The sequence below is a fragment of the Narcine bancroftii genome, chromosome 1 (assembly GCF_036971445.1).
Source record: "Narcine bancroftii isolate sNarBan1 chromosome 1, sNarBan1.hap1, whole genome shotgun sequence".
Lineage (NCBI taxonomy): Eukaryota > Metazoa > Chordata > Chondrichthyes > Torpediniformes > Narcinidae > Narcine > Narcine bancroftii.
The window spans coordinates 289,365,016-289,509,194 of NC_091469.1; the positions used below are offsets into that span (position 1 = coordinate 289,365,016).

The 144,179-nt window shown below is 44.7% G+C and overlaps 1 protein-coding gene across 1 annotated transcript; it reads left to right on the forward strand.

The window, feature by feature from the left end:
• Positions 1-32,876: 32,876 nt before the first annotated feature.
• Positions 32,877-112,064, forward strand: syt9b (synaptotagmin IXb). Its single transcript, XM_069922965.1, has 7 exons — positions 32,877-33,024; positions 71,344-71,686; positions 77,158-77,701; positions 101,062-101,182; positions 106,832-107,003; positions 109,352-109,507; positions 112,007-112,064. Exons 1-7 carry the CDS (start codon positions 32,877-32,879, stop codon positions 112,062-112,064), a joined length of 1,542 nt encoding a protein of 513 aa, XP_069779066.1.
• The last annotated feature ends 32,115 nt before the right edge of the window (positions 112,065-144,179 follow it).

The window sequence follows — 144,179 nt, forward strand, 5'->3', positions numbered from 1 at the left end:
GCTGTTCAGATTGTTGAAAGATGGATGCCCACAATTCAAGTCAGAGTTGGGGACAGAAGCAGAGAGCTTTGTACGCTTCGTAGCTATTCAGTCGACACCGGAAGCTGTGACAACGAGGGAAGTCGAAAGAGAGTCCGAACATGACCCAGAATTCATGGAAGTTAGAGAATGTATCCAAAGTGGACAATGGGACAAGTGCATTCACAAGGCATATATTCCCATTAGAGATGAACTTTGTTGCATCGGGCAGTGTGTATTGAGGGGGTGTAGATTGGTGATACCACAGAGGTTGAGACCGAAGATCGTATCATTAGCTCATGAAGGACACCTAGGTATTGTTGGTACCAAGCAAAACCTGAGGAGTAAAGTATGGTGGCCAGGTTGTGATAAAGACGCAGAGAAATTCGTCAAAACCTGCCATGGGTGTCAACTCACAAGTAGGAATAATCCTCCAGAGCCCATCTGGAGTACGCAACTCCCGACAGGACCGTGGATCGATGTAGCTGTTGATTTTCTCGGACCTATACCAACTGGTGAGTCAATCATGGTAGTGGTAGATTACTACAGCAGATACTATGAGTACTCTGTGATGAGGTCAACGACCACTGAAAAAACAATACAAGCATTGGCAGAGATCTTCGCGAGACATGGATTGCCTGTTACGCTATACTCTGACAATGGTCCACAGTTCATTTCAGAGACATTTGCTGAATACATGAGGACCACAGGTATCCACCATCATAAAGTAACTCCTAAATGGCCGCAAGCCAATGGGGAAGTAGAGAGACAAAATCAGTCCATCGAAAAACGATTAAGGATTGCTCATGCAGAAGGACTGAACTGGAGAGAAGCATTGCTATCCTATGTCGCTGTCTATCGGGCAATGCCTCATGCAACCACAGGAAAAAGTCCAGCAGAAGTACTTTTTGGGAGGAAAATCCGCACAAAAATGCCTGAAATAAAGGAAATCAGGGACGACCAGGAGATGAGGGACCACGATGCTGAAAAGAAGGGAGCAGCAAAGCTGTATGCAGACTCGAGGCATGGGGCCAGGTACTCAGACATCATGCCTGGAGATAATGTTCTTGTGAGGCAAGAGAGTGGTGGTAAGCTAGACACACCTTATTACCATCAACCCTACACGGTTGTATCCAGAAGCGGCAGTATGGTGACAGTCAAGTCTCCAGCTGGAGTCCTGTACAAAAGAAACGTGTCTGGTGTAAAAAAGTACCAATCCAGAGCGACACCGAGTGAAGTGGTTGGAAGTCCAATATGAGATGCTCAACCTGAGGGACCAGATGATGTTCCAGCATTCCCGATGAAGTGGCCAGAGTACCAGAAACACCAGAGGCCGCAGCGATCAGTGTTTCCGGTGCTGAGGGTGAACAACCAAGTTGGCCGAGATGGGACAGGAAACCACCTAAGCGATATGAAGATTTTGTGCCATATTTCTAATCGTGCCCGCATTATCACGAAAGTGAAAGTTTGTGATAGTTTCAATGAAGCGCAGTAATGTTACTCACCAAGGAAGAGAAATGATAATGGGAACATTTGGACAGTGATTTGATCAATACATCATAAAGTATGAGTGCTGTATGAATTGCATTTTGTTTAGTCGACTATTTGGTATTAAAATGAAAAAAAAACAAAAGTATTGGAATTTAAACATGTGAGGTGTATAAATTTAAATGTTTACATTTTGCATATGAGGTGAGCATTGTATTAATATAATTACAGAAGAACAGTTGAGCTATTATATTACATTGGGTTATAACATTTTTATGTTACATTTTGTGAAGAGGGAATTTGAAGTTGTTTTTGTTTTGAATTTGAAGTTGTTTTGTTGGTTCAGAAGGCAGAAAAATGCTATTGATAGTGTTAAAGTGTTTACATTTAAACATAAAGATATAAAGTTTATTTCTGGTGAAAGGAGGGATGTCATGATAATGAATATGCATGAGATGTATTCACCTGACCGGAAGTCAGAGGGTATGCACTGGAGGTGGAAGGTGCAGGATGATGAAATAAGGGAAGCAGGAAAATAAAGACACTGAGATGTTCAACAGGCAAAGCATGTGGCGATGGTGTTATTAATTTCACATTTCGGGCCACAAATGTGACAACTGGGTGGAGGGTAGAAAAGAAAGAAGCAGAGAAGTGATAGGAGGAGAGAGCAGAGGGTAGCAGGGTGGGGTGTTGGAGCAAAGAAGGCAGAGGGGTAGGGAAAGAGAGAGACTGGGAGTTAAAGGGAATTGGATAAGTCGAGACTGGGTGTTCCTACAACTTGGTTTGGGAGCACACAAGGGAGGTACACTTACTTCCACTTCTGCAGTGAGCTGGATTTTGAACCTCTCTAGCATCGCGGGTGAAGGCGCTCCCGTGGCGCTGAAGGTGGTCATGAGCAAACATCCTCGCCTCCGAATGAGCAATGGAATTGAAGAAGCATTTGAAGTTGAATAGGATGTTATCCTGGTGGACCTCCAAAAACCACATCCAATTTCTCTTGTACAAACTATTGGAAGGCTTCTCTTGGATGTCGAGTGCCAGCTTGACTTTAACGTGCAGCCCTTTTCCCCTCTCCCGAGGATTGCTGCTTCTCTGTAAATGTTTATACCAAGACTGTGGAGCTGAGAGATTTTGGTGAATCACAAACTGACATGAAGGAAATACGTCAGCACCTCTACTTCATCAGGAGTTGGCGAGGGTTTGGTATGGCACCGGAAACCCTGGCAAATTTCTACAGAGGCGTGGTGGAAATTGTGCTGACTGGCTGCATCATGGTCTGGTTTGGGAACACCAATACCCCTGAGTGTAAAGCCCTGCAAAAGGTAGTGGACACAGCCCAGGACATCACACCCACTATCGAGAATATCTCGAGGGAACGCTGCCATTGGAGAGCAGCAGCAATCGTCAAGGATCCAGCACACGCTCTGTTCTCACTGGTGCCATCAGGAAAGAGGTGTAGGTGTCTCAAGACTCGCACCACCAGGTTCAGGAACAGCTGGTCCCTCTCCACCATCAGACTCCTTAATGACAAACTCAATCAGAGACTTGTTTAAGGACTCCTACTTTTGCACTTTATTGATTTTTATCTCTCTCTCTCTGTATTGCACAGTCCTTCTGTTTACATTTCTTTATTTGTTTACATGTGCATGTTGAGTACAGTTTTTTGCACTATAAATGAGTGGTAATTCTGCCTTGTCCGCAGGAAAAGGAATCTCAGGGTTGTATGTGACATCATATATGGGACACGGACTGAAATTTTAAAAATCTGTTTTTCATGTCGTCGGTAGGAGAGAGGTATGGAATTAAACAACTCAATCTGACTGGATCACAGGGAAGGGGGCCCATAAACAATGAGCAGAGTCCTTAGGGGGCCATAGTCATAAAATGGTTGAGAATGGCTGCTTTCGGTAGCTATGCTGTTATAGAACTTGTTGGGAAGAGAGAGAATCAATCATATGAAATCCCACAAAACCTACTATGGAACTTGCTGCGCTATTTTCTGAACAACTAACATGGGTCCATTTCGAATTTAAGGTGCTCACTGATTTGGCCCCAAAGGAAGCTGCCAGCATTTAGCAGATTAAATCAAGAATTCCAGTCAGAAATAAGTACTGAAAGAGAGATCCACATTTAGATTGTTCTTTCAATAGTCTCAAGACTCTTCTGTCATTGAACTGGAATCATGGTACAGCACAGAAACAGGGCCTTCTGCCCATCAACTTGGTGCTAACCATCAGCTAATCCAACCATTCTCAGCAGGGGCCCTACAATCCCTCTGGGGAGTCACAGTACATAAGAAAAGTCTTTGTCTTCTTTCCACCTCAAAGAACAAATAATTATGTTTTTTTTAATGTAGTCTGTAGGAGAGAAGTACGGAAAAAAACAAAACTTGACGGCTTCACAAGATCACAAGATTTAGGAGCAGAAGTAGGCCCATGGCCCATTGAGTCCGCTCCACCATTCTAATCATGAGCTGATCAATCATCCCCACTCCCCGTTACCCTTGATGCCCTGACTAATCAAATACCCGTCAATCTCTGTCTTCAATCCACCCAACTACCTGGCTTCAACAGCCTCCTGTTCCACATCTCTGTTTTAAATTGACTCCCTTTTATCCTGAACTTCTGCCTTCTTGGTCCTAGACTCCCCTGCCATGGGAAATGTCCTTGCCACATCTACTCTGTCCAGACCTTTCAGCATTCAAAATGCCTTCTGTACTCCAACGTGTACATTCCAAGAGCCGACATTCATTCCTCATATGCTAACCCTTTCATTCCTGGTATCATTCCAGTAAATCTTCTCTAACCCTCTCCCACACCAGCATGTCTTTTCCTAAAACTGTATACAGTACTACAAGTGAAGTCTCACCAGTGCCCTACAGAGTCTCCACATCACATCCTGCTCTTGTACGCTATTCCTATAGAAGTGAATGCCAACATTGTATTCGCCGTCTTCACCACTAACTCAAGCTGGGGTCAACCTTTAGTGTATCCTACACAAGGATTACCAAGCCCCTTTGCACATCTGAATATTGTATTTTCTTCCCATCTAAATACAGGTACACAATCCTTTATCCAGAACCCTTAGGGGACAGTGTGTTCTGAATTTCGGATTTTTCCGGATTTTAGAAAGCCCTCCCAAATTGTGCTGCCATATCCACCTCTACGCCCTTCCAGTCGCCCTGTCGTCTCCCTCAACTGTGGACCTTAAGTCACCTGGACCTCTCCCCGACCTCCGGTCCCTCAGCTGTCTCCCCCAACCGCGGTCCCTCAGCCGCCCGGACATCTCCCCCGACCGCCAGTCCCTCGGCCGCCTCCCCTGATTGCCAATCCCTCGGCTGCCTCCCCTGACCGCCAGTCCCTCGGCCGCCCGGATGTCTCCCCCGACTGCCGGTCCCTCGGCCGCCCAGACGTCTCCCCTGACCACTCTCCCTCGACTGTCACCCCCAATCGTGGTCCCTCGGCCGCTTCCCCCAACCATCAGTCCCTCGCTGCCTCCTCCAACTGCTGGTCCCCATGCCAGATTTTGGAGCTTTCTGGATTTTAGATGTCCGGATAAAGGATCATGTACCTGTAATAGTTGGCCCATCTATTTCTTCTACCAAAGTGCATGACTCTCCACTTCCCAACATTGTATTTCATCTGCCACCTCTTTGCCCGTAATCATAATCTGTTCAAGTCTCTCTGCAGCCTTTCTGAATCCTCAGCACCACCTCCCCACCACCTATTTTGGTATCTGAAGCACCATCAATAATTACAAAAGACTGAAGTTGTAAAACTCTAGACTGGAACAGCCATCAACTTATTGGCTGATCAACGTAGAGTGGAATGGAGAGCATGCAAAGGGCTATGGGTAGGACCTACATGCCTTCAGGACATGGGAGGAGACCTGATCACCCATGGGAAACCTACTCGGTCACTGTGAGAGCATGCAAACTCTACACAGACAGCAGATTATTTTGGGATTGAAACTAGGTCTCTGGTGCTGGGAAACAGTGGCTCTCTACCCACTGGGCCACCATGACTCCCTTCATTCTATGGAAGCATTGGTACAGCTGCAATAAGAGGAACATGGCAAGAAGCGAGTGCACAGGAAGGATCCCTGGTTCAACATGTCACATGAAAGGAGGCAACTGACTCAACACCTCACTCAGAAACTGAAGCACCAGAGGGGGAGTTTCTGCTCGAGTTTCTCAAGTGGGACTTGAACCCCGAGGGTTCTGATTCAGCTGAGAGTGCGACTCACAGGGAAATTGCATTGCTATTTAAATACTTTATCATATATCAGTGAAAGTATCACTCCTTATCACCATGGTTACCAATCCAAAATCTTTGGATTCCCACGGTCTCTGTAGGATAAAAGCAACCAGTCAGAATGGTGTTTTGCTGCAATACACAAATGTGCTGGAGAAACTCATCTGGTCACAAAGTATCCACAGGAAGTAAAGGGAAGCCAACGTTTCAAGCCTTCACCACCCTAGATCTGTAAACCTCACTTCAGAAGATGTACTCTTCAGTCCAGATAACATCCTGGTAAACCTACTCTGCATCCTCTCTAAAGCAGCGGTTCTCAACCTTTTTCTTTCCACTCACATCCTACTTTAAGTTACACCATCGGTGCTTTGTGATTAGGAAGGGATTGGTTAAGGTGCGAGGTGGGTGGGAAGGGAAGGTGGAAAATCACTACTCTAGACCCAATTGTGACTGAAATGTTTTGCTTGAGAAAAATGTTCATTGGCCCATTTCCTTTGGAGTTCTGAAACTGTGCACATAACAAGTCAATTAGGGATAATTAAAACAATGGTTTTCAAACTTTTTCTTTCCACCCACCTCCCACCTTAAGCAATCCCTTACTAATCACAGAGCACCGATGGCATAGGGAATACTTAAAGTGGGATGTGAGTGGAAAGAAAAAGGCTGAAAACCACTGCTCTAAAGCATTTACATCTTTCCTGTAATTAGGCGACCAGTTCCGTATTCCGTACTGTGGTCTACCCAGAGCTTGATCGAGCTACAACATTACCTGACAGCTTTTCAAGGTTCAAGTTTCCTTTTATTGTCGCGTAATAAAATATTAAAAATGTGACATACACAATATTCTTAAACTTTTACCTGCAGCTGCGCAAACTCCAATTCGAAGCATCAGCAAACCGAGCTCCAGACCCAAATCTCTGACACAATCAGAAAAGCCTGCAGCACCCGAGGCCCTTCGAGAGCCCTCCTTGCCTTCAGTGCCCTCTCGAATCCTGGATCCGATACCTGGTGTAATGCGTGTCGAAAGAACCAAAGACTTGTTGATCCAAACCAAGGCTTTTATTAACTAGAAGACTGGAGCATATCACAAGTAGGTCGACCAGTCCAGAATGACCTGGTCTGGCTAGGAGCAATCCTTTAAGACCTGCCAGTAGGTGTGGCTACACTCTCAGCCAATCACAGTCATCCTACACTACCATCTGTACATATGTACATATACACATTGGTGATAGAATCTGTACTATCACACCTGGTTCCCGCGCACCAGTGTCCAGCAGCCTGCAGCCAGTGCAGGTGGCCCAACAATAAGTCGCCCGCAGCCTGTGTGGGTCCCTCAGCCGCTGAGCCCCTTGCTGGTCCATCCCATGGTCACCTTCCCTTAGTCCTTGAATTCAATCCCACAACCAATCAACTTGCAGGGAAACCTTGAGGGATCTGTAGAGCTCGAGTCCAAGATCTCTCTGTCCATCCGCACTGTCATTACTCTGACCTCATGTTCAATCTTCGAGGAAGCAGAGATTCCCAAAGTGAAGGAAATTTTCTTCAAAGGTGGCTTTGAAACCATCCATGAAGAGATCCATAGAGTTCTACAGCACAGAAACAAAACCTTTGGTCCAACGTGGTTAGTGTAGCGGTCACCACACCTGCTAGTGGGGTTCGAATCCGGACGTACGCATGGTGTTTGTATGTTCTCCTCGTGTCTGCGTGGGTTTCCTCTGGGGGCTCCAGTTTCAGTCCACTGTCCAAAAATGTATGGGAGTTGGAGGTCAATTCGGTGCAATTGGGCAGCACAGGTTTGAGTGACGAAAGGGGGCTGTTACCGTGTTGTATGTGTAAATCTAACTTAAAGATTAATAATTTATCCAAGCAAATCAAGTTGGCTACCTGAGGTAGTAATAATTGCCCATATTCGGGGAAAGCTGATGCCTGGTTTAACTTCAAAACTGGGTTGGGTGACCTTCCTTGCTTGTTCCTGGCTGCTAATTGGTTGGTCATTGATGTGGTTTCAGATTCAGATTTATTATCAAATATATACTATTCATGACATCACATATAACCCTGTTCTTCCTTTTCCTGCAGGCACGGCAAATTACCACTAATTGGTTGTGCAAAAAATAAAACGGACTCAACGTACACATGTAAACAAATAAAGAAATTTAAACAAACTGACTGAATGTGCAATACAGAGAGAAAAAAAATCAATAAAGTGCACAAGCAAGAGTCCTTAAATGCATCCCTGATTGAATTTGTCATTGATGAGTCTGATGGTGGAGGGGTAGTAGCTGTTCCTGAACCTGGTGGTGCAACTGAACAAAACGTGTACTGGGTGGTGCGGATCCTTGATGATCGCTGCTACTCTCTGATGGCAACATTCCCTGTAGATGTTCTCAATGGTGGGGAGGGTTTTGCCTGTAATGTCCTGGGCTGTGTCCACTACCTTTTGCATGGCTTTACACTCAAGGGCATTAATGTCCCCACACCAGACCATGATGCAGCCGGTCAGCACACTTTCCACCTCGCATTTGTAAAATTTTTTAAATTTAAAATTTAAAACCCCTGGTATCCAGAATCTAAACAACCAGCAAAAGGAAATCACGAAGAATAAATAAAATATACGAGAGTTTAAAATTGGCACATCGCACCACTAATTTGCCAATCGCGCAACAAGCAATCTCAAGTAACCGGAAAATTCACTTATCTGGCATCTACCAATCCCCATAGGTGCCAGATACCAGGGAATGTTTATCGGGATATGGGATAAATTCACCAGGCCAAAATAGGACCACCTCAGGAAAGCAGCTTGGTCAGCATGGCTAAGTAGGGCTGAAGGGCCTGTTTTGGTGCTGTAAATCTCTGACTCTCACTCTCATCTCTATTTCCCATTTAAAATTTAAAAAAAACAAAAGCCAAACTACCAATGATTCAACAAATCAATCCCTGGCAGGATTCAGTATTCCTGACTTTTCTCTTCATCTTTCTGCTATAACACAACTCCTTGATCCCATTGGGAAATGCAGAGAGCAGTGGGACATAAACAGTGTGAATGCTTGGCACACACTGCAGGTCAGTGAGATTACTGATTACTGTGGCTGGGGTAATGGTGTTTCTAGATTACTACGCCTGAGAATGTGATTTCAATTTCCCAGTATAAGAATATCACACACAGCATAGAACATGGGTTGAAGATGAGAGGGGAAATGTTTAAAGGCAAGACATAATGAGAATTTATTGTCACAAAGGTGGTTTTGCTGCAGCATCACACTATAAATTACATTTATTTTAAAAAAGTGCAAAAGAGAAAGTGAGTTAGGAGTTCACTGTCCGTTCAGGAATCCGATGGCAGAGGGGAATAAGCTGTTTTTGTGCCGCTGGGTGTTCGTCTTCAGGCTTCTGTACCCCCTTCCCGATAGTAGCATTGTGAAGAGGGCATGGCCTGGGTGGGGAGGGCCCTTGAGGGTAATGGCTGCTTTCTTGAGACACTGCCCCTTGGTGATGTCCTCGGTGGAGTAGAGATGGATGCTGTGAAGTCCATACATTTATGCAGAGAGTGGTAGGTGCCTAGAATGGGTTGCCAGGGGCAGTGGTGGAAGTAGGTACTGCTTAAGAGGCTTCCAGATACATGAATATGCAGGGAACAGATGGATGAGAATCGGAGATGTGGTTTAATTTGGACATTGTGTACCGTGCAGATATTGTGGGTCTGTGCTGTGTTGTTCTATATCCTTAGTCCTTCATCTCCCTGTGATGGGTTATAAGTGAATGCAATTTAAAGTCATAATTTACAGGGGACTGCAGGGAAAGCAGAAGGGAATAGAGCTGGTGTCATCATTCAGCAGAGATAGTCAAGACTTGACAGGCAGAATGGCCTCCCTTTTATGCTGTCATGAACCTTCGATAGTTCAAATGGACAAGTAAAGAAACAAAAGAAATGAGAGGTGTTCATGGCATCAACAGAATTGGTGATCTGGTCACCATGGTTACATACGACCTTCAATACAATTGAAGAGCCCACACAGGATCCACGAACAAGATTGAACAAGATGGTCTCTTCTACATCAGAGAGACTGGGCGCAGATTGGGAGATTGCTTTGTTGAGCACCTCAGCTCTGTCCACCGCAATAATGTGGATTTACCAGGAGCCATCCATGTCAATTCCCCACTCCAATCCCCTTGCTGACTTGTCTGTCCATGTTCTCAGCCACTGCCAAACTGAAACTACCCGCAAATTGGAGGATCAACACCTCATGTTCTGCCTGGGCACCCTCCAACTGGATGGCATTAACATTGACCTCCGGTTTGCATTATACCCCCTTCCCCACCATCGTCTTCCCCCATGTCCTTTCTTGCAGTTTTCTATCTATCTCTCTCTCTCTTTTTACATCTCCCCTTTTACATCTGTCTACTTTCACTGAGCCAAAATCAATTCTCACGTCCTCTTATCATCTCCAATTAACATCTTTTGTCTGTTGGTCTGGACTCCTCCCCCTACCATTCCCCCCCCCCCCCCTTTCTTCCCCCAGTCTTTAATTCAGAAGCCTGTCTTTTTTCAATCATATCTTGAAAGAAGGGCTCAGGCCTGAAACGTCGGTCATATATCTTTACCTCCTTTGGACACTACGAGACTGGTTGGGTTCCTCCAGTGTTCCTGTGTGTGTTTTACTGCAATCAGTGCATTTGCAGAATTTCACCCCCGTGAACAAGATTCATTCCTTCCTCAGGACTGGACAGTTCCATGTGGCTAGGATTTTTCTCTCATTTGAACATAGGAACATAGGAAGTAGGAACAGGAGTAGGCCAAAAATGGCCCATCGAGCCTGCTCCACCATTCAATACGATCATGCTGATCTAATTTATGACCTAACTCCACCTACCTGCCTTCTCCCCATATCCCCTAATTCCTCTATCATGTAAAATTTATCTAACCGAATTTTAAATATGTGTAATGAGGCAGCCTCAACCACTTCCCTGGTTAGAGAATTCCAAACATTCACTACTCTCTGGGAAAAACTATTTTTCCTCATCTCTGTCCTAAATCTACTCCCCCGAATCTTGAGACTGTGTCCTCTCGTTTTAGTTTCCCCGGCCAGCTCAAAAAACCTTCCTACATCTATCCTATCCATACCCTTCATAATCCTATATGTTTCTATAAGATCTCCTCATTCCTTATGGAGGAATGAGGTTTGGCCCAGATCTCCTTGGAAAGGGACGAGCCCCGTGCCCCATCACCCTTGGCATACCTAATGCTGTTGATGCCCAGACTGTCAAGGACAAGGGCAAGGTTCCATCTCTTGCCACACATGGCCCAGTGCTACCACTGTGCTTGGCTCACTGCCCTCTCTACTGCAAGTCTCACCCTGCTCTCCAATTCTTCTGACTCAAAGGGAACTGAAAACTACAAAACATTCTTCCATCTGGTGGTCAATTGAAGATTTGATAGAATTGGCAGATCAGATGCTATTTTTGGTCATGTTATGAAACAAAATGCAATATTTAATGAAATTTCCTCTAGTCTGCCATCAATAGACAAAGATTTGCCATTAGCATTGTCCTTACAAGGAAAAGAGAGTCGCACCCCAGAGTCACGAGGTGTTTTTATGGAGGGGCATCATTTCAAGGTTAGCTCCATCGATGGAGAAAAATCTGCATTTACCTTTTTTATAGAGAAGGCCTAAAGGCCTGCTCCAGCTTCGCTTTAATGAAGAGCGGTGCCAATGGAGGCGGGGCAACTGTTGCTGTAGCGCAGGCTGCCAACGTGACGTCATACAGACGTGCTGAGTGGGAAAGAGCCCTATATCAGAAAATGGCGACTGTGAATTCGAGGACTGATGACAAGAATGAACCTCCAATGCGGTCCTTGCCGTGCGTGAATTCGGGGTTTTAAAATTCGCGGGTGGAGCGCACCAACTGGGCGACCAGCCTGAGGAAGGATCGGATTCGGCGAATCGGAGTGGAGGATTTATGGAGGTCAGTTTAGCAACGTGAGGGCGGAGAATATCCGCCATTACAGTCACAATTCTTTTCTCTATAAAAGGGCCCATTGAGTGTCCATGGATTTGCCTCCAATGCGCCCGCAGTCTCTGCAGCCACACAAATTGCTGTTCATTTCTAATTATTGACAACCCAAATCCAACTCCAAACCTCTGACACAACGAGGAAGACTTCAGCGCCCAGGGCCCACCCTCAGCACCCGCACGATCCCGGTTCCAATACCTGGCTTTCATGAACCTCTCTCCAGCATCCCGCAGCCTGGTGTGAGTCTTTTGACCTTGAGTCGCTGGCAGCCCGTGACCCGCGTGGGTTCCTCGCCCACAAGTCACCAACAGTTCACCACCTGCGTGTGGCCTTCAGCCACAGACCCCCTCGCTGGTCCACTGCTGTGGTCACTGCCCTTGGGGTCATCTCTTCTGTTTTTTCTTCTCATCAGGGGATGCTCTCCCCATGACGGGTGCCCTGCGCTAGTCAGCTGCTCCCCTGGTGTCTGCAAGGCCACTGCCGACCAGAGATGCCACCATCTTGGGCCCAGACACCCGTCGGCGCAGGATTTTAAATAAAACTCTATTGGCTCCTTTAAGCATGTACCTTTAGCAGTAGGACTGGGTGGTAGGATCCTATGGGGGAGGAGCTATGTCTCCACTCTCCAATGGTTCACCACAGTGGCAGAGCTGTCATTACCAGCAGATCTGGCAGCGCCACCATTTTTATACTCACCATGATTTTTAGCAAGGATGACCCTATCTCCCCACCCCACCACTTCTCTTCCTCTTCAACACTCCTTCGGCTCTTTTACCTCATCTTGACTTTTTTATTTAGCTTATTTTTCTGATAATTCCTGATAAAGGGTTCAGATCTAAAACCTCGACTGGCCCACTGATGTTGCTCAACTTGATGAGATCCTCCAGCAGGTTGTTTATTGTTCCAGATTCGAGTAACTGCAGTCCCTCTTGTGTTTGTAGTGTAAAGCTTTGTTTTGCAGGCTATCCAGGCAAGTCAGTTCACACTTAAGTATGACAGGTGTTAATAAAAGTATTAATGATTGTAATAAGGTAATAACAAAAGTTCAGTTCTTCTTTGGCTTGGCTTCGCGGACGAAGAGTTATGGAGGGGGTAAATGTCCATGTCAGCTGCAGGCTCGTTTGTGGCTGACAAGTCCGATGCGGGACAGGCAGACACGGTTGCAGCGGTTGCAGGGGAAAATTGGTTGGTTGGGGTTGGGTGTTGGGTTATTCCTCCTTTGCCTTTTGTCAGTGAGGTGGGCTCTGCGGTCTTCTTCAAAGGAGGTTGCTGCCCGCCAAACTGTGAGGCGCCAAGATGCACGGTTTGAGGCGATATCAGCCCACTGGCGGTGGTCAATGTGGCAGGCACCAAGAGATTTCTTTAGGCAGTCCTTGTACCTTTTCTTTGGTGCACCTCTGTCACGGTGGCCAGTGGAGAGCTCGCCATATAACACGATCTTGGGAAGGCGATGGTCCTCCATTCTGGAGACGTGACCCATCCAGCGCAGCTGGATCTTCAGCAGCGTGGACTCGATGCTGTCGACCTCTGCCATCTCGAGTACTTCGACGTTAGGGATGAAAGCGCTCCAATGGATGTTGAGGATGGAGCGGAGACAACGCTGGTGGAAGCGTTCTAGGAGCCGTAGGTGGTGCCGGTAGAGGACCCATGATTCGGAGCCGAACAGGAGTGTGGGTATGACAACGGCTCTGTATACGCTTATCTTTGTGAGGTTTTTCAGTTGGTTGTTTTTCCAGACTCTTTTGTGTAGTCTTCCAAAGGCGCTATTTGCCTTGGCGAGTCTGTTGTCTATCTCGTTGTCGATCCTTGCATCTGATGAAATGGTGCAGCCGTATAGGTAAACTGGTTGACCGTTTTGAGTTTTGTGTGCCCGATGGAGATGTGGGGGGGCTGGTAGTCATGGTGGGGAGCTGGCTGATGGAGGACCTCAGTTTTCTTCAGGCTGACTTCCAGGCCAAACATTTTGGCAGTTTCCGCAAAACAGGATGTCAAGCGCTGAAGAGCTGGCTCTGAATGGGCAACTAAAGCGGCATCGTCTGCAAAGAGTAGTTCACGGACAAGTTTCTCTTGTGTCTTGGTGTGAGCGTGCAGGCGCCTCAGATTGAAGAGACTGCCATCCGTGCAGTACCGGATGTTTTACTGCAAGTAAAAAAGTCAATGGTATGTTACAGAGATCAAGTGGGGGGGTATAGAGATAAATACAGTTAAACAGTTCAAAGGTATTATTTACCAATTAGGGATCCATTCAAGAACCTGATAACAGCAGGAAAGAAATTTCCCATGAATGAGGTTTGCTTTCAAGGTCATGTCTGATGGAAGTGGTGGAGGGGGGGGATGACAGTGGAACTGGGGTAGGTTAGGGCTAAGGTACTTTAATAAGCTGACATCTTTCCTTGTCTTCTCTCTCTGCTGCTGATAAACAGAATACCGTGGAGCTACTTGTAGAAGGAGCAAGGGAGATTGGTCCTTGCCCAGTTGTCCTGGCTGATAAACCTCATCAACTTTATCCAATCTTTCACACGATACCACTTGAGCCATGTCTCTGTCCACAATTGGGACTCATATGTTTCTACATTACTGCAGTGACTATACTTTTAAACTACTTTGTGGTTATAAATTGTCTACGACTAGGAGCTTTAATGTTGCATTTCACAAGATCTAAATCAGTTTGGGAATTCCCAAGTTTCTGGAATAAAGTTTGACCCCAGAGAGTGGGCTGAGCAAGCAAAGAATTGCTGAAGTATCTCAACACGTCAGACATCACCCAAAGAGTCACACAGTGTGGAAACGGCCTTCAACCCAACCTACCCAAACCAACCAAAATGTCCTACCCACACTCATCCCACCTGCCTGTGATTGGCCCATATCCTTCTAAACCAGTGGTTCTTTACACTCGCATCCCACTTTAAGTATTCCCTATGCCATTGGTGCTCCGTGATTAGTAAGGGATTGTTTAAGGTGGGATATGAGTGGGAAGGGAAGGTTGAGAATTACTGCTCTAGACCCAATTGTTACTGAAATATTTTGTTTGAGAAAAATGGTCATTGGGCCATTTTGTTTGGAGTTCTGAAACGACTCAATGAGGTACGATTAAAACAGTAGTTTTCAAACTTTTTCTTCCCACCCACATTCCACCTTAAACAATCCCTTACTAATCACAGAGCACCGATGGCATAGGGAATTCTTAGTCGTATGTGAGTGGAAAGAAAAAGGTTGAGAATCACTGCTCTAAACCCATCCTACCTGTACCTGTTCAAATGCAGCAATTGTTCTTGTTTCAGACTGGTCACCCTGAGGTTTAGATATGATGTCTAGACAGTAACCATCTTGTCAAGACATATTCAGGATTTTATGTTCCAATCAATCTGTTCTAAACTCCAACAGATACTAGCCTAATCTGCACACTTTTCCACATAAGAAAACCATTGCATTTTCATTTTTTTTTAATTCACATTTTTAAATGTAAATTTTAAATTTTTAAGTCATTTAGAAGTACAGCACGGTTACAGGCCTTTATGTCCCACAAGCCCTTGCTGCCCAGCTTCCCCAATTAACCTATAACCAACGCATGTTTTGAAGGGAGGAAACCCACACGGACACAGGAAGAATGTATAAACTCCTTACAGACAGTGCTGGATTTGAACCTTGGTCGCTGGTGCTGGAATAGCATTTGTGCTAACCACTACACTAATCTTGCCATATTCTAGAATTTTAAGCTGGGAAATCTCTAAACTGCTTACAATGTTTTAACATCTTCTTACAATGTTAGGAATTATTGGAACATTAAAATCGATACATCAACTTTTTCTTTGGACTCAAGGATTAGAGTGCATCTGTCTGAAGTCATAAGTCATAAGTCATAAGTCATAAGTCATCTGTCATAAGTCCTTCCTGGTTGTATGTATAATTCTGGATGTTTAGTGGTAGGTAGCATGTGTATCATATGCGATGATCATCTCCAACAAGGTATTATCTAACCTTCGGTCCAAGATCCCCTGGTAAAAATGCTATTTTTATGTCAATTAAACTATGGCTATAAACATAAAATAGAAAATGTTGGAAATTCTCACCGGTCCTTGCATCGAAGGAGGCAAACTTTCCACCTCTCAAAAATATCTCTTTTGTTCTCTCTCCACCGGATCCCCTTCTCTGCCAACAAAACCCTGTCTAAATTCCCCAATCTGAAGAACTCTTGCAAATTTCTACAAGTGAACCGTGGAGAGCATTCTGACCATTTGTATCACTGTCTGGTACAGAGGTACCAAAACACGGGACAGGGAAAGACTACAGAAAGTTGTGATCTCTGCCAGCACCCTCGCGGGCATCAGTCTTCACTCCTTTAAGGACACCAACAAGAGGCAGTGTCTCAAGAAAGCAGCTTCTGTACTCAAGGACTCCCACCACCCAGGCCATGCCCTCTTCTCACTGCTACCATCAGGGAGGAGGTCCAGGAGCCTGAAGACGAAATGTTACAAAAAACAGCTTATTCCTCTCCGCCATCAATTATTGAACGGACAATGAAGCACAGACATGACCTCACTATTTTTACTTTTCTTTTGCACTAATTATTTCTTTTTAAATAGTGAATTTACAGAAATGTAATTTATAACAATTTTTGCATCTGTAATGCACAACACTGCTGCCGCAGAACAGCAAATTCTGTGACACGTCTTCATGACAATAAACCTGATTCTGCTCCTCTCTCCGCAGATGCTGCCTGACTTGCTGAGTATTTCCAGCATTTTCTGGTTTTTTTTTTTAATTTCATATTTTCAGCATCTGCACTTATTTTCCTTTTGAGGACATAGAGAACGTTGTGCAAAAACGGACCCTTGAAGGTGACAGCAGCTTGATCAGGTTCTTAAAAATCAATTAAAGAATTTGGCTGTTTCAGGCATGTGTTCCCAACAGGTCTAACAACTTTCTTAATATAATTAGGCTTAATAAGAGAGGAAACCTGGGGCAAAAGGGGATGCTCTGGATGATATCATTCTGATCCTTGAGGACAATTATTCCCATGTAGACAATAAAAGATGTCACACCAAGCTCTAACAATCCTGACAGAAAATCATTTGGCCTCAGTTTTTACACAAGCAAGTCTAATTGAAAACATTGATTAGAAATGCTGGATTGAAGTGGTGTTCTTTTATTAAAGATTTGTCATCAAGTTAGATATTTAAATCCTGCCACAGCCTGATTTGATGAACTAATTAACATGGGATTAGATTTTTAATGAGGCCTGCTTGTCTGCAGTGTTAATTGACTTGTATTTACAGTGTCTTCATCCGCAACTGTTATATTCCATGTTGGAGAAGTTACTCCATAATTCTGCTCGATGAGGATTTGCAGGATTTTGGCCCAGTGCTGGTGCAGGGATGGGACATGATTTGAAAGGAAACTCTTGGTTGTTCCAGTCAATTCAAGATTATTATCATGTGCGTTCTCCAGTCCTCAGTGCAAAAACACACAGACACACAACCAGACATAGCACATCTAATCTACTGGCAAACAATAGGGATGCAGGACAAGTATTCATATGTACACATAAATAAATAAATAAATAAATAGATGTTGTTTCAAGAATTAAGTCTCGAATGGTCAGTGTGAGCAGTTCCTTTGGTCATTCAGCATTCTCACTGCCCATGGGAAGAAGCTGCTCCTCAGCCTGGTGGTGCTGGCTCCATTGCTTCTGTATCTCTTTTCCAACAGGAGTAGATGAAAGATGCTTTGTGTGTGGGAGAATGGGCCCTCAAAGATTTTGCAGATAATGATCCCGGGGGAGGGGGTGGAGGTAAGGCAGACTACAGTGATCTTCTCTGCCACTCTTATGGTCCGGTGGATTGACCTCCGATCCATTTCTCTGCAACAGCTGTACCACACTGTGATGCAACCAGCCAGAACGCTCTCAGCAGAACTCCTGAAGAAGGTTGACAGAATCATGGATGGTTGCCCAATTCAATCTTCTCAGGAAGTGCAGCCGCTGTTGTGCTTTCCTGACAAATGAGGAGATGTTGTGCATCCACGAGTTCCTCCAAGGATCTTGGAGGTCCACAGCTTGGAGCTCCATTAGCGTTGGAGGTTCCAGGTCTGGGATATGGCGTTGAAGATATTTTGAGGAGTTGGTGCAGGGTATGTTTTGGAGGGTGCAGACTCTAGCCGTCATATGGAGGTGGGAGGTGAGGGTAGATGTTTCAGTGTGTGGATGGATACTGATCAAGCAGATAATGTGAGAACCACACTGGAGTAAAACATGAATGTCTGCAGACAGTGGGATTGAAGTAAAGACACAAAGCTGCAAAAACTCCCCTTTCTCCCTCTCTTTCCCATCCCTTTGCCTTCCTTCCTCCACCCTCTTTCCTCTCTATTCACAGAGCCATTCCTCCTCCCCCTGTTTGCCAGTGTGCCCTCTCTCCCTCCTGCCTATGGGACCATGCACCTCCCCCTACCTCTCCCCCAGCATTTAGTTTGGACATCTGCCTACATTTTGCTCATACCTTAATGAAGGGCTCTAGCTCAAACATTGGTTTTGTATCTTTATCATTGCTCTATAAAATACACTGTTTGATCTGCTAATTTTCTCCGACATTGTGATTTATTACCAGTATATCACCATTAAAGAACCTCCCCTTCCACACGCCTCACCTTAATGTATGTTCTCTACAGCAGCCATTCTCACAGGGCCATACAGCACCCCCACCCTCACCCCAGGGACCACAACACATTTGAGGGGGACCCACGGACTGAAATCATAACATTTTCTATGTAGTTGATAGGGGAGAAGTATGAAAAAATCCAAATACACTAAACCACTTTACAGGAACAAGGCCCATAAAATTTAAGCAGAGTCCGAAGGGGATGATAGCCAAAAAAAGGTTGAGAATGGCTGCTCTAGTACATGACATTTCCTCCCGAAGAAAAAGATTTCCTGCCAATGCTTCTCACAAATTTTATAAACCTCTATCAGGCCTCCCCTCAACCTCTGACACTCCAAAAAAAAAACAGCCCATTTGTCCAACCTCTCCCCTTAACTCTACCAGGCAAGTTTCTTCTGCGCCTTCTCCAAAACCTCCACATACTTCCTGTTGTACAAAGAAACTGGCTTGAATTTAAATTTGGAACCATTGGCATTTTTCAACAAGATCATTAAGGGAAGCACAAAGGCTGCAAATGCTGGAATCTTGACCAAACATGGAGTGGATGACGGATCTCAACAAATCACTGATTGTGGAATGGGACCCTTTATTGACTCTGATGTTGCCTGACCAGCATTTAGGGGGATGGGCGGGGAGGGGGGGGGTGCGGTGGGGGGGTGGAAGAGACGCATTATAATTGAAATGTTTTGATGTCTTGATAAAGGATCCTTACCTAAAATGTAAACTGACCATTTCAACATTTGGATGCTCAAGATTGAAGATTCTTTTATTGTCATGTAATAGTAGAGAATATGTAACGCTACACAAAATTGCCTTCTTCCTGCTGTAAGGCAGACAAAGAGTCGCTATTAATGTCACCTGGCACCCCTTATAGTACAAGAGAAGCAAATGGACTATCTTCAGAGTCACTGAGTGTCCATGGATTCACCTCCCGCAGCCTCTGCCATCACACAGACCCCCCCCCCCCACCACCCCATCCTTCGGTAACTGGAGGAGCTCCAGATCCAAACCTCCATTGTGATCGGGAAGCCTTCAGCACCCGAGGCCTTTCAGAAGCCCTTCTTGCCCTCAACGCCCTCTCGAATCCCGGCTTCAATACCTGGTTACATTCAGCCAGTCTCCAGCAACCTGTGCGGGTCCCCTGTCTGCAAGCCGCCCGCAGCCTGTGTGCTTCCCTCAGCCACTGAACTCCTTGCTGCCTGGCACATTAAATTCCTTCAGCTTCTCATTTTTGCTCAGAATTAAGAGGCCTGATGTCAAATCTCACCTAATTATGCTCATTTGTTCTGTTTCATAGTGTCAAAGGTACAATGCATCTGTACGCCAACTCTCAGTGCTTCTGTGAAAAGACTGAGCTGGTTAAATTGCTGAAATACTATGAAATTAAGACATGGAAGGAAAATTAGAGATTTATGTAGTTAATGGGGTTAGGTTATAAGGAGAGATTAAGTCACTCGGGACAATACTTGCTAATGTTTAGAAGACTGAGAACAAACCTTTGGAATTATTAACAAAATAGATAAACAGAAGCAGGGAGATCATGGGATTAGATCTAGGTAACATGGTCTGAAGATTCAGGGAAGTAGAATTAAGACAGAGGCAGTGCTGGCATTCATTTCAAGAGTAATAGAGTATAAGAGCAGAGATGTGACGTTGAGGCTTTGAAAAGCACTGGTGAGACCTCACAGAGCAGTTTTGGGCTCCTCATTGAAGAAAGGATGTGCTGACATTGAGGAGGGTTCACAGGAGGTTCACAAGGATGATTCCATGAATGAAAGGGTTACCATTTGAGGAGTGTTTGGCCTGTACCTGGAATTTAGGAGAATTGGGGGGGGGGGGGGGGAGATCTCATTGAAACATTTCGAATGTTGAAGGAACAGAGTAGATGTAGAAATGTTGCTTCCCATGGTGGGGAGCGGGTCCTTCCAGTCACGTCATGGATTTAACTTCAGGATGATCCAGTTCCCTGCTACATTCCAAAGACCTAGTATAGAATAGATGGAGAAAGGTAATTTCCCACTGTGGGAGAGCCTAGGACAAGAGGGCGCAACTTCAGGATTGAAGGGCGGCCGCTTAGAACAGAGATGCAGAGGAATTTCTTCAGCCAGAGGGTGGTAAATCTCTAGAATCTGTTGCCACAGGTGATTGCGGAGGTCAGGTCATTAGAGATTGATGGGTTTTTGTTTAGCCAGGGCATCAAAGGTTATGGGGAGAAGGCCGGGCAGCAGGGCTGAGTGGGAGAATGGATCCAGCTCATGATTAAATGGTGAGCCAGATGGCCAACTCTGCTCCTGTTTCTCTTGATCTTGCATGGGGTATGTCTGAAGGTGGTATTTAGAGATGGCATGCAGACAGGGCAGGTAAATAAAAAATGTCAACTCTTACTCTTTAAAGTTACAGAGGGAAGAGTGTAAGGCAAGATCAGAAATTCAATACATTTGGCCCAATGTCATATTCCCTCAACTGAGAAACAAGCTCTGGCTGAAAATAGTACATCATTTTATGTATATTTTATGAGTTTACAAATTTCTGGGGACTGTTATTCAGTCTCTAGTTTCAGAGGATATTTGTAATTGCTTCCTTCACTCTCTTGCAGTTTAAAGGTTGATCAGAATGGTCTGCTTAAGTCAGTGATGCTCAACCTTTTTTCTCCCACTCACATACCACCTTAAGTACTAACTACAGAACACCTACGACATCCTACGCTGTATGCCGCTCTGCGTTTAGTAAGGGATTACTTAAGGTGGTATGTGAGTGGAAAGAAAAGGTTGAGAACCACTGGTTTAAGGTGAGTGGAGGAAAGTTGAGGGGCGATGTCAGGGGTATGTATTTTTACACCTGGAATGTATTATTGGGGGTGGAGGTGGAGGCTGGTATAAGGGGGACATTTAAAAGATAGACAATAGATGCAAGAAAAATAAGGGTATTGGCGGAAAGGGTAAGATTATCATGGAGTCTGTTTACACAGAAATAGGCCATTTGGCCCTTCTAGTGTTTGCTGAACCATTTTTTGTCCTAGTCCCATTGACCATATCCCTCCATACCCCTCCCCTCCAGGTACCAGTGGGCATATCATGGGCTGAAGGGTCTGTATTATGCTGGAATGCACTCTGTTCAGAAGCATAGGTTTGGAACTCTGTGGGGTTTAATCCACGCTGTGGGATAATCACAGGGAAAATTTCTTTTCAATCAATTTCACCACATCGAATCAAAGCGTATTTTAGACAGGAGACTACAGATGCTGAAGGTCTCGATGAAGGCTGGAAACGCCCTGTGTTCCTCAGCAAAATGTTGGTGGCTACACCTTTTGAAGACAGACTTGTTGACTTGTTTCCCCAAGAGCTAATCCTGGTGCAAGTGGTACAGGATAATAGTGAGTGAAGTTTCCATCATCCTGGGTCAGCAATAAGTATATCTAAAAAAGAAACTTGCACTGGCTCTCTCAAAGCACTCCTCAATCAATTGGAAACTCTCGCAAAGGACATTGACCTGATGCTTCCATTCTGTAAAAACACAATGCCGGAGAAACTCAGCAGGTCAGTGTACTTTATATAGCAAAGATAAAGACACACGACCAATTTTTCAGGCTTGAGCCTTTCATCGAGGAATGGAAAAATGTCAGCAGGGATCTGAACAAAAAGGGGTGGGGGTTTTCACATCTCACTCCCATGTCTGTCCATCGCATCATGTACGATCCCACCAAGACCACCCATAAATTGAAGGAATAACACTTGATTTTCTGTGTGGGCACCCTCCAGCTGGATGGCACTAACATCGACTTCTCCCAGTTTCTGCTCACCCAGTCCCCCGTTCACCCTACTTCTTCCATCGTCTTGCCTTCTTTCCCTCACCTCTCCACCCCCTTCCCTCTCTATTCACAGAGCCTCCTGCCCCTGTTTACTGCTGTGCCCTCCCTCCCTTCTCCACCTATTACCTCCTGTCTTGGGACTGTGCTCTTCCCCCCCCCCCCACCCACACCCCAGCCTACCCCATCTACCACTGCGTTTGGCACCTGCTGACATTTTTCCATACCTAACTGAAGGGCTCAAGCCCAAAACATTGGTTATGTTTGGACACGGTTTGACCTGCTGAGTTACCCCAGCACGGTGATTTTACTTCAATCACTGTGTCTGCTGACTTTCCTGCTTTCTTTTCATTCTTCTTTTCTTTCCACTGACCTGAAAAGTTTTTCCAGTATATATTTCTTTGGTCTGTGACTGGGGTGTTTGAAATGACAGCGAACAGCTAGCACAGTAAGCTCCCATAAAAAGCATCATAATGGTAGTTGAAAAGTCTATTTTTGTGATGTTGACTGAGGAATTAACAATGGCTACAGTATCCCATGGATTTAACTCACCATGAGATCATTTATTATTTGAGAGAGCAGTTCAGGTTGTGATTGTTGGCAGAATCAGAAATGGCAATGAGGAAGAATACAGGAGGGAGATAAATCAGCTCACTGAGTGGTGTCACACCAAGAACCTTGCATTCAACAGCAAAACCAAAGAGATGGTTGTGGACTTCAGGAGAAAGTCAAGAGAACATGACCCAGTCCTCATCGAGGGCTCAGTGGTGGAGAGGGTCAAGAACATCAAGTTCCTGGGTGTCCACATCTCCGAGGATCTGTCCCAGAGCCTCCATGTCATGCAATCATGAAGGAGGCTCGCCAGCTGCTATACTTTGTGAAGAGTTTGAGGAGATTTGGTCCGTCACTGAAGACTCTCATAAACTTCTACAGGTGTAATGTGGAGAGCATTCTGGCTGGTTGCATCGCTCTCTGATGCAGAGGTACCAAAGCTCAGGCCTCCAACATCATGGTTTAAAAAAAGCAGCCTCTATGCTCAAGGAGCCCCACCACCCAGGCCATAGCCTCTTCACTCTGCTACCACCAGGAAGGAGGTACAGGAGCCTGCAGACAAGCACAAGGACAGCTTCTTCCCCATGGCCATCAGATTCCTGAATGAACAACGAACCAAAAGCATTGCCTTAATTTGTCTTTTCTTGCACTACTTGTATTTATTTTTTGTAAGGTGGTTTATATATGAATGTTTGCACCGTGACGCTGCTGCAAAGCAAGGAATTTTGTGACTTGTTCATGTCAATAAATTCTGATTCTGATTGGAGAGTTAATTCAGAAATACCACTTCCAATCACGGTGCTCCATCTCAGTACCAAACTAAATTGTTGACATAATCTCAAGTTTCTCGATTTTAACCCCTTGGAACAGAGGTTTTATCTCTGGCACCCCTGCACCCCATCAAAGAAATGCCTTTTAGGATTTCAGGATGTTCCTGAGGATGATGTTACTGGAGTTATATATATTTTATAGGACTTCACTGATGTAGGGAACACAGCAGCCATTTTCCAAGCAGGAAGATCCCAATAAAAAATGTGGCATTGAACAGATAAGTTGATTTTAAGATATTAGAGCCATTGAAAAATAGGGCATTGGATCGGGGCCTTTGGCACATCAAGTGCACACTGATCCTCACCATCCATTTACACTGGAACTCACAACTGGTTCCATCTGCTTATCATCCATCTCCTTACCCTATCTATTCCTCCCCCTTGCCTCTTCACTACTGTCGGCCTCCCCTCTCTTTCCTGAAGCAGGATTTCAACTCGAAACATCAAACTGTCCAATTCTCTCCATGGATGGTACCTGACCCACCGAGTTCCTCCAGTAATGTTTTTGTTCTGGATTTCAGCATCTGCAGTTGTTCGTATTCTGGTTTACACTCATCCTGTATTAAGTCCATTCTCTGGGTAATATATATTGCCTGCTCAACTGGCTCACATGCTCCTTGGACAATGGTAACATGGGTTCTTTCCTGCAAGGGCAATGGGGCATAATGTCACATTTGAAAGAGGATCTCTCCAAAGCACTCCCTAGGGCCTGCACTGATGTCAGCCAAGACTGTCCCACTCTGTCTCTGGAGGTGAGGCTGAATGCATGACCTTTTGACTCAATGTTACCTGGTGAGGCAGAATAATACCCCACAGAGGCATTCTCTGGATACAGCTGTACAAAGAGTTGTTGAGGCCACACTTAAAATATTGTGTTCAGTTCTGGTCACTCAGCTATAGGAAGGACATCCATAAGTTTGAAGCAGTAGAGAGAAGGTTTAAATTTAAATTAGATTTTATTTACAGCACGGTAGAAGCTGATTCTGAACATTTAAACTCATGTTGCCCAATTACACCCAAATTAACCTATGTTTTTGGAAGGAGGGAGGAAATGGAGCACTTGGAGAAAACCCACACAGACACGGGGAGAACACACAAACTCCTTATAGACAGCATCAGATTCAAACCATGGTCACTGGCACTGTAATAGCCTTTTGTTAACTGTTTCTCTAACCGTGCCGCCCAATGGGTGACTGAGGGACAACTTTTTCACTCAGAGGGAAGCTGTCGAAGTGGGTATGACAACAACGTTCAGAAGACCCTTGGAGCTTAGGAGGATGTAGACTATATGCAAGTAAATGGTTCTAGCCCAGAATGGTCAACATGGACAAGTTGAGCTGAAGGGTCTGTTCCATGATGTATGGCTCTAAGGCTTTCTGGTATGCCATAATATAATGAGAAAGCAGGCCTCACTAGAAATCGAAATTGAATACATCATTTACAATGTGGTGAATTTAAAACTCCCCAAACAGTCTTTACAGATGTTGAATATTAGTCTTCTAAGAGCTGAGGATCATTCAAAGAGTCTTCAAACACAGTTACAGGGTATCAATAATAAACAGCGTTCATACTAACCTGTCTATTGGTAATCCAATAGTCAGCCACTGGCTGAGCTTGATCGATGACTTCATGTCAGTTCACATTTTAACTGAGAAGGGTAAGGGCCTACAAAAGATTCAGGGCAAAACAATGGAGAACGGTACTCCATTGCTTTCATCTATCATGTCACCATCTGGAAGGGTCTTGGCTGGAGAACTCAATTCAAAGGCACCAGCTCCAATAACATTGCCCTTTCTCAGCATGGATCATTATTGGAAATGAAGCACGAACAACCATGTGTTAATAGGAGCAGAGAGAGGGGGAGAGGCCATTCAGCCCCTTAATCCTGTCTATCCAATCAACTGGAGCATGAATATTCATTTTAATACAGTAAACCCCTGGTATCCACTGCCTATGAGGATTGGTAGATGCCGAATAAGTGAATTTTCCTGTTGCTTGAGGTTGTGTGTTACAACTAACCGCTAAAGTGGGTCAATGTTAAACTCCCATATATTTTATTGATATTTTTTCCGTGATTTTTTTTGGCGAGTCGCTTGAGACTGCCGGTTGCTTGAATTCCGGATAACAAGGATTTTACTCTATCCCCAAACTGCACAGTTAATTGTGGTCATGTCATGACTAATTAACTCCAGAAATATTGCCTGTTGGACTGAAACCTAATATTTCCCAATACATAGAAAATCTAAGGAACGATGTCCTTACATTTTGTCCGGGTCATATGGAAATGGTTATCTCTCTCATCTGCTCTCATTGTACCTCGATCAAATAGTAAAACCAAACCCACTCAAGTAAGTACAACCATCACATAATGGGATGGAGATCTATTTCCAAAGGGGTCTATCCAGGGAGCATAATGCCTCACCAATGAGCTTCCCTGCACAGTGCAGGCTGCTGTTGGAATGAAGTGTGCTTTACCTCGTAGTTTGGAAACATGATGAAAACCCATCTCTGTCAATTTTACTTCTACATCAAAAACTGAAGAAAATATGAAACAGGAGCAGGAGTTGGCCATCTGGTCCATTTGGCCGGCACCATCATTTAATAAGATCTCGCCTGGTCTGGCTGTAGAATGAGCTCCGCTTACCTGGATATTCCCCATAACCCTTAATACCACTATTATTCAAGAATCTATCTATGCCTTAAGTACATTTAATGAGACAGCCTCCAATCCTTAAGTGGGCAGAGAATTCCACACATTCACTACTCTTTGGGAGAATCACTTCCTCCTCATCTTGGCTAAAATCTACTCTCTTGAAACTTGAGGCCTATGTCCCCTAGTTCTAACAAAGCCTTCCTGTCGAAACAACCTCTCTCTTTCTTTCTTATCTATTCCTTTTGCAATTTTATATGTTTCTATAATATTAAAGGCAAGAGGGCATAATGTCTGAATAGAAGGATGCCCATTTAAAACAGAGATGTGGAGGAATTTCTTGTTCCAGAGAGTGGTGAAGCTCTGGAATTTTCTGCCATGGGCAGCTGTGGAGCCCAGGTCGCTGGGTGGATTTAAGGCAGAGATTGACAGGTAACTGAATAGTCAGGGTATCAAAGGTCATGGGGAGAAGGCAGGGGAGTGGGGCTGAGGGGGAGAATGGATCAGCTCATGATGGAATGGCAGAGCAGACTCAATGGGCCGAATGGCCTACTTCTTCTCCTATATCCTTCCAAACAATGATCATTGCCCCTGGCTACTTAATCTCTCATCAGAAGCAAATCCCTCAGTTCCAAAACCAAACTGGTGAACCACCTCTGCATCGTCTTCAAAGCCAATAGATCCTTTTTCAAGTAAGGAGGCCAGAACTGTGCACAGTATTCAAAGTACAGCATCACCTGTACCCTGTACCATTCCAGCAGAACCTCCCTGTTCTTCCATTCAAACCCTTTGAGCAATAAAGGACTAAATCCCGTTTGTCTTCTGGATTACCTGCTGCACCTGCAAACTAACACTTTTTGATTCATGCACGAGCACACCTGAATTGCTCTGTGCAACAGAACGGTGCACTTTTTCACCATTTAAATGAAGGTTCAGTTTTTCCTTCCAGACAGGTAAACCTCGCCTTTACCATCCATCTGCTGGACCTTTGCTCACTCACTTTATCAACCTAAATCTCTCTGCCGACTCTCTCTGCCATATTATATGTTTTAAGAGAGGGGCTCCTTTTTCGGTTTTTATGTTCCTTTTCGGGAGGGGCTCCTTTCTCACCGGATGTTAATTTCACTTCCCGTTTGTATGTAAAGTCCTCTGCTATTCTCTCTTCTATTTGCTCTAGTTGCATTCCAACCCATGCAGGTTTCTCTCCTTCCTTAAAAAAGGAAGCAAGAATTCACATTTGTCCCACTTGATAATAATTTTTTTTTAATTGGCAAGTTGTAATCCTCCCAATTCATATTTCTATGGGCCCAACACCGATTCCTGCAATGATCTGCTCACCACCGACAGCTAACCAGGGAAATACCTAACCCTCTGCCTTCTCTTGGTGAACTAACTATCCATGTCAATACATTACCCCCTATTAAGAAGTCATAAGTGGTATTCCTTAGAAAATGCCTTTGGAAATTTGTATATCACATCCATCTGTCCACTCCTTATATTCTCAAAAACTTCTACGAATTTAGTTAAACATGACCTGTCCTTCCTGAATTCCTGATGGAATAATTTCTTATCTTGGTATCTTGCTATTTCTCACTCTGAACCATAGACTATGACCTCATTAGTCTATCATTCCCTGTCATGTATCTACCTCCTTTGTTAAACAATGGTATGACATTCAGTTGCCCGGTCCACTAGGACATGCCCAGAGACCAGAGAACTTAGGTATTTACCACAAACACACCTGTTAGAATCTTCTAAGGGACCTAGGCTTATCTCAGCCATTCTTTTTTGCTTTATATATTTTGAAAAAAAGTCTCTTACTTTCTGTTTTTATATTCTCTGCTAGTTTACCTTCATAAACACTTGCTTTATTTATTGCTTAGTTTGTGTTGTTCAGTGATGCTTAAAGTTTTCAGAGTCTTGATTCTACTCATCACCTTTTAGTTTGATGCCTTCCTACATTTCCTCACTTATCCATGGCTGACCCTCCTAACTCTGACTCTTCTTGTTTTCAGCTGGTGAAAAATCTCACTGAAAGTCCTCCAATGGTTCCTCAACTGTCCAACCATTGTCCTACCGTAGAGCCATGTTTCCAGATGACCCTGGCCAATGTCTCCCTCATCATATTGTCATTCCCTTTGTTTAAGCTTAGGACACTGGTTTTTGGATCTTACGTTCTCACCTGCCACCTGTAGTAGAAACCCAATGATGCAGCAATCCTTCTGCAAGTGAGGACCCCGAATTCTACAATCATTCATTTGGCCTGTCTCATTGCACAAGACAAGATCTAAGACACCAAGATCCCTTGTACGTTTTGCAACACCATGTTCAGGATGTTCACTGTGGATGCATTCTCTGAAATCCTCCTGAAACCTACCTTCACCAACTGATCTGACCGTTCGATGTATTTTTTTTTTGTCACGAGCTCATCACGAAATTTGATGTGGCAGCATTACAGGTGTAAAATTGCTAGAAATTGCATAAAATAAATAAATTCGTGCAAAATGAAGAGAATATGGGGTAGGGGCTCTGGTTCATTGTCAGAAATCTGATGGCAGAGGGGAGGAAGCTGTTTCTCTACCATTGGGTGTTCATCTTCAGGCCCTTGTGCCTCCTTCCCAAAAGCAGCCCTGAGAGGAGGGTGTGGGCTGTGGGTTAAGGGTCCTTGAGAATAGAGGCTGTTTTCCATTGCTTTCCAAGTGTTCTTCCATTTTTATCTGCATCAGACCTCTTTGTTATTGCCTGTGCCTGACTGATGCAACATTTTGCTCCTTAGGGTTTACATGCCCTCTCACTCTCTCCCCAATCTCATCTTAATTACCCCACCCACCCCTTACCTTCCTGTTCATTCTTCTGAACTGCCTGTCACCACTACCCTGGCCTGCAAACACGTTTCTCTAAATCAAAGTTCAACGTCCAAAGTTCAGATTCATTATCAGAGTGCATACATGACATCACATACAACCCTGAGGTTCTTTTTCCTGCGGGCCAGGCAGAATGGCACAGATTTGTACTCTAAAGTCACATATTTATCAATTCTAAGTAGGGACTCTGTAAGATCTTCTGTGAATTAATTTCTGATTAAAACATCCATCACAATTTTTCTGTACAAATATTGTAACCAGAAATTGCATTGTGCGTAGAGATCGTTCTTTAGGTTAAACACTATTAATTATTAATGCACTGTATCGCTTTAAAAGGCTACTTGAGCGATGGCAAGAATAAAAGTCGAGCTCGGTTAGAAGTTAGTTCTGTTGGTGTCCAGAGCTGCTTGTATCCTGTCCTCAACAGAAGGTGGATTCGTTGACTGGTCCAGCTTGGATAAGAAGCAATGTTGAGTCCGGCAGCTGTGAGACTTTTTTTTAGACGGGAATACTTTTTTTAAAAAATTGAGCGGCTCTCCCTTACAATGGGATCAGGATTGAAACATTTTACCTTCAGGTGCAAATGACCAGCCGCCGTCCGTTGGAATTGCCTGTTCCACTGTGATGATGGGCGAATCATCCCTAAAATGGAAATAAAACGGGGCCCTTTGTATTTCGAAAGGTCACTCAGAACTTCTATCCCCGTTATCCGGCAACAGGGCGTCGGGGCATCTCGCACGATAAAGACAGATGTCTAGATTGTCCGGTAAGAGCTTTGGGAGGGGTGGGGTAGCCGCTGCTCAGTGTTTGCGAGAAGCCGTAACTTTCATGGGATGAGACGTGGGTTGATTCTCGCCACAAGACGGTGATGTGACCGGCAAATCCACGCTACAGCAGGGATTTTGTAGCTGAACAAGAGAGGGAGCGGTAAGGGTGAACGGGAATGTTCTGTGGATTGAACTTTTGGAGGGCTGAATAGTCTGGGGCCGTTTCCTTGGAGGAATGGGGGCTGAGAAATGACCTTCATGAGATTTATTTAAAAATCATGAGGGACAAAAATAAGATAGAGAGTACATACGATAAAGTAAATAGTCTTTTCCCCAGGGTAGGGAAATCTAAATCTAGAGGACATAGGCAAGAAGAAGGGGGTAGGTTTAAAGGGACACCTTTTCCATGTAGAGAGTGACGGGCACGTGGAACGAGCTTCCGGGGGAAGTGGTAGAGAAAGATACAATTGTAGCATTTAGAAGACATTTGAACAGGTAAACGGACAAGCAAGGTGGAGATGGGAAGCGAACGCAGGTGAATTGGATTAGTTTGGCATGGATTTCGGCCCTGTTTCCATGGTTTAGAACTATTTGATTCTGTGAAGGATTTCGAATGATGTGGGACATGGGATATCGGTTGGTTGGGCATGGTAGGCATCATGGTCAGCACGGACGAGTTGGGCAGAAAGGCCTGTTTCCGCGCAGTATGATTCTATGACTCGAAGTCGGGAGTCACCACTTGAGAAGGTGCAGCCAGGAAAATAGAGGCTGGGCCGTGATGCTCACCCCTCACATAATACTGACACTGACTCACCAACCATGCCCCAAACCCCCGCCCCCCGCAAAATGTGGAGGCTCTACGCTTTAAATGCCCCGAGCAAAGAGATACCCAACCATTGAATGGACGCTGAATTTTCCATTTGCGCAACGTGGGTTCACTCTGCTTGACGATATTTCTTTCGATGGTTATTAGTTGGGTCCATGTGGGGGAGAGGGTTGTGTCTGAGAGAGAGGGGTGGAGAGAGAAAGAGAGAGGGGAATGAGGAGGGGAGAGAGAAGGGACATGGAGGGAGGAGAGAGAGAGAGAGAATTATGTATCAGTGTGTGTTGCTCCAAAATGGCTTGCAGATTACTTCCAGAGTAAATCTCCCATTGCGGAGCGCCCGGGCGCTGTCCGCAGCTGTGGTGCTGAACTCTGAGATTTACAGTGCAGCGGACGGGAGGCAGAGCCGTTCCATCTCACCCCACCCAACTTCTCCTCTCGGTTTGTTTTATTTAAACTCCTTTTAAAAAAAACCTTTGATGGCTGCATTGAAACTACAACACGCGTCCAACACTTGGCACAAGCACTTGAACACACGACTCAACTCGGGCCTTAACCTTTCTTCAAGAATTTGTTTTTGTTTTCCATTGAGAATGACATTTAGCAACACTTTCCTGCCACTTTCCTCCCGGCAGATTCCAGATGTTGAGAGTTCCTCGCTTTGGGTAGTATTCCGTTCCTGATTTGGGGCTGTTAAGTCTGACCCAGTGGTACGCAAACTTTTTCTTTCCACTCACATATCATATTAAGAAATCCCTTACTAACCGCAGAGCATCTATAGCATCCTATACCAGGTGCTCTGTGGTTCATAACGGATTACTTAAAGTGGAATGTGAGTTGAAAAAAGTTTGAGAACCAGTGGTTGAGAACCACTGGAGAAACCCTAATGGTTGAGAACCACTGGAGAACCCTAATGTGTTACAACGCTGGCCCACAAACACGAGTGGTTGTGTAGTAACTCAGACATGGTCAACACAACTGGGTCGGGCAAAAAGAGGGTTAACTCGGAGGCTGAAATCGTAGGAAAAAGGCGTTGGAATCAGCACACTGGGAGACAATTCCCTAAGCCCCAAATTGATTGGGAAGGCACCCCCTCCCCCACTTAAGCCTCTTAACCAAAAGATTCCTTCAGAGCCACGGCATTTATGGTTTCACTCCCTGTACAACACCGAGGGAGGGTTACACAGTTGCTGACTCAGTCTTTCGGGTGACGAATTAAACCAGCTCCCCTTCTACTAATTGAAGTGGACGTCAAAGTCCGATGGCACTTCTGCTATCATAGTTAGTGACCTGGGATCGAACAAAAGCGCTGGAGGCGAGTCCACGGACGCTCAGTGTCTCTGAAAGGTCTCTCTTTTGCTTCTCTCTTTCTCTCGTTTTCCGTAAGGGACGCCGGCGACTTTCTACCTTACGGCAGACTGAAGACAATTTCGTGTACTATTACATGACATGACAATAAAGGAATCTTAAATTATACTCCGATCACCATTTGCCAAAACGGTTCTTTTCACTTATCCGTTTGAGGGATTTTGCGGTGCTCACATTACCGTTTATTTGATAGTTCAAATCATTTAATTGGTGTTAATAACTTCAAGATGTCCTGAAATAGTGCTATTGAAATGCAAGCCTTTTCTTTCAAGGTAGACTTTGGAGAAGGAGGTCAAAATCCTCGCGGGTTGGCGGAGGAGGGAGCTGTAGATAAAACGCGCCGGCTAATTAGTCCAGCGTTATAAGGCTTTGCAAATCCCTGGTGGACGCATCTGCTAAGCAATCTCTCAGAGTTCTGGTTTGGGAGCCATTTATCTCCATAGAGTAGGAGCGGTTAACCAGCGGCGCCAATGGCCAGGAACCGTGATCCAGCCATCAAGCGGTCTGGTGTCTCCCGGCTACTCAAATAAACTGCCTCGTCCGGCGGGTCCAGGAGGGAGTGGATGGGGAGCGAAGAGGTCTGACAGAAAAAGATCCAGGAACGAGAAATAGAGGTTGAGTGGGGTGCGGTTGGAAGCAGAGGCCAGGAAGTCCATTGAAAGAGAGGGGGAGGGAAGGGAGGGGAGGTGTTGGAGAGGCGTTGCTGCTCTCCGCGGTCCTGAAGCTCGGAGAATGCGCGGCCCTTCTCTCGTCCTGCGCAGCTGAGCCCCATTCAGAAGGATGTTGATGGGAAATGAGTGCAGACCAAGAGGACGAGCTTTGTCAGAAAGCGCTCAATATTGTAACCGAACTCTGCTTTAAGGGGTTGGTGGAACACGAAAGCTGCCTGGATTTTTCCTACTACCTCCGTGACCGAGGCAGGCCGCGCCACACAGAGTCAGGTACCACATCCGGACAGCTCTGTCTCGCTTTCTCTCTCTCCCCGCCCCTCCCTTCCTCCACCCCTCTTTCTTTCTCTCTTTCCCTCTGTCTCCCTCCTCCTCTCTCCTCTCCCCTCTATCTTTTTTCTCTCTCGTCCTCCTTTCTTTTCCTCCTTCATCCCTTTCCCTACTATCTCTCTCTCACCTCCCCTACATCTGTCCCTCTCTCTCAGTCCTTGTGCTAAAAGTGCAAGCGGAATAAATTCTGAAAAGTGAATAAATATATAAAATAATCTACCCGTGAATCTATATCTGATTGATGAATGATGGAGGTGGACAGATTGTGTACAGCAACGAAAAACATAAACTTTTGATGACATCCATGCAGATGTGTAATCATGAATACAAAACAGACGTGTAGATATTCAGGGATGTTTGTGAGTCGGATGTATAGATAGGTGTATGTACACACCTACAGACAGGTGCGTGTGTCTGTACCTCCTGAATCTATTGCAGCAAATCACACCGAATCACCGCTATTTCCAGCAGTCAGCGTCGATGCCGGCGTTAATTATCAACGAGCCCTGGACACAACTCGCATCCCGTCTGCCGTCTAAAGCGCAGGCCGGGTTTACCGGCTCTCAGCGCCCGCGGCCCTTAAATCGTTCGGCTGCTCTCTCCCAGCGGTCTCGGGTTTAGGACACAGTCCGACCCCGAGTAGTTCCTAACAAGTGTCTTTCTTAAAGTTTCTATGGGCTCAATTCAAGGGCCACCTCGACGGCTCCGCAAATATTTCGATCATTTTTAATACTGTGAACAGAAGCAGCACAAAACAAGACCTCCGGTCCAAGAGTCTGTGTCCAAATCAAACTATGAATCTGCTGCTCGCGCCTGACCCATATCCCTCCATCTCCACGTGTCTATGTAGAAACCTCTTAGATACTACTAATGTATCTGCTTCCATCACTACTCCTGACTGCCCGTTCCAGGCTCCCACCACTCTCTGTGGGAAATATTTGCCCCACACATCTCCGTTAAACTTCACTCTCGCCTGAAACGCATGTCCGCTGGTGTGTGACGCTTTCCTCCTGGGGAAAATATTCGGACTATCCGCCCAATCAATGCATGATTTTATACTCGTCCATCAGTCTCACCTCAGTCACTCCAGACAAAACAACTCAAGTTTGTCCAGCCTCTCGCCATAGCTTATCTGTTCTAAACTAGGCCATGCTGCGGTGCGTCTCTTCTGTGCCCTTTCTAACCCTTAAACATCCTTTCCTGTACTGGGGTGGGACAGAATGCCACACACAGTGTTCCAAGTGCGGCCTAGCCAAACTTTTCCAAATTGACACGACTTCCTTAGTTTTATACTCAATGCTCACTGAAACCAAGCCTACCATAGGCCTTCTTTACCATCCTATCTACTGGTGTGGCCCCTTTCAATGAGCTGTGGACCTGGACTCTTGGATCCCTCTGCACACCAGTGATTCCAAGGGCCTTGCCAGTAATTACATACATTTGCCTTCCACTTGTCCTCTCAAAGTGCACCACTTGCCCGGATTAAACTCCACCTGCCCATTTAACTCCACATATCTATATCCGGTTGTATCAGTTGATAACCCTCTGTACAACTTCAACATGTAATTGGTATTAAGTTGGACATAACAAAAAAAAATTCGAGGTTACTAAAATTATACAGAAGAACTTAAAATAGACTGTGGAGAATGTCTAAATGTAGGTCACTCGCTGGTTTATCTATCCAATGGGAATTGCATAAACGGAACTCTATCCCGCTGTGTCGGAAGGGGGTCTAGACCAGTTATTCTGAACCATTTTTCAGCGATGTCCCCGCCCAGGACTCCTGCTGAAAGTTTAGTTGGTTTCTTTCGTACTTTCTCCTACCGACTACATAATTTTTTAATATGTTACTGGAAGTGAAAACTGAAGCGTGCTGAGGACCCCAAGGGGGGGTTGATAATGGCTGGTCGAGGGTATGAAGTCTGGGTTAGAGATCTTGCTTGATAATGCAGGTACACGGTTACTGTGCCTGTTGAGGTTGACAATTGTGCTGGGAATTTTACTTGGCGGTTATCCAAGCCCAGGCGCGTATTCCGAGTCACCAGGCATAATCGATCAGGGGATAGTTAAATATAATCTTGCAGGAGACAGCGCATTTGTGGCAAGACAGTGGAGGAACGTCGCCTACGGTGAGCGTCGCCCGCGGTGTCGGGTCGGAGGGGGGTGGGGGAAGAAGAAAAAGGCTCGCATTTATTGTTTCCCCTCAACCCACAATAAACCGGTCTCCACTCTCCAAAGGCACGGGGGGGTGGGGGGCGTTTAGCTGCAGTTTGCCACCACACTCGCCACGCCCAATCATCTGGAAAACAGAAAGCTGGAAACACTCAAGCAGCCTGCTTTATATTGCAAAGTTTAGGGCTTGAGCCTAAGGTACGGCGCCTGCCGACATTTTTCCAACCTTTGGTGAAGGGCAATGTATCTATCTTTGCTCTATAAAGGACACAGTTTGACCTGTTGAGGTTCTCCAGCATTGTGTTTTTACTTCAACCACAGTGTCTGCAGACTTTACTGACGCCCCAGTATCTGCCCTTTTGCGAAAGCCGCGTTTCCTTCCTGAAGGAACTTTTAATGATCCTCCTTGCTTCCTGGCCAGTGGGGCTCCGAGCGGGCGTGGGGAAGTCCACTCCGGTGTCGCTGCCAACTCAGCGAGCGGAGTTAGATCTCCCTCGCTTCCTGCCCCTGCCCCAGTCATCGTACCTGGGTCCTAGGAGGACGACCCAGGTGCTGCAGTTTCAGAGGCTAGAGAGAGAGAGAGAGAGACCACCGTTTCCTGGAGTTAGATGACTTAATAGTAAGTAATGATACAACCACTCCCAATCAGTTCCTGTGGTTACAGAACATTGGCGTTGCGGAGGGAAATCGGATGTGAAAGCTTTTTTTTTATCTCAGAGATCCATCTGAAAGCTTCCTGCTTCTGTCCTAAGTGAAGTGAATTTGGGCCAGTGACTTCATGACAGAGGAGATGAGGTGAATTGCATAGGATTCAAAACTCACTGAGATACCCAGAATAACCAGTTTGTGGAGAAAGGGGGCTATCCCTGGCACGGGAGAGCATGTTTCATTGTCACTTATAACCATATACTGAACAGGCCAGTTTGGCCCTACTAGTCCATGCCAGAACAAATCCCCACCCTCCTAGTCCCAATGACCAGCACCTGGTCCATACCCCTCCAATCCTCTCCCCTCTATGTAATTATCCAGTCTTTCCTTGAACTAAGATTCAGTGAAAAACTTTACTTTGTGTGCTACCCAGGCAGGTCGACTCTTACCTAAGTATAGCAGCTACTGAAATCAATAAAGTCAGGATTGTCTTGTCACAGTAAGTCAAAGAATGTAAGGTAGAGTGTTACAAGGACAAAGTGGAGGAGCAAAGTGCAGTGAAAAACAAATGCAGGGGCATCTTGTCAATGAGAGGTCCATTTAAGAGTCTGATAACAGCCAAAAAGAAACTGCCCTTGAATCTAGAGAGCTGCGTTTTCACGTGAGATGAGCCATCAGGTAAAATGATTAGATAAGGATAGGCCTATATGCTTGGAATTATAAAGAAATTATGGGACGTTGGGCTTCATTAATAGGGGGACTGAGTTGAAGAGTAGAGAGGTCATGTTGCAACTCTACAGATCTCTGGTTGAGACCACACTTAGAGCATTGTGTTCAGTTCTGGGTCACCTCATTATAGGAAGGATGTGGATGCGATGGAGAGGGTGCAGAGAAGGTTTACCAGGATGTTGCCTGGTTTGGAAAACAAGTTTTATGAGGTGAGGTTAGCTGAACTGGGACTTTTCGTTTTGGAGCATAGAAAGATGAGAGGAGACTTAATAGAGGTAGACATGATTATGAGAGGTATAGATAAGGTGGACAGCCAGCACCTTTTCCCCAGGGCAGAAGTAGAAAACACCAAAGGACATACAAAGTGAAGGGAGGGAAGTTTAGGGGAGACATCAGGGGTAATTTTTTTTTTATGGAAAGAGTTGTGGGAGCCTGGAATGCCTTGCCAGGGATGGTGGTGGAGGCTGAAACATTAGGGCAATTTAAGGAACATGGATGAAGAAAGAATAGGGGGTTATGGGGTAGGGAGGTATTCCTTTATTGTTGGTAGGAAAATGCATTCGGCACAACATTGAGTGCCGAAGGGCCTGTACTGGGCTGTAGTGTTCTATGTTCTGTTCTATGGCTTAATTATTGGGCTCTGTAACTGAGGACTTGTGAAAAGCAAAACACTATAATGTGATGATGCAGAGTCAAAATAAAGTTATGAAATTCTGTGATTTGTGAGAGCTTTTTTTGAATGGATGCAACCAACAAGATAAATAAAGGGGTGCACATGGATTTACGAATGGCTCTCTATTAAGCACTTCATAAAATGATGTGCCACAAGATAAAGACTCACGAGATAAAGCATGACTTAGCAGCATGAATAGTGGTCTTGTTAACTGTGGACTGGGGCAGGAATCATTGCTGAGGTTCAGTTATTCACAATCTAGATTCAAGATATCTTTATTGTCACATAATAGTACTGACCATGTAATATTACACAAAATTGCCTTCTGCCTACCATAAGGCAGAGAAAGGCAATGAGAGGTCCATTTAAGAGCAATTAGTGCTGCCCCTTACAGTAAGAGAGAAAGAGAAGCAAAAGAGAGCCCCTTCAGAGACACTGAGTGTCCATGGATTCGCCTCCCGCAGCCTCTGCAGCTGCACAGACTCCTGTTCAATCCATCAGCCGACCCAAGCTCCAGGTCCAAACTGTCCACATGATCAGGAAGTCTTCAGTGCCCATGGCCCCTTCAGGAATCCTTCTTGCCCTCAGCGCCCCAATTCCGCTAGCTGGTTCCCACGCACCAGTCTTCCGCAACCCGCACCTCTTGCAGGTCCCCCGACCGCAAGTTCACCCGCGGCCTGAGTGGGGCCCTCAACCTCGCCATTACCCCCACTGCAGTGGTCACCATCCTGTAGGGTCATCTCCTCCACCTCCCTTTCTGAACAGGAGTTTCCCCCCCCCCCCCCCCATTACTACTGTGCTGCACCAGTCCACTGCTCCTCCAGAGTGTGCAACCCCTCGAGGGCGCTGCCAAACACAGGCACTGCCATCTTGGGCACAGACCACCGAGGTTGCAAGATTAAATGCTCCGGTGGCTCCTCCAAAAGGCCATATGGACACATCAGCATGAGCACTGAGTGGTTGAATCCTATGTCTCCCTGGGACCTCACTAGCGACAGCAATGCCATCACAGTGCTCAGGTAGTGCTGCCATTTTCCTTTATGTAGAAAATGGTCTGCGCACTCAAGGAGGTGGAAATGTAAATTATGAAGTGAATACTGTGTCTGAAAAGGAAAGCAGGTGCTTCATGCAACTTGACTAAATCACCCGTGGATATTTACTTGGCAAAAAGAACAGAAAAGTGCAGTTTTATCAGTTCTTAGTTTGGATCACCTACCTACAGGAAGCATAGTCTAATGCAGGAAAGGGTACAGAAGTATAGAACCAGAATTCAGAATTTTGAAGCAGATTTTCAGAATTTATTCAGATTTTTAAATTTCAGATTTACCATCAGAGTACACACGTGATCACGTACAGCCTTGAGATTCTTTTTCCTGTAGGCGAGGCAGAATCTCCACTTATTGACAGTGCAAAAAAAAACCTGACTCAACATACCCATGTAAACAAATAATGAAATAACAGAAGGCCATTCAGCCCATTTGGTTCATGCTGGCTTCCAGGGAGAAAAATCCTATCAGTCCCATCCTCCCATCACTCTATTTCACAGTCCTTTTGTAATTTAGACTCTCATAAATACTCTTCCATCCCCTTGACATTATTTGTAATTAACCCTCACTGTAAGCTACACAATAATCTACCAGCAACCAACTAATTTACCAGCAGCTAACTAATTTACCATGAGACCATAAGATGTAGAAGCAGAAATAGGCCATTCAGCCCATCAAGTCTTCCCCACTATTTTATCATGAGTTGATCCATTCTCCCACTGCCCAACCTTCTCCCCATATTTCTTTGATGCCCTGGGTAATCAAGAACCTATCAATCTCTGCCTTAAATACACCCAGTGACCTGGCCTCCACAACTGCCTGTGGCAGCAACTTCATTACCCTCAGGCTGAAGAAATTCCTCAGCATCTCTGTTCTAAGTGGACACCCTTCAATCCTGAAGTTGTGCCCTCTCATCCGAGACTCTTCCACCATGGGAAACAACCTTTCTACATCTACTCTGTACCAGGTCTTTTGGAATGTGGCAGGAAATGGGCGTCCTGTAGTGAAATCCATGTGGTGACAGAGAGAGTGTGCAAATTCCACACAAGGTCAAGATTGACCTTGGGTCTGGAGGGCCATGAGATGCTAATCCTATCTGATGCTCCATCATACTCCCCATTTATTTAATAAACTATTTAAATACATTTGAGAGATAAAAATATTGATCACAGCAGCAAGGAGAATGTCTTTGTTATCTCATTCCTAGATGCTGCCATGGATATTTTATAATTATAAGATACAAATGGTTTAATGTCTCTGTTGAAGACCAGTATCTCTGACCACACAGCACACCTTCAGAGCTGTGCTTGAGAGTCAATATAGAATTAAACAGGAAACTGTAGATTCTAAGGTTGTAGTACAAAACCCCCACCCCCACCCCCACTCTGTTCCCTTTCCTCTCCATTCAGAGGACTGACCACTCCTCTAGCACGTCTCAACCTCTTCTCTTCTATGCTCCCACCCTTATCCACCTCCTACCCATTAGCCTATGCTCCTCCTCTTGCCCCTCTCTCCTTTCCTCCCTTTTTATTCAGCTACCTGCCTGCTTTTTCTTATGCCTTGATGAAGGGCTCAGGCCTGAAACTTTGGTTGCACTTTTAGTTCCTATAGTCGTGGAGTGACCTGCTGAGTTCTTCCAGCACGTTTTATTATTGCAACTATTGAATTGTGTCTTTATATCTCTGGAATGGGGAGTAATGAGAGTTTATTGTCATATACAGATATGACAAAGTACAGATAGCATGAGATTCTTACTTTCTGCAGCCAACAGAGTCCAATTTCAAGTTTATTAGATTTTGGATTTATTGTCAGACTACATACATGACATCATATACCACCTTGAAGTTCTTTTCCCTGTGGGCCAGGCAGAATCACCACTTATGGGTAATGCAAAAAAAAATCTTGTGGCCCTTTCCTGATGGTAGCAGCAAGAACAGAGTGTGTGCTGGGTGGTAAGGGTCCTTGATGATTGCTGCTCCTCTCTGATGGCGGCGTTTCTGTTGTCACACCAAACTGCCACAAACTCCTGAGGGAGTAGAGGTGTTGATGTGCTTTCTTCACAATGCCATTAGTGTGTTGGGTCCAGGAAAGATCCTCCAAGATAGTGATTCCCCAGATCCTCTCTCCACCTCCAAGTCTTCAACCTCCTTCCTGTTTGATGACTCATCCCCTCCCTTTAAACAACCCACGACCGTGGTATCATCAGCCAATTTGTAGATTGTGTCATCGTACTGAGCTACATAGTCGTAGATATAAAGCGGGTAGAGCAGGGAGCTAAGAACGAAGCCCCGTGGTGCTCTGGTACCGCTGGAGATTGTGGAGATGTTCTTGTCAATCATCTAAATGCCCAATTGCAACTTGATGAAACTGCGTTCTCTGGTGCTCAGTGTAAAAACATGCAAACACACAACCAGACATAGCGGACATATGGGCAAGCATTGCGTATGCAGAAAAAAATAATCACGTAAAAATAAACAAATAGAAGTTCATTCAGTCATTCAGCATTCTCACTACCCATGGGAAGAAGCTGATCCTTAGCCCGTTGGTGCTGGCTCGGATACTCCTGCACCTCTTTCCCAATGGGAGCAGCAGCTCGATCATTTTGAGCACTCTCTTCAAACAATGATCCAGTAGATCATATCGATGGAGGAGGGAGGGAGGCTCCTATGAACCTCTTTGCCACTCCTTATGATCCCTGTTGACTGACCTATGATCCAATTCTCTATAGCAACTGTTCCACATTGTGATGCAGCCAGTGAGGACTCCCTCGATAGAGCTCCTGTAGAAGGTTGACATAGGAACATAAGATATTTCAGTGGTATAAATTAAATTGCTACAATATGCCGAGATGGAAGTGGAGCTAACAATTGTAAAGGGATAGATAGATGGATTAATATTTGCAATTCTCAGAATCAGATTCAATGGTAACTCACAGAAGGCAACTGGATGTGTATTTGATACCTCGGAACAAAACTCCCGCAGAGAAAAGAAAGTGAGGCAAATTGATTGGGTCTGGAAGGCTCGATGAGGCTGGCCTCCCTCTGTGACAAGTGATCAGCTCTGGGAAGAAACACCTCATTGTTATGATGGCTTCAGTTTAAAAATAAGTGTTTACACCATTTAAGGCAGAGAGAGGGAATTTTATTTTCTCAGAGGGTCATCAGTCCTCTCAGTCACAGCAGGAGCAGAGAATTTTATGTATTTTTAGGCAGAGGTAGAAACATTTCTTGCCAATGCGAGAAGGGAAAGGTTGCAGGGTTGAGTTTGTAAATGGATCAGTCAAGTTCAAGTCTATAGGCATCTGGTTATACAAAACAGTGTCTCTGCAGACCATGGTGCACAAACAAAGACACACAATTTACCCTACACAGAAACAACATCTAGATATATATCAATCCAAAATAAATATATATGTATATAAAAATAATTTACGGGTTTCTAGTGGTGTTCAGCACCCTCACTATCTGCAGGAAGAAGCTATTTCCCAGCCTGGCAGACCTGGTTTTTATGCCCCTGTACCTCTTCCTTGAAGGTCATGTTTCAAAGATACTGCCAGCTGGATGGTAAGAAGGGCAGGGGGAGATCACACTCCCCTGACCATTGACGGCTCTACCACTGAGGTTTTCAAAAGTATCAAATTCTTCGGAGTGCATCTGGCAGAGAATCTCACCTGGTCCCTCAACACCAGCTTCATAGCCAAGAAAGCCCAGCAGCGCCTCTACTTCCTGCGAAGGCTGAGTAAAGTCCATCTCCCACCCTCCATCCTCATCACCTTCTATCAAGAGCATCCTGTGCACTGCATCACCGCTTGGTTTGGAAGTTCTACCACCTCGGATCGCAACATGCTGCAGAGGATAGTGAAGTCAATGGAAAAAACCATTGGGGTACCTCTTCCTAGCATGGAGGACGTCTACTCCACTCGATGCAGGTGGAAAGCAATAAACATTGTGAAAGACTCCACTTATCCCACATGTAAAATGTTCCCCCTTCTTCCATCTGGCAGGAGGAACCATAGGACATGGGCTCTGATGTGGGAAACAGCTTTTTTCCCCAAGCCGTCAGGCTCCTGAATTCCCAGTACAGATGTGGATAGTGTGCCGTGATATTTCAATGTATACGTCTTAATATTTTAATGTGTTAACTGCTTCTCTAACTTATATCTATATAAATATGCTCCGTGGTCCTGAAGAAACATTATCTCACCCTACCATGCGAGCATGGTATGAATAATAAATAAACTTGACTTGAAGGGACCTCATGATTCTCTGAGCCCTCTTTAAGTACTGCTCCCTGACAATAGAGGGAAGGGAGACCCCAGTGATCTCAGCAGTTTTAATCACCCCACTTACTGACCTCTGATCTGATGCTTTGTGGGTACTATACCACACTATGACGCAGCCAGCCAGGGCACTCTCTATTGTACTCCAGGATGGTGGCCAGTAGCCTTGCCCTCCTCACCCTCTTTAGGCACTGCTGCATCTTCCTGACTAATGAGAAGGTGTTGTGTGCCTAGGATAGGCCGTATTTTAAATGGAAGCCAAGGAACTTTGTACTCCCGCTCTCTCCACGACTGAGATATTGCTATACAGTGAGGAATAATCCCAGATAGACATGATCTTAGTGAATGATGGGGCAGAATGAATCGGCTGTGTGGTACCCTCCTGCTCCCAATTCACACAAGCTTAAGGGTTTGGATGTTCTGGAATACTCATGCAGACACCTCTTGTATGTTTTACACTGCTGTCAGCTTACAAGAACCAAGTGCAAGGAAATACTATCGTCCACAGATAATGGATTATCAGCATCCGACATTAAGCTGCTTTATACATTGATGAAAGTTGAAAGGAAGATCTCGAATGCCGGCTAAATGTGATTTAGCTCCCATTTATTTTGAAGATGTAATTAATTTGATCCATTCAGCTTAAGTAAAACCCACTATTCAGTTAATATGATTTGTACCAAGATGTTATTGTGGAGCTTTTATCGGGGTCATTGCTAAGGATTACCATGCACCCAACGGACAATAAGGCCAGAGTAGATCAAACGGCTGCATTGACCCTCTCTCCCCTCCAAAAATCACATTGTCAACCTTTGTGGTTTTATTCATTGTTGATTTGAATTGATATTTGTTCACCTTGTAGCGGGCTCACAGCGCGGTATTGCGAACCGCCACCGTCAGTTCACTGACTTATCTGACACATCGCGGGGTAGCAGTGCTGGGCGCCAAAGTACAGTGAGTGGATCAGATGAAGCCTCTGGCTAAAGGAGCAGGGCGTTAATAGCTCATAGCTTTAACCTGCTGGTCCTGTGGACCAGCAGCTGTTAATTAACGAGCTCATTAACAGGTAGGGAATAAAAGGTCTGTGTATGTCTGCAATAAACCAGTCTTGAGTTGACTACATTTGTGTGTGTTTGCCTTTATTTAGTAGCATCTACTGTAGTAGCCACTACAACCTTTGATTAATGTCAGGAAGGGCATGAAGCGTCAGGCTATCTCATCTGCACATTTTTGTCCATCCAGTGGTCATTGGGGGATCAGAGGTGGAGAGAATGAGCACATTTAAATTTTTGGGAGTCACCATCCCAGAGGCTCTTTCCTGGACCCAACACACCAATGGCATTGTGAAGAAAGCACATCAGCGTCTCTACTTCATCAGGAGTTGGCAGAGATTTGATATGACATTGGAATCCCTGGTAAGTGTCTACAGAGGTGTGGTGGAAAGAGTGGTGACTGGCTGTATCATGGTCTGGTGTGGGGGACACCAATCCCTCTGAGTGTAAAGCCCTGCAAAAAGTAGTGGACACAGCCTAGGACATAACAGGCAAAACCCTCCCCACCATCAAGAACATCTGCATGAAATCCTGCCATTAGAGAGCAGCAGCAATCATCAAAGACCCACATCACCCAACACACACTATGTTCTTGGAAAGAACAGGAATGAGGTCTCGGGGGCACAAGACTCGCACCACCAGGTTCAGGAACTGCTGCTCCCCCTCCACGATCAGACTCCTCAACAACAAACTCAATCAGGGACTCGTTTAAGGACTCTTACCTGTACACTTTATTGATTTTCCTTTTGTTCTCTCTGTATTGGACAATCAGTTTGTTTACATTCGTTTTCTGTTTACAGTTCTTTATTTACATGTATATGCTGTGGTCTTTTGTGCACTATCAATTAGTGGTAGTTCCGCCTCACTTGCAGAAAAATGAATCTCAGGGTTGTATGTGGTATCATGTATTACTCTGACAATAAAGGGGTGGCACGGTTGGCATAGCGGTTAATGCAATGCCTTTACTGTGCCAGCGATCGGGACCGGGATTCAAATCCCGCACTACCTGTAAGGAGTTTGTACATTCTCCCTGTGTCTGCGTGGATTTTCCCTGGGGTTCTGGATTCCTTCCACCGTTTGAAATGTGCGGGGTGGGGGGGGTGTAGGTTAATTGGGTGTAGACGGTTATATATGGTTATGGTTAAATTGGGCAGCACGGGCACATGGGCTGAAATGGCCTGTTACCGTGCTGTATGTCTAAATTTTAAAAAAATTTAAATCTGAAATCTTTGTTTGGGCTTAAAGCACGAAAATGTGTAGACACCATGGTTGAAGTAAAAACTCAATGCTGGAGAAACTCAACAGGTCAAGCAGTAGGACAAGTGCAAGCAGAAACAATAGGTTTACCCGGACAGTTGGGTTGGTGTATCTTGGGTAGAAGGTAGAAATGAGCAGGGCAGGGATGGGATACAATGAGGTTGGCAGCCATGGGAGGGAGGTGACCAGAGGTGATGAGGATGAAGATGGTATTGGAGACCACTGTGTGCTGTGGTGGAGTCCTGTGGGAGGGGTAGGTAGGAGGAGGTGTCTGAGAGCAGTCATCTGGCCTCAGGCCACAACAATAGGGCAAGTAAGCAGAAACTATGGATCTACCTTATCTCCTGGTGGTTTCAGGTGGAAGCCATTTGCTTTCTCTTCTTCCCCCTCCCCACCTGTGCTATCCACCTTCCTCTTCCACACTCTCCTCCACCTTTCTATTCAGGAATCTGCCAGATTTCAGGCACTCCCAAAGAAGGGCTCAGGCCTGAAACATGGACTGCCTTTGCATGGACACTGAGTTACCTGCTGACCTCCTCCAGCACTTGTGTGCACTGCACAATACCACAGAGCCAGCTGAATATCTTGTTTACTTCCAATGTAGAGAGTTCTGCTTTGTTAAAGGTTACCCGTTGGAAGATGTCCCAAGGAATGTACTTAATGAGGTAAAATACCTCTTACAATCTCAACAACTTTCTGACAACCTCCATAACCATAGAATGGATAGATTGCAGTGGCTCACCAAGTAGAGCTATTTGCTCGCAACTCCAGTGTCACAGGTTTAATCCCAATGGTGGGCAGTTTGCACGTTTTCCCTGGGTGTACATGAATTACTTCCAGGTGTTTCCTACGTACAAAACCAAGCAGTTTGCTGGGTGAAGGGTGGAAGGGGAACATTTCAGGAATTCAATATTATTTTATTGTCATAAAAAAAACACGTGATACTACACAAAATTTCCTTTAGTGCACCGTAAGGCTGACAACGTTTCACTATCAGCAGAAATTGCCCAGCACCCCTTAAGGGGAACATTAGGAGAAACTTCACCCAGAGAGCGGTGGGAGAGTGGAATGAGCTGACAGCTGAAGTAGTGAATGTGGGCTCAATTTTAACATTTAAGAATAATTTGCACAGCTACATGATGGGAGAGATATGGGGATATATGGACTAGGTGCAGGTCAGTGGAACCAGGTAGTCTGGAAGGGCTGAAGGGCCTGTTTCTGTGCTGTCATGTTCTATGGTGAATTGGCAGCTGGAAACTGCCCCTTGTGTGTGGGTGAGTGGAAGGGGTAGCGTGAGGTTTATGAGAAAGCATGGAGAATAAATTGGGCTGGGATAAATGGTGTGCGTAATGGTTGGGATAGGCTCAGTGGGCTAAGGGGGCCAGCTTTGTGAGGCACTGGGGAGACATCACTTGGGGTTTTGTGAGCAGATATGGACTCCTCATTCAAGAAAGGATGTGCTGATATTGGAGAAGGGTTATCATATAAGGAGCATTGGCCTGTACTTGTTGGAATTTAAGAGAATAAAATATTTTGAATGTTGAAAGCCGTGGAGAGTAGAAAGATTATTTCTCATGGTGGAAAAGTCTAGGACAAGAGGGCACAACTTCAGGATTGAAGAGTGTTGCTTAGAACAGAGATGAGGAGGATTTTTTTTAGCCAGAGGGTGGAATTTGTTGCCACTGGTGGTTGTGGAGGCTAAGTCATTGGGTGTATTTAAGGCAGAGATTGACAGTTTCTTGATGAGCCAGGGAATCACAGGTTATAGGGAGAGGGCCGGGACCGGGGAATGGATCAGCTGATGATTAAATAGCAGGGCAGACTCGATGGGCTGAATGGTCTATATCTGCTCTTATGTCTTATGATCTATGACAATAACTGTTATAATGTGGAAAGTACAGTTTCCTGTTTACAAAGCAGACAACATCTGGTATTGACTAAGATGTTGTTTGAGAGTAAGGTTTTACCAAGAACCGCTCTGGGCTCGGACCCTGACTCTCTGAGTTGGGCATGATAATGAGTTTATTGTCATACACACTGTACAATGCACAAACGCACCATAATCCTTACTTGCTGCAGCTGAACAGGTACTTTGTTTAAAAAAAAACAAATTAAATTTTAAAAAAAAAGTAAATGCAAATATTGGATCATAAAAATTAACAGTTTTCCTTCACCAAAAAAATGTGATTGACCAGGACATTGCCTGGATTGGAGGACATGCCTTATGAGGCAAGGTGGGCAATGCTGGGACTTTTCTCTTTGGAACATAGAAGGATGAGAGAGGCCTACAAAATTATGAGAGACACAGATAGGTTGGACAGCCAACACTTATTTCCTAGGGTGGAAGTCAGCCTGAAGAAAACTGAGGTCCTCCATCAGCCAGCTCCCCACCATGACTACCAGCCCCCCCACATCTCCATCAGGCACACAGAACTCAAAACAGTCAACCAGTTTACCTACCTCGGCTGCACCATTTCATCTGATGCAAGGATCGACAAAGAGATAGACAACAGACTCACCAAGGCAAATAGCGCCTTTGGAAGACTACACAAAAGAGTCTGGAAAAACAACCACCTGAAGAAACACACAAAGATCAACGTTTACAGAGCCATTGTCATACCCACGCTCCTGTTTCGCTCCGAATCATGGGTCCTCTACCGGCATCACCTGTGGCTCCTAGAACGCTTCCATCAGCGCTGTCTCCGCTCCATCCTCAACATTCATTGGAATGACTTCGAAGTACTCGAGCTGGCAGAGTCCACAAGCATCGAATCCATGCTGCTGAAGACCCAACTGCGCTGGGTGGATCACGTCTCCAGAATGGAGGACCATCGCCTTCCCAAGATCGTGTTCTATGCCGAGCTCTCCATTGGCCACCGAGACAGAGGTGCACCAAAGAAGAGGTACAAGGACTGCCTAAAGAAATCTCTTGGTGCCTGCCACATTGACCACCGCCAATGGGCTGATATCGCCTCAAACCGTGCATCTTGGCGCCTCACAGTTCGGCGGGCAGCAACCTCCTTTGAAGAAGACCGCAGAGCCCACCTCACTGACAAAAGACAAAGGAGGAAAAACCCAACACCCAACCCCAACCAACCAATTTTCCTTTGCAACCGCTGCAACCGTGCCTGCCTGTCCCGCATCGGTCTTGTCAGTCATCAACGAGCCTGCAGCTAACGTGGACGTACCCCTCCATAAATCTTCGTCCGCAAAGCCAAGCCAAAGAAGAAGAGGACACATGTTTAAGATTAAGGGAGGGAAGTGTAGGGGAGACATCAGGGGCAAATTTTTTTTACGCAGAGTTGTTGAGGCCTGGAATGCCTTGCCCAGAGTGGTGGTAGAGGCTGAAACATTAGAGGCCTTTAAAAGACTATTAGATAGACACGTGAACGAAAGGAAAGTGGAGGGTTATAGGGTAGGGAAGGTTTAGCACTTTTGTACGGATTGGTACAACATGGAGGGCCAAAGGACCAGTACAATGCTGTAATGTTTCAATGTTTTTTTTAATAGAGCAGACCACCCTTTCATGGTGTGGTGTGGAACTGCACCTAGAGAGGCTGGTCTTTAGCCTCCTGTACTTCTCTGCCTGAAGGTAGCAGTGAGAAACGGTTGTGACCAGGGTGATGGGGTTGCCTTCTTTAGGATGCGCCTCGTGTGGATGTCTTCAATGAGTGGGAGGTCAGAGCCTGTGATGGATCTGGCTGTATTTCCTACCATCTGCAGTTTTCTGCATTTCCTGGTCAGTCGAATTCCCAAACTTGGCTGTGATACAACAAGTCCGTATACTTTCCCTCGTCCCCCTGCAGAAGATTGATAAAGTTTTTGATGGCATGCTAAGTCTCCTCAGAGTTTTGGAAAATTGGTGTGCCTTCCTAATGGTTGCCTCAGTGTGTTGACTCCAGGAGAGGCCACTCAACGTGTGGACTCCCAGAGACTTGAAGACGCTAACAGGGGAGCAGCAAACTAGCACAGAGCACCAGAAACAGGGAGAAAACCCCTCATTGAGAAGGAGAAGCCGAGGAGACGGACCTGCAGACAGTGATCACAGCTGCAGACCAGTGAGGGATCAGAGGCTGAAGGATCCACACGAGCTGGAGACTGGCTCGTGGGAACCAGATATCAGAGCTGGGATTCAAGAGAGCACTGGGGGCAAGAAGGGCCTCGGGTGCTGAAGACTTCCTGATTGTGTTGGAGGTTCGGATCTGGAGCTGGGGTGGCCAATGGATTGAACAGGGGTCTGTGTGGTTGCAAAAGCTGCGGGTGGACTGGAGGCAAATCCACAGGCACTCAACGACTCTGAAGGGAATTGCTTATCTTCCTCTGACTGTAAGGGGCACCAAGCAATATTAATTGCTACTCTTTGCCTGCCTTTCGGCAGGGGACAAGGCAGTTTTGTGTAATATTACATTGTCTGTACTATGACATGACAGCAGAGGAATCTTTAATCTTGAATATCCTGCAAGTCTGTGTCAAAAGATGCCTACATTTGATTGTAGAAAGAAAAAACAGATTCCTCGCATGAGAAACACTGTGAGCTGTCGAAATGCATATTCATTTCTTTATAACTCGTGTATGATTCACGAGAGATGGAGTCAGTTGAGACTTGGGTTGAACGGCTGGAGATAGTAGCTTGCTTGCACTGTAAAGGTCAGGCAGCGTTTATTTTATGGAGATTGAGTTGCTGATGGATCAAACAGGGATCTCTGCGGCTGCAGAGGCTGAAGCAATGCTGGAGGAAAATCCAAGATTCAGAAATGAAGATTATTGTCATGTGATTAAAAACAGAAAATGTCATATTATGCCAAACTTCCTTTAACCTGCTCCAAGGCAGTCAGAGAGCCACAGTTAGCGGCCCTCACAGTACGAGAGAGAGAGAACCAAAAGAGAGCTCCCTTCAGAGTCACTGAGTGTCCGTGGATTCGCCTCCAGCAGTCCCGCAGCCTCTGCAGCAGCAGACACTCTGTGACTCTTTTTCTTCTTGCTCTCTTTCTCTCTTGTACTTTTAGGGGTGCCAGGTGACACTTTGGATGCCTTACAGCAGGCAGAAGGCAATTTCCTGTAATATTACATATCCTGAACGATTACATGACAATAAAGGAATCTTGTAATCTTGTCTTTCCTTGTAGAAAGAGGAATCTTTTACTGACTGCAGGCGCAATGTCTGAGGATCCGTTTGCTCACTACAAGTTTGGTCAAAAACGATTCAAATAATCCTGTGAGCCATCCATCACAAATCAGCCTCAAAGTTCAAAGTTCAGCTTTATTGTCAGAGTACATGCATGACATCACATATAACCCTGAGATTTGTTTACCTACAGGCCAGGAAAAAATTCTTCTATTGGTAGTTCAAAAATACTGTACTCAAGCAAAGATAAAAGTGCAGCAAACAGACTGTGCAATACAGAAAATAAATATTCAGTAATAAATATTGTGCAAACTAAGAGTCGTTAAATGAGTCCCTGATTGAGTTTGTCGTTGAGAGGTCTGATGGTGGAGGGGGAGCAGCTGTTCCTGAACCTGGTGGTGCGAGTCTTGTGGGACCGATACTTCTTTCCTGACGGCAGCAGCGCAAAAAGAGCGTGTGCTGGGTGGTGTGGATCCTTTGATGGCAGCGTTCCCCATAGATGTTCTCGATTGTGGGGGGGTTTTGCCCGTGATGTTCTGGGCTGCATTTTGCAGGGCTTTCTGCTCTGATGTATTACCACGGTTATTGCCTGAAGAAAGGAACTGTATTTTTTACAGAGCTGTATTGTTGGCAGCAGTGGAGAGGTGCAGGGGAGACAATATTGGGAAGTTAACAGGCCGAGAATTAGAAGAATGAGCCAATTGTTATTGGTCCCATGGTCACAGAGAACACAAAGATCATTGCCCACTCTGAGCAATTTCCTCCCCTGGGGTATATCATGTCCGTTCTCGGGAACTTATCAATCCCATGTTTATAAGCTGAGCCAGCACTTCCTCTTTTTTTTAATCTTGACGTGCTCCAGCATGTTAGCTTGTTTCACACTGACTTTACATTCACCAAGGTCCCTCTCCCTAGTGAATACTGAAGCAAAGTATTAATTTAGGACAGTGGATCTCAACCTTTTTCTTTCCACTCACATCCCACTTTAAAGTACTCCCTATGCTCTGTGATTAGTACAGGATTGCTTAAGGTGGGAGGTGAGTGGGAAGGGAAGGTTGAGAATCACTGCTCCAGACCCAATTGTTACTGAAATATTTTTGAGAAAAAATGTCATTGGCCCATTTCTTTGGAGTTCTGAAACCGTGCCCGTAACGAGTCAATGAGTGGCTTTTAACTTTTTTCTTTCTACCCACATCCCACCTTAAGCATTCCCTTACTAATCACAGAGCACTGATGGCATAGGGATTACTTGAAGTGGGTTGTGAGTGGAGAGAAAAAGGTTGAGAACCACAGATTTAGGATATCTTCTGCCTCCAGGCATGTTCTCCTCTTTATCCCAAAGGGATCCTGTTGAATTGTGGAGCAGGCGTGAGGTCCTATCAGTAGCGGATCCTAACCTAAAAAGTTGACTGACCATTTCTACCCACGGATGTGCCTGACTCGCGGAGTTCCTCCAGCAGTTCATCGTTTGCTCAAGATTCCAGTGTCTGCGGTTCTTTGGGCCATTTAGAAGAGCAGAAAGTCTACTGAAACAATTAAGATCCGGAGAAGTCGTGACTGGATGGAGGTGGAGAGGAGATTTCCTCCTGTGGAGAAACTCGAACTGTTTAAAAGCTGAGGTCAGAAATGAAGAACAGTACCTGTAATTATTCTTCTCTCTCCTGAGTCATTAGAAATGAGTGGAAGCTGTAATGGAACCACGGACGCTTTAACCCTTTGGACTCCATGTCCTTGTTTTCAGGGACTCTCATTGAGCTCATACTCTGTGATCTGGTTTTCTGGGACTGGTTTTGTACCCACCACTAGCTGGTTCGTACTGACGTCCATACGTAGTTTACCCCTGGACCCAGGCCAGAGTATATATTATGAAAGGTTAAAAATGGCTGGAGTCTATGATCGGCTCACAGGATTATTTGTATCATTTTTGACCAAACTTGTAGTGAGCCAACGGATCCTCGGACATTGCGCCTGCAGTCAGCAAAAGATTCCTCTTTCTACAAAGAAAACCAAGATGTAGACCAAGGAAGCAGAGGAGAGGCGCAAAGCACCAGAAAATGGTGACTCGGGGAGGGGGGGTGTTGGGGGAGGATCTCTCTTTTGCTTCTCTTTCTCTGACCGTAAGCAGCGCTTCAGTCAATTTCTGCCGATGGCGAATCTGTTGGCCTGGCGCCACGCGAAAACAAATTCTGAGTAATATTGCACTGTCTTTATTACATGACAATAAATTGAAACTTGAAAATATAATAGAGGTGCCAGTGTAAAGAGGATGGTGGGAGGGGCAGGACCTGGTCCCTTATAATCAAGGGGGAGGGGAAGTGCGATTAATGAGAACAGAAGGGTCCCAAATGGATAGCGATCCATTGCAGTCCAGAATTGAGCCTTGTTGACTGAGGTCTCAGGAGGTGAGTTTACTAGCAGTCTGATCCAGAGGATAAATGTTCGACCAATTCAAGTTTTCTGATACTTGGAGATTTCATTGGATTGTAATACATCGTGTGTGTTGGGTGAGACAATTGACATAAACTTGGATCTACATAACAGAATTCTATCTGCCGGCATAAATAGATTTACATCTTGATCTGTCAATCAGAAGCAGACTCAGAAATCTATGAGGTGTATAGGAGAGATGTCAAAATAGATAAATGAGCATTGCCCTGACTTGACCGACTGTGATATGAAGCTCAAAAATAGCACCCACATGGCTGAATTGTATGTTGCAAGAATAAATGTAATTACATCAATATTACTTGCAAATCTGAGTTGCCCTACAGAAAAGGGGTGGAGAGCCGAGGAAAAGATGACAAGGGAAGGGAAGGGGGGATGGGGAAGAGGAGAGCAGGCTGGAAGAAACCTGAAAGTCGACGTTAATGCCAACTGGCTGGAGAGTGCCCAGACGGAAAATCAGGTGTTGTTCCTCCAATTTGCGGGTGGTCTTGGTGAGATAGTACTCAAGGCCATGGACAGACATACGAGTATGGGAGTTTGACACAGATCTGAAATGGCTGCCTATTGGGAGGCCTCTGTCACTGGATGACAATAAAAGGAATCAAATCTTGATATCCTGGAAAGGTAATGATCTGACTTGTATGACCGTTGACCAGCCATTCTCAACGGGGGCCCTATGCACCGACCTCTGCTGGAATCCAGAGCACATTTAATTAAAAGCCTTGTTTTCTTTTCAGCTCGTTTAATAAATACTTTTTATGGCAGCACGATTAGCATTAGTGGAGCGCTATAACAGCACCAACAACTGGGGTTCGAATCCCACGCTGTCTGTAAGGAGCTTTCACGTTCTCCCCGTATCTGCATGGGTTTTCCTCAGGGGCATCGGTTTCCCCCCCCCCCATCGTTCAAAATGTACCGCGGATTGTACATTGGGTGTAATTAGGCGACATGGGCTCGTGCTGTATGTACATATGTCTATGTTTTTTATCTAATCGGTAGGAGAGAAGCATGGAAGAAATCAAACTTGACTGCTTCACAGTGAAGAGGGTCCATAAACCTTGAGCAGACTCTGGGGGGGGGGGGGGGGGGGAGGGGGGGAATCTATGACCAGGAAAAGAAATGTTTGAGAATGGCTGCTCTAGATTAATACAATTTTTTTGAAAGATTTGCCAAACAAACAATCCTTGTCACCCTCTCCCAACTCCCCACCTGGATCCTACACCTATCCTTGATCCAGCTGTCACCTCCTGATCCATTCCCCCTCTCCTTTTCAACATTGTTCGGCTTACCTCTCCTTTCTCTGTCCTGAAGGAAGGTTTCGACCTGCAGCGTTGACTGTCAAGTCACCTTTATTTGTCATTCATATCAGAACACCTAAGGCAATGCACAGTAAAGATGAGATAGTGTTTCTCCAGGACCATGGAGAAAACATACATAAATAGGAGTTAAATATTAAGTCCATTTCCCTCTGGATGCTGCCTGACCCATCAAATCTTTTTATTCCAGATTCCGGCATTTGCAATCTACAGTGACAGCCAAAATAAAATGAAAAGTTGTTCCATGCAAGTAAATTTAGTACCTGATCGCATAGGTATAGCTCAAATAAAAAGAGAGAAAACATAGTGGTTTTATCCAAAAGCCTTGATGGGATTAGAATTTAAATTCTGTAGGCCTAGTCATGAAAATCTGAAGGATGCTGAAATATAACATGTTAACAGCAGGATTAGAAAATTATCTATAAAGATTATGAAGAAATGGATATAAAACATCAACAAAAATTCATGGAGTACTGTTTAAAAATTAGATTGTTCACTTAGAAACTAAAAGGTTGTCACCCGTTCATGGAATTTTGTGAGTGTGACTCCTCAGTCTTTCCCATCAGGAAAGGTATTGGAATGGAGATAAATTCTGAAGTGGTTGAGAGAAAGGTAAGCTATGGGTCATTGCCAATAATTTAATTAGGCTGGAGAAAACCAAACTGTCAGGGCCCCAAGGAGATCATTCCAGATCGTGTGGGAGATGATCCAAGAATGTGACAAGGCTCCCTGGTGTGTGTCTGAAAACTCAAGTCGAGACAATGTTCAACCTGAAGCAGGGTGTGCTAAACCACAGTTTGCACACGTTTGCCTGTTAGGGCACACCCATTGGCCACCTTCCGAATCACCCTATCCGCCGAAGAGACAAGCCATGTTCTGACCCTGGCCTCCATCACACTTGACCAGGACAGGCCGCATCAGCTCACCAGGTCAATGATGAACATTCAGGTAAATGCCCATGTGATGAGTTGATAATGGGAGCACAGAGAGCTTCATTCATCCCAACACAGTGCAGCGCTACTCTCTCCTGATATTGCCAGCAAACCAAAAGGTCTCCTTGGCCTCAAAGTCACATATGGCAGATGTCCGGGTTACTGCATAGTGACTCTGACCGTGCAGGACCACCAGCTACAACCCCCGTGGATAAAGGCAATTGGAAAGGGAAAATACCACAGTCTGGAAGCTCATCCTCCTAGCCCTACGATCTAGAGGCTTCCAGTCTCCCACTGCCAAGAGGTCCTCCCAGAGGTGCTCCGGATCTCTCCCATTTACTGCTATGAAGCCCTACTGCATGAACGCATGTTTTGCTACCCCAGGAAATCTGCAACTGGGACCACACTGCCAGCGCAGCTGACATCCCCAGGGCCAGTCCTACTCCGGAAACATGTGAGGAGCCATAAGTCCGACCCTCTGGTCGAAAGGGTCCACCTCCTTCACGCCATCCCCCTGATGGCAAACCATTAGGGATTTGGTGCCCTCAGGAGTTCTGGAGACCACACTCCACACTCCTATCCACCTGCAATGCACCAGAGCTATGGCACATTAGCTCACCGTCAATAGAGGATGCGCCAGACTCGTCGCCGCATACCCACCCGCCCAACCCTGACGATTGCACACAGGTGCCCCCGACTGCCTAGGTCCCCACTACTGCACTGCAACCTCTGCCCAAATTATGACCGTCACAGCGAAAGCCAGCCCACCTGATAGACTATCTGTACCTCATTCATCACCACTTCATCCCGCTGGACAAGGGGTGAATGTGGTTCACCACTGTGTACATATGTTTGTCTGCTTGGCACACCCATTGGCTGACTGTGCCAGTGGCTCCTCCCACAGGTTCCAGAATGTTCCATAACCCCCTTCCCAGTGCAGAGCAGACAAGCAGCATGGATGTGCTTTTGTTCTAAAGCTAATAAAAGCCGATCAGTTCATTCAACTTCAATCTTTTGGAGTCATTGATGGTGCATCTTAGGGCTAATTCAGTAAATTGCTGAATGCCACATTAGAAGCTGTGAATATTGTAAGAATTTTCTATGAAGGATGAAGTTACTGCACATTTAATTGAAGAGAAAATGGATGAAGCCTTGTCAGATTTCACAAGGAGGATTGCGCTTGACAAATCTCAGACATCCTTCAGAAGTTGATCAATGTGCTACATTGTGTACCCATGAAGATTCTTTTATTGTCTTGTAATAGTACAGATTACATGAAATTGCCTTCTCTCTGCCATAAAGCAGACAAAGAGTCGCCATCAGTGCTCCTTACACTAAAAGAAAAAGAGAAGCAAAAGAGAATCCCTTCAGTGTCCGTGGATTCACCTCCCGCAGCCTCCGCAGCCGCACAGACTCCTGTTCGATCCATCGAACTCTCAAGCTCCAGGTCCAAACCCCCACACGATCAGGAAGCCTTCGGGAGCCATTCCTGCCCTCACCACCCTCTCGAATTCCTTGTGCATAGAGTCCATGAGCATAACCACACATAGGAATGTGGCTCCTCCAGTTGGACTCGAAATGACCAATGAAATGTCCTTGTTCTGATCGGTGGTTACAGCTCGGGTAATTTTGTGATTCAGTAGGTCACATCCCTGCCACTTGAAGATGAGAGTTTGTTGTTGTATACCTTGTGGAGGTGCACCAAAATTCTTACTTGCTGCAGCTAAACAGGTATGTTAGATACAATAGCATAAATTAAATTACCACAATATGCCAAGGCAGAAAAGAAAGATAATGCATATCTGTCAAGGAAATTAATTCACAGATCGAGTCTGCGAGATTCTCCTGAGTTTAAGTTCAAGTTTATTCTTATCATCCAATTATTGAAGAACAATTTGACAAAACAAAATTCTTCAAAAGCAGGCAAACACATACAGTATATAAACATACCGCACATATTTACAAATGAGTTATGTTAGTGATTCCCAAAGTGGCCACTGCCACCCCCTGTGGACGGTGGAAGGATCAAAGGGGGCAGTGAGGGAAAAGGGGGCATTCTGAACCTTCTGTCTTATTATTATTCAGTTTGCTGCAATGTTTAATGAAGAAGCCAGTGCAGTAATTTTCTGGCCAGACTAGGGGTGGCCATAGTAAGCAAAATAAATGGCAACAAGGCGTTCTCGTGAGAGGTGGTCTCAGTAACCACCATGTTGTATTGCCGCCACCAACCCCCCTCTCAGCACTACCATTTACCCCCTCTCAATACCGCCACCCAACCCCCAGCGCTGCCGTTAACCTGCCTCTCAGTGCTACCACTAAACCGTCCCCTCTCAGTGCCACCACTAAACCCCCCCCCCCCCCCCCCCCCGGTGCCGTTGTATGGTGAGCGGGGGTGCTAAGGATGTGGCCTGAATATCAAGGGGGCAGAAACCCAAAAATGTTTGGGAACCACTGATTTACATATATAAAAATAAAGAAATATTGTTAAATAAAATAGTAGGGTTTTGGTGGGTTGGGGGTGGGGGTTGTATGAGCTGTTCATCAGTTGTTCAGCATTCTCACTGCCCGTGGGAAGAAGCGGTTTCTCAGCCTGGTGGTCCTGGCTCTGACACTCCTGTATCCCTTCCCAATGGGAGCAGCTGAAAGATACTGTGTACAGGGTGGAAGGGGGTCCTCAAAGATATTGCACTCCCTCTTCAGACAATGATCCCAGTAGATCATGTCAATGGGGTGGGAGGGAGAGAGACCCCAGTGATCCCTTCTTCCATTTTTATGGTCCTGTAGATCGACCTCCGATCCATTTCTCTGCAGCAACCGTACCCACGTGGTGATGCAGCCGGCCAGGACGCTCTCGATAGAGTTCCTGCAGAAGGTTGACACGATGATGGCCGGTAACCTTGCTCACTTCAGTCTACTGAGGAAGTGCAGTCACTGTTCGCCTTCCTGACAAGTGAGGAGATGTGTGTCCAGGATTAGTCAGTACTTAAGTGAAGTTGATGCCCTCTACTCTCTCCACCTGGTTATTAATGTATAAGGGAGGGTGATATCATGGAGCGTCTGCAGTAGCTTCACCTCCATCAGAACTTTAAATTTCAATGGTTGCATAATTCATATTTACCAGGAAAACAGAGAAGCTTGAACATTCGTTCTTACATTTTCCCATTCAGTGTCTGATAAATCTTTCAGTAGATATACCAATCAGTCTCTGAGCACAGTTTAATAATTCTCTCTATTCCATATTATCGGGACCCAGGGGTTGCTGCAGACACTTCCTCCCCCTGGTTCCCTGACACTTCATGTCTTGTTTATTTTGACCTTTTGGCCCCGTGCTGATCTCACACATGGCAACATTCAACTGGGCTCAGCAGTTTTAAATTCAGCTTGCTTCTAAACAGGCAAGTAGCTTGTCATGCATTAGTTTTAAGCAGTTCTACCGCAATATCAAAGGATACATCAGTAACAATAGGGAAACACGAAAGTCTGCAGATTCAGCGATTGTAGTTTTAAAAAAAACACAGATGCTGGAAGAACTCATCCAGTCAGTGTCCATAGGGGGTAAAGATGTATCACCGACGTTTAGGGCCTGAGCCCTTCCTCGAGGTACGAGTAAAGAAAGACTCCTTTCACAGAGCCAAAAATAGCCCCTCTCCCTCAATCAATTCTCACCTTCGGCCCATCTTATCTATGCCATCCCTTGTACCCATCACGCCTCCTGTCCTCTCTCTCTTCTCTTCTCTCTGTCTCCTTTCACAGAGCTAAAAGCAATTCTCACCTTTCCTGTCCTCTCATCACATCCAATGAACACCTTTTGTCTGTTGGTCTGTGGTCCTCCCCTTCCCATTCTTCCCCCTTTCCCAAGCCTTTTAAGATAGACCTGCCTTTTTTTATACTCTGTCATATATCTTTACCTCCTGTAGAAGCTGCGAGACCTGCTGAGTTCCTCCAGCATCTCTGTGCTTTTAGGCAAATAGACATTCCGGGTGAGAGGAAAGGTGATGTTTCAGTAGTATGGAGACATATTTTGATGGTCCCAGAGTAATTTGTGGTTAGGGTGAAGGTAGATGGGCAGATGGGGAGCGGGGAGCTAGCTGGGAGAGCAGAGGCAGCAGAATGTTAGGTGGAAGTAGACAAATGGGGAAGGAATAACAAGGAGCAAAGTGCAGGTGGATCCAGGTTGAGGAAAGGGTGAATGAAGGCAGAGGTAACTGCTATGGGTGGAACAATGTAAGTGAAGGATGGTGACTGGACAGGGACAGTGTGGGAGGGGATGTGCATGTGGGGGCTGAGCAGGTGGAGGTGGGGAAGAGGGAAAGAGGCAGGGTGACGGGGCTGAAGGGGAGGTGCGTGGATGTCTGAGGAAGAAGAGAAGGACTGGCGATAGGAAGAGGGTGACTTGAAATGGGAATATTCATGCAGTTGGGTCGTATGGAATGGTGCACTTGGCCTCACCCTGTCCACAGAGGCAGCCAATCAAAGACAGATCAATGTGGGAATGGAGAGGGGAATTTAAAAAGATGGCGATGGTGGGGGGGGGGGGGGGTGGAGGGGAGGTAAATTGGGTAGCTCTGCACACCAGCAGGAGTTAGATGGGCTGAATGCCCTTCATTAATGTGAAGAACTTGGTCTGGTCAATCAAACAGATATTGGGAACATGTGACCAGAGGAGGAATTAGATAGACATGTAGATAGGCCCAGAAGGATAGGGTTCGACATGGCACTGCTGTCAATGGAGACAACAATCTGCATGATTTAGTGACCCATTGCTCCATGGCTCTCCAACTCAGATGCCAAGGTTAAATTGGCCTGTGGTTAATTGGATTATCTGTTTCTCCTAACAACAGGATGACATTTGCAGTCCCCCATCCTTCTTTGATCAAATATAATTAAAATTAATGCTCAGAGCAGTTTCCTCCCTTGCCTGGAGTATTTTTCATCTAGGCCTGACGATTTTTACTCACCAAGAGTCAATGCCCCTAAATACTCTCTCCCTGAAATGTTTACTCTATCATATTTCACACAGAAGTTCATGGAAACAGACTATTCAGCCAAAGGTGTTCCTGCTGACCCATTTGCCCAAATTCAGCCCTTATCCCTCTCAACCATTCTCAGTCATAAGAGTCTGTAAATCAACGTCTTGAGTTATTTACTGCGAGTCACCCCAGAAGCTTGTTTTAGCACATGGAATATAGAACACTACAGCACAGTGCAGGCGCTTCAGGCCTCGATATTGTGCCAACCCATATTCCTTTTTCAAAAAGTACTAAACCCTCCCTACCCGGTAACACTCTATTTTTCAGCCTCCAACACCATACTTGGCAAGGCATTCCAGGTACCCGCAACAACTCTCTGTCCAAATACCTCACCCCTGACGTCTCCCCTAAACTTCCATCCCTTCACTTTGTACAGATGTTCTCTGGTGTTTGCTATTCCTGCCCTGGGAAATAGGTGCTGGCTGTTCACCCTATCTACGCCTCTCAGAATCTTGTAGACCTCTATTAAATCTCTTCTCATCCTTCTAGGCTCCAAAGAAAAAGTCCCAGCTCTGCTAACCTCGCCTCATAAAACTTATCTTCCAATCCAGGTAACATCCTGGTCAATCTCCTCTGCACCCTCTCCATATCTTCTACATCCTTCCTATAATGAAGTGACTAGAACTGAACACAATACTCTAAGTGTGATCTTATCACAGATTTGTAGAGTAGCAACATGAGCTCTCTACTCTTGAATGATCTCCATATTAAAGAAGCCCAGTATCCCATTGGCCTTCTTAACTATCCTATCAACCTATGCGGCGACCTTGAGAGATATATGGATTTGGACACCAAGGTCCCTCTATTCATTCACATTCTTAAATAACCCGGTACTCGGCCTTCTGATTTGTTTTTCCAAAATGCATCACCTCACACTTATCCAGATTGAACTCCATCTGCCACTTCTCCGCCCAACTCTTCATCCTGTCGATGTCCTCTTGTAACCTTCAACAATCCTCAGCTCCACCCACAACTCCTCCAACCTTCATATTTAGAAACTTTTACTGTTCTAAATTCCAGCATCTGCAGTCTCTCATGTTTCTGTCAACCCCTTCCCCTACTCAACTCCTTTTAATCTTGGTTAAATTTTAAATTTATACATACCAGCCCATGCCACCCAATTACACCCGATTAACCTGCAACCACCAATATGTTTTGAATGGTGGGAGGAAACTGGAGCCCCCAGGGAAACCTCACACAGACACAAGGAGAACATACAAACCTCTTACAGACAGTGCAGGATTTGAACCCAGCTCCTAATTGCTGGCACTGCAACCACCTTGTGCTAACTGCTAGGCTAACTGTACTACCCTTGTCGAAAATCGTGATTATGCATTGATCAGGTGGAGAGTCAGAATACTTTCCCCCTTGCATTTAAGGTGGCGGGGGGGCGAGGGGGTCAGGGGGGCGGGGACAGTGGGGGGGATGGAGTGAGCTTAGGGGAGTTAAGTTAGCAGCAACAACCCAGGATTGAATCTGCCACTTGTCTGCATAGAGTTTGTACATTTTCCCCCTTGTCTGTATTGGCTTCCTCCAGATGCTCCGGTTTCCTCCCACATTCCAAAGATGCACCTAGTTTGTAGGTTAGTTGGTCAAATGGGTATATTTTGGCAGTGCAGGCACGTGGGCCGGAATGGCTGTATTTCTAAATTTTAAGAACTACGTGGGGTAAATATTTTACACAGAGTGGGTCGATAGGGTCGACAGCCAGCACCTATTTCCCAGGGTTTGTGGTGGAAACAGATACAATAGTACTGTTGAAGAGGCATCCAGATAGACCCAGTGATAAGGCAGGGATGAAAGATATCCAACAGGCAGTTGGCAGTGATTTCATTTGACTTTTTCCAATTAAAAAAAAATGTAGACATACAGCCTGGTAACAGTCCCTTCTGACCCACAAACTTGTTCTGCCCAAATACCAATTAACCTATGTCCCTCATACATTGTGGAGGGTGGGAGGAAGCCGGAGAACTCAGAGGAAACCCACACAGACACAGGGAGAACAGACAAACTCCTGACCGACAGTGCCAGATTCGAACCCTGATCACTGGCGCTCTAACAGCGTTGCGCTAACCTCTACACTAACTGTTCGGCCCTAACGATTTGGACATTGTGTTGGGCACAAGGCCTGGTCCAGAGCTCCACACAGAGTTTAGATTTGTTGCCAGAGTACATACATGATATCACATATAAGCCTGAGATTCCTTTTCCTGCGGGCCAGGCAGAATTACCACTTATTGGTAGTGCAAAAAACTGTACTCAAGAAGATACGTATACATGTAAAAAATAAAGAAATGTAAACAAGCTGACTACGCAATGGAGAGAGAACAAAAATAAGTAAAGTGCAAAAGTGAGAATCCCTGATTGATTTTGTCGTTAAGGAGTCTAATCTTGGAGGGGTAGCAGCTGTTCCTGAAGCTGGTGGTGTGAGTCTAGTGACCCCTGGACCTCTGTTCTGTTCAATAACATTCTATTCTGCCTCGCGTCCATCAACTCTTCTTGTATTCCACGACTCCCCAGTATCCTTTCAACCTCTGCTCTAGATGCATTAGTTACTCAAGGCAAGATACAATATTTATTTGAGCCTCTGCAAAAATTGGAAAGGGTCCTTGAAGTGTGTTCATTGAATGTTGCTCTGCAGTGAATGATTAATGCTACACAAAGTGAAATAAAAGTTCTGTTCAGCCTAAATGCCGATGAACAACTCAATCATTCACATTTCCAATCATAATTTTCAGTTCACCCACAATTCTGGTTAGAATCTCATCAGTTTTTCTTCTACACATCGAGTTATATTTATTTCACCTCTTCCTAGAAGATACATTCTTGCAGGATGAATAATGTTCGCAGTTCTGGGTATCTAGCTACAGAACGGATGTCATGAAGGTGCAGAAAAGATTCATGAGTAAGTCACAAGGACTGGAGGCCTTGAGGTAGAAGGAGAGACTGGATAGACAGAGACTTTTTTCCTTGGGGGTAGAGGAATGACCATATTGAAGTTTATATATCATAAATGGCGTGGTCAAGCCCCTGGGACGGCATGGTAAACTTAATGGTTAGCGCCACGCTGTTACAGTGCTGGCGATCGGGACTAGGGTTTGAATCTCACTTTATCTGTAACGAGTTGGTACATTCTCCCCGTGTCCACGTGGGTTTTCCACAGGGGCTCCAGTTTCCTCCCACCCTTCAAAATGTATGGTGCTGACAGTTAATTAGGTATAATTGAGCAGTACGGGCTCGTGGGCCGAAATGGCCTGTTGCCGTGCTGATTGTCTAAATTTGAATTTAAAATTTAAAAACACAGAAATGCTGGAGGATAAAGGGTCACCAACGTTTCGAGCCTAAGCCCTTCATCAGAGTGGTCCTAACTTTTACTTCCCATGGACGCTGCCTAACCTGCTGAGTTTCTCCAGCACATTTGTGTGTTGCATTTGCCCCCAGTATCTGCAGATTTTTGTGTTTAACATTCTAATTTGCTCAGTTATTCTGCAGTATTGTTTGCCTACACCTGATAATAATTGTCATCCTAAATACCATAGGACATCGGAGCAGAAAAAGGCCATTCAGCCCATTAAATTTGCCTCCTCCATTCAATCATGAGCTGATCCATTTCCCCACTCAGCCCCACTGCCTGGCCTTCTCCTGTGATGCTATGGCTAATGAAGATCCTATCAATCTCTTCCTTAAATACACCCAATGACCTGGCCTCCACAACTGCCTGTGGCAACAAATTCCACAGATTCACCACCCTCTGGCTGAAGAAATTCCTCTGCATCTTTATTCTAAGTGGACACCCTTCAATCCTGAAGTTGTGCCCTTTTGTCCTAGACTGTCCCACAATGGGAAACAACCTTTATACATTTACTCTGTCTATGCCTTTCAACATTTGAAATGTTTCGATGAGAATCCCCCCACCCCCCACCCAATTTTCCGAGCACAAGCCAAGAGCCATCAAAAGCTCCTCATATGATAACCTTTTCACTCCTGGAATAATCCTGATGAAGCTCCTTTGAACCCTCTTCAACGTTGGTACATCCTTTCTTAAAAGAGAAGCCCAATCCTCTTTGCAGTACTCCCCAAGTGAGGTCAAATATGCTTGTAGACTGCCCCCTCCCCACAATGGTACAGGCTGTTTTCATAATAATGCCCCTAGATTTCTAATTGTCCATTTTTGTAACTGTGAAGATGTAATTATCTATCTTTCTCTTATATATTATCTCATTCTGTACTGGTGAAATGTAATGTGTACTATTCGAGTATGTGTCTTACATATCTGCAGCAAGCAGCAGTTTGAATGCATCGGTACATTGTACTTGTGTGTTTGACTCATGGTCATTTTTATTTCTATAATCCAAGACCATTGAACATAGAACACAGTACATGGCCCTCAATGTTGTCTTGACCCACATATTCCTTCTTTAAAAGAAAAATACTAAACCTTCCCTACCCTGTAACCCTCTATTTTTCTTCCATCCATGTGCCTGTCTAAGAATCTCTTAAATGCCCCTAATGTTTCAACCTCCACCACCAACCCTGGCAAGGCATTCAAGGCACCCACAACTCTCTGCGTTTATATTTAAAAAAATTTCACTTTGTAAAGATGTCCTCTGGTGTTTGCTGATCCTGCCCTGGAAACAGGTGCTAGCTGTCCACCCTATCTACGCCTCTCATAATCTCGTAGACCTCTATGAAGTCTCCTCCCATCCTCCTACGCTCCAAAGAGTCTCCTCTCATCCTTTTATGCTCCAAAGAGTTGATTACATCCTAATTGCTTTCATGGCCTTTCTGAATCTTCTTCATTTCTTTGGGACAAATCCCAACTTTGTTTAGCAGTTTATTTTAAGCTTGCGTAGGATTTCCAACTCATTTACAAATTCATCCACTCCACTTTCACGTGTGATTATAAAACACCTCAGTGAGTTTCTTAATCACGTTGCTCAACTCGATATAAATTCTCATATTTATTGAGAGTGTTATTGTTCACAGGAGTATTTATTACCTTTTCTCAATTATCCTTGAGAAGTGCTAATAACAGCAGCAAAGTTGTTAATGGTACTTACTCCATTGGTATCTGGACTAAAGATGTTGGGGGTGTAAATTCACATTGCACCTTCACAGCTGATAAGTGCTACTTCAACAAATTAAATATATCAGTGACTAGTGGAGTAGCAGAGATGTGCAGTCTTCTCAGGGATCGTCAGCTTGGCTTTGTGAGGGTTAGGTTATGGTTTATGAGCCTAATTGTGTTTTTTGAGAAGATAACAAGAGAAATTGATCAAGGTAGAGCAGTAGATGTGTTCTTTGTGGATTTTAGTCAGACATTTAGGAAGGTCCCCCATGGTAGACTCGTTCAGAAAATTATAGGACATGGGATCTATGAAACCTTGTCTGTGTAGAGTCAGAATTGGCTTGCCTGCATAAAGGAGAAGGTAGAAGTTGACAGAAATATTCTGTCTGGAGGTCGGTGACTAGTGGAGTTTTGCAGGCATCTGTTCTGGGACCTTGATTGATTGCTTTATTTAATGATCTGGTCGAAGAAGTAGAGGGATAGGCCAATAGGTTAGCAGATGACATGAAAGATGAGAGGTGTTGTAGATGGTATAGAAGGTTGTCGTAGGTTACAACAGGATAAGGAAAGGATACAGACGGAAAAGTGGCAGATGGAGTTCAATCCGAGTAAGTGTGAAGTGATGCATTTTGGAAGGACAAACCTGAAGGCTGAGTACATAGTTAATGGCAGGGCTCTTAACGGTGTGGAAGAACAGAGGGACTTTGGGGTCCAAATCCATAGATCTTGCAAGGTTGTGGTGCAAGTTGATAGTGTAGTTAAGAACGCTTATGGTATGCTCAGCTTGAGTTCAAGAGTCATGAGGTGATGTTGCAGCTCTGCAAAATTCAGGGCACACCACACTTGGAATATTGCGTTCAGTTCTGGTCGCCTCATTACAGGAAGGATGGAGAGGGTGCAGTGGAGATTTACAAGAATGTGCCTTATAAGATAAGCTTAATAGAGCTTGGGCTTTTCTCTTTGGAGTGAAGGATGAGAGGTGACTTAATACAGCTATACAATATTATGAGAGGCATAGGTGGGGTAGGCAGCCAACACCTTTATCCCAGGGTGAGAGAAACAAACACCAAGGGACATCTGTACACAGTGAGGGGAGGGGAGTTTAGGGGATACGTCAGGGATACATTGTTTTTTACACAGAGAGTGGTGGGTGCCCGGAATGCATTTCTACGGGTGGTGGTGGAGGTTGGCACAATAGGGACCTTTAAAAGACTCTTAGTCAGGCAAATGGATGTAAGAAAAATAGAGGGCTGTGGGTGTGAGGTAGGGAATAGTTAGTTTATTGAGTAAGTTTCTACCAGTCAGCATTACATCATGGGGCGAAGGGCCTGTACTGTGCTGTAATTTTCTACATCCAATGTTTAGAAAGGAACTGGGGTAAAAAGTGCTGAAATTATACAAAATAAAAGCTGGAAGTGTGTAGGGAGTTTGTATGTGAGCTGCATGGGTTTTCTCTTGGCACTCCAGTTTCCTCCCACCCTCCAAAACGTTATGGGTTGGAAGGTTAAGTGGGTGTCACTGAGCGGCAGAGGTTTCATGGCCTTCTGCCATGCTGATTCATTAAAAGTGCCAGCAGACCTAGCAGCATCTGTGGAGATAAAAGGATAGTGGACATTTCCATATCTTTTCAATGTTGTCATGGTAACTGCCTCTACCATTACTTCTGGCAGCTTGATCCACACACTAACTACAGTCTACTTTAAAAAAATAGTTAATCAGGTCCTTCACATCTTGCCCTTCTTACCTTAAATCTATACCATCTTTTTCGCTCCCTACCCTGTAATGTGTCACCTTAAAGGGCATCTGCTTAGAACAGAGATACGGAAGAATTTCATCAGCCAGAGGGTGGTGAATCTCTGGAATTTATTGCCGTGGGCAGTTGTGGAGGCCAGGTCCTTGGGTGTATTTATTACAGAGATTGATAGGTTCTTGATTAGCCAGGGCATCAAAGGTTATGAGGAGAAGGCCAGGCAATGGGGTTGAGGGGGAAAATGGATCAGCTCATGATTAATGGGGCAGGCTTGATGGGCTGAATAGCCTATTTCTGCTCCTATCTCATAGTTTTATCTCTGCCCCTCATGATTTTACATACCTCTATATAGGTATGTCTCCTCAACTCTGGGAAAAAGTACATTCAGTGTCTCCTTGTAACTCAAGCCCTCCAGTCCTGATGTCGTCCTTGTGAATCTTTTCTGCACCTGTGGCAAAGATTTTCTCACACCTTTATCGCGCTTGACAGGTTGGATTCAGGGAGGATGGTTCTCCAATTGAGGAGTCAAAAACCTGGATCCACAGTCTGGGCAGAAGGGGCAGGTGGAGGACTGAGATGAGGAGAAATGTCTTCACTCAGAAGTTGGTGAAGCTGAGGGATTATCCAGGGAATCTCAGTCAATATGTTTATACATTACAGAGATGAACTGCGCTCTAGATATGAAAAGAACCATGGGGACACAGGGATGGGAAGTGCCATTCATGTAGACCAGCCATGATCTCATTCGATGGAGGAACAAATTTCAAGAACCGAATGGCCTACTTAGCCTCCCGTTTCTCAAAAAAGTGGCCAGTAAATAGACTATGGTTTGCAATACCAGTCCCGAAGACTGGTGAGCTGTCATGTTGAAAAGGCAGGAGAATGGGGATGAGAGGAAAAATATATCAGCCACGGTTTGAATGGCAGGAGCAGATTCGATGGACTGAATAGCCTGATTCTGCTCCTACGACTTAAGGTATCATTTCCTTCCATGGAAAATATCAGTGACCCGGATGGGCATGAAATTAGCAATCTCTATTCAATATTTACTCTCATAATTAAAGGAATGTAAATCCCCTGCTGAAACAATGGGATTGGCCACATTGCCTCCAGATTATTAGTCCTCGTTGGCACAATTCTGCGAAACACCTCTCAATTCTGCATAATATCATTAACATTACATTGCTCAGAGGGTTATGGATGTGAGGTCAGGAAGGGTTAGATGGTTGAGTACGTTTATATAGGAGGTTAATATGAAGTGGTGGTGTCTCAAGAAAGCAGCCTCTATCCTCAAGGACCTCCACCACCCAGGCCATGGCTTCTTCTCACTGCTACTATTGGGAAGGGGGTACAGGAGCCTGAAATCGAACACCCAACGATACAAAAACACCTTTTTTCCTTTCTGAATGGATAATAAACCACAGACACTTTCTCACTTAAAAAAAATCTTCTTTGGTATGATTGTTTGCTATTTTATATCTTGCATTTACAGAAATGTAATTTTGAACAATTTTGCACCTCTAATACATAAACTGCTGCTGCAAAACAACAAATTTCATGGCTCACGTTCATGACAAATAAACCTGATTCTGAATGCGTGCTTAGCCCACTGCTCTGCTCGTTATACACCCCTGACTGTGTGACCAGGCACAATTCCAATGCTATCTACAAGTTTGTCGATGACACCACAGTTGTCGGCAGAATCACAAACGGCAATGAGGGAGATAGATCAGCTCATTGAATGGTGTAATGATAACAACCTTGCACTCAACATTAGCAAAAGCAAGGAGATGATTGTGGACTTCAGGAGGAAGTCAGGAGAAAATGACCCAGACCTCAGTAGTAGAGAGGGTCAAGAACTTCAAATTCCTGAGTGTCAACAACTCCGAGGAGCTGTCCTGGACCCTCCATGTTGACGCAATCACAAAGAAGGCTCGCCAGCGGCTATACTTTGTGCGGTGTTCAAGGAGATTTGGTATGTCACCAAAAATTCTTGTAAACTTCTACAGGTGTACCGTGGAGAGCATTCTGGCTGGTTGCATCACTGCCTGGTATGGTGGCATCAACTCTTGGGGTAAGATAAACTCTAGAGGGTTGTTAACTTAGCCTGCAACATCACAGGCACCAGATTTCACTCCATCAAGGACATCTACATAATGCAGTGTCTTAAAAAAGCAGCCTCTATCCTCAAAGTCCCCCCCCATCACCCAGCCCATGCCCTCTTCACTCTGCTACCACTGGATAAAAGGTACAGGAGCCTAAAGACGAGCACTCAGTGGCACAAGGGCAGCTTCTTCCACGCTGCCATCAGATTCCTGAATGATCAATGAACCAAAGATGCTGCCTGACTTTTCCTGCACTGTTATCTCTTTTAACAGTAAGATGGTAATAATACGAATGTTTGCTCTGTGACGCTGCCATAAATTATTGAATTTCATTACTTGATCATGACAATAAATTCTGATTCTGATTCTGAGTAATTTGAGTGAAAAAAATTGGATTGAGAAAGGATGAGATGGGACTTAACCGAGGTCTACAGGTTTATGAAGGGCACATGTAGACCAGCACCTTTCTCCCAGGGAGAAAGTAGCAAACACCAGAGGGCATCTGTACAAGGTGAGGAGAGGAAAGATGTGAGGGGCAGGTTTTTTTTTACACCAAACTGGGTGCCTGGCATGGTGGTGGGAGGCTGGTGCAATGGGTCTCTAGACAGGCACATGGATGCAAGAGAAATATGAGATAGAGAGGATTTAGATTTTTTCTTGGGTGGATATACATAGGTCGTCCCTGCATAATGGGCTAAAGGGCCTGTACTGTGCCACAAGGTTCAACATCCCACAAGCATAAACATATTCAAGAGAAATTAACAAAGAGGAATGATGTAGCAGAAGTGAGGTGAGCTGGGATCAGAAGACAGCAAAAGCCTCACCACGAAACCAATGGGCCAAATGGTCTGTCTTTGTGCTATAAATTCTGACCTTTCTCAGCTTCTTTTTGCAATGAATATTTAATGGATGCTTAGAATATAATTTAAAACCTCATACCTATAATCAAATCACAACTATACTTCTGAGTTCTCAAATCTGCCTAGATATGAAATTCGTAATCCATAAATGATTTATCACTGATATCATTCCAAGCCATGGGTATCGATTAGAATTCCGACAGTGTGATTTTGCAGAAATTTTCTTTAAAAAGGCTTAAAGAATTGAAACACAATTTCATTTGATTTTATTTCCTTCAATACCTTGGAGTTCATGGGTGGCATGGTTTGCGTGGCCGTTATCCCACCACTGTTACAGCACCAGTGACCCGGGTTCTAAACGGCACTGTCCGTAAGGACTTTGTACATTCTCTCTGTATCTTTTTGGGTTTCCTCCAGGCACTCTGCTTTCCTCCCACCTTCAAAACCTACAGGGTTGGAGGTCAATTGGGTGCAATTGGGCGGTGTGGGCCCATGAGCTGGAAGGGCCTGGTACCATGCTGTATGTCTAAATGGTTTTTTTTAATCATTTGAACCACGAATCATAGAAAACTACAGTGCAGAGGTAGGCCTTTCAGCCCATCTAGTCTGTGCTGAACTAGAATCCTGCCTAGTCCCATTGACCTGTACCTGGGCCATATCCCTCAGGGTTATTAATAATAAGGAAGTTAACTGGACTGGGAACCTAGTCCTGAGGAGGTCAGCACTGGCCACCTTGAGGTGAGTGACCCCTACTTAATTTTCCAAAAGCTTTCCACTAATAAAAGTGCGATAGAAAGATCCCACATGAGCACAGACCCAACAACACTCAAAGCACAAGACACAAAAGTTCTGGAGAAACCTAGCAGGTCATGTAACGTCTATAGGAAGCAAAGGGACATAACCAATGTTTCGGGCCTGAGCCCTTCATTAAGGTATGAGCAAAGAGCAGGCAGGCACCTGAATAAAAAAGGTTGCGGGAGGAGGGAGGAAGGGGCAATGGGAGGAGCACGGACCCATGGGCAAGAAGTCATAGGTGAACATGGAAAGGAGGGCAGAACAGAAAAAACTGAGAAGTGATGGGGAAGGAGGGGTGGGGAGCTGGAGGAAAGGGGGAAGGGTGATAGGGAAAAAAGGAGAGACAAAGGAGGAGCCTAATGGAACTTGGAGAAGTCACTGTTAATGCCATGTAGTTGGAGAGTGCCCAGATGGAATATTAGATGCTGTGGTTCCATTTTTCTGATGGTCTTGGTATGGCAGTGCATGAGGACATGGACAGAATTTCGGTGCGGAAATGGGGTGTGAATTCGAAATGGTTGGCACCACTTGTGTAAAGATAAGAGGAATAGGCCCAGGAAACACAACCAAATGCTCCTCCAAGCCATTCACTGTCCAGTTGTTGTTCCTTCATGCCACTGGGTCTACGTCAAATGAAGACCATCACCCTTGGACAGAAATGGTTCAGGATGGTTTACCAGCAACATCTAACAGATAGCTAGTGCTGTAGGTGGTGCTGCCAGTGTCTTAAAGGAGTTTGTATGTTCAGTCCATATCTGTGTGGTTTAACTCTGGGCTCTAGTTTCCTCCCACCTTCCAAAACTGGGGGGGTGTGGGGGTGGTGTAGTTTAATTGGGTGTAATTGGGCAGCATGAGCTCATGGACTGAAAAGGGCTGTATGACTAAATTTAAATTTTCAAATTTAAAATTTCAATTTGTTTTTTAAAGAAAATTAAAATTAAAGAAAAAAATGCTTCAAGTAAGTCTTCCCCATTTTCCAGACATTTCCATTAGCCTCCTGTCACTGGTGGTTACTGCCTGTGGCCTGGCACTTTTCGGTGTCTCACTCTTTGTCTCCTGGAAGCTTTGCTGGATCCCGTGGCGAGAACGAAGCGAGACGTCGAACCACAAGGAGAGCCAGCCCGAGCCGCAGCACTGCACAGGCAAGGGGTCCGATGGGCACGAGGGCAGCGAGGACTTTACCACGGAACCCACCTCCTACCCAGAGTCGGCCATGAAGATCAGCCACACCTCCCCCGATATCCCTGTGGATATGGACAAGGAGAACTGTGCCCACAACAGTCGTATGCATCGGCAGGTCACAGAGCCCACCTCCTCCACCAGGTGAGTCAGAGAGAGAGAGAAAGAGAGCGAGCACCCCACACAACACTCTCCATCTCCATCCAGACATAAACATTCAAAATGGGAGCAGGAAAATAGACATAGAACAGTACAGGCCCTTCAGCCTTCGATGTTGTGCTGACCCATATATTCCTAAAAATATACTAAGCCCTCCCTATCCCGTAACCCTCTATTTTTCTTCCATCCATGTTTCTGTCTCTCTTAAATACCCCTAATGTTTTAGCCTCCACCACCACCCCTGGCAATACATTCCAGGCACCCACAACTCGCTGTGTGTAAAAAAAAAAAAAAAAAAAAAAACATAACCCTGCTGTCTCCTTTAAACTTCCTGCCCTTCACTTTGTGCAGATGTCCTCTGGTGTTTGCTATTCCTGCCCTGGGAAAAAGGCGCTGGCTGTCCACCCTATCTGCATCTCATAATCTTGTAGACCCCTATCAAGTCTCCGCTCATCCCAGAAAAGTCCCAGTTCTGCTAACCTTGCCTCATAAGATACGTTCTCCAATCCAGGCCACTTCCTGGCAAATCTCCTCTGCCCCCTCTCCACAGCTTCCACATCCTTCCTGTAATGAGGTGACCAGAACTGAATGCAATATTCCAAGTGTGGTCTCACCAGAGATTTGTAGAGTTGAAACATTACTTCTCGACTCTTGAACTCAATCCTCCTATTAATGAAGCCCATTTAGCGCTTTGAGTTTGCCATACTAATTGCAGACAGATCAGATACATAATAGAACAGAAATGTAATATTACATGAAATTGCACACTGCCTGCCGTAAGGCAGACAAAGATTCACCATTAGTGTTGCCCGATGCCCCTTACAGTCAGAAGAAGAGAAGCAAAAGAGAGTCCTCTTAGAGTCACTGATTGTCCATGGATTCGCCTCCAGTTCAGTTCAAACCCTCTCCCCATGCTATCCTTCTACCCCATTGCTTATTGAGAATAGTCAGAGCATCCTGTATCAATTGTAGTACTGAGTATATGAGTTTATTGCCATATACATAAGTACAATGTCCAGATGCACTGAAATTATGATGTAGCCACACAGGTATGTAAGATACACCAACTATAATAGCTTCAATTAAACCAGCCATCGCCAACGGGGATCCTACAGTGCCCTGGGGCCACAGCACATAAATATATTTTTAAGTAGTCGGTAGAAGAGAAATACGGAAAAAACCAAAACTTGACAACTTCCTGGGAAGGGGGCCTGTAAACTTTGAGCAGAGTCCTATTGTGTGGGGTGGGGGGGGGGGGGGTGGGGGTGAGGGGAGATGCATAGCTAAAATAAGGTTGAGAACCGCAGGATTAAAATATCGCAATACGCTGAGAGAAAAAGAGGTGGTGAATAAAAAAGATAGATAGATATACACAGTTGCGTGAAGTACAAAAGAAAATGGTGTATCAATCATGCAGGCTGTCGTTTATGGTTAGGATTGGGGTAATAGGGGAAGGTTCAAGAGCCTGATGGTTGCTGGGGGAAAAAAAAAATTGTCTGGAACCAAGAAGCTGGACTTAAGGTTTCTCTACCTTCTGAACAAAGGTAACAGTGAGAAGAGGTTGTGACCAGGATGTGTGCATTTCTGGTCAGCCTGCTTTTTTTTAATTTAATTTTTTTTTTTAAATAGCCATTCAGCACAGTAACAGGCTCTTCTGCTCCACGAGTCCATGCCACCCAATTGACCTACAACCCCTAGTATGTTATGAAAAGTGGGAGGAAACCGGAGCACCCAGAGGAAATCCACGCAGACACGGGGAGAACTTACAGAGACTGCGGGATTCGAACCCCAGCCCCGATCACTGGTGCTGTAATGGGATTGCGCTAACCACAACACTAACCGTGCCGTCAATGCCATGCTCTACTATGAGAAGGTAGTGATTAAGTTGGTAAGGGTGCACAAATGGGATGACACGGTTAGGGTAGCGGAGAGCGCAATGTTCACATAGTGCCAGCGACCCGTGTTCGAATTCCGTGCTGTCTGTAAGGAGTTTGTATGTTCTCGCCAAGTCTACGTGGGTTTCCCCAGGGTGCTCTGGTTTCCTCCCACCATCCAATGATGTACGGGGTTAGGGGGTGAATTGTTCAGATGGGTGTGTTTGATTGGTGTGGGCTTGTGGGCTGGGAAGGCCTGCTTCTGTGCTGTATCTCTAAATGAAAGAATGTTTTTGGATTCATGGGGTTGAATGATAAGGATAAGGTGGAAAGGCTGGGATTGCTTTCCCTGAAGAAAAAGAAGGTAAGGGTAACCTTAAAGAGGTTTTAAATAAAATCACCCAGGGGAGATGGCCACAGTTCTTTCCTCAGGATAGAAATGTCAAATTCAAGGGGTTGAGAAGGAGAAAGTAAAAAGGAGATGTGGGGGGAAGCTTTTTACACAGAGAGTGGTGGCTGCCTGGAACACCTTGCCAGCTTAGGTGGTGGAAGCAGATGCAATGGCAACATTTAAGAGGCATTTAGATGGTCACATGACCAGGCCAAGAATGGGGATATGGCACATGTGCAGGCAGGTGGGAATATTTAAGTAGGCATTATGAATGGCACAGACATCCAGGGCTGAAGGGTCTGTTCCTCTGCTACATTGTTCCATGGTCAATGTACCATGTTCTATGTTCCAGGTTCTATGTTTTATGTGCTATGTTCTATGTTCTATGCTCTGTGTTACATGTGGCATGTTCTATGTCCTATGTTACATGTTTCATGTTCTATGTTCCATATACCATGCTCCATGTCCTATGTTCCATATTCCATGTTCCAGGTTCTATGTTTTGTGTACCATGTTCCATGTTCTAGTCTGTAACATGTAACATGTTCTATATTCTAGGTCCCATGCTCCATGCTCCATGCTCCATGCTCCATGCTCCATGCTCCATGCTCCATGCTCCATGCTCCATGCTCCATGCTCCATGCTCCATGCTCCATGCTCCATGTCCTATATTCCATGTTCTATGTTCCATGTTCTATGATCTGTTTATGCTTGGAGGTACATCCACTAAATTCAAGCAAAGGAGACGAGCTCAGGTAGGCATCTTGGCCAGCATGGAGTTATATGACCATCGTGCTATGTGTCTCTCTGGCCATATAACTCCATGAGCACCTAAGGGGCACTGTTCTAGTTTGCATTGGGCCTTTCCATGGAAGTGGAGAAAACTGTGGATAGCCAGGTAGGTGTGGGAATTGGGAGGGTGGTGGGACAGGGAAGTGAGTGGTTGGAATGACCTGTGGCCCAACACTCAAGACAGCCATCTCAGAATGTGTGCAGGCACTCTCCAGGTCACCTGGCCTGTGCTTAGTCTCGCCGAAGTAGGCAAGGCTACATCATGAGAACCTCTATAATTTCAACATGGGCCTCCTACCCTCCAGTGAAAGAGTTCTGCTCTATCCAGACTCTCCATATAACTGAAGACCTCCAGTCCTGGTAGCATCCTGCATGTCTTTTTTGCACCCTTATCAGCACTAGGATATCCTTTCAAAAGTTAGGAGACCAGAACTGCACACAAAATTCCAAATGTGGTCGTATCAGCCTCCCACATTTTTGTAACATGACATCCCAACTCTTGAACTCCCAGTTATTGACCTCCTTGGTAACTATCTTCATGCTGGCTTGGTTTCTTATGAATTATTATACAATAATCAAGTCTCTTCCTTAATGCAACAGAGGACGAGGTCGTTCAGCCAATCAATCTATGTCAGCAGAGCAATCCCATCAGCACGGTTGGTGTAATGCAATTACAGCGCCAGCGAACCGGGTTCAAACCTGCCACTGTCTGTCAGCACATTCTACCCGCGTCTGTGTGGGCTTTCATCCAGGTGCTCTGGGTTTCCCCCCCACCCTCTCCACATTCAAAAAAAGTACAGGGTTTATGTTAATTGGGTGTAATTTGCCACCATGTGTTTCAATGTCCGGAACTTCCTTTGACTTTACACAATAAGAATTTTATTCTAATGGAACTAGAACATACCAGCACAGTGCAGGCCCTTCATCCCACAATGTCGTGCTGACCTACAGAAACCTGCGCAACAATCTAACCCTTCCTTCCCTCACACCCATAACCCTCTATTTTCCTGACATCCAATTGCCAGTCTAAGAGTATTTTCAATGTCTCTATCGTAGCAGCCTCCAGCACCGACCAATGCTTTCCAGGCATCCACCACTAACCCTTCCTCCCCTCACTTTATACAGATATCCTCTGGTATTTGCCATTGCTCTCCCAAGGAAAAGGTGTTGGCTGTCCACCCCTATTTATGCCTCACATATTCCTGTGGCAAATACATTTAAATATATATTTTAAAATATTTAAAAATGTCCCCCTTCTCATTCTCCTATACCCTAGCACTTTAATCTCTCTGCCATTCCAGCAATTCCAGAAAACAGAGAAGCAAAATAGGCCATTCAGCCCATCAAGTCTGCTCTGCCATTCAATTATGAGCTGATCTATTTTCCCACTCCGCCCCACTGCCTGGCCTTCTCCCCATAACCTTTGATGCCCTGGCTAATCAAAAACCTGTCAATCTCTGCCTTAAATACACCCAGTGACCTGGCCTCCACAATCACCTGTGGCAACAAATTCCACAGAGTTACCACCCTCTTGGCTGATGAGATTTCTCCGCATCTCTATTCTAAGTTGATACTGTTAACCCTGAAATTGTGGCCTCTTGTCCTAGACTCTCCAACCGTGGGAAACAACCTTTCTACATCTACTTTGTCCACGCCTTTCAACATTTAAAATGTTTCAATGAGAACCCCATGTTTCTCCTAAATTTCAATGATACAAACCAAGAGCTGTCAAACACTCCTCATATGGAGTGTTCATTTCCAGAGTCACCCTTGTGAACTTCCTCTGAACTTTATCTAATGTTAGCACATTTTTAAAAAAATGAGGAGCCCGTAACTGCTCACAATTCTCCACGTGAGGTCTCACCAGAGCCTTATAAAGCTGCAACATCACATCCCTGCTCTTAGATTCTGTTCCTCTTGAAATGAATCCCAGCATTGAATTCGCCTTCTTCACCACTGACTCGACCTGCAAGTTTAACTTGTCCTGCATGAGGACTCCCAACTCCCTTTGCATCTCAATTTTCTCCCCATATTGAAAAGATTCTGCCTGTTTATTTCTTCTATCAAAGATTCTTCATGTTTACCTACACTGAGGGATAATGTAGCCAATTAACCTTCAGGTCATGGGAGAAAACTGCACAGACACAGGTAAAATGTGTAAACAAACAGCATCGGAGATCAAGATTGGATTCAGGTCCCTGGAGGTTTGAGGCATCTACCTTCCATCTAGCTCCTATCTGTCATTGTTGGTTCCAGGGAAACTGCACCTGCAACTTAGCAAATAACTCTCCAAATAGAAAATGGCCAAGAAATAAAAATACTCCAAATATTGCCCCAATAATTGAGATGGCATCTTTGTTCCAATATTTCAGTAGAGTGATACTATTCTCTGGTTTCAGGCATAACTCTATAAGAAGACAGTTAAACCTCTCCAACCCAGACTTTGACATCCAACAGTACCAAAGGCAGGAGAAGCTGATGGACATTGGGAGGATTAAGCCTGAGTTGTACAAACAGAGGTCGGTGGACACAGATGACGGACGAAGGAACAACCAAACCTGTGGTAAACTCAACTTTGTGTTGAAGTATGACTGCGACATGGAGCAGCTGATAGTCAAAGTCCACAAAGCTGTTAACCTGCCGGCAAAGGATTTCTCCGGCACGTCTGACCCTTATGTGAAGATTTACTTACTGCCAGACCGAAAAACCAAACACCAGACTAAAGTCCACCGCAAAACCCTCAACCCCGTCTTCAACGAAGCCTTCCTCTTCCCCGTCCCCTACAACGAGCTGGCCAATCGCAAGCTCCACTTCAGTGTCTACGACTTTGACAGGTTTTCCCGGCATGATGTGATTGGCCAAGTGGCTGTTGACAATTTCCTTGACTTGTCCGACTTCCCTCGGGAGACGATGCTGTGGAGGGACATTCAGCATGTCACTTCGGTAAGTGAAACCTTCATTCCAATCCAAGTAAGATGCTTGGCTGAGCCACTGGTTCATCCCATCAGTGCTGGGTAGCTGGTAAGTTGACTGAATCAGAATCAGAATTTATTGTCAAGAATGTCATGAAATACATTCTTTGGGATAGCAATAGAAGTGAAAAATTTCTATAAATTACATTTGAAAAAAATCAATAAATAAATGAGGGCAAAAGAGAAAGTGAGGTCATGTCTGTGGTTCATTCAGAAATCTGATGGTGAGGGGAAGAAGCTGTTTTTGTACCGTTGGGCATTTGTCTTCAGGCTCTTGCACCTCTCTCCCGATGGTAGCAGTGAGAAGAGGGCATGGCCTGGGTGGGGAGGGTCCTTGAGGAATGAGGATGCTTTCTTTTGGCACCATCTCATGTAGATATCCTTCATGGAGTGAAGACGATGGCACTGGCTGAGTTTACAATCCTCTGTCTTCTTTTCCTGTCCTGTGCTTTGGCACCTCCACACCAGACAGTGATGCAACCAGCCCGAATGCTCTCCACGGTCCACCTGTAGAAATTTTCAATTAGCCAACATCATAAAGACCCCTCCACAATCATGACCTTGCTCCCTTCTCACTGCTTCCTTCAGGCAGCAAGGGTACAGGAGCCTGAAGTCATGCATGGGTGTGACTAACTGCTTCTCTTTCCATCTGAGTGTGAGAATTTATTGTGATATACAAGAGCACAGTGTATAGATTCTTCCTTGTTGCAGCCACGCAGGTCTGTAAGGTGCATCAACTACAATCGTGTCAGTTGTATGAACATCATGAGCCAAGAGACAGAAAAAGAAAAAATAAATATAAAAGGGGGATAAATAAATATTCACAGTTGCAATTACTGCAGAGAAAAGTGACATTCCAATGGTGTAGACGGATTTGTTTTGGTGGTCCTGGAGGAGTTTATGGTGCGGAATTCCACAAGCATGCTTAGTGTAGGAGGTTGAACCACGCTGCACCAGTTTCTCAGGTTTGAATCCGCCGTTGTCTGTAAGGAGTTTGTATGTTCTCCCAGTGGCTGCATGGGTTTCCTCCGGGGGCTCCACCTTTCCAAATGTACGGGGGTTGTAGCTTAGTTGGGGGACTTGGGTGGCATGGGTTAGTGGGCTAGAAGGGCCTGCTTCCGTGCTGTATGTCTAAAATTTAAAGAAGATCTGCAGATGCTGGGGTCAAGTGCAATTAAAGTAATATGTCAGAAAAACTCAGCAGGTCACACAGGAAGGAAAGAGTAACGAATGGTTCAGGTAGTCCAGGGAGGTTCAAGAGCCTGATAGCTGTGGCAAAAACACAGTTGTAAAGATGTAGTAGTCATTTGTAATACTTTCCTTTGGAGATGCATTGACTGGTGTGCTTGAGAAGAGAGCACATTGAGCTTTCACTTGTTAACTTCACAGGGGAAGTTCAAATCCCAGAGATGTCAGCAGTGAAATCTGCAAAACTAGCATGAAAACCTCTTCTGTGCGGCTCTGACCTATTTTCCAGATTCATATATGTTATCGTCGACGATAAGCAGATCCATTTCTACCCCTTATCAGCTCGAGGTGAGAGAATTCCACTGAGCATTTGTTGTGTTGCTATTGCTGGACAAACAGCATCAAAGAAGCAAGCTATGAAGTCAATGAACCGTGAAAAAGGTTGTGCAATTACTGTGCCATCTCAACTCTGCGATTTCACACAGAAACCCAGTAGGGTTTTAGCCTGAGTTGATACACGACAATCACCTCCATCCCTATGAACCTCTGATATGTCCTGGCCTCTTGCTTATCACTGAATTGAGTTGCTCCACCGCTGACAATTGTGCCTGCAGTGGTCAGGGTCCCAACCTCCAAAATCTTCTTAAAACCTGCTCCTTTGAGCATCTTTGCCACAACAAAGCAATTTTAGAATGTTTAGCCTTTGATGGTTTTGGTGGGTTAAATCATTCTCCATAATTAGCATCTTTCCCCGTTGTGTGAAGATCAGTGAATTTGAAGGCCCAATAACAGTGGAGAGCTGACTTCCAGGGTTCAATTATCTATCAGACCCTTGTTATTGGAGTGTAGAAGAATGAGGGGAGATTTGATCGAGGTATTTAAAATTATGAGGAGGATAGACAGAGTAAATGTAGATTGGCTTTTTCCACTGAGGGTAGGTGAGATACAAACCAGAGGACATGGGTTAAAAGTGAAAGGGAAAATGTTTAGGAGAAGGTGAGGGGGAACCTCTTCACACAGAGTGGTGGGAGTGTGAACAAGCTTCCAGCTGAAGTGGTGAATGCAGGATCAATTTTTTAAGAAGAATTTGGACAGGTACATAGATGGGAGAGGTATAGAGGGTGATGGACTGGGTACAGACCAGTGGGATAAGGCAAAAATGTATTTTGGCACAGACAAGAAGGGCTAGAGGGGCCTTTTTCTGTGCTGTAATGGAAGACTACACAAAAGAGTCTGGAAAAACAACCAACTGAAAAACCTCACAAAGATAAGCGTATACAGAGCCGTTGTCATACCCACACTCCTGTTCGGCTCCGAATCATGGGTCCTCTACCGGCACCACCTACGGCTCCTAGAACGCTTCCACCAGCGTTGTCTCCGCTCTATCCTCAACATCCATTGGAGCGCTTTCATCCCTAACGTCGAAGTACTCGAGATGGCAGAGGTCGACAGCATCGAGTCCACGCTGCTGAAGATCCAGCTGCGCTGGATGGGTCACGTCTCCAGAATGGAGGACCATCGCCTTCCCAAGATCGTGTTATATGGCGAGCTCTCCACTGGCCACCGTGACAGAGGTGCACCAAAGAAAAGGTACAAGGACTGCCTAAAGAAATCTCTTGGTGCCTGCCACATTGACCACCGCCAGTGGGCTGATAACACCTCAAACCGTGCATCTTGGCGCCTCACAGTTTAGCAGGCAGCAACCTCCTTTGAAGAAGACCGCAGAGCCCACCTCACTGACAAAAGGCAAAGGAGGAAAAACCCAACACCCAACCCCAACCAACCAATTTTCGCCTGCAACCGCTGCAACTGTGTCTGCCTGTCCCGCATCGGACTTGTCAGCCACAAACGAGCCTGCAGCTGACGTGGACTTTTTACCCCCTCCATAAATCTTTGTCCGCGAAGCCAAGCCAAAGAATGTACTATGGTTTTATGGTTTTATGCTGACCTCAAAGGCACTTACAACATAGAAACATAGAACTTAGTCTTTTAAATGTCCCTATTGTACCAGCCGCCACCACCACCCCTGGCAATGTATTCCAGTACCCACCACTCTCTGTGCATAAAACAACCCCTGGCATCTCCCCTCAACTTTCTTCCATTCCACCTTAAACAGACGTCCTCTGGTATTTACTATTGTAGCCCCAGGAATAGGTGCTGACTGTCCACCCTCTCTAAGCCCCCTGTAATCTTATGCACCTCTTTTAAGTCACCTCTCATACTTTGTCACTCCAAAGAGAAAAGCAGGGTGCCTTGGTCAGGCTTTGCTCGTAGCAGCTGTTTGAATAAAGTTATGTGAAACAGCAATGGCGTTGCCCAGGATGAAGAGCTGGTTAATGCCGCTCTCCGTTGGGGTGACTCCTTAACCCTGCTTAGTAAGTCATCCCAGTCAGAGGCTTTCTCTGTAAACTTGGGGGGCAGTTAATTATCAATAATGTCATTGTTTGCCTTTTGGGCGGTTCTCTGGAGGGGGAGGACCCTGCAGATGCAGCGATGGTTAAAGATTGTGACTGAAAGAAACTAAAATGCTTTAAGGTTTATATGTTCATGCAAGTGAAGTTTATTCAGTGTCAATACAGTGTAATTTTTTTTATCTTTTAAACAGTTTAATCTTAATGCAGGTGTATTAGTTAGGCATTGTAAATCTCTAGCAACCGGAAAATACACTTATCTGGCATCTACCAATCCCCAAAGGTGCAGGATTTCAGAGGTTTTACTGTCCATTGATGTCAGTCACATGAACAGCCCCAATACACTGATGCCTTGCCTTGAAACCCACCCTTTGTAAGATTAATCACGTTGCATTCAGTCTGTGCTGAAGAGCTGCATTCCTCTCTGGCACTGCTGGTCCCTCAAGCGCTTTATCTCCCAGGAGTGGAGAAAACAGACAGGCGCAGCTGTGAACACCTCATACCTGCATCTGAGCAATGATCTCTCTGAAAATTAGGGACAGGTAGCCTGGAGGGGCAGCTGTACTCCAGCTGGTAAACACTGCATCACTCAGCATATCACCCTACTGCAGCACAGTGAATGGGCAGCTCTGGCTGGCTTGCGGAGGTTCTCTGATGCAAACAAAGGAGGATCTGTTGGCAGGATGCGATGGGGAGGCAAGCCAGAAGCAAATCCTCCAGCTCACAGGGACCACCCCAAATAGGTACACAATCCCACCCTAACCCGTCTAACAGGGAAAGAAGGCAGACTGCAGGGACGGGAAAATTGGACACACAAACTGATGGAGGAACTCAGCAGGTCAGGCAGCACAAGATATAGGAGCAGAAGTAGGCCCATCGACCCATCGAGTCTGCTTTGCCATTCTATTACTGAGGGTAGGTGAGATACAAACCAGGGGACATGGGTTAAGGGTGAAAGGGGAAAAGTTTAGGGGAAACTTCTTCACACTGAGAGTGGTGGTGGTGTGGAATGAGCTGCCAGCTGGCATGGTGAATGCAGACTCAATTTTAACATTTAAGAATAATTTGGACAGGTACATGGATGTAGAGGTATGGACTGGGTGCTGGTCAGTGAGACAAGGCAGAAAAAATATTTTGACACAGACTAGAAGGGCCAAAGGGGTCCATTTCTGTGCTGTAATGTTCTATGGTTCTATGAACTGATCCATCCTCCCACTCGGCCCCACTCCCTGGCTTTCTTCCCGTAATCCTTGATGCCTTGACTAATAAAATACCTGCCAATCTTTGCCTTTCACCTATATTCCATGGACAACTTAGACCAGACAACTGACCCACCAACCTCACAACCTTGGAACAAGAAAGAAAACCAGAGCATAGGGAGAAAACTCATGCAGTCAGGGAGAGAACAGGAAAATTCCACGCACAGGAGATCACAGTTAATGAAGGTATATTGTCACGTGTGTAGGGAAACAATGGCTTAGCACTGCGGGCGATTGATACAATCCACATAAAGGCCAGGCTCCATTTTGAATTAAACTTCGCAGTAAACCACGTGGTAAACTAACAGGTGAAAAGATTGTAAAAACACAATGCTTGAGAAACTCAGCAAGTAATGATACATAACCAACATTTCAAGCTTGACCCCTTCATCAAGATGTGGATAAAATATAGGCAGGCGCCCACATTTTTTCATACATAGAAACGTAGAAAACCTACAGCACAATACAGGCCCTTCGGCTCACGAAGTTGTACCGAATAATGTCCCTACCTTAGAAATTACTAGACTTACCCATAGCCCTCTATTTTTCTAAGTTCAATGTTCTTATCCAAAAGTCTCTTGAAGTCCCTATGGTATCTGTCTCCACTACCGTTGCCAGTAGCCCATTCCATGCATCCTCTGTGCAAAAAACTTGCCCTGACATCTGTGTACCTTAAACCTGTATCCTCTTCTAGCCACTATTGGGGGTGAAAAAGACTCTATCTTCACAATCAATGCCTCATCACCTTACACACCTCTATCAGGTCACATCTAATCCTCTGTCACTCCAAGGAGAAAAGGCTGAGTTCACTCAACTTGATGAAGGCCTCAAGGCCAAAACTTTGGTCATCTTTGCTGGATAAAGGACACTGTTTGACCTGCTGAGTTTCTCAGCATTGTGTTTTTACTCCAACCACAGTGTCTACGGACTCTCTTGTTTGAGAGGTGAAAAGATTGAACAATGTTCAGACTGGGTTCTAGTACTGACTTAGGATGAGAGGTGACTTACCAGAGGTGCACAAGATAATGAGGGGCTTAGATAGGGTGGAAAGTCGGTACTAACATAGAGGTGAATCAGAATCATAGTCCCCAAGAAGGGTAGTGTCTGCAGCCACTATAATTGTCCTCTCTCTCTACACTCTCCCTGGTTGTACCAGCAATGTTGCTCTCCTAACCTCTGTAAGCACTGTCATTTCTCCTACCAGTCCCTTGTTCCCTGCCCCAACCACAGCCATCACCCAATCTAACCCCCTCTACCTTGGTCTCCGCTGCAGTCTCAACCACGTCCCCACCACCTCTCGCCGCAGCCCCAGATAGACTTGCGGGAGGATGGGGCACCTGTGAGTCGCGGTTTTACAGCATGGAAACAGGCCCTTTAGCCCAACTTGTTCCTGCTGACAGGATGACCCAGCTTTTGAAATCTCCTCCTTTGGTTGTGGGGGGTGGGGGGGGGGGGGGGAAGGGGAGGAGTGAGAAGACTGTGATCGTTCACTTCATTAATGCCCCTCATGATTTTATCCACATCTCACCCCTCAAGTCAAGATCAAAGTCTCGTCACTGAAGTTCTGAGGTTGTAGTCCCGTAAGATCTGCTACTCAATATGCTCAAGCCAAAGTGAGCTATAGAAGCAGGCTCAATTACAAAGGCATTTGGTTAGATTTCTGACTAGGAAAGGTTGAGAATGATATCGAACCAAATGTAGGGAAATGGGATTAGCCTAGATGCCACCTTAGTCAGCATGAACCAGTTGGGCTGAAAGGCCTACTCTGCATTGTATGACCTTGTATTGCAATCCCATCTGTTCTCACTGTTGTAAACTCCAACTGATTAATTAATGAACTAATAGGGCCACCTGGTTAGTGTAGCAGTTAGTGCAACGCTGTTCCAGCACCACCAGCAACCGGGATCGGAATTTGAACTTTTCAATGGTTAGTATAGCGGGACAAGAGTTCGAATCCTGCCCTGTCTGTAAGGAGTCTGTATGTTCTCCCCGTGTCTGCGTGGGTTTTTCCCGGGGGCTCTGGTTTCCTCCCACCGTTTGAAACGTACTGGGGGTGGTAGGTTAATTGGGTGGAATAAGGTGGAATGAGCTCATGGACTGAAAAGGCCTGTTACCGTGCTGTATGTATAAATTTAAGTTTAAGATGAATTATTCCACTCTCAGCCCAGGCTTCCCACCTGCCAAGATCTAAATATCTCCATCCTCTCCATCTCTCTTTACCTCTGATCAGGCCTTGAAACTCAGTTAACCAAGTCTTCTGACATTTAGAATCACACACACACAGCAATAGAAACAGGCCTTTTGGTCCAACTTGACCATACTGACCAAATGTCCCACCTACAATAGTTCCACCTGCCTGCTTTTGGCCCATATCACATTCACCCCACCCTGTCCCTATTTTAACAGTACCTGCCTCAACCCCCTTCTCCGGCAGCCCATTCTATACCCCCACCACCCTCTGTGTAAAACAAAGTTACCCCACAGGTTCCTGTTTAACCATTTGCATTGGTAGTCCCTGCTTTGGCTTAATTCCAGTCTGAATCGAATGATACCTTGATATTGTGCTGTCAATACAACCGTGTGGGTGGAGATGATTGTCAAGTCAAGTCAATTCAAGTCACTTTTATTTATTGTTCATACCATGATAAAGATAAGATAACATTTCTCCAGGACCATGGAGCATATTTACATAAAGATAAATTCAAATAGAAGTTAAACACATTAAAATATTAAGACGCATACAGTAACAGTCCACAATACACTATCCACATATGTTCTGGAGCAGAAGAACAAATAGTGCAGAGGATACGGAGAGTCTGCAGAGAGATATGGATAGGTTAAGTGAGTGGGAAAAGGACTGGCAGATGGAGTACAATTTTGTTACATGTGAGGTTATCCACTTTGGAGGCAGTGCAGAGGAGGTTCACCAGCTTGATTCCAGAGATGAAGAGTTTAACCTATGAGGAGAGATTGAGTCGTCTGGGGCTGAACTCACTGGAATTCAGAAAAATTAAAGGGGATCTAATATAAACGTATAAAATTATGACAGGAATATAAAAGATAGTTTTTTTTTCCACTGATAGGTGAGATGAAAATTAGGGGGCATAGCCTCAGATCCAGGGTAGTGGATTTAGGATGGAGATGAGGAGGAACTGCTTTTCCCAGAGGGTGGTGGATCTATGGAATTCGCTGCTCATTGAAGCAGTGGAGATGACCTCAGTAAATATATTTAAGACAAGGTTGGATAGAGTTTTACATAGTCGGGGCATTAAGGGATATGGGGAAAAGGCAGGTAGGTGGAGATGAGCCATGATCTCATTGAATGGCAGGACAGGCTTAACAGGCCAAATGGCCTACCCCTGCTCCTATTTTCTATGTTCTTATATTCTTAAATGTTTTCCATCTTCTTAGACTGGATGTCCATAACATCTGGAATATTTTTCCTGCATCAAACCTGTCCGGTCCTGTCAGAATTTTCTCCATCCCTGTGCAATTCCCCTCTCATTCTTCTAAGTTCCAGTGAGTTGGTCTCTCTGGTCTTTCTTCATCAGTAGGTCCTGTCCTCTCAGAATGTACCTTCAATGCACTCTTTCAATATCGAGGATGCCCTGCCCCAGATTAAGAGGCCAGAGTTGTGCAGAACCCTCAAGGTGTGGCCTTTCCTGTGGACACAATCATGTTTTCAGTAGAAAGAAGTTTCCTGTGTGAGATAATGAAATATGGAAACACAGGAAGACAGAAGCAAAATCTAGTTGATCAGTTCAAAGGGACTCATTCATTATTTACCACCTGGAACTTGTATTTAGGCCATGAACTCAGCTTAATATCATTTCAGCTTGAACAGAAATCAATGAACAAGGCTTGTAACTGCTCCTGGTCATGATGAATAAGCACTGTGGTGTCCTCCATTGAAGGTGTCAACCAGTTTTTACTTTTTGTTAAATTTGGATATACAATCCGATTACAGGCCCTTTCTGCCCCCTGAGCCTATGCCACCCAATTACACCCAATTAACCTACAACCCTGGAATGTTTCAAATGGTGGGAGGAAACTGGACCCCCTAGAGTGTGAAGATGTAGTGGGGAGGGGGGGGGGTGTATTATACTGGCTGCTTGCTATTGGCTATGTCTGTAGAGATACTCCACCCTACTGGTATAACAGATGGAGATGCTTTCCCACTGGCCAGTAGTAATGGTTATAGTCTGTTAATAAAAGCCCATTATTAGTATAACACTTGTCTGGTCCATGTCTATGGCATATCATGCAAGCTCGGAGAGGACATACAAACTCCTTACGGACAGTGCCGGATTCGAACCTCAGTCCTGATCATTGTAACAGTGTTGAACTAACCGCTACCCTATCCATGCCACCTCAGAAGGGAGGTCACAAACTCATTGAGCCTTAGAGTCATACAGCGCAGAGACAGCCCATTTGGCCCATCATAGCCATACTGGCCACATGGATCCCATTTACTGCACTTTTGTTCTACACCCTGATACACCTTTGTAATTCAAATGCTTAACCAGATGGCAAATAGATGTGCTTTAATGTATGGTATTCTCTTGTAGCTGGTGGATTTCAGTGAATCTGTGCATTGTACTTATGTACATGACAAGAAAACACTGATATGCATCAAATATTGTGAGTCCATTCTTCTGCCACCTTCAGAGGGGGTGAATTCCAAGCTTCAACCATCCTCTGGACTTTCCACAGATCCCCTTCATGTCTTCAGTTCTGGTTGTCTCATTAGAGGTAGGATGTGGATGCTTTAGAGAGGATGCAGATGAGATTTACCTGGATTGGAGGACATGTCTTATGAAGGAAGCTAGAGCGAGCTAGAACTTTTCTCTTTAGAATGATGGAGAATGAGAGGTGACTTAATAGATGTATTTCTTATGAAGGGCTTGATAGGTGAACAGCCAGCACCTTGTTCCTGGGTGACAATAGCAAATACCAGAGGACATCGGTTTAAGGTGAATAAATTTATAAATTATAAATTTAGACATTCAACACAGTAACAGGCCCATGAGCCCATTCTGCCCAATTTACATCCAATTAACCTACACCCCCAGTACATTTTGAACAGTGGGAGGAAATCTGAGCCCCCAGAGAAAACCCACACATGGGGAGAACATACAAACTCCTTACAGAGAGTGCAGGATTCAAACCCCTGTCCCGATCGCTGGCACTGTAAAGGCATTGCGCTAACCACTACACTAACCGTCCCACCCTGTTGGGGAAAGTTCAGGAGAGGTGTCACAGGCAAGTGTTTTTTGCACAGAGAGTGCCTGGAATTCATTGCTGAGGTTGGTGGTGGCGACTGGTACAATGGGGTCATTGAAAGGGCTGTTAGACAGGTGCATGGATGGAGGAAAAATTGAGGCTGTGAGAGTTGGGAAGGGTTGCATTGATGTAGTGTAGGTTTACACAGGCTACCACAACATTATGGGATGAAGGGTCTGTACTGTGTTGGAAGGTTGTATGTTCTTTGTTCTAAACATTTTAATCTCACTTTAAACCAATGACCTCTGGTCCTCAACACCTCTCCACAGGGAAACATTTCTTCCTACCTACTCCATCTACATTGACACAGTCCTTTCTTTCTCTAATGTGGCCAGCATGTTCACAGCCCACATTTATTGCCTGGAATTGGGTGAGTTGTTGGACTGATTTAGAGCACCATTCTCAACCTTTTTTCAGCTAAGGCCCCGTAGGACTCTGCTCAACGTTTATCGAACCCCTACCCTGTCAACCAGTCAACTTTTGGTTTCTTCTGTACTTCTCTCCAACCAGCTACATAAAAAATAACATAAGAAATATTTATGTTACGCGAGGTGTAAAGAAAACAAGGCTATAACTTAAATGCGCTGTGGCCTCCAGGGGGGATGTAGGGCCCCCATTGAAAATGGCTGCTTTAGAGGGTAATCAATGGTTAACAGCAGTTAGTGGTACACTGTTACAGTGGCAGCGACCCGGGTTTGAATCCCACGCTGTCAGTAAGGAGTTTGTACCTTCTCCTGATGTCTGCATGGGTTTCCTCCAGGTGTTGCAGTTTCCACCCACCCTCCGAAAAGCGTACGGGATCGGTGGGCTTGGACAAGTTGGGAGGAAGGGCCTGTTGCGTGATATTATGGCCCTGTGACTCTCTGGTTCTAGAACCATAGATGTGGGTGTAATTGGGTAGCAAGGGTTTAAATGGCCGGAATTAGCCTCTATCGTTCTCTAAATAACATTTAAAGGTTGGAGTCACACCTGTGCCAGATTCCGAAAGACGGCAGGTTTCCTTCTCTGAGGATTATTGCTGAACCACGTGAATTTTCAGAGATTTTGTGCTTACCTGGTTTTTGTTAAACTTATTTAATTAATGAACCTTAGTTCCCCAACTGCGACGATGGGAGCTGAGCTTGTGACTACCACTTGATATTCCAGCTCTCTGGATGGCCATATACTGCCATTATCAGAGCAGTTAGCATCAATAATAATTGTCAAACCAAGGATTATGATGAGCCAGCATCACTCACAGAATGTAGAGATGCTTGCACGTTAATTTGGAAGGTAACCCGTTCTTTAACAATGCAAGGATTTCTACCTAGGACTCGTAATGATCATCCTGCAATTCTTCCTGTCATGCTGTTCCTCTTTGATTTTATTGGCTTGAGGGCAGAGGTTTAAGAGGGGCAACTTTTTCATTCAGAGGGTGGTCCATATCCGGAACGAGCCTCCAGAGGAAGTAATTGTACAATTACAGCATTCAAAAAAATATTTGGAGAATTAGATGCATGACAAGGGTTTAGAAGAAGGTGGTCCAACTGCTGGCAAATGGGAGTAGCCCAAGTCGGTCGGCATGGATGAGTTGGGAGAATGGCCCTGTAAATCTGTGGTTCTGGAACCACAGAACACTATAGCATAGAAACAGGCCCTTCAGCCCATCTAGTGTGTGCCAAACAATTAATTTGCTCTCATTAACCTGCACCAGACCATTGCCCTTCATACCCCTCCCATCCAAAGCTTTCTTAAATGTCGAAATCGAACCCGCAATGTTTGTCAAGTCTCCTTCAGCCCAACGTTTCCATTCTGGCTAGAAATGTTCTATCCATTTAGTTCACATCCCTCTAAACCAACCATTACTCTTCCCTTCCCCCAAGGGGTCACAGCACATTCAAGCGGGGGGGGGGGGGGTTGGTGCAGGGACTGAAATCAGATAATATTTATTGTTTGTTATGTAATTGGTAGGAGACAAGTCCAGAAGAAAACCAACTAAACTTAACTATTTTACAGGGGGCCCATAAATATTTGAGTAGAGTCCTAAAGGGGGCCATAGCCAAATAAAGGTTGGGAATGGCCAATCTAAATCCATCCTATCCATGTATAAGTGTTTCTTAAACGTTACAATAGTCCCTGGATCAACCGCTTCCTCTGGCAACCCGTTCCATACACCCACCACCCTCTGCGTCAAAAACATTACCCCTCAGGTTCCTATTAAACCTCTCCCCACCCCCATCTTAAACCCATGTTTTCTGATTACCAATTCACCTGCTCTGGCCAAAAGACTCTGTGTTGACCTGATCTATTGCTCTCATCATTTTGGACACGTCCACAAGATCACCCCTCCCTGTGCTCCGAGGAATAAAGCCCCAACCTGTTCAACCTCTCCCTGTAGCTCAGTCTTCCCCCACCCCGAGTCCTGGCAACATCCTCGTGAATCTTCCTTGCACTCTCTTCAGCTTGTAAACTTTCTGATAGGATGGTGGCCAAAACTGAATATAATACTTCAGGTGATTTATACATCTGAATATTACCAAAAATTCTGAAAAATGTTTCATCCTTCTAAGCACCCCTATGAGACTGATCTTTAAAGTACTTCATTTTTTATAATTTAATTATCTACCTGCTGATCTGGCTGCTGAATTATTCAAACTGTAACATTGTGAAGAAAAACTTTAGGAGAATGAGGGGGTATCTCATTAATCTTCTCAATGGAGTGAAATCTGGTGCCTGGAATGTCATAGGCCGAGTTAACAATCCTCTGGAGATTTGTTCCTGTCCTGAGTGTTGGCACCTCTGTAGCAGACAGTGATTTAACCAGCCAGAATGCTCTCCATGGTACAGCTGTAGAAGTTTTCAAGAAGTCTTCAGTGATGTACCGAATCTCCTCAAACTCATCAAACCACATTGCCTGCCCTTATTAGTACTTTGGTACATCATCCCCACACCTGGTCTGCCAAACCCTGGAACAACTTTGGTGAGTTTCCCATTCTAAATGCCAAATAATCCTTTCCACATCTATTTTCAGACACAGACCTACCAAATATCGAAGGACTCTAGTGGTAACTTCACTATATGGGCAAGCACAGCATTTATTATGTAAGGAGATCATGAATATATTAGGTCATGAGGGTCCCAATCCAATGCATTTACTGTCCATGTCTCCCCACAGATGCTGCTTAACCCTCCGAGCCCCTCCACCATTTCATGAATCGTTTGCTCGAGATTTCGGCACCTGCAGCTTTTGTGTTTCTTGACAGGAAATTCTAGTTGTGTTCTCAGAAACTGCAATAAGATTTCTGAACTCTTTAATCAAACCTTTCTTGAAGAAAGCATGTGGTTGGGATGGAGAGAGTGCAGAGGAGATTCTTTACAGCAGGGTAGAAGCCAATTCCAGCCGTTTAAACCCGTGCTGCCCAATTACACCCAAATGAATCTACAACCCCCATTTGTTTTTGGAGGGTGGGAGGAAGCTGGAGAACCTGGGGAAAATCCATGCAGGTCACAATCCATGCAGGTCACAAACCTTCTCCTCTCAGACAGCGCCAGATTCAATCCTAGGTCACTGGCGCTGCAAAAGCATTGTGCTACCACGATGCTAATTGTGTCACCACCAGGATGTTGCCCAGATTGGAGATCCCCAGTTATGGGGAGAGATTCTCTGGAGTGAACAGTTGATCAGCCTGAGGTAAATACGGTTCTGAGAGAAGTGAATAGCGTAGATGGTCAGAATGGCTTTCCCATGGTAAAGGTAGCAAGAACAAAATGGTATAGGTTTAAATGGGATTGGGGGGCTAGTATTCCTCATAGAGATAGTGGTTGAGATATCTTCTATAAACCCACCCAACTCCCACAGCTACCTCGACTACACCTCTTCCCATCCTGTCCCCTGTAAGGATTCCATTCCATTCTCTCAATCCCTCCATCTCCTTCGCATCTGCACCCAGGGGAAGGACTTCCATGCCAGATCATCCGAGATGTCCTCCTTCTTCAAACAACGTGGCATTGGCTCTAGTTCCATCAACCCTGCGCTCACTGAGTTGATGGTGGAACTCTCTGTCAGGCAACATGGTCGAATTAGTACAATCATTAGGATGGCGTGGTGAGTGTAGCGGTTAGCACCATACTATTGCAGTGCCAGCGACTTGGGTACGAATCTACCAGCTCTCTGTAAGGAGTTTGGATGCTCTCCCCGTGTCTGTGTGGGTTTCCTTCGGGTGCTCCAGCTTCCTCCCACCCTTCAAAAAACTGTACGAGGTTGGAGGCTAATTTGGTGTATTTGGACGAAATGTGTTTTTTGGCCGAAATGGCCTGTTACTGTGTTTTACAATCTAAAAATTACATTTACATGGTACCAGTAGCATTCCAATGACTGACCTGACCTGGATCAGATACCTAACTTGCAAATGACAGAAAACTTTGAGATATGAGGAAGTAAATTTCTTTTAAAAATGGGGCAAAATAGTTTCCGTACGTTGGAGAAACAATCTGAGTGATTGCAAGAAAATGCATCGGGCTGCTTTGTAGTTTTATCGAGAAGCTCTACCATTCAGATGGTGTGTTGAATATGCATTGCAGAGAAAGATGGATGACTAAGGTGGGCAAATGGGAATTAGTGTGTAAGGACAAAAAGGTCAACAAGGAGCTGATGAGATGAAGGTCTGTGCTGTTCTCCTCTTCCACTCTCTGACTCAAAAGACTAAAATATAATTTGCTTTCCTAATTGCTTGCTGCATCTGCAGTTTGCCCTCAGAGATTTGTGTACAGGCACACCTGGGTCCTTTTGGTCATTGGTAATTACTGACTATTTAACAAGCAGAATTGATGACATTCTGTTGGCCCACAGTAGACTTCATCTGCCATGTCATTCACCGTTTCCTCAGCTTGTCCCGTGTCTCCTTGAAGTCTCATCACATCCTTGACTGCTCTCACAATCCTTCAAGTGAAACACCAAAATCTACAGATGCTATGGTTCTAGTAAAAACACAATGCAGAAGAAACTCTGCAGGTCAAACAGTGTCCTTTATACAGCAAAGATAAAGATACCTGGATCCAGTGGCCTAGTGAGGTCCAACATGGTTGGGAGAAGTTCTTTTGCAGTGAATGGCCAGATTGAGCTTCGATGCCTTTCTATGCTTCACGGCATGTGTTTGCTAGACAGCCATTGACCCTATGAGAAGGTTCGTCCGCCCTTTGACAGGTCTTGTTTTTCATCCTACAGGGTGTCTATCCACCTTCCACACCAGTTTAGTCACCGACCATGTGACAGGTATTACTGGGTTACATGGTACCAGTAGCATTCCAATGACTGACCTGACCTGGATCAGATACCTAACTTGCAAATGACAGAAAGCTTTGAGATATGAGGAAGTAAATTTCTTTTTAAAATGGGGCAAAATAGTTTCCGTACGTTGGAGAAACAATCTGAGTGATTGCAAGAAGATGCATCGGGCTGCTTTGTAGTTTTATCGAGAAGCTCTACCATTTCATAGCTTGGAGCATCATTTTCAAACTGAACATTTATCACTTGATCTAAATTGAATTAACAGATCAATTTAAGATTCAGAAATGTTAGCAGGCTTGGTCTCAGATGCTAAATAGAATATGGAGGGAAGTTTCCCTTCAATAACACGTGTATAAGAATAAGTTTAATGAACTGGGTGAGAATATAGTTGCCTTGTAACATTGGTGAGAATGTGACTGCTTTATTACATGACCTTCCCAGTGCTGTTGTGAGATAGTAACTAAGTTACTTAGTTACTTAGTTACTAAGATGGACAAACTTGGGTTGTTTGTTTTCTCTGGAGAACTTTATTGCTGTACCTTGGTACTTGTGACAATAAATTTGAACTTGCACTTTCATAACACTGCCCCAGCCCCTCATATGTTTGAATTCAAGTTCAAGAACTACAATCCATCCTCAGTTTAGGAACATTATGGGCTTCAGGAAGCAACCTTGAATACAAAAGCTTGTCTTAAGCAAGTTTCCTGAAGCTTTTGAATTCAAAGTTGCTTCCGGAAGCTCATAATTGTCCTAAACAGAGGATGGATTGCAGTTTTTGAACTTGAAGTTGAACATGTAGTGGGCATGGTTATGAAAATGGAAGTTCAAATTTTGTTTGGTGAGCAATGTAGATAAATATCTCATGCATAGTACAACACATAGGGCATAGCAGAGTCACAGAGAGAGAGAGAGAGAGAGAGAGAGAGAGAGAGAGAGAGAGAGAGAGAGAGAGAGACTCAGGAGTCCGATAACAGTGGAGGGAAAGTATCCCTAAATCTAGAGTGCATGATCTTCTTCTGGGCGGGAAGGAAGGGGTGAAGAGAGTGTGACTCACCTCCCCCAGGGGGATGTGAATAAGCCAAAGACAGGTAGATTGGAGTGGAAATGGGACAGTGAAATATAATGGGAGGCAACAAAAAGTTCTGGGTCTGGACTGAGGGAACTGCAGTCATGAAAAGGGGAAGCAGATAAAATTCTTGGAAGATCAAGGAAGTGTGAGGAATTGGCACAGGAGAGGAGATTAGACCCAAGGCAGATCAGCCATGGTGATACTGAAAGGTGGGAAAGATTGAGTTGTAGTGGTCCTCTCCTGTCCTACCCTTGTGCTGTCTTCATTGTTCCTGTCCCAATGTTTCCAACAATCACCCCCTCCCCCTTGTCAGCAGGGCACTTCCTCGACCATCTGCTCCAACAGCTTGCAATGATAAAGCACCTCTGGTGTACAATGACACCTCAAGGCATTTTAACAGCAGCGATTAAGTCAGAATTTGTCACCAAGGCATGCACTGCAATGCTATGACACACAACCAAAACCGTGGCCAAAGACAAATGTTTCAAGGAGGCACTTAAAGAAAAAGAAAAGTAGGAGAATTTCAGAGCTGGGTGGACAGCTGGAGGCCACATCAGTCCAAGATAGAACCATGGAGATCCTGGATGTTTGATGCTTATCATCGATTGAAGAACTAAATCACCACCAAATACCAAGTCTGTATTGTTTTACAGGCAGGAGAATGGAGAGTACTGATGCTAAAATTCCCTATTCAAATCAATAATTTGGAAGTGGCCATTACCAGTTACTTCCATGAGAAAGAACGTTGAGTGCAATCTTCTTCACAATTCCCAAACAATTTTCTATTTTCACCCTAAGAAAGTTTGATAGTTTTTTTTCGCAAAAACACAAACAAAATTTTGGACGGCAAGGTTAGTGCAACACTATTACACAGTGCCAGCGACCCACTTTCTGTCAGGAGTTTGTACATTCTACCATACGTCCACACCGGTTTCCTCCAGGTTCTCCGGTTTCATCCCACGTTCCAAAGACGTATGGGGTTGGAAGGTTAATGGGTCACATGGGTGTATTTGGGCAGCGTGGAAGGGCCTGTTACCATGCTGTATGTCTAAATTTTAAAAGAATTAAACTCTGCAGATTTAGATTAGTAACATCAAAAAGTGCTAGCATTCTGAAGATGCATAAGAGGCTGTCAATGCTGGAATGTGGAACAGAAACTAATCTCGCTGGAGGAAGGGAAGCTCAGGGAGGGTAGCCAGTAGCAGAGTGGTCCGAGTAAGAGTGGGACTTAGAGACTTTGGCTCGAGAGGCTTCGGTGACCATAGAGAACTCCTAACCCTTCTTTAAACCACTTAGACATAAAGTACAACTCTAATTATCCAAAATCGGATTCTCCAAAATCTTCACTTATCTGAAAAATTTAAAGCATTTCGGATTAATGGCATATCCAAAACAAATCAGAAATCCCAATTTTTCCGAAATCTTTTTGGAGCCGAATTGACTGGGGCCGTCAGGCTGCTGGCGGCTACGGGGATGTTGGGCTGCTGGCAGAAGCGCAGATGTTGGGCTGCCGGTGGCAGCTGGCAGGAGCAGAGCCTCAGTGGGGAGGTATCAGTGATCAGCAGGCAGCCAGCATCTTTTTGGTGAGAATTAAACATTATTTTAATGCTCAAAAAGCCTTCCTTTGTTGTTTGTTGTTGTTTAAAGCAATGGTTCTCCACCTTTTTCTTTCCACTCACATCCCACTTTAAGTAATCCCTATGCCATCGGTGCTCTGAGATTAGTAAGGGATTGCTTAAGGTGGGATGTGAGTGGGAAGAGAAGGTTGAGAATCACTGCTTTAGACCCAATTGTTACTAAACTGTTTTTCTTGGGAAAAATTGTCATTGGCCCATTTCCTTTGGAGTTCTGAAACCATGCACATAACGAGTCAATGAGGGACGATTAAAACAGTGGTTTTCAAACCTTTTCTTCCCACTCACATACCACTTTAAGCAATCCCTTAATAATCACAGAGCACCAATGGCATAGGGAATACTTAAAGAGGTATGTGAGTGGAAAGAAAAAGGTTGGGAACCATTGGTTTAAACACTGTTACAAGTGATTTGCTGTTGCTACAGGGCTGCTTTTTAAAAAAAATGACCACTTCTCTGAAAACCCGTTTATCCCACGTAGGCCCAGACCCTACCACTTCGGATAATTGGAGTTGTACTGCACTAATTGTCAAGAGACTAAATGAGCACACCCAGCAGCTCAAGGACAACTTCTTCCCCTCGGCCACCAGATTTCTGAATGGACAATGAACCACAGACATGACCTCACTTTCTCTACTTGCACTATTTATTTACATTTGAAATGTAATCTATAGCATTATCTACAATGTGACGCTGCACCAAAACAAATTATGTGACATGTTCATGACAATAAATTCCGATTCTGAGGTTACTTAAAACACAGCAGATAAATAAGTGGCACTACGGTTGGTGTACAGTTCACGCAACCCTGTTACAGCTCCAATGATCGGTACCGGGGTTTAAATCCCACATTGTCCATAAGGAGTTTGTACATTCTCCCCCGTCTGCATGGGTTTTCTCTGGGGGCTCCTGTTTTCTCCCACCACTCGAGACATACTGAGGGTTGTAGGTCAATTGGGTGTAAATTGGGCAGCAGGGGCTCATGGGCCGAAATGCCTGAAATTAATTAAATAAAGTAGGGATGCAAGCTCAGCTGATGTGCTGAGGCTGCATGATGTGGGAATTGGTGAACCTTGCTGTGGCTCCAGGTGTCCACATCTGCAGCAGATGTTGGTAGCTCAGAGAGGTTGGTAGCATCAGGGAGGGGGTGAGTTACGCAGTAAAAGCACAGAGCTGCTGGAGGAACTCAGCAGATCTCGGAGCGTCCATATGAGGTAAAGATGTATAACTGGCATTTCGGGCTCGAGCCCTTCCTCAAGGTGACGAGGTCTGTCAAACACTTGACAGTCTTTGCTGCAATCACAGCGTCTACAGATTTCTGTTACCCAAACAGTGTTTCAGGAGGTAGTCATTGCTTCAAATTCAGTTTGTGCTCAGGGACAAGACTGCTGGTGAGGTGGGTCGGGGAATCCGAGAGCTCGTACCAGAGGAGCCTCCGCCCTCGATCTCATCCAACAGGTCAGAGATTCTCACTCCCTGCAGGGGTGAGAGTTGGGGAGGGGGCGGGTGCTGTAGGAGGGATGAGGGCTCCTTCTGTGGCACCAAGGTTCAGGGAGGGAGGAGGAGAGAAGAGAAGTGATGACAGGGGATTGTGTAGTCAGGGAACATAAGAACAGGAGTCGGCCATCCGGCCCGTCGAGCCTGCCCCGCCATTCAATGTGATTAGGACTGATCTGATGATGGGCTTTTCTCCACCGATCTGCCTTTTCCCCATATCCCTTATTCTTCCTACTTTGTAAAAATCTATCCAACCTTGTCTTAAATATATTTACAGAGGTCGTCTCCACTGCTTCCATGGGCAGTGAATTCCATAGATTCACTGCCCTCTGGGTAAAGCAGTCCCTCCTCAACTTGGTCTTCTAAACGGAATAGGCACTGTTCTCTGAAACGAGGATTGAGAATTCTGAAGGACGCATTGCCTCGCATCATCTCACCTGACCTGCAGAGGAATTTGGAGAGGGAGGGGAAGGATTCAATTGTCATGGTCCATTTTATGAAGGAAGAAGGGTGGGTGGCATTGAGAGAGTCTGCAGAAGGGCTTGAACAAGTTGGGAGAACGAGCAAAGAAGTGACAGATGGAATACAATGTAGGGAAGTGTATGGTCATGCACTTCCGAAGAAGAAATAAAGAAGTAGGCTATTTTCTGACTGAGGAGAAAATCCAGAAAGGAAAGATCCAAAGAGATTTGGGAGGCCTATTGCAGGTTGACCTGCAGGTTGAGTCTGGGATAAGGAAGGAAAATGGAATGTTAGCATTCATTTAGAGAGGAGTAGAAGGTATAAACAAAGATCTGATGCTGACGCTTTACAAAGCATTGGCCAATCCACATCTGGAGTACTGCGAGCAGATTTGGGCCTATAACTAAGGAAGGATGTGTTGGCGTTGGAGAAGGTTCAGAGGAGGTTTACGAGAACGATCCCAGGGATGAGAAGGTTAACCTATGAGGAGCGTTTGATGGCTCTGGGCCTGCACTCGCTAGAGTTCAGAAGGATGGTGGGGGTGGAGGGGGGAAATCTCATTGAAGCTGACTGAATATTGAAAAGGCCCAACAGAGAAGGGATCTGAGACCACAGCCTCAGAATAAAAGGATGTCTCTTTAGAACAGAGATGTGGAATACTTTCTCAGCCGGAGAATCTGTGGAATTCATTGCTGCATGCAGCTGTGGAGGCCGAGCAGGTTAATGGGAGGCACGGTTAGTGTCGTGGTTGGCGTGACACTATTCCAGTGCCAGCGATCAGGGTTCAAATCCAGCGCTGTTTATTTGTACGTTCTCCCTGTGCCTGTGTGGATTCTATCTGGATGAAACGGGTTAATTTGGGTGTAATTGGGTGGCCGGGTTTAAGTAACCGGAATCAGCTTCTACAGTGTTGTAATAACATTTTAAAATTTAAGTTCTTGATTAGTGCCTGATCTGGTGTTTGGTCCTTCTGTTCGCAGCTTCATGAAGTGATCAAAGGTAAAGGGTGAAAGAGTTAATAAAATTGCACCTGTTGGAATGAATGAGTGAACATTCTCAAGAGGTTCAGGAAGAAACTTTGTTCTGCATGCTATCCAGGCAAGTCGGCTTATATGGCAGGTAGTCCAATAACAAGGTAACAGTGCAGGGATGGGTATTGCAGTAGTTGAGGAGATTGGGTTATGTACAGGAGAACAAAATCAGTGTGGGGAATAGAAGGAAGTGTAGCTACAATACTAGAGCAAGGTTATAAACAGGAAAGACTGAGCACTGGCACACCTCAGGGCTGCGTACTCATCTCGCTCCTGTTCACACAACTAACCCACGACTGCATCACCAGATCCCGCTCCAACAGATGACACAACAATCATTGGCCACACCAGTAACAACAATGAGTCGCGCTACAGAGAAGAGGTGGAAAATCTCGTGAAATGGTGCGAGCGTAACAACCTGAGTCTCAACGTGGTCAAGACGAAGGAGAAGATCATGGACTTCAGGAGGGCCAGGAATGATTAGCCTCCACTACCCATTGACAGCTCTGTGTAGAGAGAGTGGAGAGCATCAAGTTCCTTGGAGTTTGCTTAACAAGTAACCTATCCTGGACACTCAACTTCTCCTTACTTGTCAGGAAGGTGCAGAGAGGATCACTTGAGTCTCTCTCCCCACCCCCCATCAATGTGATCTACTGGGATCATTGTCTGAAGAAGGCTTCCAAAATCATTGAGGACCCCTTCCATCCCTCACACAGCATCTTTCAGCTGCTCCTGTCAGGGAAGAGATGCAGGAGGATCAGAGCCAGCACCACCAGGCTGAGGAACAGCTTCTTCCCATGGGCAGTGAGAGTGCTGGACGGCCAAAGGAACTGCCCACATTCATGAAGCAATATTTATTTATTTATTTGTATTCATGAATTCTTGTCCTGCATATGTATTGTTTGCCTGTAGGTGTGTGATGTCCAGTTGTGTCCTGCTTTTTTTTTTTGCATCGAGGACCGGAGAACGCTGTTTCGCTCGGTTGCACTTGTGCAATCGGATGGCAATAAACTTGTCTTGGGTCTGCAGATGCTGGGGTCAAGTGTGCCACACAAATGTGCTGGAGGGACTCAGCAGATCACACACCATCCTTAGGATGTAAAAGGCAGTCAATATCGAAAGGGGACTTTTGTGTTGTTCAAGGGCATCATCTTCATGGATGTCTATGATACTAGATGAGGTGTAGATATGGTGGACAGCTAGCTCCTGTTGCTGGGGCAGCATCCCAAGTACCAGAGGACATCTGTTTAAGGTGAGGGGTGGAACGCTTAGGGGAGATGTCAGAGGTAAGTGTTTTTTTTTTAACTCAGAGTGGTCGTGGGTGCCTGGAATGCATGGCCGGGGGTGGGGATGAACGCTGGAATAATAGGGACATTCAGATTTCAGGTTCAGATTTCAGGTTTATTGTCAGAGTACATACATGACATCACATACAGCCTTGAGATTCTTTTTTCTTGCAGGCCAGGCAGAATCACCACTTAATGGTAGTGCAAAAAACTGTATTCAACATTTACATGCAAACAAATAAAGAAATGTAAACAGATTGACTCTGCAATAAAGAGAGAAAAAAATCTTAGCATCTTAGCATCTTATTCCCCGGAGTGTAGAAAAATGAGGGGAGATTTGATAGAGGTATTTAATGAGGTGTAGACAGAATAAATGTAGGTCGGCTTTTTCCACTGAGGGTAGGTGAGATACAAACCAGAGGACATGGGTTAAGGGTGAAAGGGGAAAGGTTTAGGGGGAACATGAGGGGGAATTTCTTCACATGGGGGTATGGAACAAGCTGCCAGCTGAAGAGGTGAATGTGGGCTCAATGTTAACATTGAAGAAGAGTTTGGACAGCTACATGGATGGGAAGGTGTGGAGGCTATGGACTGGCTGTAGGTCAGTGGGACTAGGAAAAAAATGGTTCAGCACAGACTAGAATGGCTGATGAGGCCTGTTTCTGTGCTGTAATGTTCTATGCTCTAAGGTTTTACATGGATGGAAGAATAATAAAGGGTTAAGGATGTGAGGTAAGGAAGGATTGGATTGTTGTGCAATCGGTTTACAACATCATGAGCTAAAGGGTCCGAACTGTGCTGTAATGTTCCATGTTCCACAGGTAGGTCATTGATCTCAAGGAGGATGAAGGTCTCCCCCCACCCCCATGAGAGTTATAACAGGGTCTGCACATCAAATTGTCCATCAGAGGAGAGCTATGTTCAGCTTTGCTTCTCCCACTTCAGGAGAACGTGGATCTTGGAGACCTGATGTTCTCATTGTGCTATCTCCCCACTGCTGGAAGACTCACCATCACCGTCATCAAAGCACGGAACCTCAAGGCCATGGACATCACGGGAGCATCTGGTAAGTACCATTGCCAGCAGGAGACATTCACGTGTCTTTCACAGAGCACACTGTGCCTAGTGTCCAACTGGAGGATGAGCAAACGACATTAGGGACATCACAGTTGGTGTAGTGGTTAGCACAATGCTGTTACAGCGCCAGTGATCGAAACCAGGGTTCAAACCCAACACTGTCTGTAAGGAGTTTGTACGTTCTCCCTGTGTCTGCGTGGGTTTCCCCCAGGGGCTCCAATTTCCTCCCACCGTTCAAAACATACCAGAGGTGTAAATTGGGCAGCATGGGCCATGGGCTGAAATGGCCTGTATGTCTAAATTTAAATTTAAAAAAAATTAAATTAAAACATTTAGAAAAACATTAAAATTTAAATTTAAATTCAGCACTAAAGCACAAAGTTCAGATATACTGCATTTTCAGAATACATACACGACATCACATACAACTCTGAGATTCTTTTCCCTATGGGCCAGACAGAATTACTACTTATCAGTAGCGCAAAAAAAATCTACTCAAGAAAAGATACATATATAAAAGAGAGAATTGTAAACAAATAAAGAAGTGCAAATAAACTGTCCAAATCCAGAAAAAAAAATTCAGTAATAAATAATTGCATAGTAAGAGTCCTTAAATGAGTCCCTGATTGAGTTTGTCATTGAAAAGTCTGATGGTGGAGGGGGAGCAGATGTTCCTGAACCAGGTAGTGCACGTCTTGTGGCTCCTTTTCCTCTTTCTTGATGGAAGCAGCGAGAACAGAGCATGTGCTGGGTGGGGCGGACCCTTGATATTGCTGCTGCTCTCCGACGGCAGCGTTCCCTATAGATGTTCTCGAAGGTGGGGAGAGTTTTACCTGAGATGTCCTGGGTATGTTAGAACAGTTAGCAAGAAACCTTGGACAAACATTTAGGTTTAAGGGACCATCCTTAAGCGAGGGTTAAGGAGGCCATTCCAGAGCTTGAGGCCTCAAGTGGCTGAAGGCATGGCTGTCAATGGTGGTATGGGAAAGTTGGATCAGAGGGCCTGTTTCCACTCTGTATGACTCTAATTAACATTAGGGTGAGCATGAGGAGACACACCATTCAATACTGATCCATCCATCCCTCATCTCCTCTGGTTCCCCAGAGCCCTCAAGTCTTTATCTCTCACCACCTAACCGTGAGGATCTGGCCACCCTCACCCAGCCACAATGAGAATTTTAATATGGAGTCTCTGGCTTAACTAACAGCCTGGAAAAGTCAGAAACCGCAGGGGTGAGGGGTTAACGGTGTAAGGTCAACAGGTTACTCAAATGTTCAGAAATAGATCGGGGTTAAATGATTCACTGAGAAGCAGCAATTACAGAATAATTCCCAGCAAATGGAATGTTCATTGGCCAAGCAGCTGATAAAGCACAAAAGCTAGACCCACTCATTCACTCTCTCCCTCTCTTTCTGAGATTTTTCACTCTCTCCTTGTCTCTCTCAGTCACATTTTTATTCTTTGTTTCTCACTCTCTTTGAATCAGTTCCCCCTTCCTCTCTCCACCCTCAGCTGTTCCCTCTTTCTCCCCTTCTCCCTCTCCCTCCCTCGCTTTCTCCCCTTCTCTTCTCCCTCCCTCTCCTTAACCCCCTCCCTCTCCCTCTTTCACACCCCTTCTCCCACCCCCTCCCTCTCTCCCACCCCCTCGCTCTCTCCCACCCCCTCCCTCTCTCCCCTCCCTCTCTCCCCTCCCTCTCTCCCCCTCTCTCCCCTCCCTCTCTCCCCTCCTCTCTCCCCTCCCTCTCTCCCCTCCCTCTCTCCCCTCCCTCTCTCCCCTCCCTCTCTCCCCTCCCTCTCTCCCCTCCCTCTCTCCCCTCCCTCTCTCCCCTCCCTCTCTCCCCTCCCTCTCTCCCCTCCCTCTCTCCCCTCCCTCTCTCCCCTCCCTCTCTCCCCTCCCTCTCTCCCATCCCCTCCCTCTCCCCCAACCCCTACTCTCCATATTCCCCTCCTCTTTCTCCCCATCCCTCTCCTTCTCCCCTCTCCTCTCAGTCTCTCCTTCAGCCCCTCACTCTCCTCCCCCCTCTGAGACTCTCATTTGTGCAAAACAATATTTATTTATTTCCTCCACCTTCTCCCCTTTCCCTCTCCCCCCCTCCTCCTCACACAAACCATCACTTCTCAGCCACATTTCCATTCAACAGTTGTCTCGCATTTTCTCTCTCACTTGAGCTCTGTGAATAATCTTCTCTCAGACTCTCTCTCAGCTGAAAAGGGGCAGAGAGAGATCAAAAATAATTTTAATGATACCTCCAACTCAGTGCCGATTTAAACAAGCGTGAGTGGACAAAGTGGTCTACCTTAAGATGCTGAGATGATAGCCCTGGCAACCCATTTTTTCTCATTTCCATCAGATTTGGACAGCTTGACGCCTTTCGAAAATTCTATCACTTTTTTTTGGCATTGTAATCTTGACCAGCTTGTAAACAACTTCTCAGCTGGATCATTATCCCAGACTTGGCTCTTAACTGTAGGTCTGAGGCTTAATTCTAATAGACTAGCTTCATTGGGATGGCATGGTTAGCAGAACACTGTTGCAGCGCCTGTGACAGAGAAAAGAGTTCAAAACCATTGTATGTTCTCCCTGTGTCTGTGTGGCTTTCCTCCAGGGACTCTGGTTTCCTCCCATCGTTCAAAAAGTACCAGCGGTTGTAAGTCAATTGGGTGTAAGTGAGCGGCTCGGACTTGTTCCCTATACCGTGTGTTATATAGTTGGGAAACTGCCCCCACTACAGTCACTACAGTGAGAAGGGTGTATTCTTACCCAGTTACAAAATAGTTCACATTATCCTGACTATATAACACTACATTTATATTTTAAATTTTAATGTAATTTAAATATGAAAAATCAATAATTATTTCAACAACTAGGATGGTAAGTCAGCCGTGTTTATTATCTACCCTATTTAATACAGCAGGATTTGATGTGATTTAGGACAAGGGCAACAGAATCCACTGGAGCATGGAAGAGGACGGCACAGGGACAAGCCCTTCAGCCCACAATGTTTGTGCCAATCACGATGTCAAATTAAAATAAAACTCTGGTGCCCACAGATGATCCAATCCCTCCATCCTGTGGATGTTCATGGGTCCATCTAGAAGCCTCTTAAACAAGCGATTGTATCTGCTTCCACCACTTCTCCCGTTCCTGGTGTCACTGCTCTCTGTGTGTAAAAAAAAAAACTTGCCATGCATTTCTCCCTTCAACTCATACATATGTCTGGTCTTCATAGACTATAGCTTGGTCCTCATAGACTACAGCTTAGCCTTCAACACCTTTATTCCCTTAGTGCTGGTCAAGAAGCTCCAAACACACCCCCCACAACTGGATCCTTGACTTTCTCATTGGAAGACCACAGTCAGTATGAATTTGAAACAATATCTCTTCCTTACTGACTATCAACACAGGTACACCCCGAGGATGTGTGCTTAGCCCACTGCTCTACTCACTCTACACCCATGACTGTGTGGCCAGGTACAATTCCAATCCTATCTACAAATTTGCCGATGACACCACAGTTGTCGGCAGAATCACAAACAGCAATAAGGAAGCGAACAGGAGGGAGATAAATCAGCTTGTTGAATAATGTAATGACAATAACCTTGCGCTCAACATCAGCAAAACCAAGGAGATGATTGTGGACCTCAGGAAGAAGTCAGGGGAACACAATCCAGTCCTCATTGAAGGCTCAGTAGTGGAGAGGGTCAAGAACTTCAAATTCCTGGGTGTCAACATCTCCGAGGATCTGTCCTGGAGCCTCCATGTCGATCCAATCACAAAGAAGGCTCACCGGCAGCTCGAGGAGATTCGGTATGTCACTGAAGATTCTCAAAGACTTCTACAGGTGTACCGTGGAGAGCATTCTGTCTGGTTTCATCACTCTCTGGTACGAAGGTGCCAACACTCAGGACAAGAAAAAAAACTCCAGAGGGTTGTTAACTTGGCCTGCGACATCACAGGCACCAGACTTCACTCCATCGAGGACATCGACACGAAGCGGGGTCTTAAAAAAGCAGCCTCTATTGTCAAAGACCCTACCACCCAGGCCATGCCCTCTTCACTCTGCTACCATTGGAGAAAAGGTACAGGAACCTGAAGACAAGCACTCAACGGCACAAGGACAGCTTCTTCCCCACTGCCACCAGATTCCTGAATGATTAATGAAACAAATACACTGCCTCACTTTGACTTTTCTCTCACTATTTTTATTTATAGCCACCCCACATTACATACCGTTCAGATAACCCAGTAATAAGAAGGATGTTGTCGCTCTGGAAAAGATGCAAAAAAAATTCACAAGGATCTTACATTAAAAGTATAGAATCAATTTAGAGATACAGCATGGTTACAGGCCCTTCTGGCCCACTAGACCATGCTGCCCAAATACACCCATGTGACCAATTAACCTATTGTCCCTTACATCTTAGGAACGTGGGTGGAATCTGGGGCATCCGGATGAAACCCACGCGGTCATGCAGAGAACGTACAGACTTCTTCCAATCAACATCAAATTTGCTTTGCATTAACCATGCAGAACTAGATTCCCTTGGACTAAAAGGCTTCAGTTAAAAGGATAGATCGGATTTGATAGGGCTTTTCTCCCTGGAGCATACGCGGGAGACTGCAGAGGTTTAGAAAATCATGAGGAGCAGGGATAAGGTGAACAGTCACCTCTGAAGAATTCTGATTCTGAATCCTGTCCCAATTCTGGCAGTCAACTACAATGTTCTCTCTGCTATGATAATGGCAGGAAAGTGTAGGGGGGACATTAGGGTCATGTTTCAGGGAGAAATGGGTGCCTTGAATGCATTGCTGGAGTAGTAGTGGAGGGTGGTATAATTGGGACATTCAAAAGAATCTTAAAGACTGATATATTAAAAAAAAAGGATTATGGGTGTGAGATAGGGAACATTACAGCACAGTACAGGCCCTTCAGCTCTCCATGTTGTGCTGACCCTTGTGTCTTAAAAAATATATTAAATCCTTCCTACCCGGTTACCCTCTAATTTTCTTCCATCCATGTGCCTGTCCAAGCGACTCTTAAATGCCCCTAATGTTCCAGCCTCCAGCACCATCCCTGCCAAGGCATTCCAGGCACTGTGTAATGAACTTACCCCTGACTTCCCTTGGTACAGATGTCCTCTAGTATTTGCTATTCCTGCTCTGGGGAAGAATTAGATTATTGAGGAGGTTTGCATAGATCAGCACAACATCGTGGACCAAAGGGCTGTAGCTGTAATGTTCTATCTATGTAGCGTGGTTCAGTGAAATGGTTTGTGCTGGAAGCAGTCCAGAAAGCCAACACATATATAGTAATGCAATAATAACATGATGCAGAGGTTACAGTGAGAGATCAGTTTGAACAGAACAAATGCCACATTATTCTACTGGTACAAGTTTTGTTCAGGAGTCTGGTCACAGAGAACGAAACTCCCCTTGATCTCACACTCATGAATCTTCTTCCTGTCGAGAGGCGGGGGGGTGGGAGGTGAAGAATGTGGGATGAGACTTCTCATGTGTTCGCTGCTTTTCAAAGAAAGGTGATGGGGGGATGTAGCTCGGATGATTGGAGGGGAGAGGAGGGGGTGGGGGCGGTTTGTGCGATGGTCTGAGCTCGACTATCCTGCGATTTCCCACAGATCCATACGTGAAGATCTCACTGATGTGCGATGGGAGGAGGCTCAAGAAGAGAAAATCATCGACGAAGAGGAACACCCTGAACCCCGTGTACAATGAAGCCATTGTGTTTGATGTCCCTCCTGAAAACATCGACCAAGTGAGCTTGTTAATAGCCGTCATGGATTACGACCGGTGAGATATCTCCTTAAAAATAAAAGGGAGGATTCCTTTTTTTGGGGTCGACTCCTTCCTGACCTTCTGGAGCTTCATAAAATTGTGAGGAGAATGTCTCGGGTAAATGCTTTCTGTGGCAAGGGGTGCCCTAAAGCCAGGACAAAAGGTGAAGGGGAGAAATTTTCAGGGGATCGGAGGGGTAGGTTTTCCAGCTCAAGGAGAGCAGGTATCCGGAATGAGCTGCCAGAGGAGGTGGTGGAGGAAGACATTTTGGAAGGCAATTTTGGGCTCAATTTCAACACTTGAGAGGAATTTGGACAGGGATATCAACGGGAGGGCTATGGACTGGGTGCAGGTCAGTGAGACTAGGCAAAAATAAATGGTTCAGCACAGACCAGCAAGGCCAAAGGGGTCTATTTCTGTGCTGTAGTGTTGTCCTATGGTTCTATGGATAGTGGAGGGATACAGGCCCAATGCAGGCAAATGGGATCAGCGTAAAGAGGCAACATGGCTAGCATGGAAGAGATTGGCCGAAGGGCCTGTTTCTGCACTGTACAACTCGCAGGAAAACCTGCCCCCCCAATTCACAGGTTCTCTTCACTCAGAGAATTGTTGCATGAGAAATGGGACAGTGGCTCTCAACCTTATGTAATCCCTTACCATTGGTGCTCTGTGGTTAGTAAGGGACTGCTTAAGGTGGGATGTGAGTGGGACAAAAAAGGTTGAAAACCACTGAAACAGCCAACCAAGTCTGCTCCCCCACTCGATAGGATCACAGCTGATCCTTAATTCCCCTGCTATTCAAAATCCATCTATCTGTATGTTAAATAAATTCACTGAAACAGCCACGACTGCTTCCTTGGGCAAAGAATTCTGCAGACTTGCTCCTCTCTGGGAGAAGTAGTTCACAAGATCACAAGATAAAGGAACAGAAGTAGGCTATTTGGCCCATTGAACCTGCACCTCAAATCCACCCTGAGCTAAACCATTCTCACATCTGGTTCCAAATTCTGGCCTTTTCCCCATACCCCTTGATACCCTGACCAATTAGATACCTATCAATCTCCCCCTTAAACTTTCCCAATGATTGCACCTCTTCATCTCTGTCCTAAATCTACTCCCCCTCATCTTGAGGCTCCGTCCCCTCATACTGGTTTCCAGTTACACCACAGAAGCAGCCATTTGCATCAAAGAGCGGGTTGTGGCGTAATCTCATTAATTCTCAAGGACATATAAGCACCAAGAAATAGGGAGATAAATAGCTCACCAATAGCTTGAATTCTGGCCCAATATGGTCATAAGACCATGAGAGATAGGAGTAGAATAAGACCATTCGGCCCATCGTCTGCTCCTTTATTGGTCTCATGGCTGATGTATTTTTCCTCTCAACCCCATTCTCCTGCCTTCCACCCCCCGCCCATATCCTTTGACATCCTCACTAATCAAGAACCTGCCAACCTCCGCTTTAAATCTACCCAATGACTTGACCTCCACAGCCGTCCATGGCAACGAATCCCACAGATTCACCCCTCTTGCAGCCGAAGAAACTTTTGATGCTGCTGTAATGTACAACAGTAGAATGAGAATGGGAATCAGAATTTATTGCCATGAACGTGCCGTGTAATTCGCTGTTTTGCAGCAGCATTTTCTTGCTATTGATTATATTTCCAAAAACATTATTCAAAAAGAATTAGTGCAAAAGAGAACAAAAGTGAGGTGTTGTCTATGGTTCATTGTCCTTTCAGATATCTGAGGGCGGAGGGGAAGAAGCTGTTCTTGTACTGTGAAGAACACAGAAGCAAGCCCATCATATCTGTGTCTACCAGCAAACTTAATTTTTTTAAATGTAGACATACAGCACGATAACAGGCCATTTTGGCCCACAAGCCTGTGCCGCCCAATTAACTGACGCGCCCGATACGTTTTGAAAGGTGGGAGGAAACCCGAGCCACTGGGGAAAACTTACGTGGATAAGGGGAGAATGTACAGGCAGTTTGGAAATCGAACCCTGGTCCCGATCGCTGGCACTGCACTAACCACTATGCCAACCGTGTTGGCCCACTAATCTAACTGATTTGCCTGAACGTGCCCCGTGCCCCTTCCTTAAATCTATCTGCTTCCAGAAGTGAAAAGCAATTGCTGATCTAAACTTGAGATTGAAATTAGAAGTTTTCCTTAAGGAGTCCCAACCCGAAACGTTAACTGACCATCTCTCCCCGTGAATGCTGCTTGGCTTCCCTGAGTCCTTCCCTCAATTCCAGCGCCAGCAATTCTTGTGTTTCTTCAACCTTTCTCGTCTGTTTGTCTCGAGACACGATTCCCATCTGGGCTCTTTAAGGAAAATTATCATGGCAAATTTTTCACAGCGTAGGTCACAATGAGGTCATCGGCGTGTGCCGCGTGGGGAATGATGCCGAGAGACTGGGACGGGAGCACTGGAGTGAAATGCTCAGCTACCCCCGCAAGCCGGTAGCTCATTGGCATCAGCTAACAGAGGTAAGGACTTTGAGCTGTGTGGCAGGGTGAGAGAAAGAACTGTAGGTCTGTGCATGCACTGTACTGAGGGGCGGGGCAGGTGGTTGTGGGGAGCCCTTGACTGGGAGGGGAGAGTACCAGAGAGGTCAATCAAACCACTCTCTTTGGGAAACCTGTGTCTCATACAGTAGTTACAAAGCATCAATGCAGAGGGTCATTAAAACCACCGAGAAGATCACTTGTTCTCCCTTTCCTCTACTGCGGACACTCACTGGGACCGTTGCTCAAATGGAGCACAAAGAATTATAGAGGGCCCTTTCCATCCAGCACCCACTACCACCAGGAAACAAGTAAAGTAGCATCAAAATCAAGACTGCCAGGCTGAGAAATAGCTTCTTCCCACAGGGAAAACTCAGCAAGTCAAACAGTGTCCTTTATACAGCAAAGGCAGAGATACAGAACCAATGTTTCAGGCATGAGCCCTTCATCAAGACACTGCTTGACCTGTTGAGTTTCTCCAGCATTGTGTTTTTTACTTCACCCACAGTGTCTGCAGACTTTCGTGTTTACTTTTACCCACGGGGATGAGATTGATGAATGGTAACCCGAATCTGAGTAAATCTTTCCTACATACTTATAAAGATAATTTTTAAAATATGTTTTTATATATTTGTGATTATTATGTGGTGTGTGGGTGGGTGGGTATGGGTGTGGGTGTCGGTGGGTGTGTGGGTGGGTGTGGGTGTGTGTGTGGGTGTGGGTGGGTGGGTGTGGGTGTGGGTGGGTGGGTGTGGGTGTGTGTGTGGGGGTGTGGGTGTGGGTGGGTGGGTGTGGGTGGGTGGGTGTGGGTGTGTGTGTGTGTGGGGGTGTGGGTGTGGGTGTGTGTGTGTGGGGGTGTGGGGGTGTGGGTGTGTGTGTGGGTGTGGTGCTCACATGCACTGAGGACTGGAGAAATGTCGTTCCATCTGGCTGTACGTGTACAGTCAGATGATAATAAGCGAACTTCAATTTAAAATGAGCACAATATTGAAAAGGTGTTTGGTGAGATGTATGGTTAGGGTATAGGAGTGGAATTGGACATTCAGCCCTTCAATTCCACCCCTGCTGATTTAGTCTCCTTTTCTCCTGCCTTCTCCCTGTAACCCATTTTGATCAAGAACATACGTGTTAAATATCCCCAATGACATCCTCTACAGCTGTCCATGGCAATGAATTCCACAGATTCACCACGTTCTGAATTTTTAAAAAAATCCTCCTCATCTCTATTCTAAAGAGATGTTTTTGTATCCTTAGGCAGCGCCCTCTGGTCTAAGACTCCCCCACCACAGGAAACATCCTCTCCCCGTCCACTCTACCCAGGCCTTTCAGAATTTGGTAGGTTTCAATGAGGAGCCCCCCCCCCCCCCCACCCACCTCATTTTTTTTAAACTCCAATGAGTTAGGAGGTGTTTTGAAAGATCTGGACCAAATGAGGCACAATGCAATTCAAAATCTTCCAAGAATTCGGAACACATTTAGTAAATACTTCAAACCTACCTTTATCTGGGGATAACAACCCCTGCCGGGGTGGCGCAGTTAGCTTAGTGGTTAGCACCACGCTGTTACAGTGCCAGGGATCGGACCAGGGTTGGAATCCAGCACTATCTGTAAGGAGTTTTTATGCTCTCCCCATGTCTGCGTGGGTTTCCTCTGGGTGCTCCGGTTTCCTCCCACCCTTCAAAACGTACCATAGGTGTGGATTAATCAGGTGTAATTGGGTAGCATGGGTCTGTGGGCCGAAAGGGCCTGTTCTGTCTGCCTAAATTAACTATTCGAGGAGATCTAACTTACCTGAGTCCCTCATCTCTGTGACCATTGTAGTGAACCTCCTCTCTGTCCTCTCCTCTGCCTGTACTCTAGTTCCCAGAACTGAACATAATACTGTGCATTGATCGTTAATATTTGGTGCAATGTTCTACTGTCTGCCTTCACTTGAAGAGGCTGGAGGATTTTCTCATCAGTTTCTTTACCCCACCTGTCCCACTCCCATTTCACAGCCACTTAATGCAGTAATTGGTGATGGAACCAACTCACAATTCCAATTGGTTCTTCCATAAACACAAGTTGTAGAGTTCCACAGCATGATGCAGACTATTTGGCCCAACTCGTCCATGCCGACCCAAGGCAGTCCCATTTACCTGCATTTGGCCCATATCCCTCTGAACCTTTCCTAAATGTCGAGGCATTATAGAAACATAGAAACATAGAAGATAGGAGCAGGAGTAGGTCATTCGACCCTTCGAGCCTGCTCCGCCATTCAACGAGATCATGGCTGTCCCACCTCTTCCACCTGCTCTGGCAGCTCTGCACACAGCCACTACTCTCTGTGGTGAGGAAGCCACCCCTCAGATGCCATTTAAAACTTTCCCCACATGCCCTACCTTGGGGGAAAAATCTATTTCTCATCTCATCTCTGCCTCTCTTGATTTTACAAATGTCCATAAGGTTCCCCTTCAGCCATCAAGCCTCCAGGATGAATAGTTCCAGCCTTCCGTGCTTCTCCATAGAATTCAAGCCTCCCTGACCCAGAAATATCCTCATCTTTTGTACATCTTTCCAGCTTAATGATATCTTTCCCACAGCTGGGGAGCTGGAACTGCACACAATGCTCCAAGTGAAGTCTCACCAATGTTTTGTACAGGTAATGATTATGAGTTTATTTTATACACATTGTACAATGTACTGAAATTTGTACTTGCTGCAGATGAGCAGGTACTTGGAAACTATAAAAGAAAAATAATTGAATTTAATTAAAAGAGACAATAAATACATGAGAGATAGTAAATATTCCTCATGTAAAAAGTGGCTGCAGACAGTCCTTTCATGGTGTTGGTCCAATCCCTGATTAGTGCATCAAGGGGAGCAGTGAGAGAGGTGCCCAGGGTGATGGGGATCCTTTAAGGTGTTGGCTTCTTGAGGCAGCACCTCTCATGGATATCTGGGATGGATGGGAGGCTGGACCCCATTATGGCCTTGGTGAGGTATGCTACCTTCCACAGTCTTCTGCATCCCAGGGCACTTGTATTGCTAAACCAGGCTGTGATGCAACCACTCAGTATTCCTTCCACAGTGCACCTGTAGAGGTTTGATCGAGTATTCGACGATGTGCCCAATCTCCTCTGACTGCTCAGGAAGTAGAGGTACTGGGGTGCTTTCTTCACAGTTGCCTCGATGAGCTGGCTCCAGGAGAAATCTCCTGAAATCTTGTCTCCTAGGAACTCAAAGGTTCTCTCTCCACCTCCATCCCATCAACGCGGATGGGTGCAAAGTTCTTTGGCCTCTCCTTCCTAAAATCAACAATCAGCCTTTTCGTCTTTGTGCCATTGAGATTGTTGTTCAGGCACCACCCAACCAGGTTCTTGATCTCCATCCTGAAGTAGGGCTCAGGCCCGAAACGTTGACTGCCTCTTCCTTTCTGTGGATGCCGTGTGATCTGCTGAGTTTCTGTCCTGTAGGACAGAATCTTGCTTTGCCATACTTCCAGCTGCCAAAGGCCTGAGCTCTGGAATCAAATTCTGTCCTCCCACTCAGATCCACTCCCCATAACCCTTGATGCCCTGACTAATCAAATATCAGTTACTCTCTGCCTTATGTACACCCAACCATCTTGTTTTCACAGACTCATGACCTTCTGGCTAAAAAGATTTCTCTGCATCTCTGTTTTTAAATGACTCTCTTTTATCGTAAAGTTGTGCCTTCTTGCCCAAGACTCCCCTGTCTAGGCCTTTCAGCATTCAAAATCTCTCTATGAGATCCCCCCCACATCCTTCTGTATTCAAACGAGTATAGTCCAAGAGCCGACAAACATTCCCCTTTCATTCCTGGTGTCATTCCAGTAAATTTTCTCTGAACCCTTTGAAATTCCAGAATGCATTTCTCAAATAAGATGCCCAAATACAGATGTCTCAAGACTCACCCTACCAGGTTTAGGAACAACTGCTACCCCTTCACCATCAGACTCCTCAACAACAAATTCAATCAGGGATTTATTTAAGGACTCTTTTGTGCATTTTATTGATATTTTTATTCTCTCTGTATTGCACAGTCAGCTTGTTTGCATTCATTTTTGGTTTACAGTTCTTTATTTGTTTACGCAGTGTACGGGTTTTTTTTTTGCACTACCAATTAGTGATAATTCTGCCTGGCCTGCAGAAAAAGAATCTCAGGGTTGTATGTGATGTCATGTATGCAGTCTGACAATAAATCTGAACTCTGAAAAACTGTACCCCATACTCCAAGTGAGGTCTCACCAGCACCCTATAGAGTCTCATCACACATCCCTGCTCTTGTACCCTATTTCTCCAGAAATGAGCACCAACATTGCATTCACCTTCTTCACCACTGACTCAGCTTGGAGGACCCCTCTTAGGGGATCTGCCACGAGAACTCCCAAGTTCCCTTTCTACACCCCTGAGTTTTGAATTTTCTCTCCATCTGCCTGACTATTTCTTCTATCCAAATGCATGACCGTGCACTTTCCAACATTGTATTTCATCTGCCACCTCTTTGCCCGTCCTCCTTATCTATCCGAGTCTCTCCGCAGCCTTTTCCGTGTCCTCAGCACCGCCCGTCCCCCGACCACCTTCTTTGCCATCAGCTGCATTCCTCCCATTATCACTTTGGCACCTATTCCTCTTTTTGAGATGCTAATTCAGACCAAATTCCATGTCACCTGATGGGGTTCAGTGTCAATTTTGTTTGAAACCAGTCCCACGTGATGTTGAAGGTGGTACGTTAAAGACATTCCGTGCAGACAACAACCTCTCTCTGTATTTAGCCTAACACGAACTCTTGGCCTTGAAGTACTGTTTAGAATGGGTAATATTGAATATTTTCTGCTTCGTTAATGTCCATAGCTTGATTTCATAAAATATGCTGCATTTCATTTAATTGTTCCATGTTCTTAATTGAATGGTCTAATTGCAGGCCTCTAAACAAATATAATGGATATTTGCCTCATCTAAACATCAACCATGTTATCTAGTCCATGCAGTGCAGAGAACATGACAGACATCATCTTGTAAGGTATTAATTAAAATAATGAGCGCAATTAGTTTTATCTGAGAAGATTAAATCCCGTGTATTATTGAAGTGTGTTGTATTTTATGAGGAGTATAATGATATGGGGAAGGACACAAATGGATCTTAATTCAGAATGAATATTCCTCAGCCATCCCCTTCACACACCGGGACCTCCCAGGTGGATTTTGCCGAGACCTACATTTTTACTGTCAGGTCGCCTCTGGAAGTTGTTCTCATTGGTTCCACATTCCACTGTGTTCTTCAGGGATATTAGCAAGTTCACATATGGACAGTTGGTTTTCAACAGTCAACTTGTTAGGGAATTTAATTTGCTATAAATATGCAAATAAACAGCAGCCCTGTACACTCTCCTTTTCCCCGTGAAAATTTTCCAGAGGGAGTGCAGTGAAGGTGCCCAGGAATAATTCTCAGCCTTCGGGGAATGACTGAATGGGTTGGAATGCAGAGGCTGGCACTGACACAGAACGCCCTGTTTGATGGGAGTAGGTGATTCCATGTGAGAAGCCAGGAATGAAGATGGATCCCAAAGGCACCCTTCTCCGATTTGAAGTGCAGAGCTCCATGCACCAGAGAGGGTGGCGGAGGTGACTGGCCAAGTTGTAGAATAGTCCAAGCCCTTCAGCCCATGATGTGGTACTGACCTATGTAGACCGACTCCACCACAATCTAATCCACCCCCTGCCTCACACCCGTAACCCTCCATTTTTCTTACATCCCTGTGTATGTCTAAGAGTCTTTTGAATGCCTCCACCACCACCCCCAGCAATACATTCCAGACAACCACCACTCTCAGTGTAAATAGAAACTGACGTCTCCCCTAAACTTTCCTCCACTGACCTTCAACAGATGTCTTCTGGTATTTGCTATTGTCACCCCAGGGAAAAAGGTGCGGGCTGTCCACCCTAACTAGGCCCCTCATTATCATATAATTCTGTATTAAGCAACCTCTTATCCTTTGTCATTCTGAAGAAAACACCCCCAGCTCTGTCAACCTTATTTAACAAGACACGTTCTCCAATCCAGGCAGCATCTACCTAAATCTCTTCTGCGCCCTCTCTGAAGCTTCTACATTGTTCCTGTGATGTATTAAAGTTGGGGAGGTGGGGGGAGGGGTTGGGAGGGGGTGGTGTAGGGGTTGGAAGCAGAAAGAAATGGTGATCAAGGGAGTTGAAGATGGGTTGAGAAAGCCAGCACAGAAAGGTTAAAGCACAGCAGGCGATTCAGCCCTCTGTCTCCAAGATTTAATATTCAATTTATTGTCATGTAATGAAAACAGGGTCATATTTGCACATAATTGTTTTAATCTGCCATAGCGCAGACAGATTCTCCATTGGTAGAAATTGCCTGAAGCTCCTCTCACAGAGAAAGAGAAGCAAAAGAGTCTCTCCTGAGTCACCGAGTGTCTGTGGATTCGCCTCCAGCGCTCCAGCAGCCACACAGAGTCCAGTCCAAACCATCAACCACCCGGGTTCCAGATCCCAACCTCCGACACAATCAGGAAGCCTTCAGCACCCTTGGCACCCTCTCACATCTCGGTTCCGATACCCTGTACCCCCTTCAGCCAGTTTTGAGCCAGTCTCCAACAGTCCGCAGTTTGGAGTAAGTCCCTTGATCACAATCTCCAGCAGCTCACAGCCTCCATAAGTTCCTCACGTCGAGTCGCCAGCAGCCCACCTGTATGGGTCTGTCAGCTGCAGAGACCCTCACTGGTCTGCTGCCGTGGTCACCATCCCCTGGGTCATCTTCTCTGCTTCTCTTCTCAGATGGGGAGGTGGTCTTCCCATTTTCTGGTGCCCTGAACCAGTCTCCGCTCCCCTGGAGTCTGCAATCCCTCATGGCCTCTGCCGCCATCTTGGGCTCAGTCCCCCATGGACATGGGAATTTTAAATAAAACCACCGTCGGCTCAGTTCACAGACCATTCAAGGCCTGGACGGAGCCAACAGCTGCCAGACTGGACGGTTGGGCCCTGCGGTAGCACATACTGGCTCTCACCACAGTAACCCTCTCATTGCAATCCTGTACATTCACCACAAGTTTGCATGTTTGTGTCCACCAATTTTCTTTTAAAGGCCCTGTTGGAATCTTCCTCCTTTGTTCATTGTAGATTCCAACCCAAGAGTCCTTGTGTTATTCTTAATGCTCCTACCTTTTATGGTATGCCTGTGACCACAATTCCTTGCTCTTTCCTCTGATTGGAACAATCACCACCTCCCACCCTGAGCAGACCACTCATCATTGTTTGAACCTTCATAGCTTTATGGGCTGTAGATATGCTACCAAACATAAAGAGATTAATTCAAGGGATGATATTTGTGGATCGAGGCAGGGGCATTAGGATATTCTTCACTGGAATAAAGATTTAATGGAGACTAAGGTTGATGGATGAGTTCAAGGTGATGCCAGTAGGCTGGATGGCCAGTAAATGCTCATCTGGCCAGCTAAACAACAGAGGGTTATGAACATGGCTCAGACCATCACTGACACTCCCTCCCTTCCATCTACTCCATCTGTAACTCCTGCTACCTTTCAAAAGCAGCCAAACTATTCAAAGACTCACCCCACCCCAGCCACACTCTCTGCATTCCCCTCCTGTCAGGAAGAAGATTCACGAGAGTGAGATTGCGTGCCCCCTGATTGGAGGACAGTTATTGGACTCCTGAATGAACCCCGAAATTGTAAAATTATGTTGCCTTTTCTCTGCAGCAACTCATCTCTCTCCATAGCTATGTTCTATAACATTGAAGAAACAGTTGGGCAGGTGCATGGATGGTAGGGGTAAGGAGGGATGTGGAATGGTGCAGATCCCTGGGATGAGGCCAATGGTCCTCGACCTTTTTTTCTCTACTCACATACTCACATAGGTGCTCCGTTGTTACTGAGGGATTACTTAAGGTGGTATATGAGTGAAGAAAAAAGGTTATTAACCACTGGGCAGAATAATAGTTCAGCACAGACTAGAAGAGCTAAAGGGCCTGTTTTCTGGGTTGTGATGTTCCATGGTGCAATGGTTCCAACTCAGCACTTCTGTCCTGTGTCTTACTTGTACTGTGTATGAGATATCTAACTGGTTGGCTTGTGAAACAACCACTATCACTGCATTTTCAGCACATGACAATAAACTTGAACTTAATATGCACCCAGAACACTTGGAAGATATCCCTGCTCTTTCCCCTGATCTCTGAAAATGTTGCTTGTCCAAAGATTTACCCAAACACACCTCTGAATAAAACTGCCTCAGCCAATTTTTCACGCTAGGTTTTCCAGGTCATAATGATTGGTGATATTTAGTAAAAATTCTCCTCCCCTCCAGTCGATTTCACTTTCTCTATGTCCCTAATTATTGATGCTCCTGTCGGGGAAATGTTGGAATCTATATTGAACAAAATTTCTAATCCTGATTAATTCATTAATGATAAGGACTGTGGACCAAAATGATTAACAGTGGGATGCCGAGATTTCCAAGGGAGTTTGCAAGCTCAAAGAGCTTAGGGTTGAATCCAACACAGATGGCATGAATATGTTGTAGGCTTATAAGGTTCAAGTGCAGTGAGTTCAATAGGGCTTTGCATACATCTCAGCCTTCATAATGTCTGGTCATTTTTAATAGAATGTGCACCAATTAATCATTCTGGCTGCTCACAAGATGACACTGCTTTGCAGATCAGAGAGCAGCCCAGTTCAGGCCCTTTGGCCCACAATGTTGTGCCAATCAATATAAAGCTACTCCACAAAAATTTAACCCTTCCCTTCCTCATACCCATAACCCTCAATTTTCCTTCCACCCATGTGCCTGTCTGAGAGTCTCTTAAATGTCCCTATTGTACCATTACCTCTGGCAAGGCATTCCAGGCACCCAGCACTCTCTGTGTAAAAAGTACTTACCTCTGACATTTCCCCTCGCCTTGCACAGATGTCTTCTGGCGTTTGTGTCTTAGGGTTTCGTCTCTAATTCCACCCCCCCATCCACCCCCCTCCACAGCCAGGAAACAGACTATCATTACTTCACCTTATCTCTGCCCCTCAGGATATTATAAGCCACAGTGAGATCCCCTCTCCACCTCCTACGCTCCAGGGAGAAATGTTAAAATAGGTCCTGGTCAAAGAGGTTGCTTGCAAAGGGCATTGGAAAGGAGGAGGGAGATGTGGACAGGTGGAATTGCTCATGAGGGAATTCCGGAAATTGGAGCCTGTTTAACAAGACACGTCCTCCAATGCAGGGAACATCTTGATAAATCTCCTCTGCGCACTCTACAAAGCATTTACATCCCTCCTGTAATGTATTAAAGTGGGGGGGTGGGGAGGGGTTCAGCCCATGTTGGCTCTCTTTATCCTATTGTACCAGCCTCCACCACCACCCCTGGCATTCCAGGCACCCACCACTCTCTATGAAAAAAAAACCTTTGCCTGACATCTCCCCTAAACATTCCTTGACTCATTTTAAACAGATATTCTCTGGTATTCGGTATTGTCGCCCCAGGAACAAGATGCCAACTGCCCACCCTGTCGATGCTCCTTGCAATCTTGTATAGCTGGATTAAGTCATCTCTCATCCTTCGTCACACCAAAGGGAGAAGCTGTATCTTGGTCAACCTTGCTTCCTAAGATATGTACTCCAATCCAGGGATGTCCTAGGGATGACATGGTTGGCGTAGCGGTTAGCACAATGCTGTTACAGCGCCAGCTATTGGAATTGGAGTTCAAATCCCAAGCTGTCAGTAAGGAATTTGTACATTCTCCCTGTGACTGCATGGGTTTTCCCCGGGGGCTCCAGATTCCTCCCACCAGGCGTTGTAGGTTAATTTGGTGTAATTGGGCAGCATGGGCTCATGGGCCGAAATGGCCTGTAGCAGTGTTGTATGTCTAAATCTAAAATTTAAACTTTATCCTGGTAAATCTCGTCGGCACCCTCTCTAAAGTGTCCACATCCTTCCTGCAACAAGGTGACCAGAACATGAGAATCTGACAATGTATAAGACGGTAGACCCATGATCATTCTCTGTGCCCTCCCACTCTACACCCAAAGGCATTGGCAATTCCTGACTAGAAGCTCAGCTTTGCATTGATCTGGTCTCTCCATCTCTCGAGCCCTTTTTGACTTTCTATTCATTTTTTTCCTCAATTCTGACTTCTCTTGAGCACACCAATAATAATTGGCCCGACCGCGTCTTCAGTTGTTCTGGCTCTGATCTCTGGAATTCCCCCCAAACCTTTCCACTTATCCACGACTCCCTTCTTCTTTCCAATGCCCCTTGCTTGCAAGCAATCTCTTTGGCCAGAATTTGTTTTAACATTTCTCCTTGGAGCGTAGGAGGTGGAGAGAGGATTGCACTGTGGTCTATAAAATCCTGAGGGGTATAGATAAGGTGAGTAGTAACAGTGTGTTTCGTGGTGTGCAAGAATTTAAGACACATGCACCGGAGAACTCCTGCAAACACCAGAGAACATCTGTAGAGGTTAGGGGAGGAAAGTTTAGGAGCAATGTCAGGAGTATATTTTTTCCACAAGGAGCCTGGAGTGGTGGTACAGGTTGGTACAATAGGAACATTTAAAAGACTCTTAGACAGGTACATGATGCAAGAGAAATGGAGGTTTATGGGTGTGAGATAGGTTTAGTTTTTTTAGGCACACAGCATGGTAACAGGGCATTTTGACCTATGAGTCTGTTCCACCCAATTTCACCCAATTAACCTACAACCCCCAGTATATTTGAAATGGTGGGAGGAAACCGGAACCTCCAGGGAGAACTCATGCAGACATGGGGAGAATGTATAAACTCTTTACAAACAGTGCAGGATTTTAACCACGGTCCTGATCGCTGGTGCTGTTGACGTTGTTAGGCCAAGTCATTGGGTATACTGAATGCAGAGATTGAGAGGTGTCTGATTAGTCAGGGTATCCAAGGTTATAGGGAGAAGGCAGGAGAGTGGGGCTGAGTGGGAGAATGAATCAGCTCATGATGGAATGCCAGAGCAGACTCGATGGACCAAATGGCATAATTCTGGTTCTATGTCTTATGGTTTCATTGGGTACAGGTTTAAGTAAGGAAGGGAAAGATTTAAAAGGAGCAACATTTCCATAAAGGGTAAGTGGTAAAGGCCTGGACAATTACAAAAGAAAAGGCATGTTTGATGTGTCCATGGGCAAGGAAATGCTTGGAGGGTTATGGGCCAAGTCAGGCTCACATTTAGCAGTGACTGGCATGGATGAGTCAGGCCAAAGAGCCCGTTTCCCTGCTGTACCACTCTGCAGCTATAACTATGAAGAATCTCAAGGTTGTATGTGATATTCTGTATGTACTCTAACAGCAGATTTGAACTTTAAGAGGAGGCTCATGGAGCAAACACCAGTGGGAAAGGGCCTTTCTTTGATATGAGCTCCGCATCATTCCTTTCCATCTGACACTGCACAGATGAGTCATTCCATAGCCTTTCCCCTCTCCTCCTCAGTTCCTCAGCCTGTGAATCTGTCAGCTAGTTGGGAATGATGCATCATGCTTACATTTCACAGGCTGTGCTGAGAGGCATAGCAAGCAGCTGGGGCTTGGTTCAGCCTTTAATCCTTCTCCTTTGCATGCCCGGTTTCCTCACCAGCTCCAGTCTGCTGAAGGTGGACAGTGTGCGATCCACGTGAGTGAAGATTCAAAGGAGCAGGGGAGACCAATCCACATGAGTGGTGTGGGAGAAAATAATAGATCACTCTGAGAGCAAGGATGATGCCAGTGTTGGCATATATCTTTGTCTCCTATGGACGCAGAAAGACGGGTTGAGTTCCTCCAGCATTTCATTGTGTTTTTACTACAATCACAGGGTCTGCAGACTCTAATCTCAGTGTGATTGAGAAAGCAGCCAACATCTTAAACATTCCCCATCACCCTGGTCACATCCTCTTCTCATGGCTTCCTTCAGGCAGAAGGTCCAGAAGCCCGAGGACCAGCACCTCTAGGTTCAAGAACAGTTTCTTTCCAACAGACTGTTGAACCTCCCTTTGTTACGCTAATCAGGGCCTGCTCCCACACCACAGAAGGACTCTCCACACTGTTGCAAAATCTCTTCTATATGCACTATTTAAAAAAAAAAATTAGACATGTAGCTTGGTAACAGGCCATTTCGGCCCACGAGTAGGTGCCGCCCAATTTACACCCATTGACCAACACCCCCCCCCCCCCGGTTCGTTTTGAACGGTGGGAGGAAACCAGACGCCCCCGGGGAAAGCCCACGCAGATACGAGAAGAACTCCTCACAGACAGCACGGGATTCAAACAACAGTCCCGATCGCTGGCGCTCTAAAGGCATTGTGCTAACCGCTGCACCAACCGTACTGCCCAAGAATGATTCTTAATATTTAATACAGAACATAGAACATTAAAACATAGTAATGTTTTAATTAAATTGTGGACCTTTCAGCCCACAATTTTTAAATCGTTTTTAAATTAAATATTTTAAATTTAGTTACAGCACGGTAGAAGCCGATTCCGACCATTTAAACCTGTGCCTCCTGATTATACCCAAATTAACCTACAATCTTGTTCTTTTTGGAGGGTGGGAGAATGTACAAATTCCTTAAACCTAGATCGCTGGTGCTGTAATCATGTCGCGCTAGCCGCATTGCTAACCATGCAGCCCACATTGTGCCATCTTATGTCAAGTTCCCTGCCTCACACCCATAACCTTTAATTCATCTGACATCTGTGTCATTTCAAGAGTCTTTTAAAAGGCACTGAGGTAGCAATAATATCTTCTGTATTGTCTCCTTGAATTTATTTCAATTAGTTTACCCTTCTTTACAAGTACCTGTTTGCTTGCAGTGAGTAAGAATTTGGGTGCATATGTACAATGCGTATGACAATAAATTAATTACCATCTACATCTAGAGAAAGATGCAAACCCAGTCAGACAGGGCTGAGAATAATTTACAAAGGAAGGAGCAGAAGAACAGGACGAGCCTGATGGACTAAATCTTCTCCTTGTGATGTGGAAGAAGGCCATTTGGTTCAACAGACCTACCCTTTCAGTCCCAAAGTTTACCTTCCTTCCTATCAAATGGCATCAAAGGCTATGGGGAAAAGGCTGGGCAGTGGGGCAGAGTGGGAAAATGGATCAGCTCATGATTAAATGACGGGCAGAATTTAGGCTGCTCCTATGTCATATAGGCTATCGGTGGCCCGACAACATATTCTCTCTTGCATGTCCAAATGAATTGCTAAACAGTTCAATGTCATAAGATACAGTGAAAAGCTTTGTTTTGTGTGCTATTCAGGCAGGTCAACCCATACTGCAGTACTGCAGGTGATGCAATTATGAAACAAAATTGCAGGGTGTGGTGGTGCAAAGACAAAATGAAAGGTCTAGAGAAGGGGCCCCCAAACCTTTTAGACCATCGATCCCTTCATGGAATCCTTAATCCCTCATCGAGCCCCAGACGTGGAATCTCCCCCAGTCATATTCGTTGTATGTCGGGGGGTTGGGGATGGTAGTGTTAGCTGGGTGGGTCACATCTGACCAAGGTGGGGTGGCAGCATTGGCTGGAGGTGGTTGGTGACAGCACTGGCCTGGGAGGGCACTACCAACCCCACTTCATACAAAGAACATGCACCTCTTTCTTCTCCACTCCGTCCGCCCTCCCTTATCCTCCCGTTCACTCTCAGCTTATGAAAAGGCTGAAGCCAAATACATGATGGCAACCACCAAGGCCATGTCTCGCGAGAGGATGGCCATCTTTTACTCCGATCTGGTCCATTAAAGTCAAATAACAGCAGGAGAGAACCTGTCCTTGAATCTGGAGGTTTGTGTTTGCAACTTCATAAGTCTGCTGACTAATGGAAGAGAGAGAAGAGAGAGTGACCTCCTAGCATAATGGTTAGTATAGCAGTTAATGCAGCACTGTTACAGCGCCAGCGTTCGAATCCCATGCTGTCCATAAGGAGTTTGTACGTTCACCCCATGTCTGTGTGGGTTTTCCCTGGGGGGCTCTGGTTTCCTCCCATCCTTCAAAAACATCAGGGGTCTGTAGGTCAATCAGGTGTAATTGGGGGGCATGAACTCGTGGGCTGGAAGGCCCTCTTACCGTGCTGTATATCTAAATTTAAGAAGAAATCTTTGGGTAACAATGCTGTAATATGATGATTGGGATTGTCATCTGAACGGGACAACTCTCCCCAGGAACACAGATGTACCTCCAAAGCTTTATGTAATCCCTATGCCATCGGTGCTCTGTGATTAGTAAGGGATTGCTTAAGGTGGTTTGTGAATGGGAAGGGAAGGTTGAGAATCACTGCCCTAGACTCAATTGTTACTGAAATATTTTGATTGAGAAAAATTGTCATTTGCCCATTTCCTTTGGAGTTCTGAAACCGTGCACATAACGAGTCAATGAAGTACGATTAAAACAGTGGTCTTCAATCTTTTTCTTTCCCCCACATCCCACCTTAAGCAATCCCTTATTAATCACAGAGCACTGATGGCATAGGAAATACATAGTGGGATGTGAATGGAAAGAGAAAGGTTGTGAACCATTGTTTTAGATGTTTACCTGAGTTGTCTGCGTTCCAATGGGGGAAAACCCCTTTGATCCTACTGCAGTAATAACCACCCATCAGCACACCATACAAGGCAGCTTCGTTACACCACTTTGCTCAAAAGTCATCCCTAGAGCTGCACATCACTCCATAAAGGAAACTTAGCTCAGCTAAAGGGTGACTTCCGAGAAGACCACTGGGATTGAACACATCATGGTGTTGGACTTCGCATTTCAGGGCAATAAGGTTTGACCAGCAGCTGAAGATGAGGAGTCAGGGGATTGGAAATGGGGTGAAGATCCTTTTCCCCAAAGGTGCAATGGGTGAAGAAATGAATAGAGACCAAAGAGTTTCTTGGGCTGGAGAAGAACTGACACTATTGGAGAGGACAGTGGGCCTTGCCTTCCGAGGTGGAGGATGCAAAATGAATTCAGGGGATGATTGGTGGATGACTCCATCTCAGGGCCACTGCATCCCTCTCACCCATTTGAGTGCCTCCTTTTATGAGATGGCCCTCAATATACTCCAATCACCACTGGAGGATCATGCTGAAAAATGGAATTGGTTCAAACAGCATGGGGCACCATATATGGAGAGACCACAGTGAGGGCTGAGGGCCCCCACACAGGTTGCAGGTAACTTGTGGTTGGGAGAACCACGCGAGCTGCGCTCTGCTTGAGACTGGCTCTGGCTGTGGCTCAGTGGGCATTGCGAGGAGGAGCAAGAAGGGCTCCCTAAGGGCCTTGGGCATTGAAGACTTCATGGTGGTTTTGGAGGTTTGGATCTGGAGGTCATCAAAGGATTGAACAGGAGTCTGGGCAACTGCAGAGGATGCGGAAGCACTGGAGGTGAATCCATGGATACTCAGCAACTCTGAAGGGACACTGTTTTGCTTTGCCTTCTCTCTGACTGTAAGGGTCACTGGGCAACACTAATGGCGACTCTCAGACTCTTAGGCAGAAGGAAATTTTGTGTACGATAATATTACGTTCTGTGCTATTACATGACAATAAAGGAATCTTGAATCTTGGCCTGTACCTGGAACGAGCTTCTAGACGAGAGTGCAGATGCATGCACTATTTCGACATTCAGAAGGCATTTGGACAGATTTATGGGCAGGATGGGCTTGGAAGGATATGGAGCAAATGCAGACAAGTTGACTAGCCCAGAATGCTGACTTGGTCAGCATGGATGAGTTGGGCTGAAGGTCCTTTTCTATGCTGTTGGACTCCATGAGTCTATCGCTCAAACCTGTGACAGGCTTACACTGCATGATCTCTTTTGTACCTTGAGAACATGGCCGGGCAACATTATGCTGAGTCAGTTTGAAGTTTGCGTCTCTTGCTATCCTTTGGCCCTCTCTCTAACTCATCCCATTTTTCTGCCAATTGTTCCTGATACCCATTTATTTGTAACTCCACTGCTATTCTAAGAGAAATGCTCACCCTATCTTCCTGAACGAGCACTAAGTAAATCTCGTGTGCACAGAGTCCCACGTCTGGGTCCAGGCCCAGACGAGAAATTTACATTGGCAGATCACCATTTTGTTCCACTGCCACCTTTCATTCAGCATGTGTCCAGCCCGAGGGCTTGGCAGGGGTCAGCCAAATCTATGCAAGGAAATATTTGAGTTAACTCGCACTGCCTGGATATGTTTCTGGCACGAACAATCCCTCCTAGAGATGTTTAATTACAGTATCCTTCTTTTGGAGGTCAGTCTGTGAATCATCTCAAAATTGCAATGGGAATCAGGCCAATGGAATCAGCCAGTGGGTAATAGAACAGAGAACATAAACCATTCCAACGCAGTCCAGGCCCTTCAGCCCACAATGTGGTGATGACCCATGTAAACCTACTCCACAACAATTTTACCCTTCTCTACCTCACACCCATAACCCTCAATTTTCCTTACATCCATGCGCCTGTCTGAGAGTCTTTTAAATGTCCTTATTGTACCAGCCTCCACCACCACCCCTGGGAATGCATTGCAGGCACCCACCACTCCTGTCTCCCTCAAATTACCTCCACCCACCATAAACAGATGTCCTCTGGTATTTGCTATTGTCACCCCAGGAAAATAGATGATGGTTCTCCACTCCATATAAGCCCCTCATAATCTTATTCAACTCTCCATTAAGTCACCCCTCGTTCTTCATCGCTCCACAGTGAAAATCCTACACTGTCAACCTTGCCTCATAAGACACATCCTCCAATCCTGGAAATATCCTGTTAAATCTCCTCTGCACTTTCTCCATAGCTTCCACATCCTCCCTGTAATGAGGAGACCAGAAATGAACACAACATTCCCAGTGTGCTCTCACCAGAGTTTAAAAGAGCTGCAATATTACCTTATAACTCTTCAACTCAATTTCCCAAAAAACGAAGGCCAGTATGTCATTCACCTTCGTAACCACCCTAAGCAGAAATTTATACTTGCTGCAACCAGTGTTCTAATCACAAATGGCTGGCCTGTTTCTATGTCTCTTTATTGGTCTTTCTTTCAATATTCAATGTTATTTTATTGTCCTGTAATAAAACAGATATAGTATTACACAAAATTACCTTTAGTCTGCTGTAAGGCAGACTGATTCATTATCATCAGAAATTGCCTGATGCCCCTTTCTGTCAGAGAAAGAGAAGCAAAAGAGAGTCCTTTCGGAGTCATCAAGTGTCCATGGATTCACCTCCAGCAGCTGCACAGACTTCAGTCCGAACCATCACAACGCGAGCTCTAGATCCAGGCCTCCGACACGATCAGTGCACTTGGCACCCTCTTGCATCCCGACTCCGATACCCCTGCAGCCATCTCGACTCAGTCTCCAGCAGTCAGCAGCCAGGTGTGAACCCTTTGACCTCAGTCACCAGCAGCCCAACACCGCCTGCGTGTTCTGCAGCCGTAAAGCCCCTTTCTGGTCTGCTGCCATAGTCACCGTCCCGTGGGGTGTCTCCTCTGCTTCTCCTTCTCAAATGTGGGGGGTGGTCTCCCCATTTTCTGGTGTCCTGCACTGGTCCTCTGCTTCCCCAGGGTCTGCTGCCCTTTGTAGCCTGCTCCTGAACCATTGGGATAGGGAAATAGATATTTACAATTGCAGTTAGTGCAAAACAAAATGTTCCAATAGTGCAAGAAGATCTTTTGGTGTTTCTGGAGTTGTTTATGTCCAGGGTTAATGTGGTTCAAGAGCCTGATGGCGGTTGGATGGAAACTGTTTTTGAACCGAGAGGCACTGGCCTTCAGGCTTCTGTACCTTCTGCCCAAAGGGAGCAGTGAGAAGGTTGGGTACAGCGTGATATGGTCATTTACTTAAGAGTGTAGATGAACAGAGGGACCTTGGGGTCCAAATCCATGCATCTTTCAAGGTTGCCATACAACAGTGGTTCTCAACCTTTTTCTTTCCACTCACATCCTACTTTAAGGAATCCCTATGCCAGCGATGCTCTGTGATTAATAAGGTTGGATGTGGGTGGAAAGAAAAAGACTGAAAATCCCTGTTTTAATCGTACCTCATTGACTCGTTATGTGCATGATTTCTGAACTCCAAAGGAAATGGGCCAATAACAATTTTTCTCAAGCAAAATATTTCAGTAATAATTGGGTCTAGAGCAGTGATTCTCAACCTTCCCTTCCCACTCATAACCCACCTTAAGCAATCCCTTACTAATCACAGAGCACCGATGGGATAGGGATTACATAAAGTAGGATGTGAGTGGAAAGAAAAAGGTTGAGAATCACTGCCACACAGGTTGATAGGATAGTTAAGAAGGCCTATGGGATGTTGGGCTTCATTAATAGGGGGATTGAGTTCAAGAGCAGAGAGGTCATGTTGCAACTCTACAAATCTCTGGTGAGACCACACTTCGATTATTATGTTAATTACAGGTAGGATGTGGAAGCTATGGAGAGGGTGCAGAGGAGATTTACCAGGATGTTGCCTGGATTGAAAAATAAGTTTTATGAGGCAAGGTTAGGAGAGCTGGGAAGGATGAGAAGAGACTTAATAGAGGTCTACAAGATTATGAGAGGTATAGATAGGGTGGACAGCCAGCACCTGTTTCCCAGGGAAAGAGTAGCAAACATCAGAGAACATGAGTACAAAGTGAAGGGAGGGAAGTTTAAGGGAAATGTCAGGGTTAAATATTTTTAACACAGAGAATTGTGGGGGCCTGGAATACGTTGCTTGGGATGGTGATGGAAGCAGGAACATTAGGGGCATTTAAAAGACTCTTAGACAGGTGCTGACAAGTCTGATACGGGACATGCAGACATGGTTGCAGCGGTTGCAGGGGAAAATTGGTTGGTTGGGGTTGGGTGTTGGGTTTTTCCTCCTTTGTCTTTTGTCAGTGAGGTGGGCTCTGCGGTCTTCTTCAAAGGAGGTTGCTGCCTGCCGAACTGTGTGGCATCGGACTTGTCAGCCACAAACGAGCCTGCAGCTGACGTGGACATTACCCCTCCATAAATCTTCGTCCGCAAAGCCAAGCCAAAGAAAGAAAGACAGGTGCATGGATGAAAGTTAATAGAGGGTTATTAGATAGGGAAAGCTTAGTTTTTTTTTGTTGGGTATATCTGGGTCGACACAACATCGTGGCCAAAGGGCCTATATTGTGCTGTTGTGGTCTATGTTCTATAGATTTACTTCCTGAACTGATTCAGTAATAAACCTAATGCTACTTTTTTCTATCAATGCCTTCGAAACACAGTGGCTGGGACAACCTTGCGTCGGCACCCAAGGTTCCTACAACTCTCTCAAAACGGCGACCTCCCCTTGAGAAGGAGAGAGAGAGAGAGAGAGAGAGAGGACCCAAAGCTCTCAGCAACACGGCTAGGAACTGAAACGGGATCCATCTCGCAAACATTCCTGAAGGCTTGCAACCAGGAAGAACTGGAGCACTGGGAATTCTCTGACACAATTGCCCAAACCAGAAATCGTTATGCTTTTATTTTTCCTCTCACTTTTCCTGTATTAGTTACCTGTGCATGAAGACATGGCATTCAGTTGCATGCTGGTTAATCATATCCTGCCCCTTGTAACCACCCGCCCCATGTCACTGTCTAGTGACGCTGTGAACCCACCTGTTGATTTATGACAAGGTCCTTACTCACCCTGGCTAATATAAGTTTGAACAACAGTGATTTATTTACTCGTGCTCCCAATATGTGACTGTGTTATTTGGTCTCCCTCTTAATTCTCGCCACACCCTCATTCTATGAAGGCAAACTATTTTAACGCAGGATATGCATTTTTATTTATAGCAACAAGACCTGTGATTTGTACTCTGGAGGCAAAATGTCAGCACTTACATTCATCCAGGTTTTGGTGATATTCATTTTTAAGGGAAAATAAATCATTCTTATTATAAACACAAATCGCAATTTAAATGTGCTGTGATTTATTCTTTATAAACATATGTTATTGTTAAAAAAAAATCTCAGTTCCTCATAAAGTTTTGACATGATTCCTTTGGGTTTCTTGCCTGGGCTTATGTTTGAACCATAGAACACTACAGCACAGAAACAGGTCCCTTTGGACCTTCTAATCTGTATTGAACCAATTTTTTACCTAATCCCACTGACTGCACCCAGTCAATACCCCTCTATACCTCTCTCATCCATGTACCTGCCCAAATTCTCCTTAAATGTTAAAATTGAGCCCGCATTCATCACCTCAGCTGGCGGCTCATTCCACACCCCCACCACTTTCTGTGTGAAGAAATTCCCCCTCATGTTCCCCATAAACTTTTCCCTTCCAGTCTTAACCCATGTCCTCTGGTTTGTATCTCACCTACCCTCAGTGGAAAATGCCTGTCTACATTTACTCTGTCTATCTCCCTCATAATTTTAAATACCTCTTCTCTGCTTCAGGGAATAAAGTCCCATCCTGATTAATCTTTCCCAGTAACTCAGTCCCTGAAGTTCAGGCAACATCCTTGTAAATCTTCTCTGCACTCTTCCAATCTTATTGACATATTTTCTGTCATTAGGTGACTAAAACTGCACTCAATACTCCAAATTAGGCCTCATCAATGTCTTATACAACTTTGCCATAACATCCCAAATCTTGTTCTCAATACTTTGATTTATGAAGATCAATATGACAATAACTCTCTTTACAGCCCCATCCATCTGTGACACCACATTCAGCGAATTAGATATCGGTATTCCCAGATCCTTCTGCCCTACCGCATTCCTCAATTTCCTACCATTCACCGTGTATGTCCTCTCTTGGTTTGTCCTTCTAAAATGCAACACCTCACACTTCCATCTGCCATTTTTCCGCCCATTTTTCTAGCTAGTCCAGATCCCTCTGCAAGCTTTGAAAACCTCCTTCGCTGTCCACAACATCTCCAATCTTAGTATCATCTGCAAACTTCCTGTAACTTTTATTTTGTAATTCAGATGGATAATGTTTCCATACTTGAAATTTTGTGGTGACCTTCACATCACACAAACATCCCAAGGTGATGAACCAGAGTTGCTTGCAATCAGGATTTAAATGCAGCCAAAGCACCAGATATCGAAAATGTGGTGAAAAGAGTAACCTCTTTGAGGAAGACAGAGGCATGGAAAGGTTGAGGAAGGGAATTCTGGAGAGCAAGGCCTTGGCAGCTGAAGTGTCCATCACTGAGCAACTAAATTCAAAGATCATTGAATAAACGACGAGAAGCTGGAGGAACTCAGCAGGTCAGGCAGCGTCCGTGGAAAGAAATGGTAGGTTAACATTTCAGGGCAGGACCCTTCATCGAGATTAAAGTAGGAAATGGGGGGAAAAGGGGGAGGAAGTGAGTTGGGGAAAAGTTAAGACATGATAGACAGGAGGTGGGAGCAGTGGAAAGATTGGAGAGGAAGAGAACACTGGGGGAAGGGAAGGGTGGAACATTCAAGAGAAAAGTAAGTGCAGACATAGGTAAAGAAGAGGTGGAAATAATGGAACAAAATAGATGTGGGGGGTTATCCAGAGTTGAAACAATCAATGTGTTTAAGGTTGTCCTGGAGGATAACTAAGGTCTAAGTTAAAGAAACGTGAGGGCATAGGATGTTGATAGATTAATAAAGGATGGTTAAAGAAAGGGAGAGAGAGAGAGAGTGTGTGAGAGAGACAGATAGAGCAAAAGAGAGAGACAGAGCAAGGTGAGAGATAGAAGAGAGACAGACAGAGAGGGGGAGAGAAAAAGTGAGAGAGACACAGAGGGACAGAGAAAGAGAGAGAGGTTGAGGGAGAGAGGAGAGACAGAGAGTGAGGTTTGATAGAAAGAGAGGGAGAGACAGGTGTGTGAAAGCGAGAGAGAGAGTCAGACAGATAGAAAGAGAAAAAGAGAAAGACAGAGGGGAGAGAAAAAAGAGAGAAGGAGCATATGGAAAAGACTGTAAAGACTGTGAGGCTGTTGGAAAATCCATGCTTGTAGAGTATGATAAAAAAAAACTAAGCCAATATATCACCCCTAAAAGAAATGGCCAGTTCTGACCCGAACAGAGAACTGAATTGAATTCAATATTGAGTTCTGATGACTGCAACTTTCCCAAATGGAAGATGAAGTGATGTTCCTCAAGCTGTTGATGGGGCTGCCAAATTGTTTTAAGACCCAATTATCCTTCAGGCAAAGAAATCAACTAACCCTTCATCAGGTCTAAGAGTGCCGCCTGCACTAGTATCCCTCAGTCCCAATAAAAAGTCTCGCCTCAAAACACCAACCGAAACAGCAACCCCCATCAATGTCGCTGATCCTCCAGTGGATTGTGTTTGATTTCAGATTCTAGTGTCTGCTGGTGTGTCTTCAATCTTCTACCCTTGCCCATTCTGGGTGCTGATACCAGTCCACACCCAAATACCCTCATCAGTTATCCAATAAAACATCAGTTCAGGAGAGCTGGGAGTGAGCAATAGGTGGTCACATTTCCAGGCACATCCTTTCTTCAGAGATAAATTCCATAAGCCCTTTATAAACCCTAAGATGTGAGACCAGAATTAGGACATTTAGCTCATCAAGTCTGTTCTGCCCTTTGAATCCCATTCTCCTGCCTTCTTCCCATTACCCTCACAAATCAAGAACCTATCAATCTCTTGCTTTAAATATGCCCAATGATAGCCTCCACAGCCATCTGTGGAACAATTCACCCCACCCCCACCCCTCATCGCTGGCTGAAGGAATTTCTCCTCATAGGTTGTGAATGGGTGGAGATCAGCTAATTAGGATAAATTAATTTCTAATTTGGAAACAGTGGAAAGAGGTGATGTGGAGCTGGGAAGGGGGTTGGTTTCAGAAGGTTGTGTGCAGAGAATTTATGAACCTTCCTCTATTCCTGGATTCTCCAAGTGTTGATTCCACCCCAAAGTGCAGTTGCTTAGAGTCATACAGTCAGATACAATAAAAAGGTCCTTCAGCCCATCGAATCTGTATTGGTCATCAAGCCCCCATTGACGTTACCGTATATACGTGTGTAAGAGTCTAATTTTGTGGACCAATTTTTAGGGTAACATTTAGGGCGTCGACTATTATACACACACCACTTTTGACCTTGGTAAGTTCCTGCATTGCTCATAGTATAGGAATTGGTTTAGGGGAGAATGCTGAGGGCGCGGTTCAGATCTGCCCCTCAGGTTGCTGATAATTTGGACTGGACTGTGTGTGGCTCAGGGCTGCAGGAGGGCTGGAGGTGGATCCATAGATACTCAGTGACTCTGGGGGGACTTTCTTTTGCTTCTCTTTCTCTGACTGCAAGAGACGCCTCAGGCAGTTTCTGCCGATGGCGAATATGTCGGCCTTACAGCAGACTAAAGCAAATTTCATGACATATGACACTGTTTTATTACATGATAATAAATTGAATCTTAAATCTTGAAACCCATGTCCTCTGGTTACAAATTCCCGACTCTGGGGAAAAGATTCTACATTCATCCGATCTATTCCTCTCACAAGGAGGTATGAGATGATCTAGGGTTTGATCAATGAGATGGACTTCACAAAGGCTCAAGGGGTGAGAAAGAGGCTGAGTTGTTTAAGGGGAGGTGAGGCATCTGATGGCACAGCTGCCAATGGGTTGGTTAACATTGAGGATGATCAAGAATGTAGGTTGAACAAACTCAGAGGATTCCAGGACTCGCATCATAAATCGAAATTATCGGAAACAATTCTGCACTCTACCAGATTTTTTTTAATTTAAATGCTGAAGCATTGCACTAAAATTAATACTTGGATCGTGAGTGTGATTGGGATGCTAAAGGGACTGCCCAGGATGTTGGGAGTTCAGATGCGCGGGCGACCTGAGCGTCGGGAGCTCAGATGCGCGGGAAACCAGGGAGAGCATCACTGCGCCGTGTATTGCAAGTGCAGGGATACATCAGAACTCAAAATTGAAAGTACCAATTCTGACCATCGTAATTCTGAAATATTGTAAGTCAGGGTCTATCTGTATAGAGAGCGTAGATGTTACTGAAGGATCCTATATTGTTTTTTAGCAAAACAACCAGTAGAAGGCCCTTCTGGCCTTTGAAACTCATGTAGCCCAATTACACCCCATTAATCTATTCACCCCATATGTTTGTGGAGGGTGGGTGGAAACCAGAAGACCCAGAGAAGGCCCATGCAGACAGCAGTGGATTCGAACCCGGGTCGCTGGCACTGTGATAGCACTGTGCTAACCAACTGTGCCCTCCCAACAATTTTTATTTAAATTTAGACACACATCTCAATAACAGGCCCTTCCAGCCCATGGGCCCGTGCCGCCCAATTACACCTAATTGACCCAATTGACGGTATGTTTCGAACAGAGGGAGGAAACCGGAGTCCCCCACGCAGACACAGGAAGAACGTGCAAACTCCTTACAGAAACCCCCAGTCCCGATTGCTGGCAGCGTAACAGTGTTGCACTAGCTGCTAAGCTAACCATGCCACCCACCCTAATGATAATGAGTTCATTGTCATATAATACAATGTAAATCTGCACCAAAATTCTTAGCTGCAGCCATATAGATACTTTGTAAAGAACTACAATTTTATACTTAATTGAATTAAAAAGAGCAAATAAATACAAAAGATAAATAATAAATGTTCACAGTTCCCTGTCGCAAGAGTGACATTGCAAGGATCTGCAGGAAGTTTATCAGTTATTCATGCATGTGTCACTTGAGAATAAGTTTTATCCCTTCTCTGGATTGATCAATGGCCTCTTCCTTTTAACTTCCATCCTTCAGCTTCTATCCTGAACCTTTCCCTCTTTTGTGCTTTGGAAGCCATGGCTAGTCCTTCTTGTAAAGACTATGTTGGACCAGTTACAATGAATGGCTCTTCAATCATTAAAAGGGCCCCAGGGTCAGATAGGGCTCATTGCTCAGATGAGTGCCCCTGAACAGCTGATGGGGCCTAACGCCAACCCTCATGATTTTGGGTTTCTGCCATTGATCTTTCATTTCATTGTAAATCTGTCCTCATCGATAGGTCAGCAGTAGAAAGAGGCAAATACCTGGGTGTCAACATCTCTGAAGATCTGTCCTGCAGCCTCCATGTCGACACGATATTGAAGAAGGCTCTCCAGTGACAATACTTCGTGAGAAGCTTCAGGAGATTTGGTGTGTTACCAAAGACATTTGCAAATTTCTATAGGTGTAACGTGGAGCGCACTCTGACTGGTATGGAGGTTCCAATGCACAGGATAGGAAAAGACCTCAGAGGGTTGTGAACTTGGCCAGCAACATCATGGGCACCAGACATCTACAGCTGGTGATGTCTTAACGAGAATTATTTGCAAGAGTATGGCTTAAAAAGCAGACAAAGGAAACTGTTTGGAGCATTCCACATGAACATTAATGGACAGAATGGTTTCCTTCAACGTTATTATGACTCTCTGCTGGGGGATCAGGGAGGACACTCCAAAAACTTGAATGGACCAATTGATGGAAATCACGCCCCACTGTCAGGGGAATGATTGAACGTGAATGTGCAATTTGCTCCTGCTGTATGATCTGGCATGCTTTCTCAATGTAGATCTGTTACTGATCAAGGGGGAAGAGATTGTGTTTGAATGCCCGAGGAATGAATTAAGTGCAGCAGAGCCCTGGGGTCATTAAGCCTGCCTTGCAATGACTTATTATACACTGGTCGTCAATAATCTGGTTTATTGGTTTTCAGTGGAGGAAGTACTAATGGGGACCACTTAACAGGAAAAGCTGAGAATCAATATAGGCATCATTTCAAGTAAGTAATGGAAACAAAATTATGGAATGCATTAGTCTTGAAATGTTCATGAACAAAATAATGTCAGGTCATTGAAGAGGAAAAGTCACCAGGAGTCTAATGATTAAGCCCAAGATTCAAGATTTATTTTATTGTCATGTAATAAAGCAGATGTAATATTACATGAAATTGCATTAAGTCAGCCATCAGCAGAAATTGCCTGGAGCTACTTGCTGACAGACAAAGAGAAGCAAAAGAGAGTCCCTTCAGAGTCACTGAGTGTCCGTGGATTCACCTCCAGTGCTTCCGCAGCCTTTGCAGCCGTACAGACTTCAGTCCCAACCATCGCCAAGCTGAGCCCCAGATCCAAACACCTGACATAATCAGGAAGCCTCCAGTGCCTGAGGTCCCTTGGGAGCTCCCCTCTCACTTGGCACCCTCTTGGCTCCATTACCCTTCAGCCAGTCTCAAGCCAGTCTCCAACAGCCCATGGCCTTTGCCCACAAGTCGCCAGTAGCCCATAAAGGCCCTTCGGCCCACGATGTTGTGCTGACTTCTATTAACCTACTCAACTATCCAAACATTCCCTCTATTTTTCTTTCATCCATGCACCTGTCTAAGAGTCTTTAAACATTCCTGTTGCACCAGCCTCCACCACCTCCCCTGCCAATGCATTCCAGGCATTCACTGTTCTCTGTGCAAAAGACTTACCCCAGATGTCTCCCATAAACATTCCTCCCCTCACCTTGTGCAGATGTCATCTGGTAGTTAGGCACGCTCTTCGGCCAAACTCATCGAGGTGACTAAGCTGCCTACTCGCATTTTTACCTGCACTCATTACCCTCTCAACCTTTCCGAGTGCATGATCTCACGCTCGTGAATCTTCTTCCTGATGGGGGTGGGGGGATGGCGGGTTGAAGAGAGGGTGGCCTCTCAACCTTTCCGAGTGCATGATCTCACGCTCGTGAATCTTCTTCCTGACGGGGGTGGGGGGATGGCGGGTTGAAGAGAGGGTGGCCTCTCAACCTTTCCGAGTGCATGATCTCACGCTCGTGAATCTTCTTCCTGACGGGGGTGGGGGGATGGCGGGTTGAAGAGAGGGTGGCCGGGGTGAGGTGAGTCTTTTAATGTGTTGGCTGCTTTTCCCAAGGCAGCGGGAGTTATAGACGGAGTTGATGGAGGGGAGGGGGTTCGTACGATGACATGAGTCACACTCACAACCCTCTGCAAGTTCTTACGGTCTTGGGAGCAGAACAATTGCCATCCCACGCAGTGATGCACCCTGACTGGACGCTTTCAATGGTGCATCTGTAGAAGTTGTTGAGGGACGCTGGTGACATGACGAATTTCCTCTGGCTTCTAAGGAAACCACTAAGAGTGTTCTGAGGTGAATGATCATGAATAATAGGCAGGAATGGGAGTTGGGAGTCATCACAGATCTGCCATAAACGACGGGATAGGCTCAAGGGCTGAAGGATCTTCTGTTCTTTGTTTGTAGGTTAAAATTTGTCAGTCCCCTTTAGGAATAGAGCCATAGTCTCCAAGGTGCAGCGCAAAGCCTGAGAAATGTAGATGTCAAAAGTAGGTCTGTCATGTTTATTTCTGTACTGAATGGGCTGGGACTTGAATGGCGTGACTGCATGGCGTGTAGGTGGTTGAGGGGAGAACTTATCGAGGTTTCTCAATTCACGAGGGGCAAGGATCATATAAATATTCACAGTCTATTTATCTAAAACCTGCGGGCATAAGTTTAAGATGAGAGAGGAAAGATTTAAAAGAAGACCTGTGGGTATACGGAGCAAGGAAGTGGTGGCACAGGCAGGTTGGGCACAAGGGCTTGTTTCCATGCCGCAAAACTATGGCTATTAAGATGTTGTAGAATCGACAGAAATTCATGGGATGAGATAAAGCTCGTTGGCTCCTGTTGGATGAGAAACAGGAGTTCAAACTAATTTCAGTTCTTGGTCGGTAGTTTTAAAGTTTACAGATTTTCAAGGATTTTTCCAGGAACATTTTAATTAAGTTGAGGAATTCTGCCTCCGTGGTTCTTTCAATCATTGAGTTTCAAACATTGGCCTCCTCCTTACACAATGTATCAAGATGAAAGGATTATTTCACAAAAGATTTGCTTTGTAGGCCTGCATTGCAACAAGCAGTGTAAAGACTTATCATGTGTCTCAATTAAATGACCTTGCTTTTCAAATAAACTATTTTTTTTTTGTTGAATATATACACTGGGACAGGGTAAAAAGCGGCAGACACTCAGGAGACCACTGTTGTTGGAATCTGAAGCCAAATACAATCCTCTGGAGGAACTCAGTGGGTCGCCACAATGCTCGATATTTTGAGCCAAAATCCTTTATCAAGACTGATTAAATGTGGAAGGAGCTTTTTTACATTCTGTAGCTCCTCTTCTACATTCAGGGGCTTGAGGGGTAGGTTTTTCAGACAGAGGCTGGTGGGGAGATGTAACAAACTGCCGGAAGAAGTGGTAGAGATGAGTACATTTAGACAGAACATGGATGGGAACTTTCTTTTTTTGAGATACATGCTAAATACAAGCAAATAGAGCTAGATCAGGTCATTATTTTGATCATCCTTTGGTCGAAGCACCTATTTCTGTACTGGATAAATCTATGAAAGGTTCCTTCTGCAGAGATAAAATTTGCTGTGAGATTTATCAGTGGATGAAAACAGTGAATTAAATGTATCAATGAACACCAAAATATTTTAAGTGGTATAAAAATTATTGGGTGGATGGATGGATGGATGGATGGATGGATGGATGGATAGATAGATAGATAGATAGATAGATAGATAGATAGATAGATAGATAGATAGATAGATAGATAGATAGATAGAATAGACATTGGTATTCAAAGGTTTAATAATCTTTTTATTTGAGAAAACTTTGCTTCTTTCAAATAGTTATCAGCTAAATGTAATCTTTCCAATAGATCATTTTTAAAATATTTACGAATTAGACATTTGGTTCAGTCTAATTTTTTGGACTTTCTGCGAATTTCCAACACTAATATTCTTGATCAGTTCTTTTTAATTTACGGTTTTATTTTCATGGTGGATTAACATAATGTATTTATAATAATTTATTGGATTTAAATTCAGTTCCCACAGCTGGGATTAAGAGCGATTGGGAACAAGATTTGAACTTTACTGTTTCAGGTGAGGATTGGGACTCTACTCTCAGCTTGATTAATGATTCCTCATTTTGTGCAAGACATTGCTTATAACAATTTAAGGTGATGTACAGAACTCGTATGTCCAAACTTAAATTATCTAGTTTTTTTGGAAGATATTGATCCATTGTGTGAGAAATGTAAAATATTTGAAGCTTCCTTGACCTGAGTGCCCAAATTTAGAGATCCTGGAAAGATATTTTCAAAACCTTATCAATTATTCTTTTTTTTTAAATATTTTTTATTTTTCACACTATAAACCATACTGACCAAAATACATACAGTTATTTTTCTCTTGAATATATACAGTGTCATTTTCTCCCCTTTTCCCCCCTCCCTTCCCTCCCTCCCTCTCCCCCCTTCCCATTTATTCAAAGTTCAATCTATAAGATACATTAAACCCGTTAAACAATGTCGTCACTTAATAAAAATAAACAAGAAATTTTTGTCTTTTACTTTTATATATTGAGTCAGTTCATTTTGTTGTCTTCTCCTTCTGTCATTTTAGGTGGTGGAAGTCCACGGTAGGATTTCTCTATTGTATTTCATGTATGGCTCCCATATTTGTTTGAATATTGTGATGTTATTTCTTAAATTATATGTTATTTTTTCTAATGAAATACATTTATTCATTTCTATGTACCATTGTTGTATTCTCAAGTTGTCTTCTAATTTCCAGGTTGACATAATACATTTTTTGGCTACAGCTAGGGCTATCATAATAAATCTTTTTGTGCTCCATCCAAATCGAGTCCAAATTCTTTATTTCTTATATTACTTAGAACGAAGATCTCTGGGTTTTTTGGTATATTGCTTTTTGTGATTTTATTTAATAACTGGTTTAGATCTTCCCAAAATTTTTTCACTTTCTCACAGGTCCAAATTGCATGTACTGTTGTTCCCATTTCCTTTTTACAGCAAAAACATCTGTCTGATACTGTTGGGTCCCATTTATTTATCATTCCCATTGGGTGTAACCTGTGTAACCAATTATATTGTATCATGCGTAACCTTGTGTTTATTGTATTTCTCATAGTTCCGGAGCATAGCTTTTCCCATGTTTCATTCTTTATCTTTATGTTTAGATCTTGTTCCCATTTTTGTTTAGGTTTACAGTTTGTTTCCTCGTTCTTCTTTTCTTGCAGTTTGATGTACATGTTTGTTATAAATTTTTAATTATCATTGTGTCTGTAATCACATATTCAAAATTGCTTCCTTCTGGTAACCTCAGACTGTTTCCCAATTTGTCCTTCAAGTAGGTTTTCAGTTGGTGGTATGCAAGCCTTGCATCGTGAGTTATATTATATTTGTCCTTCATTTGTTCAAAAGATAATAATTTCTTTCCCGAAAAACAATTTTCTATTCTTTTGATCCCCTTTCTCTCCCATTCTCTGAAGGAAGTGTTATTTATTGTGAAAGGGATTAGTTGATTTTGTGTCAATATTAATTTTGGTAGTTCATAATTTATTTTATTCCTTTCTACGTGAATCTTCTTCCAAATGTTGAGCAGGTGGTACAATACTGGTGAATTCCTACGTTGCACCAATTTTTCATCCCACTTATATAGTATATGTTCAGGTATCTTCTCCCCTATTTTATCTAGTTCTAATCTGGTCCAATCTGGTTTTTCCCTTGTTTGATAAAAATCTGATAGGTATTTTAATTGTGCTGTTCTATAATAATTCTTAAAGTTTGGTAGTTATAAGCCTCCTTGTTTGTACCATTCTGTTAATTTATCTAGTGCTATCCTCGGTTTCCCCCCTTTCCATAAGAATTTCTTTATTATTTTCTTTAGCTCCTTGAAGAATTTCTCTGTTAGGTGAATTGGTAATGATTGAAATAGGTATGGTATCCTTGGGAAGATGTTAATTTTAATACAGTTTATCCTTTCTATCAGTGTTAGTGATGTCTTTCCAGTGCTCTAAGTTGTCTTGTAATTCTTTCATTAATGGCTGATAATTTAGTTTATATAGATGGCTGAGATTATTATTTAGTTGTATACCTAGGTATTGAATTGCTTGTGTTTGCCATCTAAATGGTGATTCTTCCTTAAACTTTGTGAAATCTGCATTATTCATTGGCGTTGCTTCACTTTTATTTGCGTTGATCTTGTACCCTGATACTTCTCCATATTCCTTCATTTTTTAATGTAATTCTTTTATTGATATTTCTGGTTCTGTTAAGTATATTATAACATCATCTGCAAATAGACTGATTTTATATTCCTTCTCTTTTATTTTTATCCCTATTATTTTATTTTCTGCTCTTATCAGTTCTGCTAGTGGTTCTATAGCTAACGTGAACAGTGAGGGTGATAGTGGACATCCCTGCCTTGTTGATCTGCTTAATTTAAATTGGTTTGATATATATCCATTTACTGTCACTTTCGCCAATGGTCACTTATATAATCCAATTAATATATTTCTCTGGTAGGTTGAACCTCTGTAGTACTTTGAATAAATAATTCCATTTTACTCTGTCAAAGGCTTTCTCAGCATCTAAAGCAACCGCTACTGTTGGAGTTTTGTTTCCTTGTACTGCATGGATTAAGTTAATGAATTTACAAATATTGTCCATTGTTTGTCTTTTTTTAATAAATCCAGTTTGGTCTAGCTTTACTATTTTTGGTACACAGTCAGCCAATATGTTTGCTAATAGTTTAGCTATTATCTTATAATCTGTGTTAAGTAGAGATATTGGTCTATACAATGCTGGTGTTAGTGGATCTTTCCCCCGACTTTGGTATTACTGTAATTATTGCTGTTTTGCATGAATCTGGTATGTTTTGTATTTTTTCAATCTAGTTCATTACTTCCAGGAGAGGAGGAATTAATAAGTCTTTAAATGTTTTATAGCATTCTATTGGGAGTCCATCCTCACCCGGTGTTTTATTGTTCGGTAGTTTTTTTAATATCTCCTGTATTTCTTCTATTTCAAATGGTTTTATTAATTTATTTTGCTCCTCTGTTTGTAATTTTGGTAGTTCAAATTTAGTTAGAAATTCATCTATTTTGTCTTCTTTCCCTTCATTTTCAGTTTGATATAGTTGTTCGTAGAATTCCCTGAAATTTTCGTTGATCTCCATTGGGTTATATGTAATTTGTTTGTCCTTTTTCCTTGATACCAATACCGTTCTTTTAGTTTGTTCTGTCTTAAGCTGCCACACTAGTATTTTGTGTGTTTTTTCTCCTAGCTCATAATATTTCTGTTTTGTCTTCATTATGTTCTTCTCCATCTTATATGTTTGTAGTGTTTCATATTTTATTTTCTTGTCTGTCAATTCTCTTCTTTTAGTTGTATCTTCCTTTATTGCTAATTTTTTTTCTGTATTTGTTATTTCCCTTTCCAACTGTTCTATTTCTTAATTGTAGTCCTTCTTCATCTTAGTTACATAACTTATTATCTGTCCTCTGATGAATGCTTTCATTGCGTCCCATAGTATAAATTTATTTTTCACTGATTCCGTATTTATTTCAAAGTACATTTTAATTTGTCGCTCAATGAGTTCTCTAAAATCCTATCTTTTAAGTAGCATGGAGTTTAATCTCCATCTATACATTCTTGGTGGGATGTTCTCTAGCTCTATTGCCAATAACAGGGGTGAGTGATCCGATAAAAATCTAGCTTTATATTCCGTTTTCTTAACTCTTCCTTGAATGTGGGCTGATAACAGGAATAGGTCTATTCTTGAGTATGTTTTATGTCTACCCAAATAATATGAATATTCCTTTTCCTTTGGGTGTTGTTTCCTCCATATATCCAAATGTTGCATTTCCTGCATCGATTTAATTATAAATTTGGTTACTTTGTTCTTTCTGTTAGTCTTTTTTCCAGTTTCATCCATGTTTGAGTCCAAATTAAAGTTAAAATCCCCTCCTATTAGTATATTCCTTTGCATATCTGCGATCTTCAAAAAGATATCTTGCATAAATTTTTGATCTTCTTCATTAGGTGAGTATACATTGAGTAAATTCCAAAATTCTGAATATATCTGACATTTTATCATTACATACCTCCCTACTGGATCTATTATTTCCTCTTCTATTTTGATTGGTACATTTTTATTGATTAATATAGCTACTCCTCTGGCTTTTGAATTATATGATGCTGCTGTTACATGTCCTATCCAATCTCTCTTTAATTTCTTGTGTTCCATTTCAGTTAAATGTGTTTCTTGCACGAACGCTATATCATTTTTTTCTTTTTTCAGTAAATTTCTTCCTTTTGATTTGGTTATGTATTCCATTAATATTTAAAGTCATATAGTTCAACATAGCCATTTCATACTTTGTTTATCTTTCCTTTCCGTTTCCTCATCACCACCTTCCCTTCTTATCCATTTCTGCTTTCTTTTTTTTAACACATTGTAAGACAACATTTCTAAAACATAAAATTTTTCCACTATTCCCATATCTAAAATTCCTTTAACCCCAATAGTTCCTCCCCTCTCTGAGTTGCCCCTTGTCCCTTGTCGGGCAACCACATCTCCCCTCTGCAATCGTCAACTGATTTCGCAGTGACTGTTATTCTTCTCCACCCAGCCCCCCAGAAAAGATTTTAATCTTCATATATAACAAAGCTCACTCTCTTAATTCCCTCCTTACTTCCTTTCTTCCCTTACTTTCCCTTCTTAGTTCTTACTTATACTTTATTTTTCTACTTTATATATAGTTTGTTGTCATTTTTGTTCTTGTTACATCTCTTCATCTCTCTGCCTGTTTTGTAGGTGTTCTGCAAATTTTCGTGCTTTTTCTAGATCTGAGAACAGTTTGCTTTGCTGCCCCGGGATAATTATTTTAAGCACCGCTGGATATTTTAACATAAATTTATAACTTTATTTCCATAGGGTCGTTTTTGCTGCGTTAAACTCTTTCCTCTTCTTCAGGAGTTCAAAACTTATGTCTGGATAGAAAAAAATGTTTTGACCTTTGTATTCCAGTGGTTTTTTGTCTTCTCTTATTTTTTTCATTGCCTTCTCCTATATATTTTCTCTTGTCGTATATCTTAGGAATTTTACTAGAATGGATCTTGGTTTTTGTTGTGGTTGTGGTTTGGGGGCTAATGTTCTGTGTGCCCTTTCTATTTCCATTTCTTCCTGTAATTCTGGTCTTCCTAGGACCCTGGGGATCCATTCTTTTATAAATTATTTCATATTTTTGCCTTCTTCATCTTCCTTAAGGCCCACTATCTTTATATTGTTTCTTCTATTATAACTTTCCATTATATCTATCTTCTGAGCTAACAGCTCCTGTGTTTCTTTAACTTTTTAATCAGATTCTTCTAATTTCTTTTTTAAGTCATCTCCCTCCATTTCTATGGCTGTTTCTCATTCTTCCACCTTCTCTACTCTTTTTCCTATTTCTGTCATGTCATCTCTAATCTATTCACTTTTTCTTCTGTACCTTTTATTCTTCTTTTTATTTCACTGAATTCTTGTGTCAGCCATTCTTTTACTGTTTCCATATATTCTTTAAAAAAATATATATCCATGTACTTGCCCTTCCCTTCATCTTCCATTTCTCTGTGTTCTCCCTCCTCTTCTTCTGGCTCCACTCCAGGATCTGTGTCTTTTACCTCTGTCTCTTCTGATCTTCTTGTTGGGTTTTTATCTTAGTTTGTTGGGTATTTTTGTTTTTATTATTTTTATTAAAAGTGTCTTGGTGTTGGTCATCTTCCTCTGGGTTGGTCATCTGTTGTTTCTTTGATTTCCTATTTTTATTCTCTTCCTTCTTGTTCCCGTTATTTTCTATGTTTTCCTGTTG

Coding starts and splice junctions, on each gene's coding strand:
- syt9b (XM_069922965.1), top strand. CDS start 32,877: ATGAGTGCAGACCAAGAGGACGAGCTTTGTCAGAAAGCGCTCAATATT. Junction 77,702..101,061: donor ACATTCAGCATGTCACTTCG/GTAAGTGAAACC, acceptor CTCCCACTTCAG/GAGAACGTGGATCTTGGAGA. Junction 107,004..109,351: donor GCCGTCATGGATTACGACCG/GTGAGATATCTC, acceptor AATTTTTCACAG/CGTAGGTCACAATGAGGTCA.